Genomic DNA, 144,179 nt, shown 5'->3' with positions numbered 1-144,179 from the left:
ATCATATCTTTTTTCTTTTGGAAATAAATTTAATTATAATTTATACCTGGAATATTTTTTATATATATATTCAATTCAAGAATATTTGTTTAATATTAATATCATATCCTTGGTTTATGGGATTTGAATTTATTTTGTGAAATTTTTAAATATTTGGTGTTGATTGAATGTGAGAATTGAGAATCATATATAATTTTAAACTATATAATCTCACGATTTGAGCCTAAAATATTATATGAGAAACTCTCTTTTACTTTAAAAGGTGTAACACTAATGTTAATTATTTTGTTAAAGTGTTCTATTTGGAAATTTATTTTAGGCTCAATTTTGTTAATTATTACACCAAATGTTTTTTTTACGATAATTATTACACCAAATGTTATTTATATGAATATTTGTAAATATTTTGTAAATTTTATATTGTCTTGTTATTTGAATATTCACTTGCAAATTGTTATTGAAATTATTATTTTGAGGAACTATTAAGACAATTGAATATTAAATTATCCTTGCATTGATTTATTATTAGAGTTTTTTTTTATTATTATATATTGGTTTGCCGTTGATTTGTGGCTATTTGAGATGACTTGTAAAGTCATCAAAGTTTATTGGCTCCATTTGCAAGGAAGAATTCGAGTGGCAACCTGAAGTTTGCTTGGATCTCATTTATATAAATGTACAAATGATTGGTAAGGGCATTCACTCGCTAATATGATGAAACGTTTTTAAACGGACATAAATGACAATAGTAATAATTCAGCCCAATAATAAGGGAGATGTTGATTTGCAGAACAATTGATTGCATAAGTATTAATCTTCTTGTCATTCATATATGAATATCAATATGAAAACAAGAAATGAAGAGATGTTGAATATCTCTATATATTACTACACATATTTTGGATAAATTAAGTGTAATGAAAAAGTTATAAACCAGAAATTTATACTACACATTTATATATAATAATGCAATTGAAGCACAAATTATTGTAAACCAGAAGTTTACATATCATATTAAATTTATTGTTGGCAATACCGGTTGGGTCATCCCGGATTTATTATGATGCGAAAAAAAAAATACTATAAATATATATTGAAAGGCCCGAAGTTCCTTCATTCTAGTAATTTTTATCGGTTACTAATTCCCAAAAGAAATTTATAATTTGAGATTTTTGACCATTTAGATATTTTGTGACTTGAATTGATGCATCAACTAAATTGGTCACATACATGTTTACTCACAACCAGAAGTTTGTGAGTTTGTTTTCTCAAATAGTTTTGCTAAAATCTCATTTTCTAAATTCTTAGAAAATATTTGATAAGTATCGTATGTCAATTGAAATCGATATCAAATAGAATATGATCATACAAAAAATGGACTAGAAGATCCATTCTTTAGACGTCTAAGTAATTACATGACTGATACTTATGAGATCATAACTTCTAATTTATATTTTGGGAACATTCAAACATGTATATTGAGATACTAATTCGCATCAAGCCAACTAGTTATTATAAGTTCTCCCCTAATTTACAATTTGAAATTTGTTTATAAACATGATTCCCATATAAGCATTTTTGGATGTGTCGTGTATGTGCAATTGCTCCAATAGAATGCATTTAAACGGTTCTTAAAGAATATTGGGAAAATGTATTTGATATGAATCTCCATCTATCATAAATCATCTTGAGCCAAAAATTGGAGAATTATTTACAGCCCTGTAGGCTGATTTTCAAGTGATGAATTAATTTTCCCAATATTAGGGGGGAGAATAAGCAGCTGAAAAATACGAACCAGAAGTTCAAATGAATCACTTGAAATAAATTAATGTTATTATCTCACATTGATCCTCATAGTTTGAATCAAATGTTCAAAATATAAATCATTTGCAAAATTTATGAAATCAACTATTAGCTGCTAATGCTCCAAACAAAATGGATGTCCCTGTTGGACAATCTTATTTTGCAAATCAGTATTAACCACCCTGAAGTGTGGTAGATCAGTCGGTTCCAACGATAGAAATTCTCAAATAAGAAAAGGAGCTAAAAAGAAAGATGACCCAAGTGAGGATATGAAAACTTCAAAAGAGTATTTGACATAATTGAGTTTTAAGTTCCAGAAGAACTTCTCAGGTACCTGAAATTTATGATAATAAAGAGATCTTGACGAATTATGTCATGAATGAAAATTATGTCATGAATGGAATATGATGGAACCGAAAGGAAGTCAACGTTGATGATATTTTTATATATAATATAGCGCTATTTGTGAAAAGAGTTAATGAGGATCATGAACTAAATTCTATTGAGAATTATAGACAATGATTGTCTAAATGAAAACGCAATTGCTACGTAATTAAAGTCACTTTGCAAAGTGAAGATTTTTGGACCAGCAGTCCATACACCTGAAGATGTAAAACATGATAGATACGAATTAATTTTCGTGTGAATAGAAAATGTTGACATACAAATATTAAAAGCTTGATTTTTTTATTCAAGCATATTGGTAAAAGTTTGCCATTGAATGTGAAGAGAAATATTCACTTGAAGTGAAATCAAAATTCTTCTCTTACTTGATTAAGTCTTACTTGATTAAGTTTATTAACACATGGAAAATTCAATTTATTTGAAAAATGTGTCACGATATATTTGTATGGCTCACTTGTTAGTGTGAATTATATAAAACTCCTTGAAGGATTTAATTTCCACGAGACATACATTTCAAACTATTTGAGAAAAGAAAATATACAAATATTTAAAGTTTGACTCATTATTAAAGAATAATGATAAACGTCTATCATTAATTTTCAAGAGGCATATTCACCTGAAGTGAATTCATAACTTCTTTATAATTGATTAAGTTTAGTATATGTATTTTAATGACTCACTTAATAATGATGATTACATGAAAATCATCTCACTTGATAATTATATGAAAATCCCAAAAGGATTTAATTTTCATTAGGCACATATATCAAACTATTGGAAAGGTGACTTAATAAACATGAATAAGTCTCCTTAAATACTCAATCAATATATATGCATGTTGTATAATATTCTTGTTGAATATTTCTAAGTGAGAAATATGAAAATGACAATTTGTTCATTTTAAGAAAATATTTGGCAATGAATTTTTTTATCTATCTATATTGATGATAAAAATATAATCAAGAGACTCCTTAACAGCTTGAAATATTGTTATTTCTTACAAAATAAGTATTTGAAGAATATTTTAGAGTTCGAGTAAATGATGAAGAACTAATTGGTCCCGAAGTACCACATTTTAGTTCAATTGGGGCCAAATACATTATGGACCTATTATTTGTTGTCAATATATCATCAAGTATATATTTTGTTATTTTAGATATGCAGGTAATTTGTTTAATCCTCGTAAAGGTATAGATCACAAACAAACTATATGTTCACATGAAGAAGTACAATTACTCATGGAGATCTATAAAACAAACAACAATAACAATATCATGAAGAAAAAAAAATGACGAGGAAAGTTGAGGAGTATAGAAGATAAATCAAGAATGTGATTTGGTTGAAGTGTGTCATTCATCAGATACAAGAATTTGTGAGTTTTCTTCTAAAGGATTCTTGCAACGATTTAACATGAAGATAATGTCGCACAACCTACATATTTGGAGAAGATTATATGATAAAGAAGATAAGACATGTCTTTCTACAAAGTCAGTTTCAAGTAAAACTTTTGAGCAACTACTACAACTACATAAGATTATTTGATTTTCTTCGTCTCATATATAATTCTCTTTATGAGGGGGAGATATAAATATGTTCTGCACTCTTTTTCCCTTAACCATGGTTTTGTCCCACTGAGTTTTTCTTGGTAAGGTTTTTAATGAGGCAGTTCACACACAAAGGATGATGTACTCTTTTTCCTTCAATAGGATTTTTTCCCAATGGGTTTTCTCTAGTAAGGTTTTAACGAGACATATCCTCGATAGACATTCAAGGGGGAGTGTTATGAATAATTTGGTGGATGTCCATTAGGCATTGACCCATTCCACTGGTCCATTATATTATCCTATAAATAGGACTTGTATTGTCATGTAAAGATACACCTTGATGAGAATAATACAATCTCTATTCTTTCTCTCTTATCTTCTTCTCTCCTCTATACTTATATATTATTACTATTACTTATATTTCATAATAAATTTCAATTTTACTTTCTACTTTTCTACAAAAATTTACTTAATATATTTGAAATAATAGGAGAAATGTATCGAGGATAAAATAGTCAAAGAACCAATAGGAATGGCCTAAGGTTGTGTGGGTCGTAGAGGAACAAAACCAAACCCTCACTTATTCACCACCCTCACTCGCTATGTCACTTGTTCATTCTTTCATACAAATCCCCATAGCCGTCCGATGATTTAGGTGAACAAAACAACAACAACAACGGTTAACAGATTCGTTACAGGCGTCGCCTTCTCCCATCTCCTTCCATTTCCATCATCATCTTTTTTCTCCCAATTTCTAAATTATTCTATTTATTTATTATTTATAAATAAAATAAAATAAAAAATTAAGAAATGGAATTGGCAATGAAGGTTGCTGAAGCTGTTCATGTGCTTAACCACGATACCCAATCCTGCAACCGCGTCGCAGCCAATCAATGGCTCGTTCAGTTTCAACAAACTCACGCCGCTTGGGATGTCGCCACCAATATCCTCACCTCCGATCACCGTCATCCTCTCGCTTCCAATTTCGAACTCGAGTTCTTCGCCGCTCAGATTCTCAAACGCAAGGTCCTTATTCTCTCTCTTATTGCGCCAATTTTCACGTATTTGAGTTTTGTTTTGTAGTTGAAAGTTTTTGATTTCGCTTATTGTGTGTGAACTACAAAAAGTTCTTAACACTTCGATTGTTTCTTTATTGACTTTTTCTTCACACTCTTATAATACTTTCCGTTTTTAACTTCTTGCCCAAATAATGCTACGCTTTTACCCGCCGCATAAAGTTTGTTTTTATACTTATTGTGACGTGATTTTATGAGCTTAGATAATAAACAAAACTTCAATTTTTTAGATTAATTGAATAATTGATGTATCCGGTCTGTAACTGATATATCACGAGTAGTAACTTGTCTTTTACGATGGTAACTTGTTTTAACTTTATGAAGCTCAATTTTATGTAATAAAAAACTATGCCTGCAAGAATTAGTACTTAAACATCTTATCACATTTTGTTATATTATGTTCTAAGTTTCTATATAAATATCTATAAGGAGTGATATGATTGGATGTCTGTGTAAAACTTGTTTACATTGCGTAACTGTGGAATTCAAATAATCTATGACCAAAGCTTGCATCAACTGCATTTGCATTTAATCGTGATACTACAAATGCAATTTAAAGCTTTGTTTATGATTGATGATTATTGTGTAGGAAAATTTTCATTATCAATGTAGAGTCATTAAATTCAAATAAAAATCCATGAAAACATTTGTAACTAATGATTGCATCAGCTGCATTTACCTGCAATAGCAGCAACAGTGACCGAAATTTAAAACTGTGTTTTATGATCGGTTTATTGTTACGTTTTTCGAATTACAGATACAAAATGAAGGTTATCAACTGCAATCAGGACCTAAGGATGCTTTGTTAAATGCTCTTCTTCTTGCCGTTAAAAGATTCAGTAGTGGTCCTCCACAGGTGCATTGTTTTTCTTTCTTTTATGGCTCTGTGGGAATGTGGAGACATTTTTAGTTTTCTTAAAGATGTGTTTATGTTTAAAACAATTTGGTTTAAATTGGCTTTTTGTTATTGTCGTGACAGCTTTTAACACAGATCTGTCTTGCACTCTCTGCACTCATACTTCAAGTTGTTGCTCATGGAAACCCAATAGAGCAGCTTTTTTACAGTCTCCGGAATCTGCAGAGTGAAGATAATGGCAATATTGCTGTCCTGGAGATGCTCACTGTCCTGCCGGAGGAAGTTGTTGACAACCAACGTATTGATTCTAAAATTAATTCGTTACACATAAGCCATTATACCCAAGAGGTTTAGGAACTTTTGCTTTTGATACGATCCTCAGTGCCGTATTTATGTACTTCTTTCTCTAACACTGAATTTCCACACACATTTTTGTTTTACAGCTTTTGTCTCATACACCAATGGTTCTCGAGTTCCTGCTGCGGCAATCTGAAATAAATTTTGATGGTTCTGTACAACAGAATGAACGGAACAGAAAAATTTTGCGCTGCTTATTGAGCTGGGTATGCCGTTATACCGACGACTCATTTGTTTTTGGCAATTGCACCACGGTGCATTCTTTTAGAGTTGTATTATTTTAAGCCTGTTTGTTTGCTGTACAAGACATATTTTGCTCAGTTCTCTCTCTCTCTCTCTTTTCTTTTTTTTATTTTTTGGATCAAGCTCAGTTCTCTTGTTGTTTTTTATTTATTCTTGTATGGTCTTCTTTGGTTTAGGTCAGAGCAGGTTGCTTCTCTGAGATTTCTCCAGAAACATTGGCAGCTCACCCACTTCTAAATTTTGTATTTAACTCATTGCAGGTAATTCAGTTCTCACACACTTGTTTCTTACGATGGATTATTAATGACTACTATTTTATATTCACATTTTCTGTGTAGGATTCTACATCATTTGATCTTGCCATTGAAGTTCTTGTTGAACTTGTGACTAAACACGAGGTATGGTTACCCACTCTGATGGAAGGCCATTTAAAGTCTTGTGTCTTGATCTGTTTATGTTAGGACCCAATAGGAGGTGCTTAAGTAATTATAGGGTGCCTGGTTTCTACCAGTTTAGCTTATTTGCACGTGTATGCCATTGTTTAAGTTATTGTACTATGTGCTTGATGTATGTACTTTCTCGCACTCTTAGGTTTTATTTTCTGTTCAAAACTTGAAGTTATATACTAGGTTTTATAGTTGGGAAGGTGCTTAAATTTGTCATATCATGTAACTAACTATATTGTCATATGTAACTAACTATATTGTCATATATGAAAAGGACTGACAGAAGCAATGGACTTTTACTACTATAGGAAGTTGGTTCAATTGCGGATGAAACTATGATTTTTCAGAATTTTTATGTCCAATATTTTCTTCATAAATATGGGATGAATTTTTAGGCAGTTTACTAGTTAAAACTAGTGTATTTTTGCTTTGCACATTGTACTTCTCTATGCCCTGTCTCTGAGAATTGGTTATGTATTGATTTTGATTTGGGTTTTCTTTAGGGAGTGCCACAAATTTTGTTATGCAGAGTACATTATCTGAAGGAAGTACTTCTTTTTCCAGCTCTTAATAGGGGAGACATGAAAGTAATTGGTGGCCTTGCTTGTTTGTTGTCAGAAATTGGGCAGGCTGTAAGTATTGAATATGTATTTCTGTTCCCTAGGATTTTGAGAGTCCCTTTTATAGGTACCTTTTTGTTTGCTGTCTGTTTAGTTAATGTAAATTCATACTTATGGAGTCTATTGTATATTTAATCTTACATGTTATTTGATGGATAAGAATTACTCAATTACCTATGGTTACCATTAGTTATTTTCATTTTTGTTGCCCTGTGAACAAGACATATGTGTCTCATTTAACTTGTCACACTGGTTAATCTGTGCTAGGCTCCATCTTTAATTGTAGAAGCAAGCGCCGAAGCCATTGCAATGACAGATGCACTCCTGAGGTGATATATCAACAATTTATTGGATTTTTTCATAGCTGTACGCAGTCAAGGATTTTAGAGATTTATTAGATGATGTTCCATTCAATATAATGATTGAATTTAAAGTATTGATGCTGTAATTTGTGGACCTAAGATGCTGTCACATTAAAATATATATAACTATAAAAGGATAATGTTTGATTAATAATTGAGATGAGGATTTGCGATATGGAAACCTGCACAGTGCATGGACATATTTTAAAAGAAAATTTCTCATATTGTCTCAGTTTTGCATATTTCTAATCAGCTTACTCGCATAAAACATATTATTATAGATTTGGTCAGTTTGAAATGAAACTGTTGAAATGAATATGCTAGCAGCTGTGTGGCATTTCCAAGTGAAGATTGGGAGATTGCAGACTCAACCCTACAGTTTTGGTAATGCAATTTTAGTAAGATTTCACATTTGGTTTTAGTTTACCTATCTACACTCTTGTCAATTTTGCACATTTGTATGCGCGTGATATCTTTGTGTTGCTTTATCTTTTTGTCAATCAGCTCTCTTTTTCGTTTCTGTCTCTTCTTGCTAGAGTTGCGCGGATCCATTTATTTTCCTTAGTATGTGATTTTTTTTTTTATTATTATTCATGTTGCTAATTGATATAATATTATATCTTCTTGGGTTATGTTCACGTCAGATCATCTTATACCGTATATATATATATATATTTGTGGTAACATATTACTTATACATGGTAGAATTGAATAGGTGCAATCTTATGAATTATTTTAGGATTGTAGATCTGTATAATTAGGATTGAATCAGTGTACTATGAGTCTATGACTGTCCAGACTACATTTATCCCTCAATCAGTTTCTTTTTGGAATTCTTGAACTGTTAATATAGCAGTCTTCATTTTTTACCTTCCAATGAAATACTAAACCCACTGCCTCCACAACACTCCTTGGGGAAAATCCTTCCTCACCGGGCCTCAATACTAGCAATCCCTTCCTACTGCAACTCTTTCTGGTGAATTTCCACTGACAATCAACTTTCTGGTGACATTCATATATAATGTCTGATGGCCATTCCAGAGGTTATTGGGATACGCTCCCATGGTTCTGGTGTTCTTTGGATGATTCTTTTTATATCTAGACTTTCACAATCCTTTTTTTATGTACTCTGTGTTTCTCTTATTTGTTTTTGGTAATCTTACTTTAATGGCTTAACTATACATTTGGTCCCTTACGTTTAAAAAGTATCAATTTGGTCCCTTACGTTTATTTTAGGTTTCAAGTTGGTCCTTTCCGTCAATTTTGTCACATGTGGCAGTCAATTTGCATACGTGGACTGACACGTGGCACTTGGACACGCTGACACGTGTACTATTCAAACGGTGTTAGTGACAAAACTAACGGAAAGGACTAACTTGAAACTTAAAATAAACGTAAGGGACCAAATTGATACTTTTTAAACGTAAGGGACCAAATTGAAACCTAAAATAAACGTAAGGGACCAAATGTGTAGTTAAACCTACTTTAATTAATCATAAGAGAAAGTTTTCCAGTGTTTTTTGATTTCTCTAAGAATGTTCCCTCTGATTGAACTCCCTTAAAACTCTGTTGTTTCAACAGATATAAGTTTCTTGTCCTTTATGGCATGGGAATTTATCAGATTGCCACTTAAAGGTTTTGTGCAACTATAAAAATTTGGTTTCTGAGGCAATGTCAGTCATACTCATATCACCTTACAAGAAAGCTTGGGAATGTTCCATAGGTTCATCTTCCTACCCCAAAAAGAAGATTGATGCACTACTCTGTGTTCTCTGGAGTCTCTTGACCCAGGGATAGTTAACCATTTTCAATACTTAAAAGATATGCTTTGAGGTTTTGACAAGAATCTCAGAACGGCTAGATCAATGACATGCGACTCTGCTTCATTGCATCTAGCATGACAAGCCTGCACAAACAATATGAAACACATATGCAGGCCTTGTGTAGACTATCAAGACACACAATTTATCCCTAATCAGTTGTTCTTTGAATTCTTAAGTATTCACATGCTAAATCATACGGTTGTCTCAACTCAACCTGGTTGATGTTTACTTGTGCACGAGGCCAGCTTGGGTGATTGAATATTATTGTTATTATGGTCATGCATGTTGTTAGCCTTGCTATGCATAGCTGGTCCCAAGCCCGGATAAAGGGAGAAGGTTGTGTTAGGCAGTTGACAGCCAACATAGAATTTAGTTGAATCTCTATGACACGGATCAATTACGTAATAGTAGAACATTATGGCGTCATTTGATCCATGTAGCCGACCCCACTTCGTGGGATAAGGCTTGGTTGTTGTTGTTGTTGTATGGTCATGCATGTATGTCTGGTTGAGTGCTTGTATGCAGAGAGATTTGTAAGCCTTGCCGAACTCTTGAGCTTCTTTGTTTTTTCAAATTTTAATTGTTTTTTATTCTCTCTTTTAGACAATGCCTTGGTACACGGTCATAATGAACATAAAATATATTGTCACAGGTCCACTCTTGCAAGCTATATACTTGGCATTGATGTAGATCGTGCAAAAAGAAAACACGTGGAAGCCATTTTTTCACCTGTGTTTTCAGCATTACTCGATTCACTGATATTACGCTCTCAGGTTCATTCTTAATCTTTTTACATTTTGCAGTATGGGCATCAATTTATGTAGATTTTCCCCTTTTTGCGGTGGTTATTTTTTGCACCCATTCACATAAGTTATAGAACTTATCGTCTAACACGATCTAAATTCTGACACTCTACCTGTATCTCTTGTGATTGTTGTTACCATTTAACACAAGTTGGTGCTGATGAAAAAATCTTCTTTCGAAGCAATATTTAAACTGGTTTAAAATAGACTCCATAAATATTTCCCAAACTACTATTGGTTGTTTGTTCTAATTAGTAACACAGATTTGATGAATATAAGATATATTATTTTGGAATTGTTGTGCGTGAATGTTCAGAAATATGGTTATTGTATGTTAGTTGCACGAATGAACACTGTATTGGCTGGACAGATCATACAATCCACTGTTAAAATGTTTGTTATCTAAAGTTAAATTGGTTATTGATCTATTATTGTCCCATTGAAAACGTCAACCAACTAATATTAAAACAAATGTTTAGTGTGGAATTCGTTTTTGTTTGTAATTGTGCATTCAACATTTCTTTTATTCAAGTGCACAGGTCTGTTGGTTGATTTTATTTTTAATTTTGTGATGATTCATGTTTAGATTTCTCATAGATTTAACAAGTAAATCATTATAGTAAATTTTTTACCCTCCTGATGCTTAACAGGTGGATGATTCTACATACAACGATGAAGGAAGAGTGATCGATTTGCCCGATGGCCTTGTACATTTCAGAATGAACCTAGTAGAACTTTTGGTGGATATATGTCACCTGTTAGGATCTACAATATTTATGCAAAAGGTGATTTTGGAAAGTTTCATATTTTTTCCTTTCTTGTCTGACTTAATTTCCTGCGATGTTTTACACCTTTTATTATGGTATAATTAGTATTACTCGTAACTGTGATAATCACTAATTGTTAGCATGTTTGGTCATGTTGTGTTATATAAATGGATATACTAATGATAGTGGCTAGATCAAATGAAGATTTGATCTGAATTGTTCACATAATTTTAATTAGAAAACTTTTATTCTTGCTTATGATGAAAAGCTGACCCAATAGTATTCTTTCACATACGTCAAACATTCTTCTTATCGAATGTCTAACAATAATGATCATAATTGTCAGTGCATAATGTCAATTTTGTCTGTGAAATCTCAATTCATAGTTTCCATATTACCGGTGTATTTGCAGCTCTTTATAGGTGGGTGTGCATCTCCAAATCTGTCACTCCCTTGGAAAGAAATGGAAAGCAAGTTATTTGCTCTTAATGCTGTGAGTACCACTTGATGCTTTCATAGGATGCTTTATTAGCCTGTTAATTATAGCATTCGGGCTGGCTTTTTGAACAAAATAATGGGACAGGTCATAGTATCTATATAGTTGAAACAAATGTTGGTATGCATGCTACTAAACCTGAAAGTTGGGGATTTAACATTAAGCAGGTAGAAAATACATTGTGCAAATCAAGAGCAAAGTGGAGTTGAGATAGAGACTGCTTGAGGAAACCAACATAATTAGTGGTTTTGCATATAAAATCATGAACTGATAAATATTCAATGATGGCTTGGCAATCTTATACTTCATTTAATTTGAAGGCCTTTTGGGTGGTTCTTTAACCTTACCCTTGCTTCAAATTGTTTACATTTTAATGAACTTGTAATTGAGTGTCCACGAAGAATATTCAGTAGATTTAAATTATCTTGGCAATCTTATGCGTTGATTTTCTGTAATGAAAAATGTTCGTTGGGATAACTCTTTCCATTTGTACATTTTTGTGTGAGAAACTTAGTATGATGTTTGTCTTACTTTGTTTATTTATTTATTTTGACAAATTTTGTTTATTTATTTTAATGCATGTGCTTATCTTCTTTTATCATGCATGTTTGCATTTATATTTTAGTTCCTAACTTCCTATGTTGATTTTTTATTGCTACTAATCAAGTGTTATGCATTGCATATACCTCAGCAATAGTAGACTGTCCACTCTGTCACTGTTGCTTACTGAAAAGCTTATGCTGTACCTTTTAATTTAAAACATAAAACACAGACAACTTATTCTATACCCACGTTATTTATGGTAACTCTTGCTTTTACTACAGGCTTCCGATGTAATCATACAGGATGGCAAAAGTTTCGATTTCTCTGCAGTCATGCAGTTGGTGTCCATGTTATCGAGTAAGCCTTCTGATGGCTTAAAGGGTTTCATTTGCATTGTGAGTAATATATAATCTTTCTCTCATTTCCTCCATTGGTAGCTTTTGTTTCTAAGCAGTTTGTTCTACTTTCTTGACATTGAAAAGTGTACTTTTGTTTTAGGTATACAGATCTCTAGCAGATGCAATTGGTTCTTATTCCAAGTGGATATCCACTTTTAAGGAAAATTTTAGACCCTTGCTGTGAGTACTAAAAGAATCCATTTTCCTGTCGCATTCACAACTAATGAATTCACTGGTCTCTCATCTCGTTTTATTATTTTTAACTACCTTACGATAATTTATGTTTGATAGATATTTCCAATCATATTTAATTATTTTTTTTGACACAAAATCATATTTAATTTCATTCAGTTAAACCTAAAGATAGCTGTGTTGAACTTAACATACTTATTTCTAATGGACAATTCTCTGAAATACACATCTCATGTTGGGCTACAATCTTTCTTCTTTCAGATTATTCCTTGCTATCGGGATTTCTGAACCACTTTCTTCTAATGCATGTGCGTCTGCCCTGCGTAAAGTCTGTGAAGATGCTCCTGTAGTAATTTATGAACCTTCTCATTTGGAAATTTTAATGTGGATTGGAGAGGTAGTTCCTATCTGTGCTTACAGAAGATTATGTTTCTGCATGTTAATATTATGTATGCAGTTGTGTGATGCATTGTGTGTGTGAAATTCTGTTGATGTCATTTCTTTCTCCACATGTTTGATAACTGTGAGTTGTCTACTACAGTTTTTCTTCATCTTACCGAACATTCTCTATTTTCAAGAGTAGTATATGACATTCCAAAAATAAAATACTAGTATACGATATCTTTCTCAATAAGTTATGTCTGTTCTTGTAGGGGTTAGAGAAGTGGCATTTATCTTTGGAAGATGAGGAAGAAGTTATGCATGCAATAAGTCTCGTCCTTGGTTCTGTTCCTAATCTAGAGTTGAAGAGCAACTTATTGGCTAGGTTACTCTCGTCTAGCTATGAAGCTATTGGCAAACTTGTGAGCCTTTTTTCCCCATCATGCACACTGTCTTTGTTTTGTATGCTTGCTGGTTGTTTCAGTTGTATTTTATCAGTTTCTCCACAATTTACATATGTAGTTGGTTTTAAAGGTGTTCTCGGACAATGAAAACAAAATTTGCTGTATGTTAATTCTATGCGAAGATAAGAATTCTTATGATTTGGTGTTTAAAAGTTGCTGACTATTATAAATTCTGGTTTCTAAATCATATTTTTCTCACTAGAGATAGAATGCACAAGGTGTAAATGGATAAAGATTGCTTCGCGACTTTCTTTATTGCTTCATTTGTTATTATATGATGATTATCAGTCCATCTATTTCATGTTTCCGAATCTCGACCGTCTTTCTTGTCTCAATTTCTAGTATGTTTGCTATGTCTAAAGAGTAGCATCTACTGTTTCACATGTGCTCTAAAGATGCATTTGTCCTTGCTATATTTTCTGCTTTTGTAAGTATTGCTCTTTGTCTCTGTAAAAAGAAAAAAAAAACTTTTTAAAGTGGTTTTGTAAAAACATTATTATAAAGAACAAAATTTTGTTTTTGAAATACTTGTTTCCTAGTAGAAACATCAATTCCTTGCTTCGTAATAACAGAGGTTTTCTGTTTTTGGTGTCATATAAAAGCAATTTTATTTTGACCATACACTTAAAAAATAGAGGTTATTGATGTCACAGCAAGTCCAAGCAGGACAATTGTGATGTTTTTCACAGCTGAACATTTGGATTGTCCAGAATGTTTTACTTGAAGAAATTATAGCTATTCCTAGTCCGTGTGGGGAAAAAAATTGTTCTGATCTGTAACAACTTTTTGTGCCATTATTTATTTCTGAATACACTTGTTTTAGAACATTTTAAATTGGGTGATCCCGTCCTACTTTTTTCAGGTTGATCCAGAGAAGAGCCTTTCTCTTAAACAGAACCCTGCTTCTTATACACAAATTTTAAATGCTGCCTCTAGAGGATTGCACAGGTATACTGGCGAATACTCCCCTCTGTCCCTTATTATAAGCACCTCTGACTTTTTTCACATATATTAAGAAAAGTGGTTAGTGAATTTAATGGGTCCATTTTGTATGTTGATCTTCCAAAAGTACCCTTTATATATTCATACGTACTGTAACTTTTCATATTTTCCAAGATAAATTAGTAGTAAGGTTATGTTTGGGAAAAAAATTAATAATAAATGTACCTAGTAAATTGTATAGGGGCTTATATTTAGGGACAAAAATTTCTTCAAAGGCGACTTATAATTAGGGACGGAGGGAGTATTATGTCCAGGTTGTCGTGTTCACTCAAGCCCATTAGTTTTATTAGTATACTGTAGGACAAACTGTTCTTGGGTTTTTCTTTTGTTTTGCATTTTGTATATAATGCTGATTTGGACTTCCAGGATAGTTTCTGCTGTTGGAAATTGTATTTTCAAAACTGTTGAATTAATGAAATTGCAAGTTCTCTATTTATATTTATATATATATATATATATATATAGGGTAATGCTAACACACACCCACTCAAAAAATAGGTGTGTTAGCATGGTGCACCTTTTTATTTTGACCCAAATATCCACTTAAAAAAAAAAAAAAACTATCGAAAGGTGATGGCTATTTATGTAATTTTCCTATGAGCTTTCACTTTTTTCTATTCATGGCCGTCAGTTCTAAGCCTAAACCTCCACAGTTGGACCTTCAACCTGAATCCATTGCATGAACGAGAACAAATTGGTTAATTTTTTTAATGAATATGGTTCGGTAATTGATTCATTTCACAAGGACAATGAATTGATAAAATTTGATTAGTCATTTACTCATTTATATCCCTAATATACCATTTTCATTCCCAAAAATCATAATTTGTGAAATCACTTAAAATCAAGTACCAATAAGATTGGTTAGCCTGTTTCAAAATCAATCAGTTATTATATCCAAATTTTCAAGTTATTTTTTACCTTGCAACGCATTTACATTTCAAAGGATGGAATAAAGAAGAATGAAGAAGAAGCAAGCCAAAGCATTAAATGAGTTAGTATACATTAATTAATTTTTTTTTTTGGTCAAGTAGCCTAGTGGCTAGAAAATCCACCTTAAAGGTGAATAAGTGGAGTGTTCCGGGTTCGAACCCGGGCTCCTGCACATATAGTGCGATGTCCCTACCAACTGAGCTAAGCTCACGGGACTACATTAATTAATTTAATTGAAATAAAAAATGAAAAATATAAATTTACATGAATAGCCATCAGTTTTAGTTGTTTTAAAAAGAAGAGATGTGGATATTTGTGTCAAAGTAAAAAAGGTGCACCATGCTAACACACCTATTTTTTGAGTGGGTGTGTTAGCAATACCCATATATATATATATATATATATATATATATATATATATATATATATATAAATGTTTTAACTGTTTTCGTCATTTGAGTTGTTTCCAGACTTTACTCTTTACTTTTTTCTATTGTTCCGTCTTTTGAATATTTGGTTTATATTGATGAACTCTCAAAAGAATAGAATGTGTCATGATACTTCGGTAAATGTATGTTCCGGAGCTTCCAGCAAAAGCTGTGGAAGCAACAATATTATCAGTACATTGGCACCTTTTGTCTAGACTTTTATCAATCGCAGCCTAACACAAGTCATACTTTGCACATAGAATGGACTGTTTCTTCTAAGATTGAATTCGTTAAGTTTTGTCTATCAATTGTTACTATTCTTATTCCTTCTTTATGCGTTCCATATTTGACGGTATAAATTTGTCATGGTCATTTTTTCTGACCCTTCTATCATTGACAATCCCTTAAATTCAGAATAGGAACTGTATTCAGTCATCTTTCGATATCTGTGCCAACTGAACCTGCTGCAGATGACTTGATACTTCTACTGTTAAGGGTTTTCTGGCCCACATTGGAGAAAATCTTTACCTCTGAACATATGGAGAGTGGTATTTTATCAGTAGCAGCTTGCCGGGCTCTTTCCTTAGCTATTCAATCTTCAGGTTTACTCACTTTCTTCTTGGACAACACATTTGTTTTGTTGATATTTCATGAGTTCTTATCGTGAGAAATGTTATTTTATTTTTGCATATTCAGGTCAGCATTTTGTCACCCTACTGCCCAAAGTGCTGGATTGGCTATCGACAAATTTTGTTTTGTTCCAAAGTCATGAGTGCTATATAAGAACTGGTAGGGTTTTCTCCTGGTATCTCGTGTTCATGTAATACCCGATTACCCGTATTCTGAGTTGGTTGGAATATCATGCGAATCTAACATAAATTTGATGGGACCCATATAGATTTTAACCAATAGAGGAAGTGTGTTGAGAAGTGTGTGTTAGATAGTGTCTTGCTAGTTTTTTTGTTGTATATTTTGTTTTGAGAATCTAGCGGTCTCCTTTAATGAAGTTATTATTTAGCTTTTTACTTTATATGTTTTGTACTCTTTTTCTTCATTTGTTTATTTTGTCTTATAGAGACTCATGAAATCAGGAGTTTGTGTTAGTTTTCATATTTGGATAATGTTTTTGAGCTCCCTCCAGGTTATTGCAATGAACCGTTACTTATTTGCTAATTCAGTTAATATTTTTCAGCTTCCATTGTCATTGAAGAATTTGGTCACCGAGAGGAGTATGGACCTTTATTTGTTACCATGTTTGAAAGATTTACTCATTCGACTTCTGTAATGGCTCTAAATTCTTCCTACATATGTGACCAAGAACCTGACTTAGTGGAGGCCTACACCAATTTTGCATCCATATTCATTCGCTCCTGTAACAAGGTCTTTAATTTTTTTTATGTACTCCTTTGTTGGAGTGTAGGTCCAGATTTAAAGTGAGGTTGAAGAACCTGATTGTGAATTCTTTTATTAATATTGGTTTGATTTATTCGTTGCGGTCAAAATGAAGTCTTTATATTTACCAGTTTGATGATATGTCACAGGATGCCCTTTCAGCTTGTGGTTCTCTTCTTGAAGTTTCTATACAAAAAGCAGCTATATGCTGCACAGCCATGCATCGTGGTGCTGCTCTAGCTGCAATGTCTTATTTGTCTTGTAAGAAAAGTCTACATTGCTTATTGTTTTTGTTATATAAGTAATCCTCAATTAAGTGAGTTTAGTTGGATATCTTTTTCGGCAATACACAATTGTAAGTTGCAAAGTTTAAAAGTAAATCCTTTCTTCCGTGAAGGAGAATGGGTATGAAATTTAATTATATAAATCTAAGAAAATGAATAACATCATGGTCCATATATGAAAATCATGTAAGCTAAACCAATTTTAGGTATAAATTGTAACATTATATTGAATTCTGATAAAAGCTAACAGTTGACTTTTTCGATGCCTTCTAATTATACATATGCTAATCTTAGTTTGATATTTCTATTCCAGTTTTATGGAATTAGATATATAAATATAATACTTGAAGCGTTACAACATTTATTCATAATTTTCCGGGTGCATATGTATATCTCATATTTATACTTATTACATGTGGTTGACTGATTCTCATTTCTTCGAATCTTTAGGTTTCTTAGATGTGGGCCTTGTCTCTTTGTTAGAATGTATGAATTGTATTATTGAGGGGTCATTCAACGCCACAGCCATTCATGTCATATCCCACAGCGGCGAGGGACTTGTATCTAATGTTGTGTATGCCTTACTCGGTGTGTCTGCAATGTCACGGGTAAGTATCTCACTGTAAATAAATTGCTATAATATTCTCTAGAGCCAATAAATGTTAGTTTATTTGCTGAAGTAGAAGCAAAGCAATGAGAAATGATAGAGTACAGAGGCTCTGATTCTGCTTGGATTATATTGGCTACATAGTTATTTTAAGAAATAGTTCTGTTGTAACCTTTCCTCTGAAGCATTTCTGTAGAAATCAGTCGTTGTCAATGTCCACTGAGATTTTCCCAGTTTTACATTTTCAGTGCAGGACCTAAAGTCAATTAGGGCTTTAACATATAATTATTTTAAGAGGGAAAATATAATTTCTTGGATTACCTCAGTGATTCATAAAAGCAAGAGTTCCCTAAAAAACAACTTATATTTGAAAAATAGGTTTTCTTAAAAACAAGAGTTCCCTAAAAAACAGCTTATATTTGAAAATGATAACCGCCTTTTCTCTAATTTTTTTTTTTTTGAACAAGCCTTTTCTCTAATTATATATCTTGATATGTTCTTAACCCAAGAGTGTCGAGCGGCAAGTTTTCTTTTCTTATGTTATTTTCTCTTCTCCTCCCTTGTTTCAATATTAATTGTCCTTTTAGCCTGATATACGTGGAGGCTCATAGCTTTGGTTGATCCATAATAACCATGAGAATCTGTTTTACATGATAGGTTCACAAGTGTGCAACAATTCTGCAACAACTGGCAGCAATTTGCACTTTATCTGAAAGAACATCATGGAAGCCTATACTTTGTTGGCAAACACTTAATGGATGGCTACACTCAGCGGTCTCTCTCTACTCTTTGCTTTTTTGCCTACATTATATTGTTATTATGTTGCATTTAAGTTTTGCTTTTTTGTTTGACTTGTCCTATATCGAAACCAGGCAGTTAGGGTTGGATTTTTAAAAAATTTTCTGTTTTGTTGAGACTTGAATTGTAAACTGGTTATGATTTTTCTTTTCCACCATATCATATATCACATACTCCCTCCGGTCTTAAATATAAGCAAAAGTCAGAATGTATTTGGTTCAAATTTGGACCAACATATTATGTTTTGATTAGGAATGGTATGATGAATTGCTTCTTGCCTAGTGAACTGAGCTCTTTTTGGCTTCATTTGACCGGACTTGCATTGGCTGTGAAGTTATCTTCTAGAGGCCTACGGTCAAGAGAGTCAGGTGCATGTGGTTGAAGTCAATTGAATAGGCTGCAAATAGTGAGGGGTATTAAAAGTTCCACTCGTCCAAATTATGGTCCGTCAAATTGGAAATGGCCTAGTGATCTGCACTGTGTATAGGAAAATTTAGATGTGACCCAAAGAACAACTAGTATCGTGCCAACTTTCTTAATGTATGAGCTAAAAGTCAAAGCTGAATTATTTTTGCATACGCTAGTGTGCATGGATATGAAACTCCAACCATCTGCTCCATGGTGTGTTTATTATTTCATGCATTTTTATAAGTAATTGCCAGGTCCTAAAAATTGACGAACAATGTAGATTAGTTAGTGTCTAGCTCGATTATGTACTTGCTGTCTATATGGGCATTGTGATCTTATAGGTCTGTCTTGTGCTCAGTTTGATTGGCCATGTGAATTTTCAGGTTCAGGCTCTTCCCGTGGAATACCTAAACCATGGAGAAGCAGATACCCTAGTGCCCCTTTGGTCCAAGGCCCTTGCTGCTGCAGCCTCTGATTATCTTGAGAGCAAGAACTCTGATGGATTGAAGAGCGATTTTGGACATATGCAAGGGAAGGGTGGGAGAGTTTTAAAGCGTTTGGTTCGGGAATTTGCCGATGCCCACCGAAATATTCCAAATCTGACTTGATATCTGCACAAACATGTTAGATTAGTCTTTAACTGATGCGAATTTCAGCAAGCAGATTGAAGAGTTGATGAGGCACCTTATCATTTTTTCCAACGGTACCTGTATCATTTGTTGTAAATTGATGAGGTTTGTATAGTCAACCGTGGTGCCCTAACATTATAATTTGCCTCACCATTTTCCGTCGTTATTTTTCTGCAATTTTTTCCTCTGTATATGTCCCCAATTTTGGCCCTAAAGAGTCAGGCTAGAAAACCCTTTCCAAATTGTACAGGATATCCGTGAAGGGACATCCGCTGATAGAATTAGAGATTTTGAAGGAAAGGAAATTAATGCTATTTACTTTTAGCCATTTTTTGTTGTAGCACAAAACATGAATAATTATTAATTATAACAGAATTTGCTGTGCTTCAAATTTTTTTTTTTTTGACCAAAAAAGTTTTTGGTTGTCAAGAGTCCATAACAAATGGAATTTGATTAGCTAGTGAATAACTGTGTGTTGTGAGCTCAATTATCTGGTAAGAGTACGTTTAGATTTGACTTATTTTTTTACCTTATGAAAATAGCTTATGTAAATAAATAAATTTTTATGTAAATTCCTAAGTTCTCATTGACAAAAATTGGATAAGTTGTTTTTTCATAAACTACCTTTAAAAATTTATAATAATACATAAAAACTTATTTATTTGCATAAGTTAAAAAATAAGTCAATTCAAACGGGTCATGAGTAGGACCGGTTTCAACTATTAAGTTGGGATTTTGAAGGATTTAAAATACTTTTTAATGATAAATATTTTTGTGGTATTCAATAAAGACTTTTATGAAATCTAAATAAATTTTGTGGTACTTAATTAAGATATTTCACTGGACTTAGAAAATGTCTTTTGGTATTAAAAAATCTACATATTTTGTTGGATTATTTTTATCAGACTTTTTCAACAATATCACAAAATCTTGAGGCTTTTACAAACTCTGCAGCAAGACTTTTTTTCTTTTATGTTTCACACCAAAATTAGGTTATTTTCTTTCCACCGTGCTTGTCAATTGCACAGTTTTGATTTTTGCGGCATTTTGAAGTTCTTTTCCACTAATCAACTCATACTGGATTAACAAATATCGTGCTTGCCTTTTTGATCGGTGGAATCCAATTCAGCTCCATATATGTTGCCTTCAAGGTCTAAGAGAGGTGTGTGTGCATAGGAGTGTTCAATATCAACACTTTTCACTGCAAATTTGGTTCAGATTTAGAGTTGTGGTTTTCAAATAATTGGGAATGTTCTACATTTGTTTCGTGTGTGTAATTTGTTTGTCACAAGGACAATATTGTGTATGCATTATGAACTATGTTGCACGGGTACTCCGGTTCGCGCAGTGTACCGGGTACGCGTACGGTACTCCCCCGTACCGCCTGAGTACCCAGTTTTTTTTTTTTTTTTTTTTGAATTTCAAGTGCGGTACGCATGCGGTACGGAAGTGGTACGCGCGCGGTACGTTTTACCAAACAAAAAAACTGTTCACATTTATTTTATTTTATTTTTTTCTTTTTCCGAACACAAACTTTTCAAATTCTTGTTTTATATGTTTCTATTGTAAACCCTACGGCAGACAAAGTTCACAGTTCACAGTTTGTTTCAAAACCGCAAATTGCAACAAAGTTCATAGATCTGGCAAGTAAAGCTAGAAGACAAAGTCACTCACAATCACAAAGGTATTTGTATTGCACTATTGTTGCTTTGTTTGTTGCTGTTCTGTTCCCTTGATTTGCGTTTTGTTAGTTTACATGTGCTGAGCCTTATATTTGTTTTTGTTTTCTCTTTTGTTTGCAATTAGCAGACATTAATAGAATAGTAAATTAATAACTAGCAAACCCTTATTTCATTAGTGCATTTTCTGATGCTACAAACACTAATATATCAGGCTACATTCCTCCAAGTTATAATAACTAGCAACATTGAATGGCAAACCAAAAGAATAAAATAACCTAGCTATTTGAGCTGATAAATGGTCTCTTGCCTCATTGTTAAATGCCTTTGACAAAGGTCCATCGTCTCCTCTTCTTCTTTTATTCTTGTCAACCGGTGGATTCAAATTTGTAGTTCCAGCCAGGAAAGGAACTTGTACAGATTCTACCTTTTTAGAAGCATTCAGTTCAAGATCTGACATCTCAACCAAATATTCACTTGTCACTTTTGTACAAATAGCTATCCCCTTATTCTTTTGTCTCAACAAATGAGATTTAACCTTATAATAAGAGCCATTATATTCTTCCTTGCAAAAGTTGCACTTCCATCTAACATTCGTAGTTTTTGCAGCACCGTCACATAAGCCCAAAGAGGATTGTTGTTGTCAACACTTCCCGATCCACTTGTAAAATTTTCTGTTAAAGGTGTACAAGTATTGTTTCTGCTACTTCCTATCCCACTAGAACCATTACTATTAGGGTTTGTTTGGTTCAAAAGAGTAGAAGGGGGGGGGAGGGATTTTTATAGAGGGGAGGGGAGGGAAGGGGAGGGGAGGGAAAAAATTTAATTGCAGATGTGTTTGGTTCAAAAGAGGGAAGGGGAGGGGGAGGAGAGAGATTTTAATTGAAAATATGTTTGGTTCACGAGGGGATGGGAGGGATGATATAATTAAATTACTTTTTTATCCTTATAATTTATAAGAGTCTCATAATTTTAAAATTATTCACTTTATAAATATTTAAATATAAGAACTCAATAGACTCGAAACTCCACAAATGTAATTATTTGTTGATGTTAATTTTTTTTATCTTGATGGTTGATTGAATCTAATAAATAATTTATAAAAATTAAACTGCACACAAAAATTTAAAATTTAATCTTATAAAAAAAATTATATATATATATACCTTTAACGTAATAGGCAAAGGCAAAAAGTTATATAAAACAAATTAATCACATGCAACAAAATATAAACGTAGGCAAAACAATTATATAATAAAATTGTATATTCGATGCAACAGGTTGAAAATTGTGTGGAAATAATAAATATCAACGAATCAAAAAAAAATGAAAACAAATTATATATGTCTGTGTGAGTGAATAATAATTAACGTAAGCAAAAACCTAAACAAATAGCAAGTTCTCTTTTTATAATAAAAAAGTAGCAAGTTTTTTTTTTTTACACAAAAAAATAGCAAGTTAGCAACATTGAAAATGCAAGTAAGGATGATTTTGGTATTTAAAAATAAATATAAGGATAATTATGTCAACATAATTAAAATTGTAATAACATTTAATGTCTCCCCTCCCCTCCAAATCCCCCCAATTTGGGGGGAAACAAAAAGTGGTCTAAAATGTGTTTTGAATCCCTCCCCTCCCCTCACCTCCCCTCCTAAAAAATTGAACCAAACATAAAAAATTGAAAATAGCACTTTATCACTTGAAAATATCACTTATCCTAATGTAATCAAACCCTAATCTCCTTTTGTTACTTTGCATTTCTCTCTTTGATTGATCTTAACATGGTATCTAGAGCATGGTTCGATCCTCCTTGAATGTATCGTTGTTATTCTGCTGCCTGTTCCCAAGAAATTTGGGAATGTTGTGTAATTGAATTTGATTTAATTTGTAGCGTCTGTGTAATGGGAAATAAATATCATGAATTAAGTAGTTTATTTTAATCTTATATAATAGTTTATTTTATGTCATTTTACATTTTTATCCTTTAGGTTGTATTTAAAGGCATTGTGCCTCACTTTGAAAAGGAATCAATGAATGAACAATTATCTTCTTCTCTCAAAAACAAACTCTCAATTTATCTTTACATTTCTCATTTGTACCGAATTCTGTTCAAACCATTAGAATTCCTACTTTGAGACTTGATTCTACCGGTTTGTCCCTGAATCTAATTTATCCGTTACAATTGGTATCTAGAGCCATCGATTTGGCGCGCTCATGATGGCTGAAAAATACAAATCCGTGAAAATTTTGAGTGCTTTCGAAGTGGAAGAGAAGATGGAATTGGGTTTATGTTTATTATGCGATGAAATTTTTACTCGAGATCATGCATCGAAGCATAAGCGCATTCGATTCAAAGTAGTAGAGATGGATGAGGAACGGGATAATGATTTTAACCACCACATCCCAGCTCCCTTTTCATGTCCACCAAAATCACTTTTACACTCCGATTCAACGACAGTTTTCTCTAATTCGACATTGTCCGATGATTGCACAAAGAAGGCACAGCTTGAAGAAAAAGTTGTGGCAGATTCAAATTTAGAGATGAACACAGAGATGAAGAGTCTTGACCACGACTCTTCTTTCTTAAACTATAGTAGCGCGGTTCCGAGGCTGTCACTCCAAGTGTTTAACCATATGCCCACAATGCAGCAGTTGAAATCCACATCGTTGAACCAAAAACCAACTATGACAGGATCTATCCCACTCTCAAAAGGTAAAAATCAAACCTTCCAATCTGCACAACAACATTCATCACCATCCAATCTGCAACTCTTGAGTAAGGTAAAAATCAAACCACTGTCATCTAACACAATTGATGTGTCTGCACAATCAATTTCTCTAAACCTCAACAAGCTCAAATGTTTTGATCCCGGTGGAATGATTTCTCTCTTGTTTCCTCCAATTTCTTCTGTTTTTATTTCGGTTCAATTTCCATCAACAATGTCATTGCCAATACCTCCAGAACCACCTGATTGGGTTGCGGTTCAATCATCGTCACTCAATTTTTCTCTGTTGGTTACTACTGCAAAGCATTTTTCAATGTTGCAAAGTTCCCTCCAACTGTTTGATGAAATGCCAAAGGGCCACATAGCTGTTTGGAGTGTCATCATCAATAGATGCATGGATAATGAGCAAGCTGTTGAATTTGATTTGTCCAAAGGCATTAATAGGATGTGTATTATGCCTAGTCACTATACCTTATTCAATATGTTGAGTTTATACTATTGGGAGTTTTGGTATTTTGGAAGACACGCTCATTATGAAGCTGAGGTAACTATGAATTTTATTTTAGAATTAAAGGTTAGGAAACATCCAGATAATTATGAAGATGATTTTAACATAAATGAATATGGATGTTGTCTTTATAGAATGAGTGGAACCTTACCTTGTGATAGATGTCCTGCTACTAATCATTCAAGGTGCATAGGGGTGATGGATTCATGGTTTCTGCACAATAACTGTGAATTTTGTCTTCTAATTTTAGAGGATTTAAAGGGAAAACACAAACCAATTTATTATAGCCCACACAATGCTTACAGCAGGGTATTTCAAGAGTGGCACATGCTTGGTGATAGTAGAAATTGCTTTGAGCTTTCTTGTGTTGGCCGCATATGCATGAGAACTGATGTTAGACATAAGAAAAGTCACAATCAAATTGGTTGGAAATGGAAAAAGGTTAGTTCGGTATTGTTTTTAAAGCAAATGTCACCCATAATTATTTTTCATAGAGAAATGATCATGCCAAAGGAATCAAATGGTCTCATTAGTACTCTAATATTGGAAGCAAATGGGGTTGTGAACTTTAATGATAAATTTCTGAATATTAGCATTTTTATTCCTAACCAAGAGGCCTATCATGATAAATCTCAACCATATTGGAAGATAACACCAATTACTTTCACATCAGATATGAAGATGTTACCTCTGGAATGTTGTGATTTAAGTTTTGGAAATTGGGGGCTAAACTCACTTAGCTCAGTTCTTCATAACTTCTCTAAGCTTCAAATGGACTTTTTAATATTTGGAAAGAAGTTTGTATTGAGGGGAGTTAAACCTCTAGTCAGTAAATTGATTCACATATCATATGCTCAAGCGATCCCACATAGCGTTCAACTGTGTTGTGTGTACATGGATAGTTTCAACAATAATTCGGAACTTCCTACTTGCAATATTCACATGGTAATTGAAATGCAACATGTTCACACTTGGAGCTGCTTGAATGGTTTTTTTTATGACGAGTGTAGTTCTATTATGGCAAAAAGTCATTGTTATTTTGGTGACAGGGCAGATGGCAGATGTGTTTATTGTGTTTCTAAGGTTGGTGGTAATGAGATTGGCTTGTTATGTTTTGAAATAATGCGAATTCACTTTGGACATCCAAAACTGACCTTGGAGCTTTTGACAAAATCATCTCACATGATTATTCATCAATTGTGTGTTCTCTTGTGTGGTCCTTTAGGTAGAAAAAAGAACTTACAAGCACTCAAATTATTGAACTCAACTAGTTTGGTAATGCTCAAGTTTAATTTAAAACAAGATGAAAGTGCTATATTTTTTGTTTGTCTGAAACATTGCATGAAGATCAATACATTCCTGGTCAAAATTTGCTATGCACTTGAAATGCTTCAATATATTAAAGGAGATACAATATATCGGAAGGCTCTATTGTTTGCTTATTTGAAACTGCACTGTTTTGAGGCTGCCTATTATGAAGTTCATAAATGGTTGATTTTGCAGAGGAAGATGATCTACAAGGGTAGTTTTCATGCTCCTAAAGTTTTAACCAACTTGAAGGATTGGCAACCGAAGAATGGATCGCGGAAGGTTGCTACTAATGTTAGTTTTGTTGTGGCTATTCTACATAGGAAGATGATTAATAGAGGAAATGTTCGAGATGCTAAAGTTCTAAGCAAATGGAAAGTGTTGCCTCTTAAACACGGCACTTGTGATTGTTCATCCTTGAGGACAAGGATGTTTGAAGGGGAGGGTATTGTAATGGGAAATAAATATCATGAATTAAGTAGTTTATTTTAATCTTATATAATAGTTTATTTTATGTCATTTTACATTTTTATCCTTTAGGTTGTATTTAAAGGCATTGTGCCTCACTTTGAAAAGGAATCAATGAATGAACAATTATCTTCTTCTCTCAAAAACAAACTCTCAATTTATCTTTACATTTCTCATTTGTACCGAATTCTATTCAAACCATTAGAATTCCTACTTTGAGACTTGATTCTATCGGTTTGTCCCTAGAATCTAATTTATCCGTTACAGTCTGTCTTTTGAAGAATTCATTTTTTGTTCGTTGTATTGGAAAAATTGACTGATGAAAGAGTAGGATTTGATTTTGGGATTTAGCATTTCTGTCGGCGGTCCGTTTAACAGAGGGCTTATTGTTTTTGTATCAGAATTTGTTCTAACTTTCATGTGGGTATTGTTCCGGTGTTCTCGTTCGGTTATTCGTCTTCAAAGCTATGGGCTTTTCTCATACCTATGTTGCTGAGATTGTGAAGATTTCATTTTCCATCGTCATCATGTTCTATGCTTTAGTTGGCAAGGTTTCTCATGGTGGGGCCTACAATCCTCTCACTGTTTTGTCTTATGCTATGAATTGGTTTTTCTAGTAGCTTATGTGAAGCAGGACATAAGTTGTGGTAAATTTTGTGTTTTATGTGAAGGTGTGATTGTTTTGAATTTGGAAGGTATGGTCGATGCTTCTTGTTTTTTTTTTCTTTTGTTATGGTTGGTTTAGTTTGGTTTGAATCTTCTTTCTTTTGGTTTGGTTCTGTTTCTTTTATTGGTTTAGTTCCGTTTGATTTGATTTGGTTCCAATTAATTTTGGTTTGGCTTGACTTCATTCGGTTCAGTTTGACTTGATTTTGTTGGTTTGGTTCCATTCGGAGATTTGTATGAATGGATTTGTTTGGTGAGTTAAAGTATTGCTCACAATTTGTTTGTTTGGTGAGTAAGTGCTCACAATTTGTTTGTGAAACACCATGTTATGATATTTCTTTTGGTTGTTTGGTGAGTCTAGTGCTCACAATTTGGTTTCTAATGGTCTCTCTTGTTTGATTGTCTCTCCCCTTTTGATTTCTTCTTTGTTTGATTGGTATTCTCCCTCATTGGATTCTTCTGTTTAATTGTTTCTCTCTTTATTTGGTTCTTATCTTTGATTGTCTCTCTCTATTGATTCTTCTGGCTGATTGCATTTCTCCCTCTATTGTTTCCTCTAATCGATTGCATTGTACTTCTTTCTGTCAATTCTCCTGTTTGATTACTTCTCCCTGTTAATTTTTTTTGTCTGCTTGTTTCTCTTCTGTTTGCTTCTCCCTGATGATTCTTGTCTTAATTCTGCCTGATTGCTTCTCTCTGCTGATTTTCTTTCTCTGTGTTGATTTTCTTATGTTTGATTGTTTCTCCCTATTAATTTCTTTTGTTTGATTGCTCCTCTCTATGTTGACATCTTCTGTTTGATTTGGTTCTTCTCTATGCTGATTTGATTCTTCATCCTGATGATTTCTCTTATGTTTGGAAGTTTCTCTCTGATGATTTCTCTTCGGTTTGCTTCCTCCCCTCCGTTTGTTCTTCTATTTCGGTTGTTCCTCTCTCCATTGACTGATTCTTCTGTTTGGTGGTATGATTCTTCTCTCTGATAGTTTGGATTATGCTTGATTTGGTTTGGTTTGTATTGGTACAATTTGGTCCGGCTTAGCTTGGAGTTGTTCGATTGGGTTGATGCTGTGGTTCAAAATCGTTAAAAATAATTTTCAGCCACCGAAGATATTACTGGATTGAGTCGCGGGTCGATACGCTTTCTTTAAGACGTTTCGTGGCACTGCCCAAAATTGTGCAAGACAGACGATCAACCACGAAGTCCCCAGGATAAAACAGCCCAGTTCTACTGATACCGATAAATACTGCACTGTAGATATCGGGCAAGAATTACACCCTCAAATATGGTACTAAAACCATTGCGCTATGGTTTTAAGTCCATTCTAATACGGTGTTATGACCGTTCTAATATGGTACCGAGACCATTCTTATATGGTAACTAAGACCATTCAAATCGTAGAGAATATGGCGCTATAACCATTCTTATTTTGAAGGAACCATGATACTAGGATCACTCTTAAAACATAATAATAATAATAAGGTTTATCTCTTATTCATTATGAAATAATATAAAAACCTACTAACATTAACAAGCATCACTGCTTTTCGAGTATTATAATGACGAATTAAAGTTAAGAGACACTTTAACAAGCATATCAAATCATCAATTTATGTCTCAAAACCCTAACACTAGCAATCACATGTAGCTATGAAATAATCATATAGATATGAATCAAACATAACACTAATATATCACTGTGTTCATTTATTTTCATTAAGAAAATTGAATAAGGGAACATTCACTAGCTGCATGGATTATATAAATATAATATAGCCAAATAAACATATATACAGCAGTCATATAATGATCTATATGTTCCACATTCTCATATACCACAATTTAAGATAGATAGAAGTTGGATGATAGATTATCATTACCATATAATTATGAGAAGCTTGAGTTCGTCATACTCGGCGTTAAACAAACTGAAGAATGAAAGGGGTGATTCTAACAACCAAAATCATGTCATCTCGACTGCTGCTCCCTTGATTTATCTTACCAATATGTTTTCTCACTTGATTGCGGCATAACACAAGATAAGAGAGCATTTTGTTGTGTTCATATTGACTAGTTTTTTTTTTCTCTTTCTGAATTATATATAAAAAAAAACTGTAGCAATCTAACTACTTATTTTAAGATCACGCTTATCACTTAATAAATGGGTGAGGTGGTCATTAAAATAGGAACACATGTTTTTACTTTTTCTACTACCATTCCTATTATTTAGTAACTCTAAGTTTCTACAACATAGTCTATTTCCATTATTTTTATTCTCAAAATACACATTAGTATATAATACATACTAATATGTTCTAGTACCCGATGTGGGACTCAAATATTTTATTTTCAATTCACACATAATGTGTTCTTTGTTCCAACAATCCCCCACTTGAATTTAAAAGAAAATTCCAAAGTAGCATATAATGCTTCTATAAGATTGTGCATAAGCAAAGGTGACGCTTGTCTTGAACCTTCACATAGCGAGTAAGAGCCCGATTTAACAAGAGTGACGCTTGTCTTGAACTCTATCTCAGATTTTTCTCAAACTCGCACACAACCTTTCCTAAGGTGTATCTTAAAAGCCCGTGCTTTAATGGCACTGCACGTCTATCCCAGTTTCATGAACGCTCTAGGAGTTCGCCCCAAAACTCCATAGGAACCGGCCTCAGTTCCACATTCATATAGGTGAGTCTATCTAAAGTACCCCTGAAGCTAGGTACTCCTCTGATCCAGAGTATAGATCTCATTAAGAGTTTCTATTACCTCATCCTTTTCGCTTCAGGATTCATGCCTCTTATAATTGCATGATCATTCCCTATTACTCACGACTTGTTGTTTACCCATTGAAACCTAATTCTTGGGATCTCCAGTCTTTTAGGTTGGGTTACCATCATAAGTAATTCGCAGTAGGCATTAGTCCCATCTTCTTGGATGTATTATGGACTTCATTTTAGCTATTCCTTTCGTCAAAGGATCTGCTAAACTTTCATCAGTGTGTACATGACCCATTCTTACAGCTCCTTTTGAGAGTAACTCTCTCACTACGCTGTGTTTACTTCTTATTTGACGTCTCTTATCGTTATAATAACGATTCTCAATTTATGCAATAGCCGCGGTACTATCGCAATGGATCAACACATCTGGCATAAATTATTCCTTAAAGGAATTTCAGCTAGCAAGTATTTTAACTACCTTGCTCCTTCACTAACAATCGTTAATGTTATCATTTCAGACTTCCATAGTGGACTGAGCCAATATGGTCTATTTCTTTTATTTCCAAGATACAGTTTCTCTACTATAATAAATATAGTTACTAGTTGTTTTGGAATCATATGATAATATATTCCAATCTACATCACTGTATTCTTCAAACACGACAGAGAATCTCTGCAAATGTAATCTGAGATTCATGACCCTTTTAAGGTATTTCATGAACCTCTCAATAGCACACCAATGCTCATTATAAGGTTTACATAACCTACACAACTGTACCACAACGTATGCAATGTCGGGTCTAGTACAATCAGTGACATACCGAATGCAGTCGACAATGCTTTCATATTCTGATTGTCTTACACTTTCAACAGTGTTCTTCCATAGTTTTTACACTTGGATCATATAGTATGCAAACAAGTTTGCAGTCAGTAAATATATTTCTTTAAAACTTTCTCATCATTGCGAGATTGATTTAAGGAAATTTTCATTTATGAATTAGTAATCTTAATAACTAAGATTACATCTACCTTTTCGAACTCTTTCTTATCAAAGTTGTTAGACAACAATGATTCCAATCCATTCACAATATGAATGTTTGCTCTAAACATGTAAATTATTTACATAGAGACGTATGATAATGCAAATGCTATTTACCGGTTTATAGTAAATATATTTGTCACTTTCATTCACTTTTAATTCATTTGATATCATCAAATTGTCAAACTCTTCATGACATTTCTTATGGCTTATTTAAGACCATATAAAGTACTATATGACTATAGACTTAAATTTTTCTTGCCACCCATGAGTTACAAAATATTCAGGTTGTTCTAAATAAATTTCTTCTTCCACTCACCGTAAAAACAATGGAAAAACAGTTTTGGACATCCATTTGGTGTACTATTAAGTTATAAATAGAATCAAGAGATTTTAGTACCATTATGGATGTTATTCTTGTGACATGAGAAATTTTTTTGAAGAAATCTATATTTTTTCTTTTATCTAAAACCCTTGGCTACAAGGTGAGCCTTGTATTTATCAAAAGTTCCATAATGTTTTAGATTTTTTTTCAAAATTCATTTACAACCCATTAGTTTGTAATCAGGAGGCAAGTCTATCAAATGTCAGGTCTTGTTAGACCCTAAAGAATCTATCTTCTCTTTTATGGCCTCTTGCCATATATAGTCTTCAAGGAAGACAACACTTCTTGAAAACTAGTTATAGATTCTCTTCTAATGTATAAACCATGTAACAAGGTTCACACTCTTTAGCAACTATTGCTATCTTACCTCTTCGAGGTTCATAACATCTTGTTCGATGTTCTCATCATTGCTTCTGATCACTAGAGTGTGATAAGTTGCAATACCCCCACTAGTGCCCCCACTATTTCTCAATTTAAAGAGAAATTCATTTTCATAGAAATCAACTTCATTTGATTTTATGATCACTTTAGCATATAGGTCATAAAACCTATAAGCTTTACTTTTAATTATATACTCAACGAGTACACATTCATAGGCTCTACTAGTGAGTTTGACTCTCTTGGAGTTAGGAATTTGAACATACGTCAAACTACTCCAAGTTCAAAAATAAGACAAATTAAATTGTCTTTTCTTCAAAATTTCAAAAGTAGAAATTTTGTTCCTGTGCTTAGGCACTTTACTTAGCACAAAACAATCAATTAATAAAATTTTTCTTTTGCTTTACCGTTCATCTCAAAAGAGTAAAGTGCAGTTGTTTCAAGATAATTTCATACTCATTGAAAATTGTGGGAATCATACTTTCGTGCCTCTATCAAAATCATTTGATTTTCTCATTGAATTACTTTTCAATTTCAGTTCCATATAATTGGAACATGTCAAAAACATCACTCATTTTTATTTTTCATAAGATGTATGAAAATATAACTTGAACAGTCATCAATAAAAGTGATGATATTTTCTGTTTCTAATAGAGTTTTAATTCACATTGTGTATCTGATTCTTGAATAATTTGCCAGTTGCTTCAGACCTGTGAATTTCTTTCTAGTGTTGTTGTTCAAGACAACAAGCACTTCATTTTTCTGATTTTGCTTTCTAGCTTTCTTCTTCAAAACGAAGACATGTTATCAGAAATTCGAGGGAATATCGTTTAGTCATTTTATCCTTATAGCTTATTCAATTTTAAAGTAAAATTGAAATCACTTTCTTCAAAAGTAGCAACTCTTTTGTTATTATAAAACCATAATTTTTGTTGCCTATATTTGAAGTGATTTACATCAAACCGAAACGGTTTGTTCTAGTCCGCAATATCATAATCTGAGCCAGTAATTTCTTCGGTAGACATGATAGAAAAGAAACGTCTTAAAATTGTTGATGCTGTGGTTCAAAATCGTTAAAAATAATTTTCAGCCACCGAAGATATTACTGGATTGAGTCGCGGGTCGATACGCTTTCTTTAAGACGTTTCGTGGCACTGCCCAAAATTGTGCAAGACAGACGATCAACCACGAAGTCCCCAGGATAAAACAGCCCAGTTCTACTGATACCGATAAATACTGCACTGTAGATATCGGGCAAGAATTACACCCTCAAATATGGTACTAAAACCATTGCGCTATGGTTTTAAGTCCATTCTAATACGGTGTTATGACCGTTCTAATATGGTACCGAGACCATTCTTATATGGTAACTAAGACCATTCAAATCGTAGAGAATATGGCGCTATAACCATTCTTATTTTGAAGGAACCATGATACTAGGATCACTCTTAAAACATAATAATAATAATAAGGTTTATCTCTTATTCATTATGAAATAATATAAAAACCTACTAACATTAACAAGCATCACTGCTTTTCGAGTATTATAATGACGAATTAAAGTTAAGAGACACTTTAACAAGCATATCAAATCATCAATTTATGTCTCAAAACCCTAACACTAGCAATCACATGTAGCTATGAAATAATCATATAGATATGAATCAAACATAACACTAATATATCACTGTGTTCATTTATTTTCATTAAGAAAATTGAATAAGGGAACATTCACTAGCTGCATGGATTATATAAATATAATATAGCCAAATAAACATATATACAGCAGTCATATAATGATCTATATGTTCCACATTCTCATATACCACAATTTAAGATAGATAGAAGTTGGATGATAGATTATCATTACCATATAATTATGAGAAGCTTGAGTTCGTCATACTCGGCGTTAAACAAACTGAAGAATGAAAGGGGTGATTCTAACAACCAAAATCATGTCATCTCGACTGCTGCTCCCTTGATTTATCTTACCAATATGTTTTCTCACTTGATTGCGGCATAACACAAGATAAGAGAGCATTTTGTTGTGTTCATATTGACTAGGTTTTTTTTTCTCTTTCTGAATTATATATAAAAAAAAACTGTAGCAATCTAACTACTTATTTTAAGATCACGCTTATCACTTAATAAATGGGTGAGGTGGTCATTAAAATAGGAACACATGTTTTTACTTTTTCTACTACCATTCCTATTATTTAGTAACTCTAAGTTTCTACAACATAGTCTATTTTCATTATTTTTATTCTCAAAATACACATTAGTATATAATACATACTAATATGTTCTAGTACCCGATGTGGGACTCAAATATTTTATTTTCAATTCACACATAATGTGTTCTTTGTTCCAACAGTTCGGTTTCAGATGCTTTGGATTGGATATTGGATCAATTTGATTTAGTTATGCTCTCTGATGGTTGTGGTATTAGTTTATTTGGTTAATTTTGGTTTGATTTCTTAAATTTTCGTATTTGTTTCTTGTTTTGACAAACTCTCAATGCTAAATGTTAATGCATTGTGAGTTTGAGGGGAGATGTTAGAGAATATGTAATTGGGTTTTCTGGATGTATTTGGGCTAAGGGTAGTTTTGTCAATTATGCTTTACTATATATTCATAAGATAACTTATTGTATTAAAAACTTGGTTTTATCCTAATGTAATCAAACCCTAATCTCCTTTTGTTACTTTGCATTTCTCTCTTTGATTGATCTTAACAGCGTGTACGAGGATTCCGATTAAGTGCATATTTGGATTGACATGATTTTGGCCGAAACAAAGTGTGCCACAAACTCATGGTTCCACATTTGATTTTGCTAAGTTCACATTGATTGCAAAAATGAACTAGTCATCTGGTATTTTGTTTTGTATAATTGGAGACTTTCACCAAATATTTCCTACATGTCATTTTGGATTTTATGGTATATTGAGATAGTATGGATACTCAATCCTTTGTTTACATCTATCTTAACTTCATTATTTACTTATATTTTCCTTTGCCTTCTGATTTTATTTTTGGGTTGTCAATTCAAGCTGCATTGAGATAGTACTGCTATAATTCTACCACTGTTTTTTTTTTTGCTTGGTATGATATAACTTCATTGTTCACTTTTATTTTCCATTGCCTTCTGAATCTTAATTTTTGCTTGTCAATGCAAGCAAGCTTTCTACAATTCTACCACGCTAGTTTTTTGCATAACTTAAATTTTGTTTGATTCATCGTTATATCATACCAATTTATCTTTATAGTTTCTGTGTTAATTTTTCCTTTAAAAATGGCCAATAATACATGTACATTATGATAAGCAAATAGAGACTCACGCTCTATTAGTATTAAGGTGAATTAATTGTAAATTTTTTAAATGTAATTTCCTTAACTCAACTTTACAATTCATGTTTAGTTGATCTAACTAAATATCTGCTCATCATATGCAAAGACATAAAAAACTTGATATTAAAATCGTTGCACTTCTATTTTGAATTATGCGATAGGATTTGGTTTAAATCAATTGGTGGATTTGCTTAGTTTGTCAAACCAAAATCAATTTGTCTAGTGGCTAGAAATTCCACTCTTAAGGTGGATAAGTGGGATGACTGGGGTTCGAACCCCGACCCGCTACATATATAATGCAATGTCCTACCAACTGAGATAAGCTCATGGGACAGAATGACATTGCTTTTTCTATTACATTTTTGCCATTTTAAAAACCTAATGATAAACTTTTATAGTTTATTGACCAATTTAAAAACCTCAAATGATCCATGATCCTTTAGAGTAATTAAACCTATTTTTAACTGAAAAAAGAAGCATTTAAGAGGATAAAATGTAATGCACCAGCATAATTAAAAACATCAAATGATCCATGATCCTTCAGAGTAATTAAACCAATTTTTAAATGAAAAAAGATGAATTTAAAAGGATCAAATGTAATGCACCAGAAGTTGAAATTATATAACAAGGTTCCTCCAAATGGATTAGTCCTTTATACTGGTACTGTTGTCACGGATGAAGGCGAGGAAAAGAAAAATACATATGATTTACGATTTTGAACCGTTCAAACCAATCAATGCATCGCTTTATCTCTGCGATAACAATTTTTATACTGAAGCTTTAAATGAACTTCTAGGATCTGATGACAAGTATGGTTTCATTGTTATGGATGGAAATAGAACCCTCTTTGGAACCTTATAAGTGGAAATAATCGTACGGTACTTGATAAATTTACTGTCGATCTACCAAAAAAGCACGGTAGAGGAGGGCAGTCAGTCAGCTTTGTGTTTTGATCGTCTTAGGATGGAAAAACGGCATAATTACGTTAGGCAGACTACAAAACTTGATACTCAGTATTACATCGACCCTGCTACTAGTCAACCTAATGTTTCTGGACTTATACTTGCTGGTTCGGCTGATTTCAAGACTGAGTTGAGCCAGTCAGATATGTTCAATCCTCGTTTGCAAGCAAAAATATTGAAAGTGGTTGATGTTTTCTATGGTGGGGAAAATTGCTTTAACCAAGCTATTGGATTATCTGCGAAGATTTTATCTAATGTGAAGTTCGTACGCTTGATAGGAAAATATTTCGAAGAGATAAGACAAGAAACCGGGAAATCTATTATTTATTAGTTTGAGAGTTTCTCTCTCCATGCAATTTTCTAACGTGGCAATATCACATTCATCCTAGGCATGCGTGGCATTCTCCAATGCTTCTCTATCTGACGTGTCATTATTATACTTTCTCTTAGCCATTCTTTAATGATTTTCATCTTTTTACTTCAAAATAATTTAGTGATTTTATTTAATGGAGAGAGAAACTCCCAAACTAATAAATAATAGATTTTGTAAAATGATCTATTTTGATTGTACTTTTTAGCCTCAACATTTTTTTAAAAAATGATCTATTTTTAAAATTATTTTGATTTTGATTACTATTTTAAAATATTTTAGAATATGAAACGTTTAAATTTCGTAATAAAATTAATATTTACTATTTTAAAAAATTCGTATTATAATTTAATTTAAAAATATTGTATTATTCTATATATTAAAAAATAAGCAAAATAAAAAATAATGTAAAGAAATTTTTTTATGAATTGTTATTGAGGTAATGTTTTATTTTTATAGGAGGTAATATAATAAGCACTTATAATAGTTTTTATGGGAGGTAATGTTTTATTTTTGAATATATAATTAATATATAATCAAGTATAACATTTATATTTTCAAAAAAATTAGTAAAAAAAAATTATGTTTTAAATCTTTCACATTTCAAAAATATTAATAAAAAAGTCTAATTTGAATGATTTATAAAAATCTAATTAAAGAATTATAAGAAATAAGAAATAGAAGTCATGAAAAGGGTCATGACCAAAAACAAAAAATCATGAAAAAGGGATTCTCTCTTTGACTGAATGCAATGCAAAGGGGATTCTTAAAAAAGGAAAATCATGCAAATGATTATAAATAAATAAAAAATAGACTTTATTACATCTCCATATATAGACATATTTAAAAATATTGGTCAACAAACTATTAAAATTCTTCATAAATGTATTATAAAAGCATCATTATCATAATAAGAAATAAAATATATTGGAATAAAAAAAAATCACGTCAAACAAAAAAAGTTACATTATCAAGTCCAAAAGAATTGTAATTAATTCTCATTAGTTAATTTTAGAAATATTTGATAAGATTGATGGTATTTTTTGCTATAAATATTACAACTCACAACATTCCTCACATCATTCTGATATTCCTTCTAAGTTTTTTTCTTTTTGCATGTTTTCTCACTTAATTTGTAATTTCATCCTAAAGCATAATTGACTAATGTTTTGTTTGTTTTTTTGCAGGAATATATACAACTTCGGGACGGTGCACTTCCATAATAGTGTTATTCCAAAAAAAAAAATTCAGGAATATATACAACTTCGATACCGTGCATTTCTATAACAGTGTTATTTCGAGTTTTATAGCGCTACAAAAAATGGTTGCATGTCTTTAACATATTTTTCTAAATATTTTAATGTTTTGTTTTTATTGTGCTAACTATATATTATTTGTTGCAGTAAAAAAAACTATATATTATTTGTAATCATTGTCCTTTCCTCTAATTTTCCATAACTCTTATGTATACTCCGTATTTTTTTGCGACAATGAGACACTTGGTGGTGGTTTGAAGGACATACTAATTGTGCATTGATTTCCTAAAACTAATAGAAGACGTACACGGGAGACAAGACTATCGACAAGAGGATTCAAAATAAAAAAGAGAAATAATTTTTTTCTCTAAAGTCAAACATTATTCATCTTTCTTTTTAAACTATTTTTTTAAAGAAGCCAAAATATCATTCATCTATCTTTGTAGCATGTATTTACGATTTGATCCTGTATACTCTATTTGTTATGAGGAAATATGTGTTGATCGTATAATTAGTTTGTTTTAATTTTTGTAATATAAATAATCAAGTGTTATTCTTTTTTTTTTTGCTGGTGTTTATCAATTATAAAGTTTACTTATTAAAAAAAAATTGTTATTCATATATGTATTTTTGGTTTAAATCATATTTATAAAAAAAAATTATACTATTATTGATAAATATTGTACTCTATTTTTTACTCATTATTTTTAATGTATATCAATTACTTTGTAACCGGCATATGTGTATGTAGCTTATTTTTAGAGAAATATTTTGCATGTTCAAACATTTCTTTCAGTAAGTAACGTCTTTACAATATATTGTAATATTGTTTTAATCAATATTATGAAAATTTATTATCCTTTTAATTGTAAAGAATGGCTCAATGTTAGAACGATCCGAAGAAATATAAACCATATTCAGTGCATATTATTATGAAATAAATCACACACAAGATCTAACTAAACAAAGAGATAATGTATGTGACTTTAAAAGCATTCTATATTTATTCAAAATGCATTAAATTTGTACTAAAATTAGACCCAATAATAATTTGTATGTATTGGGCGCTAGCCCCTTTTGCAATCCAAAAAAAAAATATGTATGTAACTATTTAGTCCGTACCGTAAGAAAAATAATTAATTATTCGACATTTCAAAATTTCCTTTTTAGTCATGTTTTTTAAATTCATAAATTCTATTTTTGAGAGTTTCTCTCTCATAGTCCAACTCATAAGTGGCAACCTCTCAATGATCCAAGTCTTATATGGTATCATATTATTTTTTCAATTCCTATGTGGCTAAAATTTTATACTCATATATTAATACACATGCATAACCTTTTGGTAATTTACATGAGACATATATTTATATATTAATACATTACCATAATTTTTTCCGTAATTTATACGGGGATGAGAGAGAAAATACGGGAAGCGAGACTTCACTCTCCACCATGTTCAATTCCATAGTAATATAATTTTATACAATAAAATAATAATTTTCAAAATTTCTACGGGAATGAAAGAGAAAACACGGGAAGCGGGAGACACTTCTCCTCCCTGTTCAATTTCATGCTAATATAATTTTGCACACTAATAATAATTTATTTTTTTGGTACCAGAATAATAAATTTTTAATAATTTATATTTTTACTTGAATATTAACCCGTGCAATGCACGGGTAAGTTATACTAGTATGTTTATGTAGTTGATGACATATTGAATGCTCTAGAGATAGGTGTCGTTGATCGCACAAGTTTCAATAAAAATTTATCACGTTTGTCTTCTTTAACATGTGCTTTTAGGGCACATGTTAACATTTTCCATAAAAAAATACTCTTTTTGTCCTAAAAGAAAAGGGGGGAAAATTCAATTTTTTATCCTAAATTGCAAGAGAAAAGTTAACATTTATCTTTTCTAAGAATTTATTTTTGCCTATTATCATAATTAAACACAAATTGTATTTAATTTGTTATTTCTTCTCTTTTCTCAATGAACAATAATCGATAAAAGTTATTTTTATATCTTTAAATAAAACATATTGTAAATACACAAAAATATATTTCAAATTAATACAATATATTTGAATTTTTATAATAAGTGTAATTTTCAATTATTTTTCTTATGATTTTGAGAGAGTAGAATGCATTGAGAATTCTTTCAACTCAGTCAAAAGCAATATTAAATTTCCATAATACATCTCAGCCTCCATTAAAAACATTAAAAAATATCTTATATGATTTTTTGTATTGTGTTAAATATATTTTTATGCGGAAAAATTTCTCTTCAAATATATTGTTATCTAAAGTCCTTGTCATTAACGAGGCGTTTGGGATTTCGGAAGATTGAGCTTCATATTGACTCGGTTGCGGTGGTTCAAGTGATCTCATTCAGAAAATTGAACAGCAGGACAGGTTGGTCTTTAGTTTTGAATATTCGGCAATTATTGGACTACTTCCTCGAATAATTTTCGTGTAATTCCTTTTCTTTTTGAGCGTAGGCCCTCTACTTTATAAAAAAAAAAGGACTACTTTTATGGTATGTTTTGGTAGAGAAGAAAAAGAAGAGAGAGAGAAAGCTAAGAGAGAAATTGAAAAGATTAGGGTTCGTTTGTTAAAGATTAAAAAAATAGTGATTTTGATGTAAAATAATCTAGAGATTAGTTTTTAGAGATTTTTAAAAAAGTTGAATTTACTTTGTGTTTGTTTATTATAATAAAAATCACTTTTTTAAATAAAATAATCTTTAGTTTGTTTGGATACAACTAATAAAAGTTATTTTTTTTAATTAAAAATAACTTTTTTCTTTTAACATTTCTTTTCTCTCTCCTCTAAAAAAAATCTATTATATTATAAGCTATTCTTAGTAGCTTCTCATTTTTAGCTATTTTTTAATTATTTTTAGCTTCTGATTATTTTAAAAATCTATAACAAACAGATGCAAAATAATTAAAAATAATTATTTTTATAAAAAAATGATTTTTTTTCTAAAATAATTTATAACAAACGACTTCCGAGACAATTTTTTATGCATAGAAATTGAGAAGAGAGATTAGTATATTGTGGGACCAATCACTTTTCCTTTTCTTCTCTCATGTGCGAAGAAATGTGAGAAACCTTATTTTTTTGGCTACTTTCCAACTTTGCCCCTGCATTCACAACAATATCCTATAGGAGTTGCTTGGAGTACTGTACTAATAACATTGCATCTTGGCCAAAACAAATTTACTCTACTTTACGTCATTATTTTAAAAATAAGTTTTGGTCAATTAATTAAGTTGATTTAATTTATATAACTAATTGAAATCAACTCAGGAATTTAGTTAATTGAATTAAAATAAATAAATAAATTTTAGAGAAGGTGTTTTTAGTTAAGGACATTTTTGTAATTTTCATAATAATTAACACTTCTTTCTTTTCTATTTCTCTCTTTTTTCTCTTATATCAATCAATATATCAAATCTACTTTATTTCTCACTTCTTTCTCTCTTCTCTTACTCTCTCTCACATTTTTCTCTCTTCTCGATTTCTCTTCACAACCAAACATAGTTCATACTCCCTCCGGACACAAATATAAGCAAAAAAACACTTCAAATTTTGGTCACTATTATAAGCAAAAGTTAACTACTTTTAAACTAATTAATACTATTATTTCTAATATACCCTTATTTAATTTTATTTTATTTTAGGCATTTATTTCACTTTTACACTTTTTAAAATGGGTAATATAGTAAACTCAACTCATATTTTGCATTAATTCAAGAAATTAACTAAACTTAACTGAATTTCTCAAACACCACGTAATCATTATTTTTTTTGCTTATATTTATATTCAGATGAAGTATTCTATTCATCATAGCTATATGGTTCTATGTATATATAGCTACATAGAATGATAGAAACAAACTTCTGAATTATGACAAATAAATCCTAAAATTCTAAACATAAATATAAATATTAAATTCTAGACTTAAATGCAGTTTTGGTCCCCCAAGTTTCACAATTGTTTGATTTTGGCCCCTCACATTTCAATTGCTTGATTTTAACCCTCTAAGTTTCACAATTGCTTGATTTTAGCCCTCCAAGTTTCAATTGCTCGATTTTGGCGCCCCAAGTTTATCCCCTTTTGCATTTGCTAGCCCCCCGTTAACTTTTTTGACTATAAATTGTTTATGTGACATTTTAAAAAAAATTAAAAATATGTTTTAATTAAAAAAATTAAAAAATAATAATATTTGCTTTTATAAAAATGTATAAAAAATAGTTTTTTTTAATAAAAGGTTTAATAATTATTTTTTATTTAAAAAAAAGCTTACAAAGTTTTTAAAAAATAGTTCATAAAATGTTTTTTTTTTTTACTTTTTTATATAACAAAATTATTTTACAAACTACATATAATAAAAAAAATATTTTATAATTTAGTTTTTAAAAAAATTGTAATTTATTTATTTATTTTTAAATACTTATTTCATTTTAAAATGTCACATAAGCAATTTATAGTCAAAAAAAGTCAATGGGGGGCTAGCAAATGCAAAAGGAGGTAAATTTGGGGGGCCAAAATCGAGCAATTGAAACTTGAAGGGCTAAAATCAAGCAATTGTGAAACTTAGGGGGTTAAAATCAAGCAATTAAAATGTGGGGGGCCAAAATCAAGCAATTGTGAAACTTGGGGGCCAAAACTGCATTTAAGCCTAAATTCTAATATTATTTTTATTGAGCAAATATCATCTAATCTAATCCAACGGTTGATAATAAGATCCAAGTTCATTCATCTCCTTCGAAATTGTGAAGTGTTCATCTTTTCTTACAGAAGAGCCGGCGAAAACCCTAATTACTCCTAACCCATTCCTTGCGCGCCAGGTACACTTTTTAATCTTCTTTATTGATTTTCTTGAAATTAAACTTTGCATAGTTGATTTGTTTTGTTTCTGGGTAGTAGTAGTAGTTGTTGTAGTGCAAGAATTTGACTTCAATTTTACATGTGTTGACTTCAAATTGGACCTTTCTTGACTGTTTTTTTCTTAGGAGAATGAGAATTCTGAAGATTGGTATGAAGTTTTTAGGGTCTTCTGATTTATTTTTTTGGTATTAATGTTGATTGATTGTGATTAGAATCATGGGTTTAAGTCTTTGGTTGACACTAATTCATATTAAGTTCCTTTACTTACTGTTAAATGTTAATTGAATTTTTGTATCTTTACTTTGGAGATTTTTTTAAGTTTTTTCATATTAACAAAGAACACATTCCATCATAGGTTTTCTGATTTTTTGTACCGACTAAGAACACATTTGAGGACTAAAATGACTAATAAAAGCTATGAAGCGCATACACTCCTCGGATTAGGAGTGTCCTGGTGTTGGACATGTGTCGGTGTCAGTCACCGACACGACACCGACACACTTATAATGACATTGAATTATGTTGTTTTCTCAAATTTTTATCAGTGTAGACGTGTCCGTGTCTGTGTCCGTACTTCATAGAATAAAAGAGACATTTGTGGATTTGTTTGCAATTTTGATACATTTAGGACTAGTATGAGAGTGGGTTACACATTGAAGGACCAAAATGGTGGTTTGTCCAATTTCATTTATAAATAAAAAGTATGGTGTGTATTGATCCATATAGTCAACCCGCCATCTGGTGGGAAAAGGCTTCCATTGTTCTTGTTGTTTGATTAATATTCTTTTGTAATTATATTTTTTCTTTACCAATTATGGAATCATATTAGCTTGGATTGGAGGTATTGCAATTATAGGTAGAAAAGAAAGGAGTAGCATTCCATTTGTAGGTATTTTACTTGTCAGTTGTCATCTATTGTCTTCCATTGAATGATTTAGAACCTTCAACACAAATCATAGGAAATTATAATGCAGTATAGCCTATAGGGGGTTAGAGGTCGTTTTGTTCACGAAAGTTTGTGTTAGTATTGAATTTGGTCACTTTTTTACCTTGCTATTAAATTACTCCATGTTGGCATGGCACCCCTTATCTTATGTGATGGAAAGATATTTTCTATTGTGATTTCAAGTCAATTTTTTATTACTGGATGAGAAAAATGAAGTTGTCGTAAAGTATCTTCAGTTAAATCTTAACTTGCGCACGCGTATGCGTATTACTTAACAAAACTAAGGGTTTGATTTTCTAGAACTATAGTTATCTTGGAAGTTTTTGGCTATGCTTTTACCTCCCCATTTGGTAAAATGAAAATCGTTATTGTTGTGTGCTTAATATACGGTTTCATTAATTTGGTTCCATTCACATGCATGGTTTGTTTGTTTGTAGGCTATTCTTTCTGTGCATAAACGATGGCTGACGGTGAATCAGACAAGAACATTCAGATATGGAAGATAAAAAATTTGATCAAAGCACTGGAAGCTGCAAGAGGTAACGGTACTAGCATGATTTCTCTGATAATGCCTCCACGTGATCAAATATCTCGTGTCACTAAGATGTTGGGAGATGAATTTGGAACTGCTTCAAATATCAAAAGTAGGGTAAACCGACAATCTGTGCTTGGTGCCATTACTTCTGCTCAACAGAGGTTGAAACTATATAACAAGGTTCCTCCAAATGGATTGGTCCTTTATACTGGTACCATTCTCACTGATGACGGCAAGGAAAAGAAAGTGACAATTGATTTTGAACCTTTCAGACCAATCAATGTATCACTTTATCTCTGTGATAACAAATTTCATACAGAAGCTCTAAATGAACTTCTAGAATCTGATGACAAGTTTGGTTTTATTGTTATGGATGGAAATGGAACTCTTTTCGGAACTCTAAGTGGAAATACTCGTGAGGTGCTTCATAAATTTACTGTGGATCTACCAAAGAAACATGGTAGAGGAGGGCAGTCAGCTTTGCGTTTTGCTCGTCTTCGCATGGAAAAACGGCACAATTATGTTAGGAAGACTGCGGAACTTGCTACTCAGCATTTCATCAACCCTGCTACTAGTCAACCTAATGTTGCTGGACTTATACTTGCTGGTTCGGCTGACTTCAAGACTGAGCTGAGCCAGTCAGATATGTTTGATCCACGTTTGCAAGCAAAAATATTGAACGTGGTTGATGTTTCCTATGGTGGGGAAAATGGCTTTAACCAAGCTATTGAATTATCTGCTGAGATTCTATCTAATGTGAAGTTCATACAAGAGAAACGCTTGATAGGAAAATATTTTGAAGAGATAAGTCAAGAAACCGGGAAATATGTTTATGGAGTTGATGACACATTGAAGACCCTTGAGATGGGTGCTGTTGAAACACTCATTGTATGGGAAAATTTGGATATAAATAGGTATGTACTGAAAAATGCTACCACGGGTGAGATTGTCATAAAGCATTTGAAGAAGGATCAAGAAGCTGATCAAAGCAACTTCCGCGATGCAGCTACCAATGCAGACTTGGAGGTTCAGGAGAAGATGCCATTACTTGAGTGGTTTGCTAATGAGTACAAAAAATTTGGATGCTCGCTGGAATTTGTGACCAACAAATCTCAAGAAGGGTCACAGTTTTGCAGGGGGTTTGGTGGCATTGGAGGTATGCTTCGTTACCAGCTTGATATCAGATCATTTGATGAGTTATCTGATGATGATGGTGGAGTGTACGAGGATTCCGATTAAGTGCATATTTGGATTGACATGATTTTGGCTGAAACATGGTGTGTCACAAACTCATGGTGCCACTTGATTTTGTTAAGTTCTCATTGATTGCAAAAATGAACTAGTCATCTGGTATTTTAGTGCTTTTAATTGAATTTTTGTTGTGTAATTGGAGACTTTCACCAAATATTTCCTACATATCATTTTGGATTTTATTGTTTTGAAATAGTATTGATACTCAATCCTTTGTTTACATCTATGATAACTTCATTGTTTACGTTTATTTTCCATTGCGTTCTGAATTTTATTTTTGGGTTGTCGATGCAAGCTGCATTGAGATAGTACTGCTATAATTTTTGGGTCGACAAATCTGTTCATGACCATATGCAAAGACAGAAAAAAATGATATTAAAAATGTTGCCCTTCTATTTTGATTTATGTGATAAGATTGCTTGTGGTGCGGTTTAGATGCGGTTTGGTTTAAATCAAGTGGTGGATTTGCTGAGTTTGTCAAACCAAAATCAGTTTTCCTTTTCTTTTTTACTAAAATTCAATTATGTTTAATAGTCGTGATTTTCTTTTTATAAATATTGCAAAATGGAAGAATGACATTGCTTTTTCTATTACATTTGTTTGACATTTTAAGAAACTACAGTAATTATAAGAGTACCAACATAAGAGTCATGAGTGAATCTTGGCTTTGAGAGCATAATATTACTGTAAATGATCATTTGCGATCAAATGTTAGATTATGGGATAAAGAAAAAATTGAGTCCCTATTTTCTTTGGATGTTGCTAAGCTTATCCTTGATACTCTATTTGATGTGATTTAGGAAGAAAAGTTAATTTGGTGTGATAATATACATGCCAATATAGTGTTAAAAGTTGATATAATTTGATGTTAAATACTACAGGAAGGAACGAGGACATATACGCCAAGACGGGTGGAATTGCCTTTGGAAAATCCATGCTCCACCAGAGGCCAAACACTTACTTTGGCGCATATGTAAATGGTGTCTTCCTACCCGAGTAAGACTTCATGAAAGGTGTGTCCCTTGTTCATTGGAATGTCCACTATGTGATCATTATAATGAAGATGATTGGCATGTTCTTGTATTGATAGTGTACATGCTCGACAAGCTGCTGCCGGTCTGGACAATATCATATCTGCTCGGTTGTGGGAATTGTGGAACAACAAGAACAACATGGTATGGAACGACATTAAGGAAGCTGGGAGGTGTTTGGGATTTAAAGCTAGGCAACATTGATGTGAATGGATGGCTGTCCAGAGCATCCAATACGGCAGAACACCAACCGAACAGCAACAACAACTTCAGTGGCATAAACCTCAAGTGGGGTGGTACAAATGCAACATAGATGTCAGGTTTCACAACTAGTTAAACAAAACAAGTGCAAGTTGGATTTTGAGAGACCACATGGCCAGCTTTGTTATGGCTGGAACCTCATGGAAGCTTAGTCAATGTTCCATAATTGATGGCAAAGCGATGGCATTATTCGAAGCAATGAAAGAGGTGGAACATAGAAGAATTTCTTGTGTAATTTTTGAAAGGGATTCGAAGAGTGCGGTGGAAGCAATTAGCAATATTCGTGTTGGCAACTCAGAATTTAGCTCGTTAATTTGTAACAAAAAATTTATTCTCTCTAAATTCAAACTTTGTGGTAAAATTTATTAAGCGACAAACGAATATGGTTACTCAATTCACTTGCTAGGGCGGTCATTTCCTGGTCTAGTCGTTATACTTTTGATTTGGTTCCACTTCGTATTTCTTCCTTATTGATTAATGAAATGATGTCAGCTTTTGTTTGTAAAAAAAAAAACTAATTATAAACTTTTTTGGTTTATTGACCAATTTAAAAACCTCAAATGATCCATGATCCTTTAGAGTAATTAAACCTATTTTTAACAGAAAAGAGACGCATTTAAGAGGATTAAATGTATTGCACTGGCCACTGGCATAACCATGTTATCTTTACTAGACCCTGATTAATATCTTGTTGTCATCAATGTTATATCAGTTTGTGACTCAGCCCCTAGATTACTAATCGAACGGAAATGAGCTGGGATATACAGACGGTCGGGTGAACTATTTTCGGCCCGAAACCGCCTGTTGTCCACCCCTAGGCTGGAGTTAACAGAGTTGGAATTATTCACCAAACTCACAAGACATCTATAAATACAGTGATCTATAAGGAAGAAATACGAAGTGGAACCAATCTTCTTCAATGTGAATTCAGAAATAAAACCTTTGAATTTTTTTCAAATTTTCAAAAATATTTTCTCAGTCTCCTTTATTTTCCCTCACTTTCTTACCTGGTTCAAACTAAATTATTTATTTATCACATAAATGGGCATTATTATTCTCAAAAATACAGACAACATATGTATAATGTAAAAATTGTTCTCTCAATTCCAATTGACTACAAAGCCTGTAATTGATCTATTTTTCTAGTAATATACCTTCAATGGTACAAAGTTTGAGACTTCATGAATCAGCAAGTTCAATAAGTTGGTTAACCACATTTGGCTCTGCAAGGGTACTTGTATCTCCGAGTTCATCTAACTGCCTAGAAGCAATTTTTCTAAGAATTCTTCTCATTATCTTTCCGCTCCTTGTTTTTGGAAGGCCAGGTGCCCAATGGATTTTGTCAGGTGCTGCAAAGGCTCCTATCTGAAATAATAAACAAAAAATATGAAGGAAAAAAAATAGTTATGAGCGAAGAAGTCATATGGATTGATCTATAATACATGATCAATCAGTTCGTTAAACATCTGTTCAATCATGACGTGACTGCTTGACATATGTCATTAGTCAGATAATAATGCAGACTAAGTCTTTTTCTAGGAAAACTAGTTTGATACCGGTGCCTCCGCATGGGTCGCGCCTTCGGCAGAGTCTAGAATAACAATTAATTCTGCATATACTTGTATAGTGGGAAAAGCTACAGTGAATAAGTATAGACCTGCTTTCGAACTGTGAGTACGAGATCCTTCCGCAGTTCCTCACTGTATGGAACACCGTCCACAAGAGTAACAAAAGCATATATACTCTGTCCTTTAACCTGCGGTAGTAATGGTAGTTGATTCAAATTTCAGGCAGACAGCAATAACACGTTGATGCTATTCTTAAACTACTTAATTATAGTCATACCTCGTGCTCAACACCTACAACGGCAGCTTCGGCACATTTTGGATGTGAAACTAGAGCTGATTCCACTTCAGCTGTGCCAATACGATGCCCACTGCACATAACAAGACTATCAGATTTGAACAGCATGAAAGTACTACATGTCTATCCATATTTACATGCTTGCACCTATAAAGAATGAAACTGCAGCGCTGACAAATCACTAGAAGAGCTTATAAAATTTAAAGAATACCTGACATTGATGACATCGTCAACTCTTCCGGTAAGCCAATAGTATCCATCTTTATCCCTGAAACAAAGTCAAGTGCATAAAACATAATTATCCCGCACATTTTTACAAGTTTTTTCTAGCGTTTCATGTATTTGGAGTAAGGCTGCAAAATATAATTTACACAGCCTAGACTCATTCAAAGATATTAATGCAAGACTCGTAGGTAGTATGTTATAAGCATCAAACGTTATGAACACTAACCTGCTGCAGCCATCACCACTGAAATAGTAGCCAGCAAAGGGCTTGAAATATGTTGTTTCGTATCGTTCATGATCACCATACAAAGTTCTGAATGCTCCTGGCCATGAACTCTTAACACACAAATAACCACTGCACTCGCCTTCGATCTCAACACCATTCTCATCCACTATGACAGGCTAAAGTAACAATAAAATTTGTCAGAAAAGCCGGCATGGTGAGAAAATCACTATATTATAAAATAAACAGATAAGGTTTGCTTAACAGACCTGAACTCCAAAGAAAGGGCAAGTGGCAGAACCAGGTTTCTGGGGCCAAGCACCAGGTAGTGGAGTTATCTGCAGGTGACAATGAAGAGTTTCAGTCTCGAAGACAGAAGTGCACAAAATTGTGTTCGCGCGCATGCGAAGACTTTTATACAAAACCCAATTCTCAATTACGACTTCAGCTATGCATATGCGGTATTGTTACTAATGGGATGAACCTAAATTACATGTTTGGTGTAATCATATAGAATACAGATAACCATCATCATAAGTTAAAATACCATGAAACCACCAGTTTCCGTTTGCCACCAAGTATCAGAGATAGGGCATCTTGAATCTCCAATTACATTGTAAAACCATCTGAAAGAGAATGACCAAAGTATGCATCAGAATATTATTTGATACGGGAAGTTAAGCTGTAATTACCTATGAAAAATACAGATACTAACCTCCATGCACTTGGATTTATAGGTTCCCCTACACTTCCCAAGACTCGTAAAGATTTCCTCGAGTAGCGGGTTACATGCTGCATCAATAACCAATTTTAACGAACAATAACTAATAACTAAATCTAGAACAAATGGAACTATAAACAATAAATTATATCCTCTAAGACATGCAAAGATATCAATCTCATATAAGGATGCATTCAACCTTTAGATATATTATTGGATAAGATAGACAGCAGCGAACTTGAAACAAAAAATATAAAATGTTCTCGGCATGTGTTTATTCACAGTGGAATAAATGGAAGCTGTAATAAGAGAGATTCTTGACCAAGAATACTGAATATCTTCAAGGTTCTATTTTTTGCAAAGATAAATGGAAAAGGGAGAATACGACATCAAATTTGTTGTGCCTACTGCCTACTGCTTGTATAGTTTACGTGGGTGGAACAGAAGAGGCAACAAAGGCTTAAGGGATCATCAATCATGCTAATTATGCTTTCAATCCCGTTTAACATCGTATACATTATTTTGCAATGTTTTACTTTCATTTTTTCCTCGCTTAGATTCTAATGACAAAGTTATTAGCCTAAACTAGCATGATCTTCTATGCATAGAATATCCATGATCTTAATGCATCAACCCATGCCAGGATTTAATGCCTGATACTGAGTTTATGGACCAAAATTCAAGTATTAAAAATACATATCTGTCACTGATGCTAATATAATATCTGGAAAAGAGAAGGAAATGGGTAATTCAAAAGCTGATGACATGTCTAAGAGAAGCTCATGCTTCTAAAATACAATAACAGTTCACTTCTTTGAAATTGAAACAAAATTTTAAAGTTTCTATATGTGCAGAACCTTTTGTTCACCCTCACAGATGATTTTTTTCAGGAAGGTATAGAGTAGGCATAGAACTATCTTACCTCGTCACCATCACGCATGAGGGACCGCACCAACGTAGGGGCAGTGTAGAATATTGATACTTTATATTTGTCAACAATGTTCCAACTACGCCCAGCATCAGGATAATTGGGAGCCTGCATTCATGGTATCGGATTTAGAGCAAAGTTTTTCTTTGCAATTCCTTGACTCTTATAAGTGTTTTATCCATTAACTCAAAAAGTCAAATTAATAGAATGATGTGGGTGGAAATCACAGTACATTTTATTCAAAAATCCCATAATATAAATTTTTCTAGAATATGTTGTCAAGTCAAACATTTTGTATCTAAGAAGCTCAGCTTGAAGGAATCAAAATCATATAATGTAAAGTAAAACTCATTCTTTTTCCTATAGGAATTCTAAACCAACAAGAATCAACAATAAAAGCCTTTTTCGCATTATGTGGAGTCGGTTAATGTATTAAATAATGTCATCATGCATATAAATTCTAGAGTTGAACTGTTTTTTTTGGTTGCACTAATAAAACGTTTATTGGATTTGTTGTCTTGTTCAATCATGAATATAAATGATTGCAATATGTTCGTATTGAAATTTATTACCCCTTCATACAGGACAACAGTTGCACCATTGAGTATGGGTCCATACGTGACATAGCTGTGCCCCGTAATCCAACCACAATCAGCTGTACACCTGTAATCGGGGAGTTAAATAGGACTATCCAGTTTTTATTAACGATAAAAAAAAAATGTAAGATTTTTGCGAATACCAGTAGATGTCAGATGGCTTGTAGTCAAATGCGTACTTAAATGTTGTTGCAGTGTATACCATGTAACCTCCAGTTGTATGGACAACACCCTTTCAGAAACATATATTAGATATTAGAAAGAGCAACCTTGAGTCGTAAAAAGAAGAAAAAGGGAACATTACAGAAATAACAGCACAAATACCTTAGGTTTTCCGGTACTCCCACTTGTATAGAGTAGAAAAAGTGGATCTTCTGCATCAAGCCACTCCACTGGACAAGTAGTTGGATATCGAGGAACGACATCCTGCAACAGAAGTAAAAGAGAAGCAAAAAAGAGAGGGGAAAAAACTGTGAGCTTTTATCATTATAGAAGCCACATCCATGAACATTCAAAATATATACGGCACTCGTAAACAGAATTTCAAGATTGTAAACTTATCATCAGAAACCAATTCATTTGTTCGAAATAGCTGAAGAAATTTAACTAGACAATTATATGATCAGTGAACACATGTAACATGCAGCAACTAGGAATTTGTAGAAGTATAGAAGATAGAACTCGTTTACTACTTACAACTAGTACAGATAGATAACCATGTCAGTGTATTTATGCACGGGAAAAAAACTTTTATAGTACCTGCCACCATATATCTCGCCCTTCCGTCCATTTAGTATCTTCCCTCTTCAACGCAGATGCATTATCATAAGCTAGGCATACATCTGCTTAGACATGCAAAAAGTGCAAAGGACAAGGTCAAATAAGATAATAAAGTAACATGAGGAATTATGAATGAATCTGGTTATAGCATGCACTTATGATACAGAACAGCACAGTCAATTGAAGAGAAGAGATTTTAGTACTGGAACTATAACAAATCAATGACATTCTCACCTATAGAGACCCCATTTTGAGTTGAATCCTTGATGGCAGTATCAACTATGTCTTTCAGATAGATAACCTTAGAGCCCCTTTTAACAGCATTGCAAGTAATTACAACTTTTGGCTTACAATCAACGATTCTCTGTGAAAGAGATTCTGAAGAAAAACCGGCAAATACAACCTATACAAATAAAAAAAGCTTACAGTATTAACTCAAATGGCAAGTGAAACAAATCAAACAATCTGATAACTTTGAAAACATGACTAAACAATAAATAACTAGACAACGTCAACGACAACATTATTTTGTGTTATACCGAATGAACAGCACCAATGCGGGCACATGCAAGCATTGTGATAGGAAGCTCCATAAGCATCGGCAAATAAATAATCACAGCATCTCCCTTTTTCACACCAATATCTTTTAGGTAATTTGCAACCTGGAATTAAAAATATATACATTTCAATCATTCTGCCAATTGCCATTAACATTTTTCCATCTATAAACAAAACATTCTAGCACCCTAACTTGAGAAATTTCCGAACTCAAAAGCAACCTGATAGCTCAACTGGTTCGAGCTACGAGTTAAAGGACGAGGTTCAAACCCCGGTAAAGTATTAACAACTAACACACTAACATTTGCCTATAAAAAATATAGATACCTGACAAACTTGATGGAGAAGCTGAGTGTATGTTAAGGTAGCATCAACGCCGAGTTCATTCCCTTCCCAATAAAAAGCTACTTTATCACCAAGTCCAGCTTCAACATTTCTATCCAAACAATTATAACATATGTTGGTGATCCCACCTTTGAACCACTGAAGCAACAATGCAACAAATGAACACATGCATACACAAAAGGTTCAAAGAAAAACCTCAAATCTAGATCCAAATGGCACAACTAAACAAATAAAAAAACTCACCTCAATGTTAATATTTCCTTTCCTAACATCAAAATTTTCTTTACAAACTTGATCACCCCATTTTTGTTTCCAATAGAACTCTGATGCAATTTCAGACCAAAATCCAGCAGGATCCTCAATTGATCTCTTATACATCTTCAAATACTAATAGATCACAAAAAAACAAAAACACACTTATCAAATTCAAAACTCAAATTTTTACTTAAAAAATCAGCATAGTAAAAATTGAAACTATAAAAAACATTTTTTTTACGACTTAGTCAAAATTCATAAAAACCCAGATGAAAAAAAAAAAAACCATTTTTTAACATCTTGGTCAAAATCTACATAAACCCAGATGAAAAAAACCATTTTTTTACAAATTGATCAAAATCCATATAAACCCAGATTAAAAAAAATCATTTTTTTACAACTTGGTCAATATCAATAAAAACCCAGACGGAAAAAAAAAAAAAAAAACCTGTTCTGGAGACTGAACATTTGCTTGGGAAGCGAATTGTTCGCTAGGAAGAACATAATCATTTTCTTCAGTAGCGAGAGATTCACCGAGAATAACAGCATTCAAATGAGGAATGCAACCAGCACCAGATGGAAGAATCTTCATTGATTCCAAATGGCGTAGAAAATTGTTTGTTCTATGAATTGAAGCCATCAAAAAGCTTCTTCTTCCAGTTCTATAATTGATGTTATCGCTACAGAACAGAGAAGAAACAGAGGAAGAAGAAGAAGACAATGGTTTCTTGTTGTTGTTCAGTGATGATGGAGTTGAACAGAGAATTGGATCCAATACACCTTGTGATAACATTCTGCCATGATTTTCAACATGTATATTAATTAATTAATGAATTAAATTAAATAATAAGCAAATGAATTAATCAAATAATAAAAAATTAATAATGTATTCGGTTAAGTTATAAGATCACATACATCATCACCATATTATCATAGGAATTAATTAGTGATAAGGGTCGAGGTTAGCTGTGTCCACCTCTGTTTGTTAAACTTTATTTTAATTCTGAAATTCAGATAAAATTGTTCACTGAATTTTTTTTTTGTTTTTTTTGGATAAACTATATATATATAAATAAATACTATATACTGTTCATTGAATTTGACTATTATCGGTTTTCAAGGTTTTAAAAAATTAAAAAAGGTTTTGTCAAAAAAAATTAAAAAAGGTTTTAAAAAATTAAACCTCAGTGATGAAATGAAATATAAGAAAAGAATATTTTAGTTTAAAATATAAGAAAAAAACTTAAATGTATTTATTTTAAAATTTGGACTAAATACATTTAACTATTTTTAGAATTATTTTTATCAAATAATTTAGTGTCTTGAAATTTCGCGCTTGAGGTGAATAAATTGAATGTCCAAGTTCAAATTTTGGTCTTTGTGTATATAACACGATGTTTCTATCAACCGAGTCCAGTTCACGATTCTTATTTTATTTTTGGATTTTTTTTATGTATACATGTGAATTTGATGTAACTTGTCTAAAGTACGGAAATTAGAGGTAGATATTATAAATATTCATGATAAATATTTTGAATAAATGGTATTTATTTGTATTTTAATTTTGAAAGTTTATTCCAAATATAACTCTCATGTTAAATGTTTTCACACCACTCATATGGAAAATAAATGTATTTTAGTAAGCAAAAACTGGTTTTACCTTTTTAATATTTCATTCGATCCTAATTATAAGAAAAAATTTATTTTTTAAATACATTGAAAGTTTGATATATCTAGACAATAATATAGACTAAATACATCAAAATTTTAATTTATCTAAAACTGAATCTTTTATTATAATTAGGACCGGAGTACTAGAGATCCTCCGTGCCTCGCTAATATGTATAAAATGTGAGAAATTTTCTGTGAGTTCTGTAATCCAAAATAAGGGATTTAATAAAGAAAAGGAAAATGTTAACTTGTGCCCTTAAGGCACATTTTAATGAGATAAATGTGGAAATATACTTTTGAAAATCGTGTAATCAACTCTTTTAACATTTAATATTTTGTATCATTAAATGCTAAATTTATATATTTAGGTATCTTATCATGTGCACTTATGGCACATGTTAACATGATCCTAAAGAAAATTACAACAATTTTTATGAATTTGTCAGTATGATAAATTTGCATGCATACTCAATGGTCAGAGGCTGCACTGCACGAGAGGGATATTGGATTGGTCAAACGATTAGTGCAGAAATCAAAATTTTGGTAGTAGTAGTTTGTTGTAATTTTGTATTGTGTTGAAAATTCCTAGCAAGGGCTTATATATATAAATAAAATAAGATGATTACAATAGCAAAATAAAAGAAAAATATTTGGAGCTTATTGGTGGAAAGCAACAAATCAAACAAGGAGAATTTAATATGACAACTTTATAAAAGAATAAGACAGCGTTTAGCACACGAAGTTGACATATTTTTAACATATAAAAGTTGTTCATTGCAACAAAAAGATAAAAGTGTGGCTTTTTCTTTTATTCAGAGCCATCGTTTAAAGCAATTGGTAGTATGGATGGTATATGAAAAATGAAAAGTTTGAAACATTTGACTAGTGAATATAAAAGGGAAATGAAAACTTACTTTGAATTTGATTGAATTGGATACTCAAAGAATTTGAATTAGACTTCACTTGCTAAGTATAGTTTAATTAACACCCCGGAGCACTAAACAGGTTTAATTTGAGTTTGATACGTATGATGTTTAATGGTTTGGTTAAATAGATGTCTTTTTGGACAATGATTAATAACTAACTTTGGATTTAAAGGATGTTTTAGTTTGTTGGTTTTGAATCTTTGATTGGATTGAGGTAGTATTACTATTACCTACTATGCTGGCGGCAGCTGGTTTGGTTTGTACGTATTTTATACATCATTTTTGGAGGGATTGTATATTTTGTATCATGTGATATTAGTCTTTTATTTTTGACTCATGTGATAATAATCTTTATTTTAGTTTTTAATGTAAGAAGTGACAAATATTACTATTACCTAAAAATATATACACATAAATATAAACTAGTAAATAAGCAACTTAATTCTTGAATTTTTAGGTGCGTTTGATTTGCTAAAAAATAGATGACTGGACTGAACAACTTTTGTTGTACCCTGGTTATAGGACTGGACAAATTAGGTAGCAAGAGACAGGAAAAAAACAAGAATTTTTGTCCCTCACTGAACCACAGTACAACTTTTTGTCCACGGTACAACTATAAAAAAAATACTAAAATACACATTTTATTTTCAAATATAAAAATATTATTGCTTTATTTCTCTCCGATACAGTTTTGTCATGTCCTGTATTTATATTGTTATGTCTTGTACTGTCTTGTCCAGTCTTTGTTGTTTTACGAATCAAACGCACCCAATAGTAAATTGTAGGCTTAATTAGTATTTTGGTCCCTTAAAGAAATTTTTGGTTTCACATTGGTCTCTTAATGAATAATTGGTTCATCTGGGTCCCTTATTGATATCTCTGTTAGTCAAAAAGATCCCTTCCGTTAAATTTTCAACCCCAAATATATTAGGTGGATCAACATGGTAGGAGGTCCACCATGTACCTCAATAAATCTTAATATTAACCATTTGATCTTATTGTAAAAAAAAAGACCATTGAATTTTGCATGTTCATGGATCTAATGGTACATCATCACCAACTAAATTATTTTTCTATTTCTTCATCTTCTTCCGCAAATTCCTCCATATTCTTCATAAATTCATATTCATTTCCAGATTTTGCATCAACAATTTCAGATTTTTTTATAAAAGTTCAAAATTTTAACTTCTCACAAAATCCCAAATCTTGAAACAAAAATCCTAAATTTCCAAAATCATAGATCTCAACATCAACCTCCTACAAAATCCCAAATCCCACATCAACCTCCTACACCCGAAGTAGGTTTGTGTCATCTTTTTCCTTTGTTTTCATTATTCTGCTTGTTGTGTTCATGGTGTTCTTCGTGTTTTTCCTTGCTTCATGTTCTTTTTCGTTAATTTGCTTGCTAAAATCGCTTGGTTTGCTGTGATTTCTCCACTATGTTTTCATTTTTCTGTTTGTTGTGTTCTGTTCTGGACTGGGCCAAGAGCTGGCCCAATCCCTTCTGCCCGACATTTGGGGCACAGCCCAATAAGGGGAGACTTCCCCGACACGTCAGCCAATGACGTGTCCTGCTCGACATAATGGGTAAGCAGCGCATTTAACACGTGCTCATCTATCCATGCATGTTGACCCATTCCGCCTTAGCTTAACAGCTAAGCAGCACGTTTAGCACGTGCTCCTCTATCCAGCCACAGCTGTCACGGAGCCTATCCCTTACCCGCGAATAGCGGAACGGCTCCTGTAACGACCCAAAATTTAGTATTCGTTATTTAATTATTTTATTACGCGAGGGCGTGATTTATAATTAAATTATTAAGCGGCGAATAATCATTTAGCGAGAACGTAAGTTAATGAGCGAGAAGTTATGTTGTTTGGGCCTTTGGGCGTGGAATAGGCATTGGGCCTAAGCCAATTGGGCTTTGATCCATGAGAATAGAGAGAGCTATAAGTAGCAAGTCAACCATGAATAGTCTCATAAGTTACAATTCTTGAGAAAGAGCAAGACACTACAAGAAAACTGCTTTGGAGCGTCGGCCAAAAAGAGACGCTAAATGGCAAAAAACGGACGCTACAAGGTACTTAGCGTCAGCTTAGCGTCTACATCGTGGCAGACACTTAAATGCCCGAAGCTAGACAGTTGCGTCCAGCAGACGCTATTTGGCGTCCGTCCCGTTAGATGCTAAGCAGAAGCTAGTGACATGTATATGAGGCAGACGCTAGTAGCTTCGGTTTTTGGGTGACGCTACACATATATATTGGTGTTATAAAACGTCACCCTTAGAGTCCGCTTGACAGACGCTAAATGTAGCGTCTGCTATAAATAGATGCTATATTTTAGTTTCTGAATTATATAGCGTCCGCTAAAGCAGACGCTTTTGTTTTTTAATTTTTAATTTCAAAAACTCATCCTAGAAAGGAACCTATCCTGTATTTCTAAAAATACATCAAAAAATTATCTTTCATAGTTTGCGACCATAATTTCTCACAACCATAAAATCTCTACCAATATACTCATTAAAGTATCAAAACCAAAGATAAAGAGTCAAAGACATAAAAGAAAGCCAAGAACACAATTGTATTTATACAATTAATAACTTAGAAATGCGACAAAAATAATGTCATTAGTATAACTCGTACTGCATCCTTGGACCAATATGCCTATGAATCTAGGAAAACTTTAAATACACCAGTTTAATAGAAATTCACCTACCTACAACCTATGTAAATGATTGCATATCAATTGTAAAAAAACCATATATAGATGCTAAAAGATTCAATTATACCAATCTAGCATAAGCAAGATATTTTGGTACAAGTACTGAAATAGTGGCAATGATGTGCATCTTAATTTCATCATCTTCTTCGACTGTCTTCATTTTGTGTCAATTGACTCAAATGTTCTAGATGTTGTTCCTGTAAATCGATATGACACTAATATCATTACAAACCCCAAAAGCACTGTCAATTGACTCAAATGTTCCAGATGTTTGTCCTGCATATTTACATTTCAATATTCAATCAAAATTCCCACTACATAAAATGTACCAGCATATTTTATGAAAATGGAAATTGAAAAATCAATAAATCCAGCAGCTAGAAATTATAAATTCAGTTTCAAAGTGAGTATAGAAGACTAGTGAGTGTGGCAAGGTAAGCTTAGTGGCTTATGACTTTCCCAAAAATGCTATAATTTCAATTTACATAACAAAGAGTAAATACCAAGTTATTATCAAAGATAATCAAACTCAACTTCTTTACTAATTCGTTATTAGCCTCTTGGTAAGATTAGTAATATTTGTTGAAAATGCCAAAATTTAAGCCTTCAATAATATCAACACTATGCCACTCGCAAAACTAACATGCAATATCATGTGCAAGTAAGCAATTAAACAATATGTGCCCATGATTTATAAGTATAAGTATGAATAAAATTTACGAGTTTTTTCTCTATACTGACCAATTGTGAAATTTTCTCTTCAAGAGATTGGTCCATTTGATTTGAGGAACAGATCAAATTCAAAGTGTTTATGGACACATTTACTAAAAATTAAGAGTGTTACATGCAATACTTATAAAAGGTTTCTTACACTCTTGGAGAACATATTAATATATTCCCTATGGTAAACTAATTTATAATAAAAAGTCATATATTGGTAAGTAAATCTGAAGCTGGTAAGTCAGATCTTCATCAACACTTTAAAGAGATAATGCATAGAGGTAGATAATAAAAAGCCATATATTGGTAAGTAAATCTTTTAAGTATTTTTGTCATAGAGGTAGATAATTATATGCAAGTACATATATGTGTAATTATCTAAAGATAATGCAACAGCAAGATTCTTATTGGTTGATCTTGTGCATTTTTAAACGATTCAAAAGAAAAATTCCCTTAAAAAGTATAATAAATCTTAAAACATAAATTGGATAACTTAGCCATCATGCAAGCACATCAAAAGTCATCCAAATTCAAAGAAAATTAAATCCAATAGCACACATCCCTCAAAATCTTAAGGTCATAAACTTTTTGAGTCGGGAAGAGTCACATTGAAATGTAATGAAATTGAGAGAAAGGCTCACATAGAGTGGAGAAGCAAAAGACGACAACAAGTATGCATTTTGGAACAAGTTAAAATCATCCATACATAACAAAATGCCAATTATAAGAGGCCAAATACAAGATGTAGTACAGAGGGCTATAATTAAAAACAAGGCTAGAATTGAAGTACATGTATTTTGAAGAACAAAACAAAAGACTTAAGGATTTGTAGCATGATAGTGAAGAACCTTATAGTTTTAAATCATCTCATACTCATTCTTAACATCGAATTTATGCACCGGCACGATACTAGGACAAGCAATATCAGCTTCCTGCATAAAAAGTAAGCAATAATAAATTGAAAGTTGTAACGACCCGATTTTTAGTAAATCGATATTTTATATATTTGCATATATTTTGGGTTAGTGTTAAATATTTATTTACGCGACCTATGATTATTTAGCGCGAACTTAAGTTTGTGAGCGAAACCTTTGTCGTGTTAGTGGGCTTGGGCGTGTGATAGAAGCTGAGTGGGCTTAGGCAAGTTGGGCTTGAACCAAGAGAATTGGAGAGTAGTATAAGTACCAAGTCAAACCCATGAATAGGATCACAATTCATTTTTCATGAGAAGTGAGGTTTGTAAACTTAGAAGCAAAGCAAGAACCCTAGGAGAGCAAGAAGAAGAACTCGAGCAAGGAGAAGAGATTTAGAGGCCAAGAATCATCATTCAATCCAAGGTGAGAGTGGTTAAGCATAAGCTTGGGTGATCCAAGAGAGGGGAGGTGTCTAGCCTCCATTCCTAAACTCTCTCATCCAATTTCTTTGGGGTTTGGGTGAAGTTTCTTTATCATAAACATGTCTTTTCATCTTAGTATGCTTAATGAACATCTAGGAGGGAATATGTTTATGTTTGATGATGGTTTTGCATGTTTATGCAACTTTGCTTATTTTGCAAGAAATTGACATGATTTTGTATGTGTGATGTGTTTTGGTGTTTTTGATTGTTGATTCATGTATATATGTATGGTATATACATGATTGATCACTTGTTATGCATTTATAACATGTTTAGATGTATTTTTGAGTGGAATCAATGTTAAACCGCCTTAGAAACTCAAGAACAGATATTTTCTGGTGTAGTTCGCTACGGATTCGCTACGGATTCGCTTAGCGAATAAGTTCGCTACGGATTCGCTACGGATTCGCTTAGCGAATAAGTTCGCTACGAGTTCGCTACATGTTCGCCATGTACCTGTAACCCTCTGATGTAGTTCGCTACCTGTTCGCTACAGCGAACGTGTTCGCTACGTGTTCGCTACGTGTTCGCTACGTGTTCGCTACGTGTTCGCTACGGGTTCGCTACGGGTTCGCTCAGCGAACAGCTCTGTGACAGCAATTTTTGTTAATGTTTGTAAAGTGTGTGTATCCATGTATTTGGTTTCGTTTTGGTTTGGAATTATTATATGTTTAATAATTGTGTTGTGTAATGGCATTTATATAAAATGTCAAAGAAGAATATTAAGGTTTGTATACTTTAATAAAGAGGGATATCAGCTTGTCTGATAAAGAAGTAAGTTGGATTAGGTTATCCATTTGTGAGTTTACCATATGTTTGGTATTTGCATGACATTCATACATTCATGCATTATTTAGGGATTTCAGACTTGTCTGATAAAGAGGATATTGGGCTTGCCCAATAAAGAGGATATCAAAGGTCAGGTTCTTTGATAAAGACGATGGTACCACATGCATTAGTCGTGTCTAGGTTGGCATGACATTGAATGTTTGGCATTAGTCGCATTTGAGTAAATGTGCAATTATGTGTTATGTGTTATGTGAGTTCTTTGTGTGGTCCGAAACGACGCGAAACTATCTGGTTGTGTATTTGTGAGTATGTGTTATCTGGTGTGTTGCTTATGGAGGCATGTGTGTGAGTTAGTAATATGTGATAGGTTGAATATAGGTGCGTTTCTATATTCGTATGTATGTGATTATGTTTACTAACTCTCTACCTATTTGTTATGTGCTGGACCTTTGGGGGTTCAGGTATTCAGGTCGAGGTTTCGATCGAGCTTTAGCTGTAGATCGTTTTGGTGTGGAGCACTTTTGGTGAGGAGCTAGTGTAGGCTACCTTTGTATAGTTTTGTTAAGTTAGTTTGGTTGTGATGTATATTAGTGCTCTGGTAGTTGTAACATCGAGTCGGGGATCGTTTGTATTCCGTCGTATATCGATGCGAACATCTTAACTTATGTTTTATGTTAATGAATTATCTTTTGAACTATTTTGTTCATTGCTTTGAAAATCCTTTATGTTATGTTTTCCGCTGCGACGTTTCGTGTCATGTGCACGATCGTTTTTTTGAAAATGTTTTTCCGTAGCGCTCCGGCTACTTATCTTTAAAAAGTTTTTAAGATCACGTTTTTAAGGGTAGTTAGTTTTGGGTGTTACAAAAGTCACTTTGTCTAAACTCATTACAAAAGAGATAAGATCAAAGAACTAACAAAAAGTGCAGAAGAAATATTTACAAAACAAAACAGATTTAAACTAAAATTGCAAACACGTCAAAAAAGAAAGGAATCCTCGAGTCTTTTAAAATATCAATTCATTATCATGTGTATAACTATAACAGGCTTGTGATCTTTCTTTTTACATGGAACCGAAACAAAAGTTTCCTTGTGAACACATATAATATTATAATTCATGTGTAATAAATATTTCTACGACCTTGCACTCTATATCAAATATTACTTCTCCAAAGAGAGTGAATAAAAAAATTTCAAAGTCAATCTCTTTATAAAGTCTATGATATTTTGATTAAGCCATGCCTTTCAATTGTGTGGTGCATATCAAATGGATTTGTCCATTATTCCCTCGTTATCAAACACCAAGCTCATTATCTTGGTTGAATCAAAAGAGATAAAATGATACATGTTTTGTGCAATAAGAGGCAAAACGGTTCAGTACTTTGTTAGCTTATATTCTAGTCTTTTGGTTCAAAAATTGGAATTGGGATTTGAACTGTCTACATAGAAAAAGAAACCTTGAAACAGTTTCTCAAACATTCAAAATTAAGCATTCAAAGTTTTTACCTATTATGAATTAAAGAACACACATTCAACTATAGAAAATTATCATTCAATCTATTTAATTAAATGGAAGGACTACCCTTTAAATTTTAAATTAAAATAAAGACAACCAAAAAAACCCACAGACACACACACAATAACCTGTTTGGTGTGAGTCAATGCATCATCATCTTCACCAGTAAAGAGGGTACCAATAAATATTATACGCTATAATATATCACAATTCTCCACCATAACTCTCTAAGCTTTATCAATAAAAAATCATGCACAACTCAAGATCCAAACACAAACCCTAGCTCTTGTTTCCATTTCACACACACAAACACACACATATCTATATTATTACCAAAGAAAACACCATGTAGCTATGGACAACCAATAAAGACATGATCACATAACGTAATTAAAATCCAATTCTACATATAGAACCCACTAAAATGCATTGAAGTAGAATAACAATAAAAAATCACCTGCATGGAAGCAAGAAGGTCTTGGCAATGACCCTTCAAGATTGAAATAACTTGTATCTTTTTGTTCCTGGACACAAGATTCATAGGGTTTACCTGCATATATAAAACCAATTTTAGTTTTAAGCACAAAGTAGGTACAAACTTTGAAGGCTTAAGTCAGTGTCTATCATAGTTTTTCATAAGAATTGAAAAAAATTGGTTAAAATGGGTGTGGTTAAATTAGAAACACTTCAATTCATCAGAATTTGAATACAATATACTATAATAAAATAAAAGTTATCTTGTAAATGCTAGCCAATCAAAACAATCAATAGTGGGAGGGAGAATTTGTTCAACCCACCATCATCCAAATACATGGTTAGCTAAGGAGGAAAAAAATAGACGTAAACAAAGAAAATACAGTCAATGAACTCAGAAGATTAGAGATCGAAACGAGGGAGCAAGATTTAGATATACCAATTGAAGGAGGAGTCATCAACGGTGAAATGATGACTGAACGGCGGAGAGAATTAGCGAGTTGAGAGAAGTTTCTGTGACTATCAATTTCCAATTCCTTTGATTTTAGGGTTCTTCGTTTCATATGTGGTGACAATTTCTAAATCCACCAATCTTCTCTTTCGCCAAACCTGATAAAAAAAAAAGCACACGGAGATTGAAGCTAATCAAGAGAAACACGGATCCAACAATATTAGTGAACGCAGGTTGAGCATCACACGGTGTTCTTCATTATGAAAAGCGAACGACAGATTCTGAGGTAGAGAAAGATTGGCGAATGGGTTCGTGAACGAAATCGGGTTCGATTGAGAAAAAGGTTTAGATGAGATTGAGAAAAGAGTTGACTTAGATTGTGGATTTGTGTGAAAATTGAGAAGTTGGGAACTGAAGAGAGTTTAATGAGATTGAGGGTTTGTGAGATTGAGGGTTAGTTCATCAGAGAGGGAAGATAATTGTTGGCGAAAACTAATATTTTTATTTTTATTAATTTAAGTGTTTTATAACATGTAATTTTTATTAATTTGGTCTATTTAGCGTCTGCCACTATAGACACTAACATATTTTTGTATTTTTAATTTCTTTAGCTTCTAAGTAACGTCTGCTTTGGCAGACGCTATATTTAATGACTCATTAAAAATTTAAATTAAATTGAAAAAATACGTAGAGTCCGCCCAACAGACACAATGGGGACGCTAGTAGCGTCCGAGTCGCGGCTGACGCTAGAATTTTTGAAGCTAAAACACATTTTTGTTGTAGTGAGGAGGAGCTCATGAGGGAGAGGGAGAGCTCGTGGAAGAGAAAGAGAAGAGCAAGCTCGAGGAATCGTCGAACTAAGGTACGAGAGTTAGATTACATATTCGTGAGTGATTCGAAAGAGGGGAGGATGTCGATTCCTCCATTCCCAAACTCTTTCCACTCTATTTTCTTGTGGGTTTTGTGGGTGATTTTCTTAATGGAAAATGGATTCTTTTGATCCTAACATGTGTAGTAAACTCATGGTAGATGAGGTAAACAACTTTGGGGAGTTGAAAGTGGGTATATGTAGATGTTTGATCAATGATTTGCATGTTTTGTTAAACTTGCTTAAAATGCAAGAAATTGGTATGAATTTGTAAGTGTGATGTATGTGGGTGTTTGTGAGTGTTAATTAATGTTCATAGATACCATATATGCTTGAATTAGCTGTTTATAAGAATTTATAACATGTCTAGATGGATTTTTGAGTGGATTCAATGTTAAACCGCCTTAGAGAAACTCAAGAACAGATATTTTTCTGGTGTAGTTCGCTAAGCGACCAGGAGTTCGCTGTAGCGAACATGTTCGCTGAAGCTCGCCAATGCTCGCCATGAGCAGGTGACTTCCTGGTGAGGTTCGCCATGTCTCGCTAAGCCCTCGCTTAGCGAAGGCCTCTGTGACAGCAATTTTTGTTGATGTTCGTAAGTGTAATTAGGCACTTGTAACATGGTTTAAGGGTGTCCTTACATGATTATTGATACATGTTGATACTGTTAATACTTATTGTTAATCGTTATATGATTGATAAACGTGTATGCAATAAGTTGTAGCTTAAAGTGAGCAATGTGATGTTGTAGCATTAATTTGCAATGTTAAGGAAATGATGTGTGTTTTATGACATAAGTGTAAATGAAACTTTATGTGTATAAAAATGGTTATGCAGATAATTATCATGTGAATAATTATGATTTGAGTGATAGGATATTGTGTTATCCTAATGTGTTAGATGTTGGAATTGTGTTTCCGCATCAGTGAATGAATAGCTTCGAGCTAGATAGCGTCATGTATTTGATGTGTTTAAAAGTAATCATGCATTCATGAATAATTGTGTTATGGGAATCATGTGAATTCCAATAATTGATGAAAATGGACTATGTTTATGAAAAGTGGCCGAAGATGGGATTATGTTATCCGAGATCTGGAGCCCATATCCAAACATGATATAAAACTGTGTGACTCCTCTTTATGGGAGAGATGGTTGATGATAACCATATCCTACATGATATAAAACTGTTATTGAGCTTATCCAAGGGAGATAAGGTGGTTCGGTAAGTTCCGACGCATCCAACATGATGTAAAACTGTTAGTTCATCTTAAATGGGGTGACGAGCATCCTGCATGATGTAAAACTGACAGCATCCTGCATGATGTAAAACTGATGTAGAGTCCGTGCATGACTATAATCTGAACAGTCCGTACATGACTATAATCTGAACAGTCCGTACATGACTATAATCTGAACAGTCCGTCATGACTGAAATCTGAACAACGTGGAAATGGTACCACATGCATTAGTCGTGTCTAGGGATGACATGACATTGGATAATTGGCATTAGATGCATTAGGGTAAATGCACATGTATTTGATAATTGTTAAGTGACATTATCTGATTGGATTGTAATGTGTTTTCCGTATGTGTTAAGCTTTGGTATTTACTAATTGTTTAATACTATGATTGTTGCCATGTCTTGGTATGTGAGCAGAGTCCGTCATGACTATAAAATGAACAAGTGTAGAGTCCGTCATGACTATAAAATGAACACTTTGGTAGTGTCCGAGAAGACGTGAAACTATATGATTGGTGTGTTTGTAAATGAATGATTAATTGGTAGTCGTATTTGACGATGTATGTGCGTGAGTTAGAAATGTATGATAGCGTGTGAAGTGTGTAGTATACTACTCACACTTATATTTATGTTTATGTTTTCTAACTCTCTGCTATGTGTAATTGCTGGACCTTTGGGGGTCCAGGTTGACAGGTTATGTGTTAGCCTCGTCCGAGTGCAATGGTGAAGCTCTGCTCTGATTGAGACACAGGAAAAAGGGGTTTTTATATGTATATGCATGTAGTCCTCTTAGTATACTCTATTGGTCTTAAGCTTTCATTTGAAAAGTATCCGTTTTGTATAACTAATAACGCATCGTTCGGTGCGAGGTTTTGTTTTTAGTTCATTCGAATATTTTACTAGATAAATGTATTAGTATTATCTTTGAATGGAGTTTGTAATATTCAAACCAGCGCTTTATAAATCAGATTTTCAATTTTTCCGCTGCGTATTTTCGAAAAAGATTTTATAAAGGCAGAGTTAATTAAATAACGGGTTTGGGCGTTACAAAGTGGTATCAGAGCAGGTCGTCTTCGGACTGTGAGGTTATGTGTCAATCAGAGCCGGTCTGTGCATTCAGATCGAGTGAGCATGTGTGCCAGTTGTGTCTGTCTGTTTTTGTTGTGTATTATTATGTTTATAGCTTGAGTGTTTACTTAAGTGTGAATGTATTCTCGTGTTTAGAAGTTGTTGAAAGCATGCTATATTTTATATGTATATATATATACATGTTTGAATTGATTTTGTGGGATTCATATCTGTGAGTGATATGAAATGTAATGCATGTACTTGACTCGATGTCTTGTGTACATCGATGTTTCATTGTCTTACATATAGTTTAGTTATAAATATATGTATAGACATGTGGTAGTAATTATGTATGCTAGTTGTTACGTAGGTTGTTACATTAGCATAGATGGGAATAGTGTGTTTATGTATTTTGTAGTGGTGTGTATGTCAAGAGGACTGCACCGGGGTTTTGAGTAGATACTTAGATATCTTACCTTATGTTTACCCTTTGCATACGACATGCATGTGAATGCTGTCGGTATTAGATTTCTCTTGGGAGGAATAGATTTGGAATCGATAGGACGGTTAGGTGCTTACACCAAATGTTCTAGTGGAAGTGTAAAGGTGGGTTTGAGATAAGTGGGGGAGAAGATTTTGTCTCTCCAAGATGTTTCGAACGCGAGAAGTAAGGACGAATAGAGATGTTCTTGAAGTGGATTGTTTAAGATTGAGTAGCGTTGTTCGAAGTGGAGTTCTTATTTGGAGAATATTTTGGAGGAAGTATCAGATGATCATTTCGGAGTGAGTCGGAATGAAGTTGTTTAGCCGTAGGGAGAATGTGGCCATTGGGGAACGATGGAGCAGATTGAATGTTAAGTGAACACCGTTGCTGGGAAACGGAGAAGACGTGTGCGTCGAGGGTAAGAAAACCTAGTGATGATCATACGACGAGTATGCGAATGGTGGGTACCTTGAGGGTTAAGTTAAGTGGGAGATTGATGTCAAGGATGGAAGGTGTGGTTAGGGAACTGAAAACCCGATTACATTAAGTGGGACTGGTGGTGTTTCTAGCGGAACTCGTAGCAAGAATGTTCCATTGTTTGGTTGTCTTTCACTTGATGGTTCATCCTCAAAGAGGAGGAAGAGTGATAAAGATGGAAGCTTTGTTGATGAAAAGTTTTCAGAGGAATCTGATGAGAGTTGTGTTGGAATCAACAAGACGGAGATCATGGTTGTTTGGAAATCAACTTTCGATAGTAGCTGAGATTTAAATACAGAATTACTAGGTGATCAAGAAGAGCCTAGGAAGGATTTATAAAGGTTGAGTATGTTTGAACCGAGTAGTCATTTCTTGGAATGGAAAAAGTCGGTGGAGACTAAGTGATGTTGGGAACATCGTATATGTTGGAGTAGTATAGTAATACTATGTGGTAAGGAAATAAAATATTTTGGATATTTTCGTCATGGATGATGAAATGATAGTTAGTCGACGAGTGACTTAAGGTAATATTTTGGATAAAAGTACCTCGACGGAAAAGTGACATTGGAAATGTCGTGTTAAGGAACCTAGAAATTTGGATAAGAGATTGTTTGGAAAATAAAACAGTTATAATGGGGTTCGACGCAACGATTAGGGAGTTGCGAAGGAAAAGAATTTGACGGTTGGAGATAATATATTTTTTTGGAATGTGTTAAGAACTTTGAGAAGTTGGACAACAGATGAGTGTAGAAGTTGTGCTACCGAATGAATGGTTGGAGTGAGATTCGACGCAGTTAAGAACTTATGGAATTTGAAAAGTTGTGAAGTATGCAACGGAAGGGTCTTTCGGAGTATTTTGGGTTAAGTGGTTTTGTTTTGGAGTGGTGCTGCGAGTACCGTAAGATGTTAAGTTGAAATTTTAAGTAGTTTGATAAGAATGATTTATACCGTTGTCACGATTGTTGACTATCTATCGACAAATCGAGGGATTAGCTATCCTTGATCTATTGTTGGTAGTAAACTTCATTGTGTAGATTGGAATAAACTGATTTTGTCAGACTTGGTTTGTTTGGAATTTGAATGATTGTTGGTATGAATCCGGAAGAAGTGTTATTTTGACCGGAGATGGTATAAAGGAATACCGAGGGAAGTAAAATGATTCGGAAAAGTGACGTATAGGATTGCTTTGCCGCCATCATGGGCGAATTTGCATGAAGTGTTTTGTATGTTTTGGTTAAGGTAGTATGAGGAAACCCATTGGTTAGAATGTAAGTTGGAATTAGAAAGTCGGATGAGAGAGTTCATCCGAGGTTGTTCTTAGTCGAGCCATTTTCGAGGGCGAAAATATTTTAAGTGGGGGAGAATTGTAACGACCCAAAATTTAGTATTCGTTATTTAATTATTTTATTACGCGAGGGCGTGATTTATAATTAAATTATTAAGCGGCGAATAATCATTTAGCGAGAACGTAAGTTAATGAGCGAGAAGTTATGTTGTTTGGGCCTTTGGGCGTGGAATAGGCATTGGGCCTAAGCCAATTGGGCTTTGATCCATGAGAATAGAGAGAGCTATAAGTAGCAAGTCAACCATGAATAGTCTCATAAGTTACAATTCTTGAGAAAGAGCAAGAGGAGGAGCTCATGAGGGAGAGGGAGAGCTCGTGGAAGAGAAAGAGAAGAGCAAGCTCGAGGAATCGTCGAACTAAGGTACGAGAGTTAGATTACATATTCGTGAGTGATTCGAAAGAGGGGAGGATGTCGATTCCTCCATTCCCAAACTCTTTCCACTCTATTTTCTTGTGGGTTTTGTGGGTGATTTTCTTAATGGAAAATGGATTCTTTTGATCCTAACATGTGTAGTAAACTCATGGTAGATGAGGTAAACAACTTTGGGGAGTTGAAAGTGGGTATATGTAGATGTTTGATCAATGATTTGCATGTTTTGTTAAACTTGCTTAAAATGCAAGAAATTGGTATGAATTTGTAAGTGTGATGTATGTGGGTGTTTGTGAGTGTTAATTAATGTTCATAGATACCATATATGCTTGAATTAGCTGTTTATAAGAATTTATAACATGTCTAGATGGATTTTTGAGTGGATTCAATGTTAAACCGCCTTAGAGAAACTCAAGAACAGATATTTTTCTGGTGTAGTTCGCTAAGCGACCAGGAGTTCGCTGTAGCGAACATGTTCGCTGAAGCTCGCCAATGCTCGCCATGAGCAGGTGACTTCCTGGTGAGGTTCGCCATGTCTCGCTAAGCCCTCTCTTAGCGAAGGCCTCTGTGACAGCAATTTTTGTTGATGTTCGTAAGTGTAATTAGGCACTTGTAACATGGTTTAAGGGTGTCCTTACATGATTATTGATACATGTTGATACTGTTAATACTTATTGTTAATCGTTATATGATTGATAAACGTGTATGCAATAAGTTGTAGCTTAAAGTGAGCAATGTGATGTTGTAGCATTAATTTGCAATGTTAAGGAAATGATGTGTGTTTTATGACATAAGTGTAAATGAAACTTTATGTGTATAAAAATGGTTATGCAGATAATTATCATGTGAATAATTATGATTTGAGTGATAGGATATTGTGTTATCCTAATGTGTTAGATGTTGGAATTGTGTTTCCGCATCAGTGAATGAATAGCTTCGAGCTAGATAGCGTCATGTATTTGATGTGTTTAAAAGTAATCATGCATTCATGAATAATTGTGTTATGGGAATCATGTGAATTCCAATAATTGATGAAAATGGACTATGTTTATGAAAAGTGGCCGAAGATGGGATTATGTTATCCGAGATCTGGAGCCCATATCCAAACATGATATAAAACTGTGTGACTCCTCTTTATGGGAGAGATGGTTGATGATAACCATATCCTACATGATATAAAACTGTTATTGAGCTTATCCAAGGGAGATAAGGTGGTTCGGTAAGTTCCGACGCATCCAACATGATGTAAAACTGTTAGTTCATCTTAAATGGGGTGACGAGCATCCTGCATGATGTAAAACTGACAGCATCCTGCATGATGTAAAACTGATGTAGAGTCCGTGCATGACTATAATCTGAACAGTCCGTACATGACTATAATCTGAACAGTCCGTACATGACTATAATCTGAACAGTCCGTCATGACTGAAATCTGAACAACGTGGAAATGGTACCACATGCATTAGTCGTGTCTAGGGATGACATGACATTGGATAATTGGCATTAGATGCATTAGGGTAAATGCACATGTATTTGATAATTGTTAAGTGACATTATCTGATTGGATTGTAATGTGTTTTCCGTATGTGTTAAGCTTTGGTATTTACTAATTGTTTAATACTATGATTGTTGCCATGTCTTGGTATGTGAGCAGAGTCCGTCATGACTATAAAATGAACAAGTGTAGAGTCCGTCATGACTATAAAATGAACACTTTGGTAGTGTCCGAGAAGACGTGAAACTATATGATTGGTGTGTTTGTAAATGAATGATTAATTGGTAGTCGTATTTGACGATGTATGTGCGTGAGTTAGAAATGTATGATAGCGTGTGAAGTGTGTAGTATACTACTCACACTTATATTTATGTTTATGTTTTCTAACTCTCTGCTATGTGTAATTGCTGGACCTTTGGGGGTCCAGGTTGACAGGTTATGTGTTAGCCTCGTCCGAGTGCAATGGTGAAGCTCTGCTCTGATTGAGACACAGGAAAAAGGGGTTTTTATATGTATATGCATGTAGTCCTCTTAGTATACTCTGTTGGTCTTAAGCTTTCATTTGAAAAGTATCCGTTTTGTATAACTAATAACGCATCGTTCGGTGCGAGGTTTTGTTTTTAGTTCATTCGAATATTTTACTAGATAAATGTATTAGTATTATCTTTGAATGGAGTTTGTAATATTCAAACCAGCGCTTTATGTAACGACCCAAAATTTAGTATTCGTTATTTAATTATTTTATTACGCGAGGGCGTGATTTATAATTAAATTATTAAGCGGCGAATAATCATTTAGCGAGAACGTAAGTTAATGAGCGAGAAGTTATGTTGTTTGGGCCTTTGGGCGTAGAATAGGCATTGGGCCTAAGCCAAGTGGGCTTTGATCCATGAGAATAGAGAGAGAGCTATAAGTAGCCAAGTCAACCATGAATAGTCTCATAAGTTGCAATCCATGAGAAGTTGAAGAGCTTAGCTAGGGCAAGGAGCTCATGAGGGAGAGGGAGAGCTCGTGGGAGAGAAAGAGAAGAGCAAGCTTGTGGATTCGTCGAGCTAAGGTACGAGAGTTAGATTACATATTCGTGAGTGATTCGAAAGAGGGGAGGATGTCGATTCCTCCATTCCCAAACTCTTTCCACTCTATTTTCTTGTGGGTTTTGTGGGTGATTTTCTTAATGAAAAATGGATTCTTTTGATCCTAACATGTGTAGTGAACTCATGATAGATGAGGTAAACAACTTTGGGAAGTTGAAAGTGGGTATATGTAGATGTTTGATCAATGATTTGCATGTTTTGTTAAACTTGCTTAAAACCCAAGAAATTGCCATGATTTTGATTATTAGAGGTATTTGGATGTTTGGAAGGGATGATTAATGTTCCTTGATACCATATATGTTTGGAATGGCTGTTTATATGAATTTATAACATGTTTGGATGAATTTTTGAGTTGATTCAATGTTAAACCGCCTTAGAAAACTCAAGAACAGATATTTCTGGTGTAGTTCGCTACGGATTCGCTACGGATTCGCTTAGCGAATAAGTTCGCTACGGATTCGCTACGGATTCGCTTAGCGAATAAGTTCGCTACGGGTTCGCTATCTGTTCGCCATGTACCTGCAACCCTCTGATGTAGTTCGCTACCTGTTCGCTACAGCGAACGTGTTCGCTACGTGTTCGCTACGTGTTCGCTACGTGTTCGCTACGGGTTCGCTACGGATTCGCTCAGCGAACAGCACTGTGACAGCAACTTTTTGATAATTGTTTTAAGTGCAATTAGGCACTTGTAACATGGTTTAAGGGTATCCTTACATGTTTGTTGATACATGTTGATGTTGTTAATGCTTATTGTTAATCGTTATATGATTCGCACGCGTGTGCAATGACTTGTAGTTCAAGTGACTATGTTTATGTTTTAGCATTAATTTACAATGTTAAGGAAATGATGTGTGTTTTATGACATAAGTGTAAATGAAACCTTATGTGTATAAAAATGGTTATGCAGATAATTATCATGTGAATAATTATGATTTGAGTGATAGGATATTGTGTTATCCTAATGTGTTAGATGTTGGAATTGTGTTTCCGCATCAGTGAATGAATAGCTTCGAGCTAGATAGCGTCATGTATTTGATGTGTTTAAAAGTAATCATGCATTCATGAATAATTGTGTTATGGGAATCATGTGAATTCCAATAATTGATGAAAATGGACTATGTTTATGAAAAGTGGCCGAAGATGGGATTATGTTATCCGAGATCTGGAGCCCATATCCAAACACGATATAAAACTGTGTGACTCCTCTTTATGAGTGAGATGGTTGATGATAACCGAGATCCGACATGATTTTAAACTGTATTGATGATGATCCTGCATGATCTAAAACTGACACCATCCAGCAACGATGTAAAACTGAATGAGATGGTCTAAGTTGGCCAGCATCCTGCATGATGTAAAACTGATGTAGAGTCCGTGCATGACTATAATCTGAACAGTCCGTGCATGACTATAATCTGAACAGTCCGTACATGACTATAATCTGAACAGTCCGTCATGACTGAAATCTGAACAATGTAAATTGGTACCACATGCATTAGTCGTGTCTAGGGATGACATGACATTGGATAATTGGCATTAGATGCATTAGGGTAAATGCACATGTATTTGATAATCGTTATGTGACATTATCTGATTGGATTGTAATGTGTTTTCCGTATGTGTTAAGCTTTGGTATTTACTAATTGTTTAACACTGTGATTGTTGCCATGTCTTGGTATATGAGCAGAGTCCGTCATGACTATAAAATGAACAAGTGTAGAGTCCGTCATGACTATAAAATGAACAAGTGTAGAGTCCGTCATGACTATAAAATGAACACTTTGGTAGTGTCCGAGAAGACGTGAAACTATATGATTGGTGTGTTTTGTAAATGAATGATTAATTGGTAGTCGTATTTGACGATGTATGTGCGTGAGTTAGAAATGTATGATAGCGTGTGAAGTGTGTAGTATACTACTCACACTTATATTTATGTTTATGTTTTCTAACTCTCTGCTTTGTGTTAATTGCTGGACCTTTGGGGGTCCAGGTTGACAGGTAATGTGTTAGCCTCGTCCGAGTGCAATGGTGAAGCTCTGCTCTGATTGAGACACGGGAAAAAGGGGTTTTTATATGTATATGCATGTAGTCCTCTTAGTATACTCTGTTGGTCTTAAGATTTCATTTGAAAAGTATCCGTTTTGTATAACTAATAACGCATCGTTCGATGCGAGGTTTTGTTTTTAGTTCATTCGAATATTTTACTAGATAAATGTATTAGTATTATCTTTGAATGAAGTTTGTGATATTCAAACCAGCGCTTTATAATCAGATTTTCAATTTTCCGCTGCGTATTTTCGAAAAAGATTTTATAAAGGCAGAGTTAATTAAATAACGGGTTTGGGTGTTACAAAGTGGTATCAGAGCAGGTCGTCTTCGGACTGTGAGGTTACGTGTCAATCAGAGTCGGTCTGTGCAGTCAGATCGAGTGAGCGTGTGTGCCAGTTGTGTCTGTCTTTTCTTGTTGTGTGTACTTGATGCGATTGATACTTATCATTGTTATAAGTTATCAAGTCAAGTAGTGGTTGAGTATTTTTATGCTTAAGTTTTAAAAATTTGTGTGGTTTGAACTTTTGGTTTGTAGATGCTTATTGCTAATAGTTGATGATCCAGCATGATGTAAAACTGCATGTGATGAGGATTTTGTTGAAAACATAAGATTATTTTCTTTTGAGTAAGTGAAAATGAATTTTTCACTAGAGTGAGAAAGGAGTAGGATTTAAGTAGATCCTAATGTGTGTTGTTATATGTTTGTTTATGACATGTGGTAGATTGATTACTAGTACTTAGTGTGGTTCTTTAATTGAACTATGTGAATGTATTCTCATGATGAGAACTTGTTTTAGAACATGCTATGTTTTATACATGTTTGAGTAGATGTTGTAAGTATGCGGACAAACGAAATGTAATGCATGTACTTGACTCGATGTCTTGTGTACATGGATGTTTCATTGTCTTACATATAGTTTAGTTATAAATATATGTATAGACATGTGGTAGTAATTATGTATGCTAGTTGTTACGTAGGTTGTTACGTTAGCATAGACGGGAATAGTGTGTTTATGTATTTTGCAGTGGTGTGTTTGTCAAGAGGACTGCACAGGGGTTTTGAGTAGATGCTTAGATATCTTACCTTATGTTTACCCTTTTCATACGACATGCATGTGAATGCTGTCGGTATTAGATTTCTCTTGGGAGGAATAAATTTGGAATCGATAGGACGGTTAGGTGCTTACACCGGATGTTCTAGTGGAAGTGTAAAGGTGGGTTTGAGATAAGTGGGGGAGAAGATTTTGTCTCTCCAAGATGTTTCGAACGCGAGAAGTAAGGACGAATAGAGATGTTCTTGAAGTGGATTGTTTAAGATTGAGTAGCATTGTTCGAAGTGGAATTCTTATTTGGAGAATATTTTGGAGGAAGTATCAGATGATCATTTCGGAGTGAGTCGGAATGAAGTTGTTTAGCCGTAGGGAGAATGTGGCCATTGGGGGACGATGGAGCAGATTGAAATGTTAAGTGAACACCGTTGCTGGGAAACGGAGAAGACGTGTGCGTCGAGGGTAAGAAAACCTAGTGATGATCATACGACGAGTATGCGAATGGTGGATACCTTGAGGGTTAAGTTAAGTGGGAGATTGATGTCAAGGATGGAAGGTGTGGTTAGGGAACTGAAAACCCGATTACAATAAGTGGGACTGGTGGTGTTTCTAGCGGAACTCGTAGCAAGAATGTTCCATTGTTTGGTTGTCTTTCACTTGATGGTTCATCCTCAAAGAGGAGGAAGAGTGATAAAGATGGAAGCTTTGTTGATGAAAAGTTTTCAGAGGAATCTGATGAGAGTTGTGTTGGAATCAACAAGACGGAGATCATGGTTGTTTGGAAAATCAACTTTTGATAGTAGCTGAGATTTAAATACAGAATTACTAGGTGATCAAGAAGAGCCTAGGAAGGATTTATAAAGGTTGAGTATGTTTGAACCGAGTAGTCATTTCTTGGAAGGATTTGAGAAGCTAAGTGCGAAGTGTTACCTTTGGATGTTTGGGGATAAGAAAGTTAGCCTTTGGAAACGTGTCGAGCACGAGTATTAGAGAGACGTAAGAAAGTGACTTATGTCAAGTAAGAATTTGCGGAAAGGACTATCTCACACATAAGTGATTGTTGTGTTTGGAAAATGTGTGTTGAGAATTTGGAAGTGATGCTTGAAGTAAGTATCAGAGATGTTTTGTAGCAATTGGAAAATTATTTATGGAATGGAAAAAGTCGGTGGAGACTAAGTGATGTTGGGAACATCGTATATGTTGGAGTAGTATAGTAATATTATGTGGTAAGGAAATAAAGTATTTTGGATATTTTCATCATGGACGATGAAATGATAGTTAGTCGACGAGTGACTTAAGGTAATATTTTGGATAAAAGTACCTCGACGGAAAAGTGACATTGGAAATGTCGTGTTAAGGAACCTAGAAATTTGGATAAGAGATTGTTTGGAAAATAAAACAGTTATGATGGGGTTCGACGCAATGATTTGGGGAATTGCAAGGAAAAAGAATTTGACGGTTCGATAGTATATTTTTGGCATGTGTTAAGAAATTTGAGAAGTTAGACAGCAGATGAGCGTAGGAGTTGTGCTACCGAATGAATGGTTGGAGTGAGATTCGACGCAGTTAAGAACTTATGGAATTTGAAAAGTTGTGAAGTGTGCAACGGAAGGGTCTTTCGGAGTATTTTGGGTTAAGTGGTTTTGTTTTGGAGTGGTGCTGCGAGTACCGTAAGATGTTAAGAGAAAGTTTTAAGTAGTTTGATGAGAATGGTTTATGCCATCATCACGATTGTTGACTATCTATCGACAAATCAAGGGATTAGCTGTCCTTGATCTATTGTTGATGAGTAGACGAGATTGTGTCGATTGGGATTGACTGATTTTGTCAAACTTGGTATGATTTGGAGTTTGTATGTGTTGTTGGTATGAATTCGGAAGAAGTGTGATTTTGAATCGGGGTTTGTGTAAGAGACCGTATCGGTTAAGGTGTTATGACTAGAAAACCCGTTGGTTAGAATGCAAGTTGGGAATTAGCAAGTCGGATGAGGGAGTTTATCCGGAGTTGTGTTTTAGTCGGGTAATTTTCGAGGGCGAAAATCTTTTAAGGGGGGTAGAGTTGTAACGACCCAAAATTTAGTATTCGTTATTTAATTATTTTATTACGCGAGGGCGTGATTTATAATTAAATTATTAAGCGGCGAATAATCATTTAGCGAGAACGTAAGTTAATGAGCGAGAAGTTATGTTGTTTGGGCCTTTGGGCGTAGAATAGGCATTGGGCCTAAGCCAAGTGGGCTTTGATCCATGAGAATAGAGAGAGAGCTATAAGTAGCCAAGTCAACCATGAATAGTCTCATAAGTTGCAATCCATGAGAAGTTGAAGAGCTTAGCTAGGGCAAGGAGCTCATGAGGGAGAGGGAGAGCTCGTGGGAGAGAAAGAGAAGAGCAAGCTTGTGGATTCGTCGAGCTAAGGTACGAGAGTTAGATTACATATTCGTGAGTGATTCGAAAGAGGGGAGGATGTCGATTCCTCCATTCCCAAACTCTTTCCACTCTATTTTCTTGTGGGTTTTGTGGGTGATTTTCTTAATGAAAAATGGATTCTTTTGATCCTAACATGTGTAGTGAACTCATGATAGATGAGGTAAACAACTTTGGGAAGTTGAAAGTGGGTATATGTAGATGTTTGATCAATGATTTGCATGTTTTGTTAAACTTGCTTAAAACCCAAGAAATTGCCATGATTTTGATTATTAGAGGTATTTGGATGTTTGGAAGGGATGATTAATGTTCCTTGATACCATATATGTTTGGAATGGCTGTTTATATGAATTTATAACATGTTTGGATGAATTTTTGAGTTGATTCAATGTTAAACCGCCTTAGAAAACTCAAGAACAGATATTTCTGGTGTAGTTCGCTACGGATTCGCTACGGATTCGCTTAGCGAATAAGTTCGCTACGGATTCGCTACGGATTCGCTTAGCGAATAAGTTCGCTACGGGTTCGCTATCTGTTCGCCATGTACCTGCAACCCTCTGATGTAGTTCGCTACCTGTTCGCTACAGCGAACGTGTTCGCTACGTGTTCGCTACGTGTTCGCTACGTGTTCGCTACGGGTTCGCTACGGATTCGCTCAGCGAACAGCACTGTGACAGCAACTTTTTGATAATTGTTTTAAGTGCAATTAGGCACTTGTAACATGGTTTAAGGGTATCCTTACATGTTTGTTGATACATGTTGATGTTGTTAATGCTTATTGTTAATCGTTATATGATTCGCACGCGTGTGCAATGACTTGTAGTTCAAGTGACTATGTTTATGTTTTAGCATTAATTTACAATGTTAAGGAAATGATGTGTGTTTTATGACATAAGTGTAAATGAAACCTTATGTGTATAAAAATGGTTATGCAGATAATTATCATGTGAATAATTATGATTTGAGTGATAGGATATTGTGTTATCCTAATGTGTTAGATGTTGGAATTGTGTTTCCGCATCAGTGAATGAATAGCTTCGAGCTAGATAGCGTCATGTATTTGATGTGTTTAAAAGTAATCATGCATTCATGAATAATTGTGTTATGGGAATCATGTGAATTCCAATAATTGATGAAAATGGACTATGTTTATGAAAAGTGGCCGAAGATGGGATTATGTTATCCGAGATCTGGAGCCCATATCCAAACACGATATAAAACTGTGTGACTCCTCTTTATGAGTGAGATGGTTGATGATAACCGAGATCCGACATGATTTTAAACTGTATTGATGATGATCCTGCATGATCTAAAACTGACACCATCCAGCAACGATGTAAAACTGAATGAGATGGTCTAAGTTGGCCAGCATCCTGCATGATGTAAAACTGATGTAGAGTCCGTGCATGACTATAATCTGAACAGTCCGTGCATGACTATAATCTGAACAGTCCGTACATGACTATAATCTGAACAGTCCGTCATGACTGAAATCTGAACAATGTAAATTGGTACCACATGCATTAGTCGTGTCTAGGGATGACATGACATTGGATAATTGGCATTAGATGCATTAGGGTAAATGCACATGTATTTGATAATCGTTATGTGACATTATCTGATTGGATTGTAATGTGTTTTCCGTATGTGTTAAGCTTTGGTATTTACTAATTGTTTAACACTGTGATTGTTGCCATGTCTTGGTATATGAGCAGAGTCCGTCATGACTATAAAATGAACAAGTGTAGAGTCCGTCATGACTATAAAATGAACAAGTGTAGAGTCCGTCATGACTATAAAATGAACACTTTGGTAGTGTCCGAGAAGACGTGAAACTATATGATTGGTGTGTTTTGTAAATGAATGATTAATTGGTAGTCGTATTTGACGATGTATGTGCGTGAGTTAGAAATGTATGATAGCGTGTGAAGTGTGTAGTATACTACTCACACTTATATTTATGTTTATGTTTTCTAACTCTCTGCTTTGTGTTAATTGCTGGACCTTTGGGGGTCCAGGTTGACAGGTAATGTGTTAGCCTCGTCCGAGTGCAATGGTGAAGCTCTGCTCTGATTGAGACACGGGAAAAAGGGGTTTTTATATGTATATGCATGTAGTCCTCTTAGTATACTCTGTTGGTCTTAAGCTTTCATTTGAAAAGTATCCGTTTTGTATAACTAATAACGCATCGTTCGATGCGAGGTTTTGTTTTTAGTTCATTCGAATATTTTACTAGATAAATGTATTAGTATTATCTTTGAATGAAGTTTGTGATATTCAAACCAGCGCTTTATAATCAGATTTTCAATTTTCCGCTGCGTATTTTCGAAAAAGATTTTATAAAGGCAGAGTTAATTAAATAACGGGTTTGGGTGTTACACTTTATAAATCAGATTTTCAATTTTTCCGCTGCGTATTTTCGAAAAAGATTTTATAAAGGCAGAGTTAATTAAGTAACGGGTTTGGGCGTTACAAAGTGGTATCAGAGCAGGTCGTCTTCGGACTGTGAGGTTATGTGTCAATCAGAGCCGGTCTGTGCATTCAGATCGAGTGAGCATGTGTGCCAGTTGTGTCTGTCTGTTTTTGTTGTGTATTATTATGTTTATAGCTTGAGTGTTTACTTAAGTGTGAATGTATTCTCGTGTTTAGAAGTTGTTGAAAGCATGCTATATTTTATATGTATATATATATACATGTTTGAATTGATTTTGTGGGATTCATATCTGTGAGTGATATGAAATGTAATGCATGTACTTGACTCGATGTCTTGTGTACATCGATGTTTCATTGTCTTACATATAGTTTAGTTATAAATATATGTATAGACATGTGGTAGTAATTATGTATGCTAGTTGTTACGTAGGTTGTTACATTAGCATAGATGGGAATAGTGTGTTTATGTATTTTGTAGTGGTGTGTATGTCAAGAGGACTGCACCGGGGTTTTGAGTAGATACTTAGATATCTTACCTTATGTTTACCCTTTGCATACGACATGCATGTGAATGCTGTCGGTATTAGATTTCTCTTGGGAGGAATAGATTTGGAATCGATAGGACGGTTAGGTGCTTACACCAAATGTTCTAGTGGAAGTGTAAAGGTGGGTTTGAGATAAGTGGGGGAGAAGATTTTGTCTCTCCAAGATGTTTCGAACGCGAGAAGTAAGGACGAATAGAGATGTTCTTGAAGTGGATTGTTTAAGATTGAGTAGCGTTGTTCGAAGTGGAGTTCTTATTTGGAGAATATTTTGGAGGAAGTATCAGATGATCATTTCGGAGTGAGTCGGAATGAAGTTGTTTAGCCGTAGGGAGAATGTGGCCATTGGGGAACGATGGAGCAGATTGAATGTTAAGTGAACACCGTTGCTGGGAAACGGAGAAGACGTGTGCGTCGAGGGTAAGAAAACCTAGTGATGATCATACGACGAGTATGCGAATGGTGGGTACCTTGAGGGTTAAGTTAAGTGGGAGATTGATGTCAAGGATGGAAGGTGTGGTTAGGGAACTGAAAACCCGATTACATTAAGTGGGACTGGTGGTGTTTCTAGCGGAACTCGTAGCAAGAATGTTCCATTGTTTGGTTGTCTTTCACTTGATGGTTCATCCTCAAAGAGGAGGAAGAGTGATAAAGATGGAAGCTTTGTTGATGAAAAGTTTTCAGAGGAATCTGATGAGAGTTGTGTTGGAATCAACAAGACGGAGATCATGGTTGTTTGGAAATCAACTTTCGATAGTAGCTGAGATTTAAATACAGAATTACTAGGTGATCAAGAAGAGCCTAGGAAGGATTTATAAAGGTTGAGTATGTTTGAACCGAGTAGTCATTTCTTGGAATGGAAAAAGTCGGTGGAGACTAAGTGATGTTGGGAACATCGTATATGTTGGAGTAGTATAGTAATACTATGTGGTAAGGAAATAAAATATTTTGGATATTTTCGTCATGGATGATGAAATGATAGTTAGTCGACGAGTGACTTAAGGTAATATTTTGGATAAAAGTACCTCGACGGAAAAGTGACATTGGAAATGTCGTGTTAAGGAACCTAGAAATTTGGATAAGAGATTGTTTGGAAAATAAAACAGTTATAATGGGGTTCGACGCAACGATTAGGGAGTTGCGAAGGAAAAGAATTTGACGGTTGGAGATAATATATTTTTTTGGAATGTGTTAAGAACTTTGAGAAGTTGGACAACAGATGAGTGTAGAAGTTGTGCTACCGAATGAATGGTTGGAGTGAGATTCGACGCAGTTAAGAACTTATGGAATTTGAAAAGTTGTGAAGTATGCAACGGAAGGGTCTTTCAGAGTATTTTGGGTTAAGTGGTTTTGTTTTGGAGTGGTGCTGCGAGTACCGTAAGATGTTAAGTTGAAATTTTAAGTAGTTTGATAAGAATGATTTATACCGTTGTCACGATTGTTGACTATCTATCGACAAATCGAGGGATTAGCTATCCTTGATCTATTGTTGGTAGTAAACTTCATTGTGTAGATTGGAATAAACTGATTTTGTCAGACTTGGTTTGTTTGGAATTTGAATGATTGTTGGTATGAATCCGGAAGAAGTGTTATTTTGACCGGAGATGGTATAAAGGAATACCGAGGGAAGTAAAATGATTCGGAAAAGTGACGTATAGGATTGCTTTGCCGCCATCATGGGCGAATTTGCATGAAGTGTTTTGTATGTTTTGGTTAAGGTAGTATGAGGAAACCCATTGGTTAGAATGTAAGTTGGAATTAGAAAGTCGGATGAGAGAGTTCATCCGAGGTTGTTCTTAGTCGAGCCATTTTCGAGGGCGAAAATATTTTAAGTGGGGGAGAATTGTAACGACCCAAAATTTAGTATTCGTTATTTAATTATTTTATTACGCGAGGGCGTGATTTATAATTAAATTATTAAGCGGCGAATAATCATTTAGCGAGAACGTAAGTTAATGAGCGAGAAGTTATGTTGTTTGGGCCTTTGGGCGTGGAATAGGCATTGGGCCTAAGCCAATTGGGCTTTGATCCATGAGAATAGAGAGAGCTATAAGTAGCAAGTCAACCATGAATAGTCTCATAAGTTACAATTCTTGAGAAAGAGCAAGAGGAGGAGCTCATGAGGGAGAGGGAGAGCTCGTGGAAGAGAAAGAGAAGAGCAAGCTCGAGGAATCGTCGAACTAAGGTACGAGAGTTAGATTACATATTCGTGAGTGATTCGAAAGAGGGGAGGATGTCGATTCCTCCATTCCCAAACTCTTTCCACTCTATTTTTTTGTGGGTTTTGTGGGTGATTTTCTTAATGGAAAATGGATTCTTTTGATCCTAACATGTGTAGTAAACTCATGGTAGATGAGGTAAACAACTTTGGGGAGTTGAAAGTGGGTATATGTAGATGTTTGATCAATGATTTGCATGTTTTGTTAAACTTGCTTAAAATGCAAGAAATTGGTATGAATTTGTAAGTGTGATGTATGTGGGTGTTTGTGAGTGTTAATTAATGTTCATAGATACCATATATGCTTGAATTAGCTGTTTATAAGAATTTATAACATGTCTAGATGGATTTTTGAGTGGATTCAATGTTAAACCGCCTTAGAGAAACTCAAGAACAGATATTTTTCTGGTGTAGTTCGCTAAGCGACCAGGAGTTCGCTGTAGCGAACATGTTCGCTGAAGCTCGCCAATGCTCGCCATGAGCAGGTGACTTCCTGGTGAGGTTCGCCATGTCTCGCTAAGCCCTCGCTTAGCGAAGGCCTCTGTGACAGCAATTTTTGTTGATGTTCGTAAGTGTAATTAGGCACTTGTAACATGGTTTAAGGGTGTCCTTACATGATTATTGATACATGTTGATACTGTTAATACTTATTGTTAATCGTTATATGATTGATAAACGTGTATGCAATAAGTTGTAGCTTAAAGTGAGCAATGTGATGTTGTAGCATTAATTTGCAATGTTAAGGAAATGATGTGTGTTTTATGACATAAGTGTAAATGAAACTTTATGTGTATAAAAATGGTTATGCAGATAATTATCATGTGAATAATTATGATTTGAGTGATAGGATATTGTGTTATCCTAATGTGTTAGATGTTGGAATTGTGTTTCCGCATCAGTGAATGAATAGCTTCGAGCTAGATAGCGTCATGTATTTGATGTGTTTAAAAGTAATCATGCATTCATGAATAATTGTGTTATGGGAATCATGTGAATTCCAATAATTGATGAAAATGGACTATGTTTATGAAAAGTGGCCGAAGATGGGATTATGTTATCCGAGATCTGGAGCCCATATCCAAACATGATATAAAACTGTGTGACTCCTCTTTATGGGAGAGATGGTTGATGATAACCATATCCTACATGATATAAAACTGTTATTGAGCTTATCCAAGGGAGATAAGGTGGTTCGGTAAGTTCCGACGCATCCAACATGATGTAAAACTGTTAGTTCATCTTAAATGGGGTGACGAGCATCCTGCATGATGTAAAACTGACAGCATCCTGCATGATGTAAAACTGATGTAGAGTCCGTGCATGACTATAATCTGAACAGTCCGTACATGACTATAATCTGAACAGTCCGTACATGACTATAATCTGAACAGTCCGTCATGACTGAAATCTGAACAACGTGGAAATGGTACCACATGCATTAGTCGTGTCTAGGGATGACATGACATTGGATAATTGGCATTAGATGCATTAGGGTAAATGCACATGTATTTGATAATTGTTAAGTGACATTATCTGATTGGATTGTAATGTGTTTTCCGTATGTGTTAAGCTTTGGTATTTACTAATTGTTTAATACTATGATTGTTGCCATGTCTTGGTATGTGAGCAGAGTCCGTCATGACTATAAAATGAACAAGTGTAGAGTCCGTCATGACTATAAAATGAACACTTTGGTAGTGTCCGAGAAGACGTGAAACTATATGATTGGTGTGTTTGTAAATGAATGATTAATTGGTAGTCGTATTTGACGATGTATGTGCGTGAGTTAGAAATGTATGATAGCGTGTGAAGTGTGTAGTATACTACTCACACTTATATTTATGTTTATGTTTTCTAACTCTCTGCTATGTGTAATTGCTGGACCTTTGGGGGTCCAGGTTGACAGGTTATGTGTTAGCCTCGTCCGAGTGCAATGGTGAAGCTCTGCTCTGATTGAGACACAGGAAAAAGGGGTTTTTATATGTATATGCATGTAGTCCTCTTAGTATACTCTGTTGGTCTTAAGCTTTCATTTGAAAAGTATCCGTTTTGTATAACTAATAACGCATCGTTCGGTGCGAGGTTTTGTTTTTAGTTCATTCGAATATTTTACTAGATAAATGTATTAGTATTATCTTTGAATGGAGTTTGTAATATTCAAACCAGCGCTTTATAAATCAGATTTTCAATTTTTCCGCTGCGTATTTTCGAAAAAGATTTTATAAAGGCAGAGTTAATTAAATAACGGGTTTGGGCGTTACAAAGTGGTATCAGAGCAGGTCGTCTTCGGACTGTGAGGTTATGTGTCAATCAGAGCCGGTCTGTGCATTCAGATCGAGTGAGCATGTGTGCCAGTTGTGTCTGTCTGTTTTTGTTGTGTATTATTATGTTTATAGCTTGAGTGTTTACTTAAGTGTGAATGTATTCTCGTGTTTAGAAGTTGTTGAAAGCATGCTATATTTTATATGTATATATATATACATGTTTGAATTGATTTTGTGGGATTCATATCTGTGAGTGATATGAAATGTAATGCATGTACTTGACTCGATGTCTTGTGTACATCGATGTTTCATTGTCTTACATATAGTTTAGTTATAAATATATGTATAGACATGTGGTAGTAATTATGTATGCTAGTTGTTACGTAGGTTGTTACATTAGCATAGATGGGAATAGTGTGTTTATGTATTTTGTAGTGGTGTGTATGTCAAGAGGACTGCACCGGGGTTTTGAGTAGATACTTAGATATCTTACCTTATGTTTACCCTTTGCATACGACATGCATGTGAATGCTGTCGGTATTAGATTTCTCTTGGGAGGAATAGATTTGGAATCGATAGGACGGTTAGGTGCTTACACCAAATGTTCTAGTGGAAGTGTAAAGGTGGGTTTGAGATAAGTGGGGGAGAAGATTTTGTCTCTCCAAGATGTTTCGAACGCGAGAAGTAAGGACGAATAGAGATGTTCTTGAAGTGGATTGTTTAAGATTGAGTAGCGTTGTTCGAAGTGGAGTTCTTATTTGGAGAATATTTTGGAGGAAGTATCAGATGATCATTTCGGAGTGAGTCGGAATGAAGTTGTTTAGCCGTAGGGAGAATGTGGCCATTGGGGAACGATGGAGCAGATTGAATGTTAAGTGAACACCGTTGCTGGGAAACGGAGAAGACGTGTGCGTCGAGGGTAAGAAAACCTAGTGATGATCATACGACGAGTATGCGAATGGTGGGTACCTTGAGGGTTAAGTTAAGTGGGAGATTGATGTCAAGGATGGAAGGTGTGGTTAGGGAACTGAAAACCCGATTACATTAAGTGGGACTGGTGGTGTTTCTAGCGGAACTCGTAGCAAGAATGTTCCATTGTTTGGTTGTCTTTCACTTGATGGTTCATCCTCAAAGAGGAGGAAGAGTGATAAAGATGGAAGCTTTGTTGATGAAAAGTTTTCAGAGGAATCTGATGAGAGTTGTGTTGGAATCAACAAGACGGAGATCATGGTTGTTTGGAAATCAACTTTCGATAGTAGCTGAGATTTAAATACAGAATTACTAGGTGATCAAGAAGAGCCTAGGAAGGATTTATAAAGGTTGAGTATGTTTGAACCGAGTAGTCATTTCTTGGAATGGAAAAAGTCGGTGGAGACTAAGTGATGTTGGGAACATCGTATATGTTGGAGTAGTATAGTAATACTATGTGGTAAGGAAATAAAATATTTTGGATATTTTCGTCATGGATGATGAAATGATAGTTAGTCGACGAGTGACTTAAGGTAATATTTTGGATAAAAGTACCTCGACGGAAAAGTGACATTGGAAATGTCGTGTTAAGGAACCTAGAAATTTGGATAAGAGATTGTTTGGAAAATAAAACAGTTATAATGGGGTTCGACGCAACGATTAGGGAGTTGCGAAGGAAAAGAATTTGACGGTTGGAGATAATATATTTTTTTGGAATGTGTTAAGAACTTTGAGAAGTTGGACAACAGATGAGTGTAGAAGTTGTGCTACCGAATGAATGGTTGGAGTGAGATTCGACGCAGTTAAGAACTTATGGAATTTGAAAAGTTGTGAAGTATGCAACGGAAGAGTCTTTCGGAGTATTATGTGTTAGCCTCGTCCGAGTGCAATGGTGAAGCTCTGCTCTGATTGAGACACAGGAAAAAGGGGTTTTTATATGTATATGCATGTAGTCCTCTTAGTATACTCTGTTGGTCTTAAGCTTTCATTTGAAAAGTATCCGTTTTGTATAACTAATAACGCATCGTTCGGTGCGAGGTTTTGTTTTTAGTTCATTCGAATATTTTACTAGATAAATGTATTAGTATTATCTTTGAATGGAGTTTGTAATATTCAAACCAGCGCTTTATAAATCAGATTTTCAATTTTTCCGCTGCGTATTTTCGAAAAAGATTTTATAAAGGCAGAGTTAATTAAATAACGGGTTTGGGCGTTACAGCTCCAACCAAGATAGAGGCAAATAACGGCCTTCCCCTACGATACGAGGACTATCTTGGCAGTTGAGTCTATTGGGCCAGTTATCCCGGCCCAATAGACCAACCTTTGGCCCAGCGCTGGGGGCACTATATAAGCTCTCCTAGACAGGAGAGCCAGGTATTCTGAATCATTCTATACCTTACTTTCTCTCTCTTCTCTTGTATCTCCCTTGTTCTCTTTGCTGACTTAGGCATCGGAGCACCTGCAGGTACAAACCCCCCCTTCGGTGTGGAAGCTTGCTCAACGGACCGGCCTCAACCTTTCTGATCATCAGGTTAGATCATGTTCATTTTTGTTCCTATTTCATGGTTCTACTTGAAGCTATAGTTGTTGTGTTATCTATGCGTGCTGATATGGGTAGAGCTCAAAATGGGGAAAATAAATTCATGGGTATGTTATTAAAGGTGGATATGAAGGATATCAGATTAAAGTTGTTAGAAAATCTGGAAATTATTGATGAATTTATGAAGGACATAAAGAAGAATGTGTGGAAGAAGATGAAGAGATAGAAAAATGATTTAATTGGTGATAGTGCACCATTAGATTCCATATGGACATGCAAAATCCAATGGTCTCTTTGTTACAATAAGATCAAATTAAGATCAAGTGGTTAAAATTAAAAGATTTATTGAGGTATATGGTGGACCGCTTACGATGTTAGTCCACCTTATAAATTTGGTTAAAAGTTAACGGAGAGGACCTTTTTGACTAACAGATATATCATTAAGGGACTCAAATGGAACATTTATTCATTAAGGGACCAAAGTGAAACCAAAAATTTCTTTAAGGGACCAAAATACTAATTAAGCCTAAATTGTAGCAAACAAAACAAGAATGTTAGCATAACATAATCCTTCAATTCAAACACTCTCATCCACCATTGCTTCCATTCTATCATTAAACAACAAGGCACAATAGTTGTCAAAGGATAAATATAACTTCTCTGAAGCATTGATCACTGTCTTAACGTTGTTGTTGTTCGCCAATGAACGATACCTTTGCACCCCCTTCTCGTTCTTGTCGAGCAAATTTGGTCTCATGGACATGTTTCATTAGTTTAATGGACCAAATTTGACTCATATTCAAGAGACTTCTCTGCCATGCTCAACTTTCATAAGCTCATCTCTTTGCGTCGAGTCAATCACCTTCCCTTGTTCTCTTACTTCAACCTTAAAATTGCCATTTTTTCATTCAACGAAACTCTCTCGATTGGTGAGTGTGGATTCAATTTTGTTCGCATAAACACTCTTATTATTCACCCTCGTCATTTCCAAATTGATGTTTGTGCTAAAAATTTGATCGTAATCTTTATGATGGATTTTTCTTTGTCTTGATTTTATAGTTTTCAAGGCACGAGGAGTGGATCAATGAAGTGACATTATTGGAGGTAATCAAGTATTCAAATATGTTGAGATTGGTGGAAACTTTTATTGAAAGATGAATTCAAAAGTTTCAATGAAGCAAAACACTGTAACGACGCAGTGTGGTCACAGTAAGTAGAGAGAGATAGATACACAGAGAGAGAGAGAGAGAGAGAGAGAGAGAGAGAGAGAGAGAGAGAGAGAGAGAGAGAAGGGTGAACATACTTGAAAACATATGGTGTATAACCTCCATATTAGTTAATGCGGATCTTCATGATCTAATGAGTAAAATATATCTTGCATTGTAGGAGAAATGATAGCCTTGCGCACACTTGCCTTGACATTTTTGTTTGTTGACCCTTGTACATAAAGACTTGATGTACGGTTTTAAATGAGCTTAATGAGGATATATGAACCTGATTCAATTGTCTAATAATAGCGCTATATTTTCTCAACTAATGTGTGAAGCCTTACTCTAAAGTGAAAATTTTTGGAGAAAATATACAATTTTTCTCTTCACTAAACAATTTTTCTCTTCACTAAAGTAATCTTATTTGAAACATTTCAACACATGAATACATCAAGCATTGACTCCTTATCTTCCTTTCCACTCATAAGTCATGTTTAGGTGAATACTTGATTATCGTAAAAAAAATTGTTTCTCTCAATGTTTTTAAGGGCTTGTAATTGGTATTGATGAATTTAGGTGTTCACGCTAGTTTATCTTTCTTTCTTTGTGACGTACTTATATGTGTATTATGCTCGTCTTGGGCTCGGTTGCATTGTTAATAAAATTTAGCTGTTTAAGAAAAGAAAAAAAAAACCATGCATGACACAATCACATCATAACGTGTTTTCGCTTCATTAAAACCTCCGAGTACATCTTTCATCACAATTCCAACCTCGTCAAACTTACTTGAATGCTTGATTACCGTCAACTTTTTTTGTTTCTCTCTACTCACTATGTATGTGTTTGGTTCTGCGGTGGACAGAATTGATTTTGATAGAATTGAGTTTGACAGAATTGATTTTAATAGAATTGAGTTTGATAGAATTGATTTATGTTTGGATATATTCATACAAAAGTGAGTTGAACAAATAATTTGAGTGTAAAAATCAATTCTAGAATGAGAAGCTACAATTTCTAGCTTCAAGTAGAATCCATTCTGGAGGCAGAATCAATTCTAGTTTTGAGGAACCAAACAAGTCAGAATTTATTCTACATGTCCAGAATCAATTCTGGCTGCTCCAGAATTGAAACCAAACATACACTATATCATCATCACATCATTACAATCTCTCTTCTTCATTAAAACCTTTGAATTCGTCTTTCATCACAATTACAATTAACCTCATCAAATTTGAATGTTGTAATTGACGCTGAACTTGATAGAAAAGACAACAATTCGATCACCTATAACTACAATTGATATGAGGCTGAAACCACTTGCTAGACAGACTACCGAACCTGATACTAAAAGCGAAAAAAATAAAAAATTGAATGTTCGATTATTACCAAAAAGAAAAAAAAATTAGCAAACTGGTGGACCCATTAAGATTGGCCCTATCCTATCTGATATCCAACAGTAAGTAACCAACCACTCTCTTTGATTCTCTCCACCTTCATTTTCTTCACTCACACAACAATGGGCGCAACCAGTGACCCAACCCAAGACACTTCCGACGAACAACAAAAACGCTCCGAGATCTACACCTACGAAGCACCATGGCACATCTACGCCATGAACTGGAGTGTCCGTCGTGACAAAAAATACCGATTAGCCATCGCTTCTCTCTTAGAACAATACCCTAACCGCGTCGAAATCGTTCAACTTGATGACACAAACGGTGAAATCAAATCCGATCCAAATCTCTCTTTCGAACATCCATATCCACCTACCAAAGCAATCTTCATCCCTGATAAAGATTGCCACCGTCCTGACCTCTTAGCTACCTCCAGTGATTTTCTCCGTATTTGGCGGATCTCCGATTCCGATGAGTCTCAATCTCGAGGCGGCGTCGAACTCAAGAGTCTTCTTAATGGTAACAAAAACAGTGAGTATTGCGGTCCGATTACTTCATTTGATTGGAATGAAGCTGAACCTCGAAGAATCGGAACTTCGAGTATTGATACTACTTGTACTATTTGGGATATTGAGAAAGAAACTGTTGATACTCAGTTAATTGCGCATGATAAAGAAGTTTATGATATAGCTTGGGGTGGTGTTGGTGTTTTTGCTTCTGTTTCTGCTGATGGATCTGTTAGGGTTTTCGATTTACGCGATAAGGAACATTCTACGATAATTTACGAAAGTTCTGAAGCTGATACACCGTTAGTTAGGCTTGGTTGGAATAAACAAGATCCTCGTTATATGGCTACGATTATTATGGATACTGCCAAGGTTGTTGTTCTTGATATTCGTTTTCCGACATTACCTGTTGTGGAATTGCAGAGACATCAAGCTAGTGTTAATGCTATTGCTTGGGCACCACATAGTTCTTGTCATATTTGTACTGCTGGTGATGATTCTCAAGCTTTGATTTGGGATCTTTCATCAATGGGTCAACCTGTTGAAGGTGGTCTTGATCCTATTTTGGCTTATACTGCTGGTGCTGAAATTGAACAACTTCAATGGTCTTCTTCTCAGCCTGATTGGGTTGCTATTGCTTTTTCAACTAAGCTTCAGATTCTCAGGGTGTGACTGTGATCAAAAACAGAAAATTTTACTTTGTTGATTCTTCTTCAAACCAAGGTGGGTTTGTTGTTTTTTTTAAAAATGAATTTAGTAGTACTTGTTTTGATGTTGTTAAAAAGGTTAACCTTTTATTGGATTTAGAGAATTAAGATACTTTGGGTTTGGTGGAACTGGAAGAACAAGTATTGAATTGTTCTGATAAGATTATCATAAGATGAACATAGTATGTATTGTTACATTGTTGTTAGGTGGAAAACCCTATTCTATGTAAATGTTTTTAGACTTTAGTTTCATCTTTTATTTTGGTTATATGTGTTTGGTTTGGTACTAAGTACTAACTGTTAACAGCTACTATAAAGCACCAAACCTCTAGGATTAGACGTGTCGCACTGTACTTGTCCGACAACTTAGACAAGTGCCGTCTCTTTGGGTTGGTGTCTGACACTGCATGACAATCATACGACTCATGTCGGACAACCCAACAAGTATCCCAATTTTTAAATTTTTTAATTTGCTTCGACAACAAACCATCTTAGACTCTCTTTGAACACATCTCAAACACATTTACAAAGATGAAAGATGTGTCAAAACAATGTTGATTACAACGAGGGGTTAAAGACGTTAAATTTGATTACATGTTTAGCTTTTTTTGACGAATAAATAAAAGTCAAATACTATCGTAACTTGTTTTAAAATTGTTTTTAATCAAATAAATTGTTCAATTAGATGCAATTGTATATACATGTAGCAGTGTCGGTGTCCTGTGTTTTTAACATTTGTAGTGTTCATATTGTGTCAGACTCTGTGCTTCATAGGTTAAAAGTTTTGGTTTTTGATGATTTGTTGTGTGCTTAGGTTGTGTTTGGTTTGGTATTGGTTGTCTGGATCATGGATGCGTTTTTATTTTTTCTGGTTGTATGACCATGACCTGATAACTTTTTCGGTTTTCGTCGGAAATCATTTGCACACAGTCGAGCTGCGTGGGGGCTGAAATGTGTAATAAATTCTCCCCGAAAGTTGTAACTGTTGCATTTTTAGGCTTGAATTCAAACCTGGGACCTGATCTTTAATTATCAACACTGATGCCCGGTGGTGTAACTGGGAGTATAATAGTGTGTTTGGAACAGCGTTTGTAGGCTTGCGTCCATTTTTGTGAAACACGTAAATCATATTAGAATCGGGAGGAGGGTAATAGATCGTAACTCAGAATCGTAACATGGATTGTAAGATCCTACCAAAACAGAGGATCATAGATCGGAGAAGGATCATAATACAAAATTGTAGATGCATTTTTATTTTTTCTGGTTGTATGACTATGACCTGATAGCTTTTTTGCCGGAAACCATCTGCACGAAGTCAAGCTGTATTGTAACACTGCTGCCTGCATTTTTAGGCTTTGAATTCAAACCTGAGACCTGGTTTAAGTAGAAAGTTATTGGGTTGTCACATGATATCTTTCATTGTTAAATCTTATCTTTACTGGGACACCCGTATCTATTAGAAAGCTGATGCACAGTGGTGTAACCGGAAATGTTTGGAGGCTTGTGTCCCCATGCGATGCTACCGTGAAAAATACGGAGCTATAAAATGTAGCAGTGGGCAAACATGCATTTCCACTGTGAAAAGTGAAGTTTTCTAACGGAGACTAAGTGCATGTATGAAATCATGGTCACTCACCATGAATCCCAACATGCACTAAGATGGGTTTTGTGTGTCATGGGATAAGGAGACCAACCTTCTCCTTCCCATTTATCTCTGCATTTTGTATGTATGCTAGTTTTCTTTAGACTGACCAGGGTTCTGCAGTGTACTTCTGTTATAAGGTTATTGGCTTTCTTTTTTAACTCAGACAAGACAATAGAGGGTTATGGAAGATTGAAGTTGGTCTTTAGAGACTCATAAGAATAACATTACATTGTCTAAACAAAAAGATCACAAACCAAAGCCACTTGGAAGCAAATGCTTACATTATTAAGATGAGATCAACAATTTTTTGAAGCAAATGCTTACTGGTCAAATCATTGAATACGATGATGGGATCCATCTGAACTACTCTATTTGTAGATTTATAGTCAACAATCACTCGTTTATTTCCATAAACTAATAGCAATGCATCATTTTTTAATGTTGGCTGTTTCGGGATGAGGAAAAATCAGACGACTAGCATAGTTTAGCTGAAAATTGATTCTTTTACTATCCAGATAATAATATTAAAATGAGTAGCGTACTAGCCTTCCTTAGCACATGAGTGTGAAATTCTGCATAGACTCCACAGACAAGGATCATGTTTAACGGTACATGATGTCAACTTTCAACTTTGAGTACTAGTATTAGTTTTTTCACGTGAAAAGCAAAAGTTTAAGCATTTTGATCCCTTGATTATAACTACTACATTCTGTGCGGTTAGATGTCCATGATATTTTTTACTAAAACAAATTAACTCATTGTAATTAAAAAAAATCATAATACTTCCAAGGAGAATAAGAAAGTCATTGCGATAAGTGTAAGATATAGGCATTCTTGTTAAACAATTGAGAAAAATGAAGAGGATTTCAATGGAGAAAATTCATTTCTTCATAAGCATAACCCCTCTAAGATTTAAAGTTTCGGACCCAACCATCATACTTTACAAACAAAGCATCAAATACACTAATTTTATAAAAACTCTAGAGTGGAGACAGCAGTTGCAAAATCACATACAGCAGCTGCAGTCACACGCACGGCAGCAGCAAACAGTCCAAGCTGAGCAGCATTGGAGACATCCACCTCAGTTACATAATAAAATGCAATGTTGACGCGAGTTTTTACGGTACAGCTGAAACGACAAGATGAGGATGGTGCGCACGTGACTATAGAGGACGATTAGTCATTGCAGGAGCCAATCTTTGCAAGCAAAGCTCAACACATTGGAGGAAGAAGCAATGGCCATCAAGGTAGCAATAGGTGAAATGATACAAAGAGATCTATGCATGTCATTTTCGAAAGTGTCTCAAAAATTGTAGTTGATGCTATTACTTCTAGGCAAGTAGGAATATCTGAGTTTAGTATGTTGTTGGTTTCCCACATTAAGTCATTATTATTGTTAAATCCCAACTTTGAAGTCAAGTTTGTCAAATGAGGTTGTTCATTCGTTAAGAGCGACCTATTCTATGTCTAGTCGCCATATTTTCGAGTCGATTCTTCATTGTATTGGGAACTATTTGATTAATAAAATGAATTAAGTTTGCTTTTGTAAAAAAAAAAAAAAACCCTCTAGAGTGGAGACAGTTACATTTATAACTAGTTTTCATTTTTGAAGGTTAAAAGTAGTTTCTATATTATGGTTGATAAACCATTGAGCACATTCTAATTAATAAAATGCTACAAGTTTTTTGTTTTTAATTTTTTTTTATGCAAATGCTACAAGTTTACTTTCTTTAAGAAAATAAAAAATTACAGCCATTCATTGAATATTTGCTATCCAAAATCTAATCCTTACTTTGGTTGGGCTCATCAGTCACAACCACACTCCCACAACTTATTTGCTTACAGTTACAACACTTTATATATAGTACTCCCTCTAATTTAGATTAGTTTGAAGATTCATTTAAAAAATATCTATATGATTATATTATAAATTAAATATTTCATTTATTCAATGAAAATAAAAAATGATTTATTTTTTATAAAAATGATCAAAAAGAGTAATACATGCATGGTGGCGTTTAAGACGCCATCCATAATTAAATATATTAATAGTCAATTTTTTTAATGACAAAAGACAATTGTGCCTTTTTAATTTAATTAAAATAAAAAGTCAAGCAAAATAATTTTGTCTACACAACGATTTTTTTTTTTTGACAGGAACGATTTTCTTTTCTGAAAATATAAAAAATAATGAATCATATTCTTAGTTAATTCAACACAATTTAACCATTTGTTTCTTTAACTTCCAAAAAATAAAACCACCATTCTTAAAAGTCTTAAAACTAATTGAGAGTCTGTTTACAACTAAAAAGATATTCCACCAAAACTTAGCATAAAAAAAAGTTTAGAGCAAAACAGTAGCATTGCTATCTCTATATTAAAGGCAAACCACAATTTTAGTCCATGGAAGTGTACCTCGCTATCGCATTCGTTTCTGAATGTATAATAATTGTAATTAGATCCATAAGTATCATTTTAATTAGTCATTTTGGTCCTCAAATATGTTTTTAGATAGTCAACTTGATTCTCAAATGTATTTTTCGTTAGTGATTTACCTGCAGTTTTGATATGACGGTCAATTACACTTGTGGGACTCAAATGTGGTTTGCCCCTGGATTAATAGTCAAAATTTCAAAATTATACTGCCATATAGATAGTGAAACAATGAAATGAGTTACTTTACACAATAACACCACCGCCACATGTTTAACCAAGAATTTGCTTCCTTGCAAAGACTCTCTATACTACAATTAACATCTGCTTCAAAAAATTCAGTCTTCCTTGTAGACTGAATCATGGTTTTCAGCTACTTTCTCTGTAGCCAAACCAACTCTTAAGGTTCAACATAGCAAGGTTGAACTCTAATATGTTTCATTCACCACTTTGATTTTTCTTGGTTTGGAATAAATGTCACCTTATCCAAACATTACAACAACAATCAACAATTTTCCAACATGAAGGTATCATCATGTTACACACCACATGTTAACATATTTCAAGAAACAAGATTTGGTTCAGAAGAAGCTCGTGTGTTTCTTCAAAATTGCAACAGTTTCAACCAACTCAAACAAATCCATTCTAGAATTATCCGTTTTGGTCTCACACATGACCAATTACTTATCAGAAAATTATGTCAAATTTCTTCTTCATATGGTAAAATCAACTATGCTACTTTGGTATTTGATCAACTCAATGACCCTGATACTTTCACTTGGAATGTTATGATTAGAACTTATAATACAACTGGTTCACCGAAAAAAGCTCTTTTTTTGTTTAATGAGATGTTATGCAATGGCTTTTTACCTGATAAATTTACATACCCTTTTGTTCTGAATGCTTGTATTGCTTCTGATTTTATTGATTTTGGAAGAGTGACACATGGTCTTTCGATAAAAATGGGATTTTGGAGTGATGTTTATGTGCAGAATAATATGATGAATCTTTATTTCAAGTGTGGGAAGAATGTAAATGATGGGTGCAAGGTGTTTGATAAAATGCGTGTTAGAAATGTGGTTTCTTGGACTACTGCGATTGCTGGGCTTATTGCTTGTGGGAAATTGGATACTGCCAGGGAAATATTTGAGAAGATGCCTTCTAAAGACGTTGTTTCGTGGTCAGCAATGATTGATGGGTATGTGAAATGCGATCAACCGATTAAGGCTTTTGATTTGTTTAAAAGGATGCTGGTTGATAATGTGAGGCCAAATGAGTTCACTTTGGTTAGCTTGATCAAAGGTTGTACTGATTTGGGTAGTCTTAAATTGGGAAGACGGATGCATGATTTTGCTCTAAAGAATGGTTTTGAGCTTGGACCTTTCTTGGGTACTGCTCTTATTGACATGTATAGCAAATGTGGTAGTTTAGATGATGCTGTCAAAGTGTTTGGTTTGATGCAAGTGAGAAACTTGGCTACTTGGAATACGATGATTACTAGCTTCGGTGTGCACGGATATAGGAATGAAGTGCTGGCTGTTTTTGAAGAAATGGTGAAGGCCAATGTAGTTCCCGACGTTATTACTTTTGTAGGTGTTTTGAGTGCTTGTGTTCAAATGAAAAGTCTTGAAGAAGGCCAAAAGTATTTCACCCTCATGACAGAACATTACGGTATAACACCTATCTTGGAACACTATACATGCATGGTTGACCTCTATACTCGTGCTAATGAGTTGAATGAGATTTGTGCATTTGGGGACACAATATCAGCGTCAACTAAAGCAAATCATAATGTGGCAGAATTGCTTCAAGAGAGCAAACTCACTTGTGTTGATGAAATGGAGAAACTCATACACAAGCATTGCAGGGATTATGATTTATCAGATTTGGTTTTAGATCATTCTGCAACTCCCACCCAGCCAAATTTCATCGGTTCGATTCAAATTGCATCTTGAATTCTTGATCCAACTGTTGAGATTTGACTGCACTGGCCGGAATGCTGCAGGGGATCCAGGTTACTACAATATCAGTGAAACAAGTACATGAGTTGTGACTTGTTTTAATGTTCTCTATCACACCATGTGCAGCTTATGTGAATATAGCTTCTTAGATGTGTATAACATGCTTCTGGAATCGTAATCATCTCCAATCATTTTTAGCATTATAGAATGATACCAATTTATTTTTGAATTATACAATGACATCAAGTTGATCCTGAAGTCATTTCTTTTTGTAGTGAATTATTATTTGTCCACCAAAATAATAAATTTTACATTTTTTATCGGGTGTTCCATTGGCGAGTGAAGGTATCGTCCGAGGCAGTGATCAATGCTTCAGAGAAGTTCCATTTCTCCTTTGACGACAGAATGGAGGCAGTGAGGGAATCAAAGTGTTCGAATTGTAGGATAATGGTCTGCCAGCATTCTTGTTTTGTTTGCTGCAATTCATTTTCAAAATTTTCCTCTTTATACCGTTGAAATTGATTAAATGGAGATGCCGTTATCTGTAACATCACCATTTCTCACCTAGATTTTATAGACCTTATGAAAATGTTGCAATGAATATCAATTTACTATCACATTTGTTGATATTTGTGTAAGTTCCCTCAAAGGGTTTTTGTGGGAATTATGTACTCTTCTGCACAACCGTATTGCTTGTGAAATAATCATATAAGTAAGTTCAATAGCTTGTGATTAGGGGAGTCGCACTTCAAGATCACCCCATCAATTTATGCTGATGTGATACAATAAGTAAAGTGAATAAACTATGGATTTATTGGGTACCAATTCTCTGTGCGAGTGCCTCAGTGAAGAAGAACAAGAACTCATATTGTTCTTCTTATGATTCTTTGTTCTGCAACATCAATAGTAGTCGCAGTAGAAGACAGAAGAGGAATGTCATGGCTTCGAATCATGTAACTAACAATTACATGTGCCACTTGGAATCAATGAAGATTCTGCTATCTGGTGCTGGCCGCATTCCTCATTTGAATCATGTCATTCTCGGTATAAGAAAGTATTAGTTTATAGCTCACTCCACCGAATTGTTGAGAAAACGGTTATATTCAATATATCTGTTTCGCATAATAAGTGAAACAAAAGCTCTATTGAGAAATGGAATGTGTAAAAAAATCTAAGGATGATGTGTCGTGTAAAAGAATCAAACGATCATGGTAGCAACTGAACTAGTTTTCTTGTGATGCTTTGTGCTTTGATTTTACTAGTTTCCATGTTCTGATGCCTTACTAGTTTTAATGTTCTGATGCTTATTTTCTGTGATGCTTTACTAATGTTAACTAGTCTATTGATTTTTTTGTTTGTAGACCAAATGATAAATATCACATAAAATTCACACAGAAATGAAAAATTTTCAATTTGAACTTAGGATACCACGAATATTCGGCGGTAATACTTAATTTAAAGTTACTTATTTTATTGGTTGAATTTCTTGAATTTATATTCTCCATAAATAATGAAGGGCTAAGATTGAGATTACTTCCTATGGAGTATGCATATCCAAACCTATATCACACACATGTGTGATGGAGTGTGTGATTATTAATGACCTTAAGAAGAAACAAAAAACTGCAAATTGGGTTTGTGATTTGTGAGCAAACTTCAAACCAACATGGAACCCATATGAAGAGTGGCCACAACATTTCTCTTTGTCCACTAGTATCCCTTGTCGCATAGTACTTTGTATTTGATGTCTTTTTATCAGATATTCTAAAGTGAGCAACTCAGTTTGGATATTTTTTTCTTCTAAAATTAAGTTAACTTGAAATAAAAAATGAGTATTAACAACTATTTATTAATAAACTAAATGTGAATATTACACATACATTATAATAAATTATGATTTTCTTTTAAAAAAAAACTTAAAATTTTCACTTTATAATGTAGTCATTTTAAATTTGTCAAATCCTTTTTTCTTGTGTGCTTCTCAATCTCATTGCTGCCTCAATATTCATCCTTTATATTATTTTTTCATTTTGTATTTTTTTAAATATTTTTTATCTCTTCCCTTTTAATAGTTTTTCAGTAAAATTTCTCCCAAATGTGTTATAGGTGTACCGGCGTATGAAAAAAAAGGATATGGGCACGTACCGTGTGAATACCAGCACCAGATACGTATTCACTATTGATACTCTCCCTTAAATGACGTATTTGTGCTTCATAGACCAATCTAAAACAATAGTAATTTTTGACAGAATTTTATTGTCCACTGATGTAACTAGAAAGCATAACCCATATAAGATATGAAGATTAAGGCCCAACCAACCATGATTTACAATAGGAAAAAAATGAGTGAGTGAGAGTGAGATCATATTCATGATTGGACTTATTACAAGCACAAAAACAAAGCATCAATTACAGCCATTCATTGAATCTTATGCTATCCAAAATCTAATCCTTACTTTGGTTGGGCTCATGAGTCACAACCACACAACCACATTGCCACATCTTACTTTGCTTACAACACTTTATAGTAACATGTATAACTAACAATTCTCTATACTACAACTTTCTTCTGCTTCAAAAAATTCAATCTTCCTTGTAGATTCAATCATGGCTTCGGCTACTTTCTCTGTAGCCAAACCAGCTATTAAGGTTCAATATATTATCACTCATTCTTTTTCTAATGTTTCATTAATATTGTGACATTTTTAGATAGTGATATTAACTAGCTAGTGCTAATTGCATATACTAATGTTTTTATTTTTAATTCATTGGTTTGTTTTAGGCAAGTGGGAAATGCTTTTCTTCTGAATTCAATGGTCACAGGAACTCATCAGGATATCTTCACTTATCTAGCAAAACTTCAGATGAGTTCCATTCTGTTGTTTCCTTCCAAACCAATGCAGTAAGTTTCTATCTTCAATGAGTGTCTCATTATTTGAGTTTAACTTTTATGCAATTTTAGTGTAAAAAGTTTTACAATGTTTACCCGTACCACATAATGACCAATCATGTGTATGACTTAAGATGTTACCGATAAAAGTTAAATCTTTTCAACGATACATTTACGATTACGATTGATTGTGAGCATAACATATGTGTCTAATCGAATTACCAAAATGTCATTTTTTTAAGTTAGTATCTAAAATATCTCTACATATATCTATTTGGTGTGATTTAATTAAATGCATGTATTACGCCATATTACGCCATTGTTGCATAACATTTAATCTCTTATTTGATCACTTAATAGTCTCTATGAATAATCTATGCTCGACAAAAATGTATAGCTCTAAAATTCTATAACAAAACCAAAATTTTCTTGACAGATTGATGAGGATGACAAAAGTTATTGTCAGTAACTTCATTCTTTCCATTTTACTGCTAGATTAAAGTCCTTTAGATTAATATTTTGATTCATCTAAGTTATCAATCATTTCACATTAATATAAGGCCATGTGTTTGCACCAAAGATACCATGAATTGATGTAACAAACTTAAGTGACATGTTAACCAAGACATTGGACTCAAATGGTTAATGAGTTCTCCCTAGGACGAATTGTTCGGGAGAACCCGAATTCGATTCCTGGTGGGAACAATTCTTGGCCAGACTTTAATTACCTCGTGGCCGAACTCTGGATTACAGGGGCTCATTCCCCTAAGAACCATAGGGTTAATAAATAAAACAAACTTAAGTGACATGTTTTACAATTTCGGATCTATTATCTATGAATATATTTATATTTGAAGGTTGGTGGAAGTAGTGGAGGATACAAGAAAGCTCTTGTAGTGGAAGCAAAACAACTGAAGGTAGCTATAAATGGATTTGGAAGGATCGGAAGAAACTTCTTGAGATGTTGGCATGGTCGTAAGGATTCACCTCTTGATGTCATTGCCATCAATGACACTGGAGGTGTAAAACAAGCTTCTCACCTTCTTAAATATGATTCCACACTTGGAATCTTTGATGCTGATGTTAAACCTGTTGGTAATGATGGTATTTCTGTTGATGGAAAGGTTATCAAAGTTGTTTCTGACCGTAACCCTGCTAACCTTCCTTGGAAGTAAGTTCTTCTTTCATTCATTAATTCATTTTGTTGCAATGAAATTATGTACTTTTAGAAAACATTTTTAGCTATTTTTACATCACATAATGTGTACTTTTTGTTACTAACTACCAACATGTTTATCAACATGGTATGTATGACATAAGTGGTAGATATTCGAGTCTCTTAAAGACACTATTGAATAAACAACTTAATTAAGCGTTTGTCATATAAGTGTTTATGTATAATATATTTCTATAACAAAAGATAAAGTAACACCAAATTATTTTCGTAAGCTATCTAGAATATTTTATGCAAATAATCTTAAAATGGGTTAGGGACATAATCTCTTCCAAGCTGCTTCCATAAGCTCTTCCAAGCAGTATCAAAGGTACTTATGCTAGTAGATAAACTCAAATAAGTCAATTCAAACAGTTCCTAAGTATGTGATTAGAGATTTGATTTGTAGTCACTGCATATAGAAAAATAAATGTCGGAATATATTAACTCGTAAATAGATTTTAGTTATCTCGTGAAATTAAACACCGCAATTGCGTGTGAAGGTATCTTAGTTTACCTAAAAAACAAGGAAATTGTTTTCTCAAATCAAACATATTCTTATGTGCTGAAATTGCTATTGATATTGCAGGGAATTGGGGATAGACTTGGTGATTGAAGGAACTGGGGTGTTTGTGGACAGAGAAGGTGCAGGGAGGCATATTACAGCAGGGGCTAAGAAGGTTCTCATCACTGCCCCTGGAAAAGGAGATATCCCAACTTATGTGGTTGGTGTTAATGCTGATGGGTACACCCATGAGGATAACATCATCAGCAATGCTTCTTGTACCACTAACTGCCTTGCTCCCTTTGTCAAGGTCCTTGATCAGAAATTTGGTAATGTACCTTGTCACCTCATTTTCTAACAAATATATGTATCTTTTTGTTTATAATAAAAATCCGACGGAGTATATCATAGGGTCGTGGATTCAGATCCTCTGCAGTTACATTTTTTCCACAGTGAGTTTTCAGTCATTCATCGTGATTACTGCCCATAGTCAAAGTCAATTGAGAGGGATTTGTATGGTTTAGATCCACATTGGACTACCTCCAGTGAAATTCCACTGGAGAGAATCCTGATCCTAGGGTTGTGCATCCGGAATAGTTTATTTGAGCTTGTATGTCATAAACTATTTTTGAATAAACATTTAATTAATTGTGTGTTTCTAACATATTACGACGTATTGGGCAATAGGTATCATCAAGGGTACCATGACTACCACTCATTCCTACACCGGTGACCAAAGGCTTCTTGACGCTAGCCACCGTGATCTAAGGCGTGCAAGAGCAGCAGCCCTCAACATTGTCCCAACTTCAACCGGAGCAGCAAAGGCAGTGGCCCTTGTCCTCCCATCACTCAAAGGCAAACTCAACGGTATTGCACTTCGTGTGCCAACACCAAATGTTTCGGTGGTGGACCTCGTCGTTCAAGTCACAAAGAAGACGTTTGCTGAAGAAGTGAACGAGGCATTCAGAGACAGTGCAGCTAAGGAATTGAATGGTATTCTCTCAGTTTGTGATGAACCACTTGTGTCTGTAGATTTTAGGTGCACTGATGTGTCCTCAACCGTTGATTCGTCATTGACAATGGTCATGGGAGATGACATGGTGAAGGTTATTGCTTGGTATGACAATGAGTGGGGTTACTCACAAAGGGTTGTTGATTTGGCTGACATTGTTGCCAATAACTGGAAGTGAGAGCCAAATAATGTTTTTCAATTATATATATGTATGTATCATGTGCCATTGTAATTTTGTACACTTCTTTTTTCTTTAATCTTCTAAACTTGTATTGAGAGATAGAACTATCAATTTTCTCTTGTTCCTCATTGTGCAATAAAAATTCTTACCTTCAAATCTAAATGTTGATACTAGGCCTCCAAATCTATGTATTATCTTCATGAATTGATCTTTTCATTTGAATCAACTCATAAAAGAATGTAACTCTATGTTGAAGGTTATGGACAATAATTAAAGTGAATCATAAGGATGTTAATGACATGCTAATAATGCAGTGAAAGAATGAATCAAGAATCAAAACAAAATGTCATTATAGAGTGATTGGGAAATCACCAAATTGTATTGAATTGTAATGTAATGAATAGGGTATTGTATCATCAACTTGTATCACTAGTGGCTAGCTATGAGGGTGATAAATGAGGCCAAATCCAAACACTTGGGTGCTGCCACAATCTGCAAAAGGAGTAAACCCACAGCATAATCTACAGAAAAGGATTACACGGTGTAACTGTGTTAACACAGTAGTCATTATTGACCGTCCAATCAACAATAAATGGCTGAGATTAAACCTGTGTATAAACTACATTAATCAATCAAAACTGTCTGAATGCTTTTGGAGGGCTGAGATTGCTTACGGCGTGTAACCGCGTGAAGCAGTTAACGCGGTCAATCGAGATCCTACCCACTTTAACATGTTTTCACACAAAAAAAGTGAGTGTCTTTAATTTATTAGCAAAAAAAGGAACATCTATGCAATGTGTATAGATGACATGCTGAACATGGTGCCATGTTCTCAAAGATGACTTAAATGACAATGTGTGTGATGACGAATCAGTAATTCGTGCAAAAAATACTCATCAATTTGAACATGGAAATAGATTGCAAATTGGCAATAATCATTGAACATAAATACAACATTACATCTTAGTACTTGATATAATTGTTGATTATAATTTCACTTGCTATTAGATATAATAGTACATTTCCCATAAGTGTAGCTCAAATGGTAGCTACCAGATACATTATTGAAGTGGCCGAGGTTCGAATCCCGGATTCCACACATCTCCACATTTAAATGTGTGAGAGTCTAATCACTAGACTACTTAAAAAAAAAGAAGAGAAAGATATAATAGTCCCTACATTACATAGAAAATACACTAATGAAATGAACACTCACCACAATAAATAAAGTTACTTTTTTGTTGTTCACGTGAGTTTATCGCATATGTTATGCAGAGTCGGAGTTTGAACTTCGGACACTCCACTTATTCACTTTTAAGGTGGAATTTCTGGCCACTAGGCTACTAGACCCAAAAAAATACAAATTAAATAAGTGGAGTGTCCGGGATTCAAACTCCGGCTACTGCATAATATGTGCGACGTCCCTACCAACTAAGTTAAGCTCAAGGAAACTATTTAATTTGTATTCTTTTTTTTGAAACTATTTAATTTGTATTTTACTACTGATTAAAAGTGAGGTGAAAAATTTGTTTGGGCCCAATAGTGTAGACACTGGAATCATATATATTTGGGCTGAAAATTTCAGTGTTCAATAGTGTTGAAAATTGCTCTTTAGGCCCTCTTAGTGCTTTCAGGCTCCCCAAAAACCCAAAAATATCCCTCTTTTGGATGGTTTGGAAGATACATTCCAAATATGCCTAATTTTGGAATGGCGTTAGTTTCGGATCCTACAATTCAAAATTGGTTAATTTCGGATTGTAACTTCCAAAATATAGAAAAGTTTAGAAAAAACGTCACACTTCGAAACGTACATTCCAAAATTAGTTAATTTTGATCCTACAATCCAAAACACTTTTAGAGGTAATTTGATCGGAACGGAGGCCTCAGAGCATGACATAAGAGCAATTTTCAATAGTGTTGTATTGGAACATTTAATTTGTTTGGGCTAAAAAATTCAAAGTACCCAATAGTGTAGACATCCTTGAATATCCATTAGATAGTTTCCCTTTCCTTTGTTTTCTTTTTTCTTTGTTTATCCGATATTGTACGAAAAAAAAATCCTTGAATATCCATTCTCAGAGATAAGCCTGAAATCACAAGGCTTTTGAGGACTATCTCTTTTTTGAAACAACAAAATGAAAGTACAATTTATACCTTTAACCAATATTAAATTAGAATAAAGTTCATGCATGAGTATCACCAAAAAAAAAAAAAAAAGTTCATGCATGAGTCTCATAAACTCATTGTTTGAGAAAATCAAAAGGGCTCGGACTCTTAAAGCTATTAAAATTTGAAATTGCGTTTTTCACTTCATCTTCATTGAACTGTATTTCCAAAGAAACTGCATCAACTTGACCTAACAATTTGAAATTCAAGTTTTTTAATTCAAAAGTGTATTTTGGATGGTAACAAGTGCCCCGGACCGAACGGTTTTAATTTTGAGTTCTTTATGATTTGTTGGGAGGTGGTTAAGGGCGATGTGAAGGCTTTGTTTCAAGAGTTATATTCTAACAGAAAGTTGCCTAAAAGAATTTTCTCTTACTTCATTACTCTCATTCCAGACCAAAAGCGATGAACCCACACTCAATTCCAGAGTTCCGACCAATACCCGTTCTTGGAAGTGTCCATAAAATTGTGGCTAAAGTGTTGGCAAAGTGCCTTGGAATGGTGGTGATGGGAAATCTAATTTCTAGTAATCAATCGACTTTCATCATTTATTGGCGGAATAAAACTCTCAAGAAGTTCTACCAAAAAAAAAAAAACTCTCAAGAAGTTTGTCAAAAAAAAAAAAAAAAACTCTCAAGAAGTGAGCAAAACTGACCATAAGTTTAAACTTATTACTAGTAGATTAAGGGGATGTATTGAGTTGAGATTTCAAAAGACAATTTTGTCAAAAAAAAAAATCTTGAAGATTTTAAAAAAATTTGTGAGATTGTATTTATTTTGTGAGATTTTAAAAGACTTTTTACAATCAAGATTCTTAACACAAGAATTTGTGAGATTTGTAACACAGACTTTTGAGATTTCAAAGTACTTTAATGACTCAATAAATTCGATATAAATTTCTTTAAATAGAAATAATGAATCAATCAATAATCAATGAAAATGAATAATTCCTTAAAAAAACCAATGAAGCAATTGAATTTTTTTTTGGTTGATAAACAATTGAAAGTCAAAAAAATAATATGAATCAATCATATATCTATATCTATAATTTATGACAATAATAAAGGGAAAACTTCAAATTTGGTGTAGACTATTTTTCTTCCAAAAATAACCTTCACAACAATTACATCTATGCCATGACAAAAATAATTATAACTTCCCTTCAATTTATTTTTTTATCTTCCAACCGTCACTTAACAATTTTTTGTAGTTTTCTTTATCTTTTCACAGTTTATGCAAGATGATTCAATGATCATCGATTCAAGTTTTTTCTTTCTTAATACCCATCTCTCACATTCATTCTTAAATTTTTTTATGTTTCTGTTTTTTTGTTAAAGGCATGGGTTAAAATTCGAAGAGAGATGTGGTGATGGGTAAAGATTTAATTAATAAGGATAATTGGCAAGGATAATTGATGAACATTGATGGATTCTCATGTTAATTCATATAGTTTTTTTTTTAACGGTCATATAGTTTCATTAATAATGTCAATTCTTTATTATTTTTTGTTAATCAATTTTATTATTGATTGCTATTCTTGATTTTAATTCATAGATACCCCAATGGAGTAAACATTGAGAGAAATAAATGGTTGTGTCTCTAAGAAAAACAGATTGAAGAAGAAAAAGAAGATACAATAGGAGAAGAAGAAGAAGAAGAAGAAGAAGAAGAAGAAGAAGAAGAGATACAATATCGATTGAAGAAGAAGAAGAAGAAGTGATACAATAGGAGAAAATATGAAATAATAGGTGCAGATCGATGAAGATATATTGTTGGTTCAACAAATGTCAATTTAAATTTAGTTTTTATATATCTCTCTATAGGTTTGATAGTTTAGTAACATGTTATAGAACACTTTCTTTATTAATCTATAACAATAATAAAGGCAAAACTTTTCTTTTAGTATAGCCTATTTTTCTTCCAAAATTACCCTTCACAACAATTACATTTATGTCATGACAAAAACATCTATAACTTCCATTCAGTTTCTTTTTTATCTTCCAACTGCCACTTACAATTTTTGTTTCACATATTTTCTATTGTTGGTCTTTGATGTTGAAAACAATGAGATAAATGGTTGATTTCCACGGCAATGCACTCACAATATAGGAAGAGAGACAAAATTTGAGAAGTGTCAATTATTTAAGTATATGATTGATTGGACCAAATTGAATATTTATGCATCGATCAATTATGCACTAGCGATACATGATAATATTGAACCAAAGCAAATGGAAATAGAATATTTGTTTTCTTACGGTTTGTGAAAATGGAAATCAATTATATTGCACATTTTGCACTCTCATTTTGATTTTTCTTCACTGTTTCTTCATATGTTTCATTTTGTTTTTCATTTGTGTAAATTCTTTCATGCACTTTGGTTTTTATTGTTCTTGCTTTTAATTTAATCATCTTCCTTTTTTATTCCATGACACGGAGTAATCATAGAAAGGGTGAAGGGCACATAACACATTGTTGATGGTGACTACCATTGTAGCGTGACTATGACTATGACTATGAATAAGTTTCATTCGTAATTATTTAACTATGACTATAATTATTGTTGATGGTGACTACCATTGTAGCGTGACTATAACTATGACTAGGAATGATGTAAGCATGGTTCCATATAGATATGGGTGCTTTGTTTTGCACAAGAAAGAAAATGAGATATGTAATGAAAAATTGGAGTTGAAAGTAGAATTTGTGACCTTATCTAAATTTTTCTATTATTCTGTTTCTTTGAGGGAATATTATATATATACTGAATTTACAATGGTATATATTGTTGAGAGATTTTTTTTGAGTTGAATGTTTACAATTTTACAATTATTTGCCGGTGTTTATACTTTGTCATTAAAGGTGTCATTTTCTTCCATGCAACTTATCATGCATATGTACTTAATTTTGTTTGAAGGTTACATACAACATCTTTAACATTTCTCAATGAAATATGAATTTGCCTTTGTTCCCACCATAGGTTTGTGCAATGTTTTGTACAAAGAAAGGAAGTTGAGTGGTTTTCAAAATAAAGGAGGTGTGTCCATAGTCCATAAACTCCCATCATCTTCATACCTTCTATTTTACTCAAAAGATCGTTATTTGATTAAAAGTCCTTTTAATTTTTTTTTTCTCATGGTTCCAATCATATATATTATTATTTACAAATTTAGGTGCAATTTTTCTATTTTATGTGTAATTCTTTTTATTTTTAAATTTTTTGTGTAATTCTTTTTATTTTTCTATTTTATGTGTAATTTTTTTTATTTTTTATGTGCATACATAGATGTTATTTTTTTATTTTTATTTTATGTGTAATTCTTTTTATTTTTCTATTTTATGTGTATTTCTTTACCTATGGTGGACCAATGCACGTAAATTACAATTTTTATTTTGTCGAAAACTAAAAATACACAAATTAATTTAAATAAAAATCAAATTTATAATAAACCACTGTTTGCAATTTATATACGTTAATAAAATAGAAACTGTGGATCACACAAATGGGCACGGAACGTGCCCGTTTGGCCACTAGTTTAAATAAAGAAAGTATAGTGGTTTCTCAGGTTCTATATATTCTTTCTTTATTAATGAGTTTGTTTTCAATTATAATTCTATCAGTTTTTCGTTTCTATCTCTTAAAAAAAAAGTGTATCTTTAGGATGCTTCATTTAATTTGTATCAGTGTTATTACATAATATTGCATTTTTGTACATTTGGTATGGTGGTGATATCATGACCTGTGGTATATGCTTGATGCTTTATTCGGAACTGTGATTTTTTGGAGGAAAGATGTTGGCATCTTCTATTTGAATTGTTTGGGTAATTCTCAAGTTTAAAAATAGGTAATTAGGCTAATTACATGATCAATATGGATGATAAGGTTAAAATAATCTTTTCCTTTATTTTACTTTTACTTTATATCCATTTTCTTCTTCTTTGATCCTGCATTCCAATAGCAATACATTTGGTGTGAGAATAAAAAACCATCATCATTTTATCTTTTCCTTTCTTTCTGTAGGTTTTCATTCTTCTAAATTGTTTCAAGTTTTCATTTTGAAGACTCTCTTTTTAAAAATTAATTTTAGTTGTGCATATTTATCTATTTGTGATTACAGGTGGAACCAAAACTCCGTAATTTGGACACTAATTTTGTCCAATTGTGTCAAATATACTATGGTATTTTTGAACACCTAAACTCTTAGAGTACGTCGTAGGAGTAGCATATGTCAAGAGTGCAGCAAAAGAAAATTCAAATATACTTCCTCCGTGACAATATATAAGCAAAAATCACCTTTCTAGGTTCATTGTATATTGAATGTATCTGGTCTATATTATAGGACAAATACATTAAATATGCAATGAACCTAAAAAGTTAATTTTTGCTTATATATTGTCATGGAGGGAGTATTACGGTATTTTAATTATCATACTAATTTGTTCAATTGTTTTTTAAATGAAATCAATTGTGTTTGAATTTTTTCATTCATGTCCTCTTGAAGATATGTGAAAGGCAACCCTAAATGTTGAAGGCTACACATGTACTACTAAGAGGAATGCAAATCGGTTGTAATGATTGCCAATGGTCAATGTACAAATACAATTTTATTTGAAACTTCATGTATCTATTAATTTTTTTTAAGCAATAATGTATCTATTAATTTTAAAATTTCAACTTTGATTATTCTACTATTTTTCCTAAAATCTTAAAGGGTCATATTAACATGTGCCCTTAGGTTATTTTAAATAGTAATTTTTTTTATAGTAGTAATTTTCAATAGTAATTATATCTTGAACAAAATAATTTTTGACTTCTAATGGGATAAAATACACATTTTTAATATAAAATTACTATCTATCTATAGTACATTAACAAGTGTATTAAGAGCACATATTAAATTTAACCAATATTAAATATTATATGCAGTTCCAAAGGAACATGATATCATCACGTAGTGAAAGTTAATGTGGTCATCATGATAAATAAGAGTTCCAGACTAAACTTGACAAAGAAAATACTACAATATAAACATAAAATTGTAAAAATAACACATTAAAAAAAAAGTTTAGAAATAGTGTTTTGCTTTTTGTGTACTTTGCTACTTTTATTTTTCTTCTGTATTTATATTTTTTTATGTTTTTTCAAGATTGGTTCATAAATTAAGAATATAATTTTTTTTTTCTTTTCTGGTGGCTTTGTTTAAGGTCTTCATTGAAGCCAAAAGTCAAGAACAAATACAACAAGGGGAGTATAAAAAGGATGGCCAAACTATGATCTTTTTTCTTTTTAGTTTTTCAGTTTTCATTATAGGTAATATGCTTACAATTTTTAAGAATATAGGAAAGGATAAAGTGTTTCATTGTTTGAAGAAACGTGGAATAGAAGAGAATATTTGGGAGTTCATATGGCTTGAATGACAGACTTCCTGATGCGGTACGATGTTGTCATACACATAATTGAAGATCACACCGCAATTGTAAATGCAGACCACAATTTAAAACCATATATAGTTTATGCTATCAACAACGTTTACTGTGTACTCCTTCTTTAAATAAAAAAAATTGCATGAAGTCATTTTTAAATATAGTAAAATTTATTATTAAATTATTTTTCTTTCATTACAACATTTTCATTCTATAGCAACACCTAAAAGTCATTGTGTAATGCACCCTCATCAGTATAAAAAAAATGCAAAAAAAAAAACGTTGCCATAGGCTATGAGAACGGTTTCAGGAAGTGGTGTACTGATGCGTTCTCTTAGCCTTTCTCAACCATTTTTAGACAAAGAGAGTACTTCTAGATCCATCAAGGTGTTTCTTTACCTATTATGTCGATCAATGCACATAAAATACATTTTTTATTTAAATGATAACTAAAAGTACGCAAAAATTAAATTGAATAAAAATCAATTTTTTAGTAAAATCATTGTTTACGGTTTATATATGCGTTAGCAAAATAAAAAATATGGACCATACAAACGGGCACGAAAGTACCCGTTTGACCACTAGTACATATACAAAGAATTACAATGAATCGTTTTGTAAAAAATTGTCATTTAAGAATCGTGTTGCTATTGCATATGAATCAATATTTTATGTGTATATACACGATAAAATATTGCCGTTTTAAATATGAATAATGCATATGAATTCATATCCTATATGTGTTTCAAATGAAAACCATCATATTCTATATGTGCGTTTGGTTTGGCGGCGACTAGAATTGAGTTTGAAAGAATTGAGTTTGATAGAATTGATATTGATTAAAAGTAAGTTTAACTGAATTGGTTTATGTTTGGATACATTAATGTAAAAGTGATTCTCAATATTTAATGTTATTTGAATCATTTGAATTAAAATTGCTTTTAGATGGTTAATTACCAAATTGGACTTTAAATAACATATATAAGACATCACATATTTTTCTCTCTTTTTTTGGTCGAAACATACTTTTCTCATAAAATTGATGGCTAACTCACCCCAACCCAACATTAATAATAAAAATTAATAGTAAAAAAATTGTTTGTAAATAATTGTTTTTCGGTCAAAGAAAAAATTGCAAACAAAAACCACTCCAAGAACAACCCATCATCTATATATATAAATTCTAGATAGTTGTGAAATTGCCTATCTAAACCCTAATCCACAAAACAATGAAAACTTTTCATTTAGCCACATCATCCACTTACATCTATTTAATGTGGGGTACTAATTGTAATTATTATTATTATTATTATTATTATTATTATTTTGGGTTATTATTCATTTTAAATTTTTTTTTTCATTTTATTATTTTGTGTATTTTCTTGTCTTTTTTTCAAAAAAGTTAATGTTTTTGCTGATAATCTTTTGTCCAATCTTTATAAATATAAGGAGTTGATCGATTGTCAGGACTACTTTCTAATGTTAGTAAAAAAAAATAGATAAAATAAATTTTACTAATGGTTGTTATGCTCTGTATGATTTTTATCATATTCGATATTTGAGTATGAGTTAAGTTGGTTTATCTTTGCTCCAATAAGTTTCAAATTAATATAAATGTCATATTCGATAATACAGTAGTTTTTTGGTAAGAGATAATGAAGTAGTTTATCCAACTCAGAATCCTCCAATGAGATTTATAATATAAATAAAAACTTATGTTTCAACATCGATTGTTTTCCATGGTCAATTATATGTTATCATTTCCATAGTTATTTTGAAGAATGAGTTAAAGATATTGCTAATCAATGTTAATGAAGAAGATACCAAAGTAACTTCAAATGTGATGTATAAATAAGTTTTTTAAATGTATCTATATATATAATTCCTAGATAGTTGTGCAACCACTAATCTAACCTTAATCCACGTCAGTCACTTATATCCAATTAAACCACTCAATAATGCCACATCACTTCTACTTACATCATTGTCATCTCTATACATTTTTTCATATGTCTACATTTATATACCTATGACTTTTCATTATACACTCACTCAACTAATAATAATAGGTTTTACTAAATTATACGCACTAATTAATCTTTTATACTATATATTGAATTATAGTGTCCAATTAATAATCAAATGCACGGTGTATGAGTATGACCACAAACCGTTTTCATAGCGACATGACAATTTATGGATTACCAACTTATTTTGGTAGATGCAATAGGATCCATTGTAATCTTTTCGAAATGTATAAACACATCTTTAATATCTATCTTATATTTACATCACTTTTTTATTATTATTATTCTGTTGTTGTTGATGTTATTATTATAATTTTCATAATACTTATTGTTTCAATTTATACGAATGATTTTTCAACATTACAATATAAACTACCACATAATATCCGTGCATCGCACGGGTGTGGGACTAGTTAAAAATAAAAAAAACAATAGTAAAAATAACAAATGAATGATGAAATTTCCACAATTCTCCAGAAACTTCAACAACAACAGTTCAATATCCTTTTTCCTTAAAAAAAAAAAAAAACAGTTGAATATCATTTTCCACTATTTCTTCAATCTCCTTTCTCCTTCCTCCATCTCTCTCTTATCAAACACCTATTCTTCCCCCTTTTCTCTCAACACATAAACCCCATCATCAACTTTTCTGTAGTATTGGGGAGACAGATATGTGTTGTTGTGGATTTTAGAAGCAAAAAACAACATGCAACGAGTGAGAGTGGTGGATCTGGGTAGTACAATGTTGATTAATGAGTTCTTGTAACAGTAATTGATGATAGTGGTCAAGGGCAAAGAAGGAATAAAATGAATAATAAAGCTGTAAAGTAAACAACCAGTGAAGAATTGATTTTGGGTCACGCAAAAGCTAGGATTTCTTGCTTCTGCTAGAATCGATTTTACAAGGTAGAATCAATTTTACCAAAGAAAACCAAACATGCTTGCAAAAGAGAAGAATCGTGTTCACGGGTCGAAACGTGCGTTTGGGGTGCGTAGACGCGAAACCAAACATACACTATGTGGATCGTGTTGCCGTTGCATATCCTAAAGAGTTTGAGTGGGATTGTTGGATAAGTATTTTATGTGTATTTTTAACTAAAAGTCTTTCAAAATCCATTCAACACAAAAATCAATCAAAATCGCTAGACTTTTGAATACCGGTTGACATTTTAAAAGTGACAAGAAATCTCAATTGAATACCAACAGATTTTATTGTCCTGAAAAAAAAATCTTGATTATCTTAATTGAATACCACAAGATTTATCTGACTTTTGTAAAAGTCTTGATTGAATACCACAAGATTTTTTTATCATAAAAAAGTCTTTTAAAATCTTTTAAAATCTTAATCCAATTTGCCCCCTAAATTTGCCAATAAATAACACGCCAATAAATTTATTGATGGAGTAATCCGCCACAAAGTAGTCCAAAACGAATCCACTGCAGAAATACACCGCCAGAAAGTAAAAAGGACAAATTTCAAATTTAGGATTTCAATCCTTCTATGCATATTAATTATTATAGCATTGATCATAATATGTTCATTGTCTAAGTTTTTGTTGAATTAAGTTTGTGATTATGAATATGAAATTTTATTTAATTTTGATTTGTGTTGTGTATTGGTTTAATTTTAGCATTATATATTTTGAGAGATGAAGAAAATAGGAGTAGTATTATCGGCAAAAGACACAAATCAAAATTAAATAAAATTTCATATCCATAATCACAAACTTAATTCAACAAAAACTTAGACAATCAACATATTAGGATCAATGCTATAATAATTAATACGCATAGAAGGATTGAAATCCTAATTGAACATGAAATTAAACAAAGTGAAAAATCAACATGGAAGGAGAAGGTTGAATAGAAACCTAGAAATGTGAAGCTGCAAAATCAATAATCATAGAAGGATCAACAGGGAAGCAGAAGGTTGAATAGAAACTTGGAAACGCATAGAAGGATCGAGAGAGGTTTTTTTCCCGATCGATTTGTTTTCATGTTCATTGTTTTTTTATTTTTTGTTTGCGTTTTAGCATTTATGGTGGTGCATATATTATTAATTAGGGTCATGTTAACTTGTGCCCTAAGGGCACATGTTAAGCTACCTAAAAATAGAAATATAGCATTTAATGATACAAAGAATTTAATGTTTAGATAATTGAATACACCACAAGTTCAATAAATTTTTTCCACATTTATCTTCTTAACATGTGCCCTTAAGGGCACAAGTTAACATTCTCCTATTAATTAAAGAGCAGTTTATCTTTAAAATTGATATACTAGATTTAGGTTACATTTTTATAAACATGCATTTATTAATGTACCTAAAAAAAAAAAAAAACTGTTTTTATAACTTTAAAAAAAAACTATTTTTATAACTTTAAAAAAAAACTTACCAAAAACTGTCAAAAAACTTACCAAAAAAAAATCTAACTTTAATTATCATTGTCAAATAGATTTTGTGTTTTTTATATGAACCAGATATATTATGTTTATATTGGGGTTTGATGGTGGTCTTGGTGGGATATGAGCTTGTTTTTTGTCTTCTTTTTTTGTTTTCTTGTTTTTTCTCTTTTTTTAACCGTTTGATGTGTTTTGGTGATTGGTGGTTCTCGGTCTAGTTTGAGGATGCTTTAGAAGTTTTCTATCTTCGTGTTCATTGTATTTTTATGTTCATTGTATTTTTATCTTTGTATGAATATTCTAATAAAGTGAAATGGTGATGGAGAAATGATAAAGTTTTAAGAGAAGTTGGAGTGAAATTAGAATTTTTTTTTGAGAGTTTAGAGGAAAGTTGGAGTGAATTTAGAGGAAGTTTGATAGAGGTTAGAGAGCAGTTTAGAGAAAAGTTGGAGTGAATTTAGAGAGAGAATGATGTTGTAAAAATGAAATGGAGGAAGTGGTATATAAAGAGAAGAAGTGAAAAGAGTCGTTGGGTTCTGCGTATACTTATTAGTGGTTTAATTCGTGCCGATAAGTGATTGCCCGATTTGGTGAATTTATTGGCGGATCAAACCACACCAAACCGGACAATCACTTATCGGCGATAACTAAACCACCAATAAGTATCCTCAGAACCCAACAACTCTTTTCTCTGGATATACCACTTCCCCCATTTCGTTTCTATAACATCACTCTCTCTTTAACCTCTCTCAAACTTCTCTCTAAATTCACGGGACTAACTTAAAAATATTTTATTCAATTGTTATATTAAAAAAGGCACAACCAACAATTGTAAATTTGTAGTAGAAAAAATATGGCAACGAAGAACATGTGACACAAGTGGTAAATAATTGAATTTTTTAATCATTTAGTTTTGAGTTCGATTTTCACACTAAAATATATTTGGTCCCCTAAAACTAATTCACTCAAACCAGGTAATCACTTATCGGAAGAATTAAACCACCAATAAGTATCTCCAGTACCCAACGACTCTCTCCTCTTCTTCTCTGTATATACCCACTTCCAACATTTTATTTCTACAACGTCATTCTCTCTCTAACTTCTCGCTAAATTGACTCAAACTTCTCTCTTAATTCACGGGACCATCTTACTTTATTCATTTGTTATATTGAAAAAGGCACAACCAACAATTGTAAACTTGTAGTAGAAAAGATACGACAACCAAGAACATGCATTACAAGTGATAGATAATTGAATCCTTTAAATTTTTGCACTAAAATATATTGGTCCCCTAAAACTAAAAAAAGAATAAGACACCTAATTTTCACACATAAATTTTTAGGTAAACTATGTTTCATTTTTTTGTGTTACTATGATATTGGTACGAAGTTTTTACCGCAGTTAGTGATGACTAATTTTTGTCGGAAAATCTGTGGGATACAAAAGGTGGATTCTCTCATTTCAACCGAATTTTCTTCATACACATAAGTCAGGAATCGAACCTTGACCACATAATTAAGGGATCAAATCCTTACCACTTACACTTACAAGACCAATTCATTAGTGGTCTTTCTTTTCTTTTTCTATTACTGGCAAACTACATCTTGTAATCAAGACAAGGACTGGAATTGTTAATAATTAACACCGTACAAATTTATTTACCAATTATTATCAAAATTACAAAATTTAGGGGGATTGAATTTTGGGATGATGAAGGTCAGAACTAATATAACATTTAATACAGAGATCCTTATGTCCCAACCAAATCATGAATTCAGGATCAATAAAAAAAAAAAAATTATTAGTTGTTCATTCATGGCGTTTTCTATATCATCTTGCTCCATTTCTATTTATAATAAAAATAAATCAAGAATAGCAAGTAAGCTAGTAAGCCAAATAATATGTTTTGTTTTTGGGGGTGTTGATTTGTTTGGGTTGTAAACCAAATATATATGTGGTTCTTACTTATTCCATAGATAGCATTAGCACGTGATATGGTGGATTATGATTTGATATATTGAAGAGATGAGAAATGAATATGCGTGCGTATCTGAGAGATCAGTGAGTGGTGCATTGCATTATTAACAACAATATAGCTGAGCTGACACATTAGACTTGATTTTTACACCCCACCAACAGCTGGATTTAATATTTCTTGGCTATACATCATTTAATAGTGTAGATACGATGAATGATTGGGTCTCTTTATTGCACATAGTACTTGGTTAATTTGATCTTGGACTTGGATTGGATCATCACAAGTATTTGGTCCATACGTACATCTACATGTCTAATCTCTTTGCTTATAATTCTTGGCTTATAAGGTGGGCGATCACAATAATTGTTTTATAAGTTTTTTTTTTTTGAAGAAACTAAATTAGCCCACTCAAATTACCGCCAGAGAGAATCGAACTTCAGACCTCAAGAGAAGCACACTCCTAGGTCCCAAGTCAATACTAATGCACCAACCCAAGTGAATTTCATTGTTTTATAAGTTAATTTTGTAGAGTTGAATTCGAGCTAATATAAAATAGTTTCATGACTTTTTAAAATTTGTACTATCAAGTTACAATATATGTATTATATTAGATAAGAGATGGCGTAAAAAAGAATGGATTCTCTCAATTTTGTTTTCCTCAATTTTCTCGATCTCTACCTTTTAATTCATATTTTTGCGCTTTTTCTTTTCTCTCTTCTCACAAATCAATGGCTAAGATTTTACTATTCCCCTCATGTAATGGAGAGAATCCATTCTCGGCGTAAAATTAGGTTGATTTTATAAAATGAATTTGAGCGATTCCTATCATTACTTTATAAGTGTCGGGTCATCAAAAGGGGGAAGCCTGGGGGATCATCCACATTGAGCTCAAGAACAACTCTACAAGTGAATTGGACACCACACTTTAACCCAAAACCTTTAGATGTTAGATTTATGGGTCATCTCATTTATAAAGTGTTCAACCTCCGCTTTTCTAAGCAATGTGAGACTTAACCACTCACACTTGCCACAACAATCTCTCCCTCAAGTGTGAGTCCATCCACTCTAGGATATGCTCTCCCTCAAGCGGAAGCTTTCTTCATCCTACACTTGTACCGCCGTTAGCCACACTGCTCAACGGGACTCGCCGCCTGACCACCTGTCAGGAAGACTTTCGATACAAGGAGCCAGTTCAACCCTTCGTCGAACCATCGACTTTGATACCACTGTCGGGTCATCAAGAGGGGGCAGCCAGGGGGATCATCCACATTGGGCTCAAGAACAACTCTACAAGTGAGTTGGACACAGCACTTTAACCCAAAACCTTAAGGTGTTAGGTTTATGGGTCATCTCACTTATAAAGTGTTTAACATCCACTTTTCTAAGCAATGTGAGACTTAACCACTCACACTTGCCACAACAATAATTTGATTTTATAAAGTTGAATTGAACTTAATATAAGATAGTATCAAAACTTTTTTAAATTTGTATTATCAGATTGCTATATATGTCTTATAATATTAGATAAGTGATGGCGTAAAATTATATTTAATGATCTTAAAACTCAACTTTGCAAAATTAAAGAGTAAAGTGGTGAATGGTGATTGCTCTCGGTTATATACTATATTACTATGCATCTTTACATCATATTTCATCTTCACAATTATCCTAACTCTAAACTTATAAGAATAGAGTTGTCGTGATCAACAAAACTCAATATAACTCTCTATATTTATTATAACATTCTACCTCTTTTTTCTTCCAATTACTCGAAGTTGAACTTCTTGGATGAATATCCACTTTGACATAACAGTGACAACAAAAAATAAATAAAAATGCTAACAAACGTCGCAAAGGCACCAATTAAAGAATTTAATATAGTAAGATTTTATTAAAAATTCTTATTGTAGGAATTTAAAATATAAGTGTGTTTTTCATTCTATATTGTATATGAAAAAAAATTAATAAAAGAGATTTATTTGTACTCTTATTCACTAACAATATAAAATTATTTTAAGCACACGCTTTTAGAAGATATTTTCATTATTAAAATATGTAACAGTATAATTTTCTAAATTTTCTTCACAAATATTTAAATAACAACATCCGATTGAACTCCATATAATTTTTAATTTCTATTTTTAACCTTCCAGAGAAGGCAGTTTGATATTCCAAGTTTGACCAAAAATTATTACTATCAGAAATTAAACTTAAGCTTTCCCGAAATATTTATTTTAAAAAAATAATTTATTAATCACTTGAGCCTAATATGTTAGTTTTAACCGTGCATAATTTTATTTTTTTGATTTATAATATAGTAAATAATCAAAGTTAGAATTTTATCCATAGTACCTAAATTTCTTATTATTAGATCAAACCTAGTGATTTAACATATATATATATATATTACACATGAACAAAAAGTAGACAGACAACAAGCTGCGCTGCTAATTTTTTTTGAATAGCAAAACCCAATTTTTGAAATACTACATCTCCAGACCTAGGCATCACGACATTACAATGCATGACCTTTTGAACTCTTTTCAAAAGGTTTACAGCCTCTGATGTTAGAAATTCAAAAGTGTCGAAAGCAATGGTATAAAAACGTGTTGATTGTCATAACATGCTTTATCATGTTTAGCCATCTTGCTTGAAGCAGCTTTGAGAGCTGCCCGTCCCATAGTAAAATCTCCAACCCCTAGTCCCACAAGTGGGGAAACCCAGTCAAATCTACACAAGCATGTTTCCCGCCTACCCATCCAAACACTAGAACATCCGTTGGACGAAGTGTCGATCTCGCTTCTTGTGGGTCAGTCAAGAAGTTCACTGGTGCCTCTTTCTTCATAGAGATTCCTGCACGCCTAAAAATATCAAACAACACATCTCTGACCAAGTCATGCCTGTATTTAAACCCGGGAAGCTCCCTATAATGAACTGCATGATCCTCAAAAGTGTCGAGACACGCTTTACGGCAAATAGGAAAGACCTCATCCTTAAGAAATATTAGAATCATGAGGCGGTACCTAAGGATGGTACAATACTCAACCAGAGACATGTGTTGGTCTAACCCATGGATGGTAATAGTGATTTTGAACACTTTGTTTACCTATACTAGAACTTCGACCCGTGTGGTGCACGAGTCTAATTAGCCTAATATGTAACAAATAACAAAAAAAATTGTAATATTAAAAGGTATTTTAAAAAATCTTTATCGTAAGCAAAGGATGCAGATTTGATTCCCACTGTAGACAAATTTAGTACTCCATCCGTTCCTTTTTCTTTGTCGTTTTAGAAAAAAAAACAATAAATTAAGAAAGTGTATTTTTGCACCTTATCTTCCTATTATACCCTTATTTTAATTCACCAATAAATTCATTTTATTTTTTTTGCACACACTTTATCTTTCCAATAAATTTAATATATTATGTACCAAAAAAAAAACAATATGTTATGTACCAAAAAAAACTTTAGTTTTTCAAATATATATTAAATCTTTTACTGTTTGAACAATTACTCCTAAATATTTGGAATTTATATGAAGGTATGATAGACAAAATATAACCTTAAATTATCAAAAATACATGCAATTTGAAACAATTATTTTTTTTTTTTTCTAAAACGACAAAGAAATAGGAATGGAGGGAGTAATTTTTTAATTTAAAACTGCAATAAAAAAAGAGGGAAAAATGAGCGGGAAAAAGATTAGGTTTAGGGTTCGCGTATCGGAATAAGCTTATAATATATAAGAGAAGATTATAAATGCATTTTGATCATTTATCTTTTATTTGTAACACTTTAGTCCTTTTTTTTGTAACACTTTGGTCCTTATATTATTTATTTATGAAAAATAAAGGACCTAAATGTCACAAATAAAAAATAATAAAGGACCAAAATGTAAAAAAAAAGATAAAGGATCAAAGTGTTAAAAAAAATGATAAATGACCAAAGTATTACAAAAAAATAAGATAAAGGACCTCCAGTGTAATTTTGTCTATTATGATTTTTAACTTTAATCACAATTGAAGCACGTGCTCTAGTGGTTGAAAAACTTTATTGTAAGCAAAGGATGCGGATTCGATTTCCACGATAGACAAATTAATTTTTTTAAATATAAAACTGCAATCAAAAGAGAGGGAAAATGATTAGGTTTAGGGTTATCTTATCGGAATAAACTTAGAATATAAGAGATATGAGGAGATTATAAATGCATTTAATATTAGGTTAACATATTAGGATTTTTAACTTTAATCATAATTGAAGCACATGATCTAGTGGTTGAAAAATTTTATTGTAAACAAATGATGTAAGTTTGATTCTCATTGTAGACAAATTAAATTTTTGTTTAATATAAAACTGCAATAAAAAGAGAGGGAAAATGATTATGTTTAGGGTTAGCTTAAGAGATATACAAATTAAAGTGATATGATTTTTTGTGTTTTTGGTATTGCGGAATTTGGTGGGATATAATTTTAAAGAGAAAACTCTCCCCAAGTATAGGGTTATATGAAGAAAACTAAAGTTCTTATTTTATTCATCATGCTTATGGCTCTATATATAGAGCTACATAAGAAAAACACTAATCTTATAATAAATTCTAAACAAATCTTAAATATTCTAAACAGAAATATAAATCATAAACCCTAATATTATTTTATTTCAAATATAAATCTAAACTATATTTAAATATAAAATCTTTCAAAAAAGATATTTAGGGTGCGTTTGTTACAGATTAAAAAAATAGTGATTTTGATCTAAAATAATTTAGAGATTAGATTTTAAAGATTTTTAGAAAAGTTGAATTTACTTTGTGTTTGTTTATTATAATAAAAATTAACTTTTTTAAATAAAATAATCTTTATTTTGTTTGGATATAACTTATAAAAGTGATTTTTTTTAATTACAAACAACTTTCTCCTTTTAATATTTCTTTTCTCTCTCCTCTAAAAAAATCTATTATTTTATAAGCTACTCTAAGTAGCCTCTCATTTTTAGCTATTTTCTTATTATTTTTAACTTCTGATTATTTTAAAAATTTGTAAAGAACAGACGCAAAATAATTAAAAAGTGATTATTTTTATAAAAAAAAATAATTTTTTTCTAAAATAAGCTAACAAACGGCCTCTTAGGCATTTTTCCCAACATAAAGGCATACAAATTAGTAACGCCTAGTGCACCGACAAACTGAGGTAATTTGGGATGAAATAAGATTACATTATTGTAACTTTCAATTATGAATTATGAATTGAACCCATACACCAAACTTTTTGTTTTTTTATGAGCCACCGCCATGCTTGCACTGTTTACTAGCTACCACTACCAGCCACTTTTTTCAAACGTGAAAAGGGTAACAAGGAGGAGTCAAAATTGTGGTCCACAATGATTTTTGAAGGTAAAATAGGGATAAGGTGGCAGACAACTCTTCGTCTAGGATGTGCATGAAATGAATCAAAAACTTTAGAAACAAAGAAAAATGAATCACGTGGTCCATTTTTGTTTACTTTGAAAAAAACAAATATAAAAGGTGATCAAAGTCGGTTCAGTTGATTAGAAATTCACTCATATTTTATAAAGTTTGAAATTAATTCTTTAGTTAAGTTCAGGATTTTCTTCTGTTGTTGGACAATTGGTAAGTACTTCCTTGTTGGCGTGAATAGATCTTCTCCATTTTATTCTCTTAATTTTTCTTAATTTAAATGTCTATGTTACACGTTATTCTCTTAATTTTTTCAATTGTAATGATTCAGGGTTTATTTGAATTAGTTTATTTTTGAGTTTATGCGAACCAACTTATATAAATAAATAAATTTTTATATATAATTATAAGCTTTTCAAAGTAGTAAATGATTAAACAACTTTTAAAAATATAACTTTTGTTGATTAAAAATTATGAATCAAGATAAAATTTTATTTGCTATTTTCACAAATGCAAAAATAAGCCAAATTCAAATAACAATTTTCTTGTAAGCGCTTATGGAGCCTTGTTGCTTTTGTGAGTTGTATAGGAGTCCACCTCACCTAAATTTTTATTTTATAAAATAATTTTTTTTTTATAAAAATAAAATAAAAATAACCATCATATGGTTACACGCTTATGGACATAATACGAAAGATTCCAAAACTCATTCTGCTGCAATTTACGGAATAAAATAATTGTTTGCTGAGTTTTCAACTTCACCATAATGCCACTTTTCAGCTCTTTTTTATTTTCCCCCAAAATTGAAAGCGACTGTTGGGGAAAAACACAGAAAAGAACAAAACATCAATGACATGTTAGGGAAATAGATTTTCCACTGTTTTTCTTTTACAAGAATGATTTTAAAAAGATTTTGATGTTTGATCATTAAAACTAATTTGTAAAATTTGTGAGGGACAGTCAATGGATTTGGCCTAACCAGTGGCGGAACCAGGAATAAAAACGCGGGTGGGCCGCTAAAATAAACTATAATATTGCAAATTAAAATTTAAGTAGTACAACTTATCCAAAAAAAAATATTAAGTAGTACATATAAAAACAAAGTTGATACTAGAAAATTAAACTACATACCTTAAAATAACACTCTACGTGTATCTAGCGACGCGAAATCATCAATAATACATCTGAACTAATACTTGCACTAATTTCCCTTTCAATGAAAACAGTCATGCTATCTGCTAGAAACAAATGGATTAGGGTTAGGGGATTACAATCAACAAAGATTAACAACAATCAATACTTTAAGGATAATATTTTCAAAGATTGTAATCAATTTTAGTTTGTTAAAACATTCTCAATATCAAACCACATGTTTTAAAATTGCTTCACAATTCACAAAATTTCCAATAACAAAATCATTCATTCAAACTAAACAATCAAAAACGTGAAGAATAGAGAAAAAAAGTGCTTACCTTTCTAAAAACAGAGAAGAAGTGTCACAAAGAGGGAGAACGATTCGCCGTCGACCGTCGACACCGATGAATGATTTTAAGTGAGGAGATGGTCGTATTTCACAGAGGGTTAGAGGCGAGATGAAGTCGTGTTTCAGTGAGGTTGTCGGAGACGGAGAAAAAACGATCGAAGCCGTCGAGAACGAGAGAACAAAGCTTCAGGTACGGCGGTGTTAAACTTAAAGAACAGAGCGCGAATGAAAGAAGGAAAACATAGTATTTCTTTTCATATAATTTTTTTCAGGGGTAGTATAGTAAATTCCCATGGTATGAAATTTTTTTTTTTTTGGGGGTGGGCCGTGGCCCACCACAGCCCCCTAGGTCCGCTGCTGGGCCTAACTAGTTAAGAGATCACTTCACAAATTCATATTGCAAGCAATTTTTAAAAATTCAATGTTTTTTAGGAATTCAAATTTTAGGTCGAAATTATAAGTTCGCTCATAAGTCACTAAAATTATAGAAACGAGCTTGGCTGTAACTACTTAACTGACTCCTAGACCTAGGTGAGAATTCATATTTCGTCTAAGCCACTAAAATTTTGTTTGGTGGACATACATACCAAAATTATTAAGTAAGATATTATGATCGAAATTCGAATATCGATTCTTTCATTTTATGTGTGTTGAGTTTTCAATAATTTGTCATTTTATCTATCTACCAAAAAATAAAAACCATGGGTTTGTTATTTATATGTTTAATTAACCAATTGTGGTCATAGGCGTCTCCACCTATAGCTGAAGGGGGTCAACTAAACCCCCCGGATTTTTTTTATAAAAAAAAACACATATATCTCTATATAATTTATATTTTGAACCCCTTCATTTTTTTCTATTACACCACTGACCCAACTAAACTCAAATCATTATCACAATAGGGAACCGTTATCGCATTGAATTATTTTATAATATTGTGGACATGCAGCTTCAAGAACTTAACAACTGTTTTAATGAGAAAAATAGTCGGTTGCTCATTTGTATGACTTGTTTGTGTCCAACCAACTTGTTTTCTAGTTTTGACAAGGCAAAATTGATTGAATTTGCAAAGTTTTATCCAACTGAATTTTGTCAAACTAGATTGATGATGCTTGATAATTAACTTGAGACTTACATCGTTGATATGCATATGAGTGTTGAATTTGCATCTTTAAAAAGAATAAGTGATCTTTAAAATAAATTGGTTGAAACTAAAAGGCTTATTGTTTATCCGTTAGTTTATCAACTTTTGAGGTTAGCAATGATTTTGCCTGTGACAACCGTTGAACGGTCATTTTCTGATATGAAGACAAGAATGCACAATCAATTGGGAGATGAATTTCTAAATGATTGTCTTGTGACTTATATTGAGAAAAAAGTGCTCGACAAAGTTGATAACGAGTTGATTATGCAACGGTTTCAGAACATGACATCGCCTAAAGGACAACTGTAGAGCATATATATATATATATATTAATTTTTTGAGTACTATATAATTCTTTGAATATATATTAATAATATATTATAATTATAATTATTGATTAAATTTTAAAAGTTTGAACTGCTGATCAAGTTCCTGGCAACGCCAATGATTATGGTGTGAATCTCATTGGTATTTTTAGCTCTTCAAACCGTTCATTTCGGCTTGAAACAATGCAAGACATTAGCAGTGCTATATCATTTTCAGATGTACCTGTCAAATTTAATTTGATCTAATTACATTGTTATTGTCATCATACACGATCCATCCATGTTATGCAACATTAAACTACTACATCCTTATAAGCACATTAATACACATGACCACACGTGCCAAAGCCAAAAACTTGTAATAATAAAATTCTAAACCGTCCTAGGATCGAATTTGAAGCCTAAATAATACTACTAGAACTATTAAATCATCATTTTTTTCCTGAAGCAAAAAATTACTCCCTATGATCCTTATCATAAGTAAAAATTTTATTTTTTAATTCATATTGACAAGATACATCTAACAATATATGAATTTAAAAAGTAATTTTTTTATAAATAGGACTAGTTAGAGTATATATATTATGTGTTAGGTATCAAGTGTGAGTGGTTAAGTTTCAAATCGACTATGAATGAGAAGAATGATAGATTTATAAGAGAGTTGACTCATTAACCTAATGCCTTAAAATTTTTGGTACAGATGTAGTGTCTCTCTTTTTTATGGTTCTAGAACATTGACACTATTATTTTGATGGGGGAGCGAGAGTGAATCCTAGTATTGGATCAACTTTAGAACGTGCTTAAGATTTTGGGTGGAATTCTTATGATTTTAGAGTATTGACTTCATTGTTTTTATCGGGTTCCCTCGATATTATGTACTATAAAAAATAATCATTTGATTTTCTCCTATGCATTGTATGCAGTACGTTCACATGCTTATAGTGCTCAGTGGAGCCACGTTTCAGGATCCAGTGTCTTTTTTGTCCTAATTTTCAACAACACCACCTCACCACTTTCTACTATGGGACCAGTGGATCAGAACACAGATCTACAAATTCAAAAATAAATAAACACCCCCCTATGCAAATTTTACAACTGCTTCTCCAGCACTTGCCATTATAGCACACCCCAATAGAATAAATAAAATCTTTTATAGTTTCAATAATACTACTACCATGTGAAAATATTATTATTAATATTTCAATATAATATAATGTCACAAATACATAAATATATCCACTTCTCAATTTACATAACTCGTCCGAACAATAGTGGAAATAAATAATTGATACCATAAACAGAAATGTCACAACAATGTGACATACTAGTATTTTTTGAAAGCATATAAATAAGAGAACAAACAATAATAAAAATAAAAATACAATATCATATATCATATGATCATAAATATTTAAATGTCACGGTCTCTTTTGCATTCAGGAGGAATTTGAGGCAAACGTTTTCTATCAGTGCAATAATTGTAAATGGTGAATTTTTCACGAACCCATCTTAGTCTACGCCATTGAGCAGCATCAAGATCACGAAATTCAGGTTGATCCCACCATCTTTTACCTTGTGTAGCACAGAATTTTGCTTGAACAGAAGCTTCACAACCATCTATGTGGAAACTTTTGTATCCTGCTATGAATGGTGCTTTTGACCAATCTGTTTTCTCTAATCCACCTCTTGTTGCCCAATCATCTGCATTCCATAAACTGTTGTAGATTTTCATTGGTTGGTCAAATGGAAATCTTACTCCTAAATCTTTGCTGTTCTTGAACACTCTAATTGGTACATCATCCACAAAAAACCTGCACAGCCAATCATAGATTAAGATTAAATTAATTACATTATTTTAAAAAAAAAATTATTTTAGTTAAAAATGACTTGAATGTGATGTGGTTAATGTTTAAACCTCATTTCAATCGACTTATTTTTTAATTTATGCAAAATAATTTTTATATATTATTTATAAGTTTGTTAAGATATTTATGAAATAATAGTTTATTAAGATACATTTTTTACTTTAATGAGAAAGTATGAATTGACATAAAAACTTATTTATTTAAATAAATTATTTCGTAAGCTCAAAAATAAGTTAATCTAAATTGGCCAAATACGTTAAATACTCTCAGTTTCTTACTATTAAAAAAATAAATTATTTTTAGCTTTATTGAAAAACTGATCATTTATATTAATCAATAAAACCAAATACACCATACATTTTAAATTGACAATGTTGTACTAGTGTGGTTTTGTCAAACTCATAGCAACTTTAAAGATGCAATTTATAAATCTGAAAAATGAACTAGATTTAGGTGTGTGATGAAAAAGGGTATGAAAGAATGTTTTAAGACAATAGTTTCATCAAAGTATACTTACACAATCTGGTACATGTTCCATAGAATGGAGTATCTATGAAACTCTTTTGTAGGATCAAACCAAAGAAAGATCCTTTGTTCTTTGTTACCTTGACCACCAGTGAACACATTTGTTTGCAAAATGTAAGGTTGTCCTGTTCTGTTCCCCAAGAACTCAAAATCTATTTCATCATGTTCAGCATTTTGTGAAGATAGCTGTAAAATAGTTCCAATCATAAAAAAAAGTCATTCAACAAAATACTAAAAATAGAAACAAAATAAATTTTTAGTTGAAATTTTCCTACACATACATAGAAAGCAGTAACTGTTCCAGCTGAATCACCAGGAACCATCTTAATGTTCATACTAAAATGACCAAACAAGTATGAACCTTTGGATTGAAAACCAGTACCTGTTCAGAAAGTAGTTAGAAAAATTAACAATGTCACAATTTTTTTTTAACCCAAATTCGGCCAAAATATAAATTCTATGTTTTGCATGATGGTGGATATGTCAGAATCACAGTGACCTACTATGATTTTTCAAAACACTACATTCTGTAATTTCTATAAAATCACGATGGATCTCCGTGATTCTGACATACTCACTAAGTGGAAAGAATAATGAAGTTTGTTAAACACTAACCAGTGTACTTATCAAGATGAAGCTGAATCTCAGAACCACCATTGAAGTATTTGATATGATCAAAAGCCCAAGTAGGGTAATAGTTTCTACCAAATGGTACATCCACTGGCTTCCTTGGAGGAGCACAGAATGAAGAAGAGATTAGTGATGCTAAAATAATCAAACAAAGGGTCCAAAATGAAGAAGCCATTTTGTTTTAAGTTGTGAAATATTGTGGCTAAGACTTGGGTATTTATAGGCCTAAGACCTTAGTTTAAAGGGTTATAGACCCATGTTCCTCTCTGTTTCTTTATACTTATCTTGTTCTTTTATTTTTAGTTTTTAAATAATTTTTAGTATTATTTTTCTTGGGGGGTGGGAAGCAAAAATCATGTATTAGGCTTTGTTATGATTTTAGTGTTGGAACCAATTGATATTGGGACCCTGTTACGCGTTTATTATTATTTGTTGCTAATTAGCTAGCTAATCATCCACCATTTCTCAATTAGAGTACAATACTTTTACAATAATATGTATAATTTTTTAGAATATTTGTCTGAGTTACTTCACTAGCTGTGATAATTTTCCTTTTGTGACCATGTACATCAAAAGTGTTTCTGGAGCACTAACTAAACATATCAAAAATAAAAATAAAATAAAAATAAAAAGATAACTTTTTTAATTTTTAAAGTATTGAACAATTTCTATATAATTTTTTTTATTAATATGTTTAACTATCAAGAACTCTATATCATTTCTCTAATTTTAATTTAGTTTTTCTTTTTATATTACCTTTGAAAATTCGCGGAATGTTAGGGGTCAATTAGCAATTTAGCCCCTAAAACTTTTCAAAAATTTCAAATTGTGTCTTTGGATGATTTTACTAAAATTTAGAATTTTAAGTTATTCAAATGATTCAATTGAATTACCTTTATTTGTAAATGTACTTTGTTTGGATAGAGTAATAAAAGATTTCAATGTTAATATTTTTTTAGGCACTTATATAAATTTTAAAAGTTTTGGGTCAAATTTAAATATTGAAATTAGGGAACAATTTCAAAAATTTAAGCAGCTTATTTGCACTTTTTGAAATATATTTGGGAGTTTAGGACCAATTTGAGTTAGGATTGTAGACATTCAGATTGGAAGTGACCAAGTTTGTGATATTTGTAGCATTCAAAAGTTTCTTTGTTGAATTCCATGCCTCTACCTCCATGTCCTCTACCTCTGCCACTACGTTCTCTTCCGCACCTTCCTCCATTGGAGACATTGAGAACTTGTCCATCTTCCTTTTGACCTTTCATTCGTTGCTCGTGCACAAGCAAATTACTTTGTAACTCATCAGCAGTCATTGCAGTCATATCATTGGAGTCTTCAATGAAACACACCACATAGTTGAATCTTGAGGTTAAAGAACACAAGATCCTTTCAACAATGATACCTTGTGTTAACTTTTCACCATGAGCATTCATCTTGTTAGAAATTACAAGTGCTCTCGAGAAATAATCTTCAATCGATTCACCAATCTTCATGTTGAGAACCTCAAAATATTTCCCCAAAGCCTGCAATTGTGCCCTCTTAACCTTTGTGCATCCTTGATACTTCTGGCGCATTGAATCCAAAATGTCTTTGACAGTGTCACGAACAAGAATTGTTTCAAAAATTGATCTATATATCAATGGCTTTAAAGTTTAAACAGATAGTTTTTAACTTCAGATCCTTCAAACGACTTTCATCTGCAACTTTCTGATGTTCTTGCGTTGCACTTTTAGGTGTAGTAATCACACCATTCTCAATGAGATTCCAATACTTTTTAGATCTGAAGACTCTTCATAAACATAGCTCATTGATCATAATAACCATCAAATCTACGAATGGATGGTTGCATGAAATTGCTTGATTCAACCATGAAAACTTGAAAGAAGAAACTTTGTGAAACTAACGATCTTTGTGTAACTAACTAGACAGAGAGAGAGAGAGAGATAGAGATAGAGAGAGAGAGAGAGAGAGAGAGATAGATAGAGAACAAATCGTTACAACCAGACTCTGATACCAATTGTTAAGAAAATGAAGCTCTTTAACGTTTTATTTCACTAGCAAATGCCTTTTACAGGAAGAGTGCAAAAACAAAAAACATAACAGAATAATAGACAAACATACAAGCAATCTCGCTTAGCGACTAGACACTCGCTAAGCCACACAAACCAAATAACTAACAGATCAATACAAACAAACATAAGAGCTAACACAAAATCCATAACACTTTCTCTATTCATTATTTCCTTTCTTTAAATTTAAACTCTCAATTTCGAAAATCTACATATTTTTTGTAACAATAATATTTTTTTTCAAGAGGTACGATTTAAACCCAAAAGTGCCCAAAACATTGAATTGTTTAAAATGATTATAATTTAAGAGTTTAAAGTATATGTTTTGTCATTATAAATTAAGGATATGGATCCTCTCCAACCCTTTCTCTCAATTTCTTTATTTTGTCCTCATCTCAACCATCCATTCATCTTTTTTTCTTTCTTCTGCATTGTTCTTTTTTTTTCCCTTCGTGAATCAACAATCGTTAGATTAGAAAAAGGAAAAAAGACCGAACACAAACAACATAAGAGGATCCAAATCCATAAATTAATTTCACACCATGATCGATATGAATCAACAATTCATCTATTTATACCATTAAAATGGGGTGCATAGTTGAATAATAAAGAATCCGGACTTAATATGTCTGATTTAAAACTCCAAAAGTTTCGTCTAGTGATAAAATGACAGGTCTTAGATTCGAAAGATCCTGAATTCGAATTCCGCTCGTGCTCTTGAAGAGAAATAAATTCAATTACTTTATAAATGTTCTAAAAGCTCTAAAGTCTTCCCCCTTAAACTGTGACACCTTCCCCTCACGCTAAATTTTTTATATAAAAAAAATGTCCAATTTAAAAATGTGTTAAAGAAATTTTAAAAAAAATGTATAAATGACTAGTAATAACATGACAATTCACGTACTTCTATTATTATTATTATTATCATTTGAGTTTTAGTCCCTGCATTTTAAAAACATTTTATTTTGTCACTGTACTTTCATTTTACTTTAAAAATGGTCCCCAGACCTTTTTTTTGTTGTTTAAATGACACATTTTTGTTGATCTGTCACTGTTGACTGAACTTTAGAGTTGATGACTAATTTAATTTTGCAGTGAATCGATCAAAATATCCTTAAATAAGTAATTTTTTAAAAGTAAAATAAAATTGACACATCATGAAAAAAATGTGCCACTTCAACAAAAAATGAGTTCAGGGACCATTTATAAAGTAAAATAAAAGTGTAGTGGCAAAATGAAAAAATTTTAAAGTGCAGGGATTAAAACTCAAATGACCCGTAAGTACAGAGACCTTTTGCATATTTAAGTCTTGTTATTATTATTATTATTATTATTATTATTATTTTGAAGCTGCACATCTATTATTTTTTGAAACTTAAAGTGCTCCTTCATTGTATCAATGACACATTGCATCAATAACGAGGCTCATCAAAACTTGCTTTCAAGAAGTTGCGTAATAGATGGAACAAGCCTTTGATAAGGATAAAACCTGCAAAACTAATATATAAAATTCGTAAATAATTAATTTCAACTACAACTAACATGTCCCAATAAAAAAAAAACTACAACTAACATGCATATTTAAATAATGGTATCTCATAAATGATTAACTAACGTTGATTATGTGTACGATATACATTCTCGAGTCCCTTATAGTGTCAATTGAGTCTTCCCTATCAAAGGGATCTTCTCATGTGTCATGTTATAAAGATGATGCTAAGCTTGTCCATGTGGGTTATATGACCTTGATTATGAAAATGGCAGTTGTAGTGGATGAAGATAGTTAAGAAGGATTCCCTACATGATCCACAATGACCTACCCTAACCATTTTAAATAACAACTTCAATTTAGAGAGAAATATAATATCTCTCTCTGTCTCTCTATTATATACATACTGAGATTCTCGCGGAGCTCTCTCGTGCATTCTCAAAGAAATTGTTTAGGTGTCATTTAATTAGAAAACTTGGTTACGTGACATTCAATTGAATCTTCTCTAACCCATTATTTTAAAAAAAAAACTTCTCAAAAAAAGGAATAAAAAAAAATCTTCTAAAAAAAATTTAAAAAGAAGGAATAAAAAAAGATCTTCTAAAAAAAGGAAAAAAAAAGATTTTCGTATATAAAAAAAAAAGATCTTCGTATCTCCCATTTTTCTATAAAAATTAATGGTTTTGTGCTTATGTTTATTTCTTTCTTTTTTTTTTTTTTCATTTTGATAGGATGGATATCACGGTGGATGCGGAGGTACCCAACGACAAATAGTTTTGTTCGCAAAGGTGCATGTTTACTGAGCATTTTTTTTTATTTTTGCTTTTATTACTCAATTATCTATGATTTTTTAATTTATTGTTGAAAGACCTTATATTGTTCAAAAACTAACCTCATTAATAATAACCTTCTCATTCATTATCCTAATTTCCATCTCTATCTCTATTATATACACTAGCGGCCAGACAGCGCCTATCTATGTCTAACTGCTATTATGTAAATTTATGTCAAAAAAAATACATGCATTATGTTATGGTGAGTTTGTTAATAAAAAAATTTTGCTGCTAAAAAAAGTCTTATGTTCTGGTGAGTTTGTTATAATAAAAGATTTTTGGTGCTAAAAAAAAATCAAGGTATTGTTGGTATTATGAAAAGTTCACACCAATTGTTTTTGTATCCTCTTTATATATAGGTATAGAGGTATATATTAGGAGATTCCACGGAGCTCTTTCATGCACTCTCAATACAAATTGCTTAGGTGACATTCAATTAAAGAGTTTGCTTATGTGATATTCAATTGAATCTTTTTTTTAAAAAAAAATAATTGAGTCTTCTCTAACTGATTATAAAACAGAAAACTTCTCTAACCCACTTTATTGACACTAGCAGGTCAGGAAGGCGCGTTCCACGTCTGCCTGTGTCTAACTTATATGTCCACAAAAAAAATCTTATGTTATGGTCACTTTGTTAATAAAAGTTTTTGCCGCTAAAAAAAAATGCCTTTTTTTTTTAGGGGAAAAAAAAGGAATTTTATTCAACTTGAATATAAATTACATTGCCTTTATCTTTTTGGATAACAGGCCAAACACAAAAAGGGGATGTTAGTGGTCCATTCCTTATTGGGCTCAATTTCGGCCCATTTAGCCATTTCATGGGCAGCTTAGTTTGCCTTTCTTTGAACCCATCTGATATCTGATCTAGGGTTTTCCTTTAGGAAAAGCTTGCAGCACCGCACTGCTCTTCCCCAGCTCTTGCAAATATCTTCTTGTCCCTTAACAACTTTAATAATAACTTGCGAGTCTAATTCAAAGATCACACTCTATAGCATCCATTAAACCCATAGCTTCACCAGTAACAATGTTCGTTGTCCCTTTGTGAGCTCTAGTTGCAACCCCGACGATGCTTCCATCCGGACGTCTTAGAACCAGCCCCGTCGACCAATGGCCATACTGCTTAGGTGAGCATCCACATTGATCTTCAGGGTGCCCCTAAGCGGTAGACTCCAGCTGATGTCGTTGCTGCAACCGTTCGTTTTCACTCGAGGATCTTGGATTTGCTTTGGCAGCATTCACCTTGGTGTTCTTTCTTTCCATTGTTAGCATTTGATTCAATCTGGTGAAGATTAGAGGAGAAACAACAAGTATTTATAGACAATTTTTCGCCCAAAGCCTAGCATCGTTATTAACGGCCCGCAATAAATGCAGGGACAGTTGCAACTACCTAAGTTTGACTGACTTGGGATTCGTTTTTATCTTTTTAATGTTTAATCTTTGATTAATAAGTTCGTTAGAAAGGGGAATGTCAAAAGTAGGCGGTACATAAAGGGAAATAAAACTTCATTATCATGGGACAAAGTACAACGAAATTGCAAAATACAAGAAGCAAAATACAAGGGAAATTCAAAATACGAAATGAAAGTACAAGCAAACATCAAGCATCAAAAGAAAAGCAGGCAAACTAAAGCTTCACTCCACAACGGGACCTCCTAACTCCTTGGCATCAACAACGGCAATATGGTGCATCTCCTCCAAAGCCCGTTTTTCCCTCTTCGCCTTTACCACATTGGCGTCAATTGGTTTCAAGTCCTCCCCCAATTCCTTTTGTTTGTCCAATAGGTCCATTAAGGAGTGACACCTAGAGATCAACTTGGTCACATCGTCTCGGATGTCTCCCTGAAGAGCCCTCTTCCTCTTCAGGAGCGATTTTAGCTCCTTATGCAGCAGTTCAAGACGGTCATCCACCCTCTTCTCCTCATTAAAACATATCCCCAGAATTTATTCTTGAACAGCCATTGTTTCCTTCACAATTTCAATTTGGCTGTTAACAGCTTCCGTCACCTCTGTGTGACATTCCTTGACGTTTTCCACAGCATTAATGAAGGAAGCATCATAAGTTAGCCCCTCCTGAAGGCGGAGAACGCTATCCAAAAAGCGTTTCTCCTCCTTGTTTAGCCTCCAGGAATAATCATTAAGTTCTATGACGAATTCACAGAAGTCATCAAAGTTTTCCACCAACTCTTCCGTATCAATGCAGAGCATACGGCAGAGTCTCTTGATGACAGGCGAGGCCGGAGATTGGCCGCACTCAAAGGAAGAACCTGTAGTAGACATGACATAGAAAAATTTGGGTAAGTTTGTTTGTTTGGAAAGTGGTGATCAAAATACAATTCGAAGTGTTGAATTTATAGGAAGAGGAGCATACATCGTGGGATTCCAAAAATGAGTTAGTGGGTAACCCTAATAGCAGTTATCTCCTTCAAAACGCGCGGCAAAAGGCGTACGTGCGAAATTTCGAAGGCACACACTGGAACGTGCAACAAGAATATGGAATACGTGTCCCCCCTTTGCGACATAATAGGAACATGTGCTTAATCATTTGATACAAGCACTTCACCTCGTCAAGCTTCGTGCTTGGGGGGCTGTGGACCGGACAATGGGCTAAGGGACAAATCAATTAGGCCCAATAAGTCCAAAAGTAACAAAGCCCAATCAAAATGATCCATGAAGACCCAGTAGGCGAGATGGCGAGACTACCAGACGTGGCGAGATGAAGCAACATGGCGCCAGCTAGTTTTGATTGATGAACCACACCCAGATATCTTCTTCTCCCAAATGGTCAACTGCTTAACTTCGCGTGGAAGAAATCGTCACCCCCATAACCTCCATAGCTTGGGGACGAAGGAAAGGATAAAAACCCTATTCTTGCGCTGGCTCGCCGGAGAAGACGGTGGTGGCCGAAGAATCAGGAGAGCAGACTTGGAGAAGAAGGTATTCACAGCCTATAAATAGTCTCATATATTTATTGTAAAGGAGGATCACATTTTTATTCGGTCTATCACTGATCATCTTATGTAAATTTATTCTCACATTATTAATAATATAACCCCCCTTAAGTGTTCACCAGAACAAAAAGTAACCCCTAATAAAAAAAAGCAAAAAAAAAATAAAATCATTTTCTATGTAAATTGTAAATAACATAAACAACATATAAAAAATAATTATCATCAAATATAACATCAAAAAGAGAAAAAATGATAAATATATAATAATTATTACGGGGTTCAAAATTTTGATTACGATACCGCTGTACACTCCCGTACATGGGTGTGAGCCGTCTGTGAAGAGAACACTTGCCTATCGTAAATAAGAACAAAAAAATTGTGAAATAAACTTAAGAGAACACTTTTTTTTTCCCAAAAAGAGGCGTAGCAAAATGCTACCACCTCAAAATATATAAAATATAGATGAAATTTAAGAGAACACTTTTAAGGCTTAAGGCAATATTTAAAAAGTGTAGCCTATTAAAATAAATAAACAATTGAACGCCATCCACAATGCCACTTTCCATTGATCGACGCGTCATTCCGAATCTAGCGACCACAACAGGTCCCACAAGTAGGGTATTTTGGAAATTTATTTAAAGGTTAGGGTAGTTTGGAGTTTTTTGTATGTGTCAGGAGAAATTAGAAAAAAAAAGCGCACATAAACAATGTTAGGCACGAAATTCTGTTAAATTTTTTTATTAAGTTATTTTTTTATTCTTTTTTTGTTTTAAATAATTATAAAATGATTATTTTAAAATTAATAAATATATAAAATCATAAAAAAAAATATAGTAGAAGAACATTTAACTTATATAATTAATATTGCAAAAATTATAAATTACTAACAATTAAGATAATACAAAAACATAAATAAAATTATTTTACATTATCATAGATCTATCTAAGTGCCACATGGTGGAAGTTGACGATTTCAATCGGGTAAGCAGCGGCGTGTTTGCAATTGAAGAACCGGTTCTTCTTCTTCTTCTTCTTCTTCTTCTTCTTCTTCTTCTTCTTCTTCTTCTTCTTCTTCTTCTTCTTCTTCTTCTGTGTTTAGATCAAATCTCGCATAAGCTAAAAAATAAGACAATTCAAACGGACCCTACATGTGTTTAGAGAAATATTTGACAATAATGACTAGAGTAGTCTTGTTTTTTTGTATTGTATTTCGAGGAAGAGAGATTATCACCAAATTGAACATTTTTTTTAGTTTTAGTTTTACAAATGACATGTCAAATTCAACATGTAATTGAATTTGTCGAGAATGGACCCTCTCTTTTAATTTATTGTCTCCATCTCTCTCCTTCGTATTTTGTTTCTATTTCTCTCTCTTGATTTCTTTTTAATATTTTTTGTCTCTCTTAAATAAAACTGCTAATGGGTTAGTGAAATGAAAAATATAATTTGGTTCAATTGTGTTTTGAATATATGTAGTGGAGGGAGTAGAGTAGCTAGTAGGAGCGTGAAAAAAGGTGAGATAGAGGAACATGATTTTCTGCTATGCTGTTATGGCTTTGAGCAGTCTGATTAAAATAAACGGTTGATATTGTTTTATTGCGTGAAAATGAAATTGAAATTGAAATTAAAATTGGTCAATTTAAAATTAATTAATGGTTGAGGATTACTAAAATAATTATTATATGAATTATAGAGTCAAACTTTGTGAAAATATTACGGAAGGAAATTTTCAAATTTGAGAATTATTGGAAATTTAGAAATATAAATATGGATAAAGGTTAAAATTGTTAAAAAAAATTTGGTACAGATTGTTAAGATATTTTTACTCTTGAGTAAACTAATTAACTCATTTGTAATGACCTATGAAGCACGGACATCTCTATGATTAGGCGTGTCGCGGTGTCCGACACTCGTATGACACTCGTACGACACGTGTCGGATTGGTTAGACCGGTGTCCAAATAAAGTCAAATTTTCCTTTACTTAGACACTCCTTTGATCGGTGTCCGACACCTGTAAGACATTCACACGACACGTGTCGGATAAGTGTCCCAAAAACAATTGTTTTTTCTTTACTTATACTCTTCTTGCACACATATCATACATATCTATAAGAGTTAAATATGTGTCGAAACAACAATATTTATAATTTTTTCGATAGTAGATGGATAAATAAAGGTAAAATATTATTATATCTTGTTTTAAAACATTTTTTTAATAAATAACTTGTTCAACTTATACTTACGTGTATATATTTTGATTCTCAATTTATATCTTTAATAAATATGTAACGGTGTCGGTGTCCAATATTTTTTACATTAACGGTGTCGCCGTGTCCGTGTCGTGTCGCAGTGTCCGTGTCGGAGTCCGTGCTTCATAGGTAATGACTAATGAGTAGCTATCTCATTCGATGGATGTAAGATTTTTGGGATAATAAAATAAGATTACTATATTGTCAAAAAAATAAATAAAAATAAGATGACTATAAAATGATTATTGCTAAAAAAATCTTATTTATTTTTTATACTGAATTTTATATTTATTTTGTCAAATAACTCTATTTCACATTTTCCATAAAATTTTAATGGAAAGTTGAAGAGTGTATGTGCTAAATGAGGTTGGAATTTAAAAAAGAATAAAACAATTCATTACTTTTTTTGGTTTTTCACCACCAGTTTAATCTGATTCGGGGGTCAGTTCTGACATCAAGTGGTTCCAGCCTACTCGCGATCGCAGTTGCGGGGGATCGAACCGTGGTCCTCCCTACCAAGTTCAGCACCAATCACCATTGAACCAACTAACGATTGGTAAAACAATTCACTACTTCGATGGAAAAACTTTATGCTAAAATAACACTTAAATGTCCCCGTGAGCTTAGCTCAATTGATATGGAAATCGCACTACATGTGCAGGAGTCCGGTTTCGAACCCGGGACACTTCACTTATTCACATTTAAGATATATTTTCTAGCTACTAGGCTACTTGAAAAAAAAAAATCCACTACCTTGGCGGGAGAGCATTTTTGATACCCACCTTCTCATTACTTTTTTTTTCTACTCCATAAAGGAACCGCTTTTACCCTCTCCTTTCCAGAGTTACAGGGTTTTGTTTTTGTTCATCGAATTATTATTACTTCTCATTTTACTCTTAAACAAACCACCCTCTTTGATTTTGAGTTGTGTTTCTTATTTTTTTTTTTTGTGATAAAACCTTTCGGTATTTGTTATGTGTACATGTCATTTTCAATGTGCTGGTAGTTTCCTTATGATTAGGTTATCTTTATAAACTCATTCTTGTTGCTAGAGCGTGCCATTTTTTGTCTAAAGATTTGGCTTTTCTTTGATTAGTAAAGTGATATGGTGGTTATGTAAGTTTTAAATAGCGGTTGTGATTATAATTGCAATTAAGTATGTTTTAAATAGGGTTTTAAGAGTGGTTCAAAAAAAAAAAAGGGTTTTAAGAGACGATGGTGCATAGCGGTCTTTGATATTGTAGAAAATTGTGACCGAATGCGATATCTGATATTACATAGAATTGCATAGATTTGCGATTAAATGCAACCGATGTAGCCTAATCCTAATCGCAATTACATTGTTGTTTCATCTACCCAAAAAACCGATATGTCGCTAGCAAGATCGCAATTTAGGATTTTAAATAAGATTTAAGTGATGATGGTGTTTCGACTCAAAAAAGTCCCTCATGATGAAAACTAAAATTTTTTCAAGTTCTCCAAAAACTAAATTATTGAATTCTTTTGGAATTCATAATGAAAAATATAATTGAGTTTTCTAAGTTCTTCAGGTATTAAGTTTATTGAATTAAATTTTTGGTTTTTTTTGGGTACCTTTCTTTTTTACTTTAATTTTGTTTTTTTAACTAAAAAAAGAAAAATGTTAACATATGCAACAACGACACATGTTAAGAAAACAAAAATAGAAATAATATACGGGTGCATTTAACTTTTTAACCATTAAATTTTTTTCTAACCCAATTTTCCATATTTAGAAAAATAAATCAAAATCCTATAACTCACAATGCAGAAAAAAAAAAAAAAACAAAAGTTTTCATTTTTTTTAGACAAAACGGTAGGTTTGATTTGAAATCTTAATTATTCAACGTTCAAATCACAAACTCATAAATCATTCTCCAAACTCAAAATCTCTCAATCCCCAAATTCTCTCTTTCTATCTCTCTCACACTCCTTTGAAACACAACATTCCTTTTTAACTCTAAATTCAGAGATAGTTTCTTGATTAGGGTTCTTTGTTATCACTATCGCTACTTTAATCTTTTATTATCACTAATTCATAATCAATTCATTCTGCCCAATTTCTTTTCTCTTTGCGACACTCTTTCCTTCTCCGTCATTCATCATAACGCAACGCTAAAAAAACCTCACAACAGGTTCGTGTAACTCGCTCACTCGACTCGTTCGCGTAACTCGTTCTCTTCGGTTTCGATTTTTTCATCATGCCGAAGGCTAAAGTTGATTCCAAACCCGCTGATAAGAGGTAAATCGTTTCTATCCGTTCTTTCTTCTTTTTTCTTTTTTGCGATTTTCTGATTTTGATTTTTAGGTTTTAGATGAACAATTTTCATCAACAATTTATAATGAGTCGTTCGATCTGGTTTTTATTTCGATTTGAATCTTGAATTAATTTGATGTCCATATATGATATATCTGCTTATCATTTTGTTGTTTCACTTGGTTTTTTTTACTTAAAAATGATATTTTTTTATTGCCATATTATCTTACTATTCATGATAAGATTCAATTCACGTTTCTGAAAAAAGAGTCTTCTGATTCACAATTTGAATCTTGATCTGATTGATAACTATTGCGTCGAGCACTTAAATCCAGATATTTAGAATTGTTTCACTCAATTCTAAGTTTTTTCTTTGCTTATGTTCCTATCATCTGATTTTGGGGATGTTTCAACATTGATTTTATTTAGGATTATGAGATATAATTATAGTTGAAAGTTTTTGTCGTGTGAAAGAAAGCAAAACAACCACATTCATTGTTCATTGTAGCAGTGTAAAGTTTACCATATGATCTTGCAAATTCTATTGTTGAAATTAATGAGTTTTTTTGGAATTTTATTATTTCAGGGCACCACGATGGGCTAGTGTGAACTTAGGAATTTCATTTGCATGCAATGTTCAGGGATTCACCGGACTCTAGGAGTGCATATATCAAAGGTGTATATACATTTTTGTTCCTTCACAGTTTAGAAATTTTATAATGGCTGAACCTTCTGATTTTGTTACAAGGTGAGGTCCACAACTTTGGATACATGGTTGCCAGAACAAGTTTCTTTCAAGAAATGTAAGAAACTATACATGGAATCTATTTCTTAATTACTTTCTTTGTGAAATGTATATTGAGCAAATTATTAGATACACTGAGCAACTATTTCTTTCACTCCTATAGGACATTACGTAATTTTGATTTGATCGATTAGATCTTTCTTTACTCATGGAAGATATCGGTGCTGCCAAATAGCGGCTATAACACTATAGCGTAGCAGAATGTTAACAACTATTGCTCCACGATACGCGATTCAGTACAAAGTGTTTTAAAATAACTGCTTTAGCTGCACTATAAGCCTATAACACTAGCATAGTGAAATTTTAACGAACCGCTATATTTTGCAATTGACAGTGCTAGAAGATATTATAATTGTTACAAATGTTGTTTGGCTAAATTGCAGTTGCGGTTGTGACTTGTGATTATACTGTGACCCTTAATACTATGGCTTAATATAGTCGTAATTGAAATGCTGTTGCGAAAATTGCAGTTGCGGTTGTGACTTGTGATTATACTGTGACCCTTAGAACTATGCTAGCAACATCAATGTTCTTATATTAAGGTAATGTGATGGATGTGTCCCTCGGTGTCCCTAAATTGAGCTTATGTTCCTCGGTTTCCCTAAATTGAATATATGTCCCTCGGTGTCCCTAAATTGAGCCTATGTCCCTCGGTGTGCCTAAATTGAGCTTATGTCCCTCGGTGTCCCTAAATTGAGCTTATGTCCCTCGGTGTCCCTAAATTGAGCTTATGTCCCTCGGTGTCCCTAAATTAAATTGAGCTTATGTCCCTCGGTGTCCCTAAATTGAGCTTATGACCCTCGATGTCCAAATTGAGCATATGACCCTTGATGTCCCTAAATTGAGCATATGACCCTTGATGTCCCTAAATTGAGCTCATGTCCCTCGATGTCCCTAATTTGAGCTTATGGCCCTCTATATCCCTAAAATGAGCTTATGTCCCTCGATGTACCAAAATAGAGTTTATATCCCTTGATATCCCTAATTTGAGCTTATGTCCCTCGGTGTCCCTAAATTAAGCTTATGTCCCTCGGTGTGCCTAAATTGAGCTTATGTCCCTCGGTGTCCCTAAATCGAGCTTATGTCCCTCGGTGTCCGTAAATTAAATTGAGCTTATGTCCCTCGGTGTCCCTAAATTGAGCTTATGACCCTCGATGTCTAAATTGAGCATATGACCCTTGATGTCCCTAAATTGAGCATATGATCCTTGATGTCCCTAAATTGAGCTCATGTCCCTCGATGTCCCTAAATTGAGCTTATGACCCTCTATATCCCTAAAATGAGCTTATGTCCCTCGATGTACCAAAATAGAGTTTATGTCCCTCGATGTCCCTAAATCGAACTTATGTCCCTCGGTGTCCCTAAATTGAGCTTATGTCCCTCGGTGTCCCTAAATTGAGCTTATGTCCCTCGGTGTCCAAATTGAACTTATGTCCCTCGGTGTCCCTAAATTGAGCTTATGTCCCTCGGTGTCCCTAAGTTGAGCTTATGTCCCTCGGTGTCCCTAAGTTGAGCTTATGTCCCTCGGTGTCCCTAAGTTGATCTTATGTCCCTCGATGTCCATAAATTGAGCTTATGTCCGTTGGTGTCCCTAAATTGAGCTTATGTCCCTCGGTGTCCCTAAATTGAGCTTATGTCACTCGGTGTCCCTAAATTGATCTTATGTCCCTCGGTGTCCCCAAATTGACCTTATGTCCCCAAATTGAAATGCTGTTGCGATGACTTTATACCGTGTGTACAAATAACAATTTAGAACTATGCTAGCAACATCGTTGTTCTTTTATTGAGGTAATGTGCTGGATGTGTCCCTCGGTGTCCCTAAATTGATCTTATGTACCTCGGTGTCCCTAAATTGAACATATGTCCCTCGGTGTCCCTAAATTGAGCATATGTCCCTCGGTGTCCCTAAATTGAGTCTATGTCCCTCGGTGTCCCTATATTGAGCTTATGTCCCTCGATGTCCATAAATGAATTGCAAACCCGCTGATAACAGGTAAATCACTTCTTTCCGTTGTTTCTTCTTCTTTTTCTTCTTCTTTTTTTGCGATTTTTTTTATTTTGTATTTTAGGTTTTAGATGAAAATTTTCATCAACAATTTGTAATGTATCGTTTGATCTGGTTTTTAATTCGATTTTTTTGTTGAAGTGCAACAGGAAGAAAATAGATGAGCAAAGCCGCTAAGGATCCTACCAAACCGAAGTAGTTACAAAGGATATAATCCCATCTTGAATTGTGGTTCGTTATAATAAATCACTGCTTAAACTTAGTGTAGACAACTACTTATTTGTCTATCAACTTTATATAATCAAACCTTTATTTTCTTTTTTTACTTTTTGTCGTATGATATATGATTTGAATCTTTAATTAATTTGATGTCCATATATGATATATTTGTTTATTATTTTGTTGTCTCACTTGGTTTTTTTACTTAAAAATGACATTTTTATTGCCATATTATGTTACTATTGATGATAAGATTCAATTCACGTTTCTGAAAAAAAAGTCTTCTGATTCACAATTTGAAACTTGATCTGATTGATAACCATTGCGCTGAGCACTTAAATCCAGCTATTTAAAAGTGTTTCACTCAATTCT

At 33.2% G+C, this 144,179-nt stretch overlaps 8 protein-coding genes, 2 long non-coding RNA genes and 1 pseudogene across 13 annotated transcripts; 8 read left to right on the top strand and 3 right to left on the bottom strand.

The window, feature by feature from the left end:
* Positions 1–4,303: 4,303 nt before the first annotated feature.
* Positions 4,304–20,451, top strand: LOC123888770 (transportin MOS14). Of its 2 annotated transcripts, XM_045937929.1 has the most exons (24): positions 4,304–4,778; positions 5,586–5,684; positions 5,808–6,032; positions 6,128–6,247; positions 6,461–6,544; positions 6,623–6,682; positions 7,234–7,362; positions 7,618–7,679; positions 8,040–8,096; positions 10,188–10,308; positions 10,989–11,123; positions 11,518–11,598; positions 12,426–12,539; positions 12,643–12,722; positions 12,996–13,131; positions 13,388–13,537; positions 14,442–14,527; positions 16,357–16,544; positions 16,639–16,731; positions 17,135–17,322; positions 17,484–17,595; positions 18,069–18,226; positions 18,883–18,999; positions 19,815–20,451. In XM_045937929.1, the coding sequence occupies exons 1-24, from the start codon at positions 4,563–4,565 to the stop codon at positions 20,037–20,039; spliced, it is 3,036 nt and encodes a 1,011-aa protein (XP_045793885.1). In that variant the 5' UTR covers positions 4,304–4,562; the 3' UTR covers positions 20,040–20,451. The 2 variants fall into 2 exon arrangements, with proteins under 2 accessions (XP_045793885.1, XP_045793886.1); XM_045937930.1 differs by lacking the exon at positions 4,304–4,778 and having other exon boundaries at positions 5,587–5,684; positions 5,808–5,982.
* A 3,194-nt stretch (positions 20,452–23,645) lies between these two features.
* LOC123892967 lies at positions 23,646–26,993 on the top strand. The gene is made up of 2 exons (XM_045942877.1): positions 23,646–26,056; positions 26,477–26,993. Exons 1-2 carry the CDS (start codon positions 23,954–23,956, stop codon positions 26,771–26,773), a joined length of 2,400 nt encoding a protein of 799 aa, XP_045798833.1. The 5' UTR covers positions 23,646–23,953; the 3' UTR covers positions 26,774–26,993.
* Positions 26,994–35,855: 8,862 nt separating this feature from the next.
* LOC123891714 lies at positions 35,856–39,717 on the top strand (annotated as a pseudogene).
* Positions 39,718–42,589: 2,872 nt separating this feature from the next.
* Positions 42,590–45,717, top strand: LOC123892961 (eukaryotic peptide chain release factor subunit 1-3). Its single transcript, XM_045942862.1, has 2 exons — positions 42,590–42,725; positions 44,149–45,717. Exon 2 carries the CDS (start codon positions 44,172–44,174, stop codon positions 45,483–45,485), a length of 1,314 nt encoding a protein of 437 aa, XP_045798818.1. The 5' UTR covers positions 42,590–42,725; positions 44,149–44,171; the 3' UTR covers positions 45,486–45,717.
* A 2,083-nt stretch (positions 45,718–47,800) lies between these two features.
* LOC123892960 (acetyl-coenzyme A synthetase, chloroplastic/glyoxysomal) lies at positions 47,801–56,001 on the bottom strand. Of its 2 annotated transcripts, none has more exons than XM_045942861.1 (19): positions 55,869–56,001; positions 53,732–54,077; positions 53,272–53,415; positions 53,011–53,166; positions 52,665–52,787; positions 52,360–52,528; positions 52,105–52,187; positions 51,670–51,771; positions 51,489–51,577; positions 51,322–51,412; positions 50,744–50,857; positions 49,816–49,892; positions 49,648–49,726; positions 49,370–49,438; positions 49,104–49,279; positions 48,864–48,920; positions 48,635–48,725; positions 48,447–48,545; positions 47,801–48,154 (listed from the first exon to the last, which is right to left on the bottom strand). In XM_045942861.1, the coding sequence occupies exons 2-19, from the start codon at positions 54,074–54,076 to the stop codon at positions 47,969–47,971; spliced, it is 2,250 nt and encodes a 749-aa protein (XP_045798817.1). In that variant the 5' UTR covers position 54,077; positions 55,869–56,001; the 3' UTR covers positions 47,801–47,968. The 2 variants fall into 2 exon arrangements, with proteins under 2 accessions (XP_045798817.1, XP_045798816.1); XM_045942860.1 differs by lacking the exon at positions 55,869–56,001 and adding an exon at positions 54,199–54,338.
* Positions 56,002–58,434: 2,433 nt separating this feature from the next.
* LOC123890456 lies at positions 58,435–64,136 on the bottom strand. The gene is made up of 4 exons (XR_006802835.1): positions 63,933–64,136; positions 63,477–63,569; positions 60,110–60,251; positions 58,435–58,875 (listed from the first exon to the last, which is right to left on the bottom strand). It is a non-coding gene; the product is annotated as an uncharacterized LOC123890456 (long non-coding RNA).
* Positions 64,137–90,493: 26,357 nt separating this feature from the next.
* LOC123890514 (WD repeat-containing protein LWD1) lies at positions 90,494–91,933 on the top strand. The gene has a single exon (XM_045940138.1). The coding sequence runs from the start codon at positions 90,597–90,599 to the stop codon at positions 91,650–91,652; it is 1,056 nt and encodes a 351-aa protein (XP_045796094.1). The 5' UTR covers positions 90,494–90,596; the 3' UTR covers positions 91,653–91,933.
* Positions 91,934–95,919: 3,986 nt separating this feature from the next.
* LOC123892713 (pentatricopeptide repeat-containing protein At3g26630, chloroplastic-like) lies at positions 95,920–98,340 on the top strand. The gene has a single exon (XM_045942569.1). The coding sequence runs from the start codon at positions 96,287–96,289 to the stop codon at positions 97,718–97,720; it is 1,434 nt and encodes a 477-aa protein (XP_045798525.1). The 5' UTR covers positions 95,920–96,286; the 3' UTR covers positions 97,721–98,340.
* Positions 98,341–99,957: 1,617 nt separating this feature from the next.
* Positions 99,958–103,689, top strand: LOC123889407 (glyceraldehyde-3-phosphate dehydrogenase A, chloroplastic). The gene is made up of 5 exons (XM_045938732.1): positions 99,958–100,375; positions 100,509–100,628; positions 101,474–101,787; positions 102,419–102,663; positions 103,022–103,689. The coding sequence occupies exons 1-5, from the start codon at positions 100,334–100,336 to the stop codon at positions 103,522–103,524; spliced, it is 1,224 nt and encodes a 407-aa protein (XP_045794688.1). The 5' UTR covers positions 99,958–100,333; the 3' UTR covers positions 103,525–103,689.
* Positions 103,690–127,069: 23,380 nt separating this feature from the next.
* LOC123889752 (xyloglucan endotransglucosylase/hydrolase 1) lies at positions 127,070–129,162 on the bottom strand. The gene is made up of 4 exons (XM_045939237.1): positions 128,897–129,162; positions 128,563–128,663; positions 128,274–128,467; positions 127,070–127,702 (listed from the first exon to the last, which is right to left on the bottom strand). Exons 1-4 carry the CDS (start codon positions 129,084–129,086, stop codon positions 127,303–127,305), a joined length of 885 nt encoding a protein of 294 aa, XP_045795193.1. The 5' UTR covers positions 129,087–129,162; the 3' UTR covers positions 127,070–127,302.
* Positions 129,163–140,371: 11,209 nt separating this feature from the next.
* LOC123888108 lies at positions 140,372–143,930 on the top strand. 2 transcript variants are annotated; one of them, XR_006801961.1, is made up of 3 exons: positions 140,372–140,763; positions 141,365–141,581; positions 143,738–143,930. It is a non-coding gene; the product is annotated as an uncharacterized LOC123888108 (long non-coding RNA). The 2 variants fall into 2 exon arrangements; XR_006801962.1 differs by having other exon boundaries at positions 143,730–143,744.
* The last annotated feature ends 249 nt before the right edge of the window (positions 143,931–144,179 follow it).

This window comes from Trifolium pratense, linkage group LG6 (genome assembly GCF_020283565.1).
Source record: "Trifolium pratense cultivar HEN17-A07 linkage group LG6, ARS_RC_1.1, whole genome shotgun sequence".
In the NCBI taxonomy this organism is placed as follows: Eukaryota; Viridiplantae; Streptophyta; class Magnoliopsida; order Fabales; family Fabaceae; genus Trifolium; species Trifolium pratense.
This window is presented reverse-complemented; position numbering and strand designations above follow the sequence as displayed.

Coding starts and splice junctions, on each gene's coding strand:
- LOC123888770 (XM_045937929.1), top strand. CDS start 4,563: ATGGAATTGGCAATGAAGGTTGCTGAAGCTGTTCATGTGCTTAACCAC. Junction 4,779..5,585: donor CTCAGATTCTCAAACGCAAG/GTCCTTATTCTC, acceptor TTCGAATTACAG/ATACAAAATGAAGGTTATCA. Junction 6,248..6,460: donor TGCGCTGCTTATTGAGCTGG/GTATGCCGTTAT, acceptor TCTTTGGTTTAG/GTCAGAGCAGGTTGCTTCTC.
- LOC123892967 (XM_045942877.1), top strand. CDS start 23,954: ATGATGGCTGAAAAATACAAATCCGTGAAAATTTTGAGTGCTTTCGAA. Junction 26,057..26,476: donor GTGTTTATTGTGTTTCTAAG/GTTGGTGGTAAT, acceptor TTGATTTTGCAG/AGGAAGATGATCTACAAGGG.
- LOC123892961 (XM_045942862.1), top strand. CDS start 44,172: ATGGCTGACGGTGAATCAGACAAGAACATTCAGATATGGAAGATAAAA.
- LOC123892960 (XM_045942860.1), bottom strand. Junction 52,788..53,010: donor TTCTCCATCAAGTTTGTCAG/GTATCTATATTT, acceptor TTTTAATTCCAG/GTTGCAAATTACCTAAAAGA. Junction 48,726..48,863: donor GACGATGTCATCAATGTCAG/GTATTCTTTAAA, acceptor TGTTATGTGCAG/TGGGCATCGTATTGGCACAG.
- LOC123890514 (XM_045940138.1), top strand. CDS start 90,597: ATGGGCGCAACCAGTGACCCAACCCAAGACACTTCCGACGAACAACAA.
- LOC123892713 (XM_045942569.1), top strand. CDS start 96,287: ATGAAGGTATCATCATGTTACACACCACATGTTAACATATTTCAAGAA.
- LOC123889407 (XM_045938732.1), top strand. CDS start 100,334: ATGGCTTCGGCTACTTTCTCTGTAGCCAAACCAGCTATTAAG. Junction 100,629..101,473: donor TTTCCTTCCAAACCAATGCA/GTAAGTTTCTAT, acceptor TTATATTTGAAG/GTTGGTGGAAGTAGTGGAGG. Junction 101,788..102,418: donor CCTGCTAACCTTCCTTGGAA/GTAAGTTCTTCT, acceptor TTGATATTGCAG/GGAATTGGGGATAGACTTGG.
- LOC123889752 (XM_045939237.1), bottom strand. CDS start 129,086: ATGGCTTCTTCATTTTGGACCCTTTGTTTGATTATTTTAGCATCACTA. Junction 128,664..128,896: donor TCATCTTGATAAGTACACTG/GTTAGTGTTTAA, acceptor CTTTCTGAACAG/GTACTGGTTTTCAATCCAAA. Junction 127,703..128,273: donor TGGAACATGTACCAGATTGT/GTAAGTATACTT, acceptor TTGGCTGTGCAG/GTTTTTTGTGGATGATGTAC.